The 144,179-nt window shown below is 36.5% G+C and overlaps 1 protein-coding gene and 1 pseudogene across 3 annotated transcripts; one reads left to right on the top strand and one right to left on the bottom strand.

Moving 5' to 3' along the window:
- The first annotated feature begins 209 nt into the window (after positions 1 to 209).
- Positions 210 to 1,573, top strand: LOC104675971 (annotated as a pseudogene).
- Positions 1,574 to 44,352: 42,779 nt separating this feature from the next.
- On the bottom strand, positions 44,353 to 130,554 carry UGT8 (UDP glycosyltransferase 8). 3 transcript variants are annotated; one of them, XM_030926220.1, is made up of 7 exons: positions 129,981 to 130,554; positions 110,481 to 110,584; positions 102,213 to 103,036; positions 60,774 to 60,916; positions 59,178 to 59,254; positions 56,357 to 56,576; positions 44,353 to 46,647 (listed from the first exon to the last, which is right to left on the bottom strand). In XM_030926220.1, the coding sequence occupies exons 3-7, from the start codon at positions 103,032 to 103,034 to the stop codon at positions 46,281 to 46,283; spliced, it is 1,629 nt and encodes a 542-aa protein (XP_030782080.1). In that variant the 5' UTR covers positions 103,035 to 103,036; positions 110,481 to 110,584; positions 129,981 to 130,554; the 3' UTR covers positions 44,353 to 46,280. The 3 variants fall into 3 exon arrangements, with proteins under 3 accessions (XP_030782080.1, XP_030782081.1, XP_010378933.1); XM_030926221.1 differs by lacking the exon at positions 110,481 to 110,584 and having other exon boundaries at positions 129,899 to 130,554; XM_010380631.2 differs by lacking the exon at positions 110,481 to 110,584 and having other exon boundaries at positions 129,981 to 130,503.
- Between the last annotated feature and the right edge of the window lie 13,625 nt (positions 130,555 to 144,179).

Genomic DNA, 144,179 nt, shown 5'->3' with positions numbered 1-144,179 from the left:
CAGCTTTTTTTCCATATGATGCTTTAACAATATCCTAGGACCTCAAAGCTTCTGCATGATCCTCTACAGTGGCCAGAAGACAAAGAGAGAGAGAATTATTTGAGGGACCAGGCCTGAAAGTTGTAGACAACCCCTCCAATCACATCCTGTGAGCAGAACTTAGTCATACGACTCCATTAGCCTCTGTTTTCCCCAGCTCCAGCTCCAAGATGGGGAAATCCTTCACCAACTTCATGTGCAAGAAGGACTTTCATCCCACCTCCAAATCTAATATCAAAAAATACGGATGACAGAACAGAAAATATCATATGGTAAGAAGAAACAAGAAGAATTAATGCAACAATATCTTAAGAACAAGAATCATATGATAATAGCTTGGTTATGGGATATGAATGTATAAAGAATGGCCTTAATTTCATGTATGAAGCCCCACCAGGAGTTAAAAAAGTAAAGTAGACAAAGAGAAAGAAGAAACAGAGGACAGACTGAATACAAATTTGAATGGCAGAAAGGAGCCCCACAGGAAAAATATGCCGAAGATGACATGAACATCAGAGATCAACCCTTTGGTATTCAGTTTCGAAATGTGAGGGGCATTAAATGTTACAAATGGGTCATGTCAACACAGATCAAGAATATCCTTAGTTGGGTCTTTCTGGAATCAATGCAAGTTCAGTTCCCAGTGATGGCTCAGGTCATCAATGCACACCTCGGAACCAATAGAGGAAATGAGAAACAGTGGATTTGCCCTGAAATGAAATGTGCTGTGGAGAAACTTGATCACAAATGATCCATCACAGGAGTTTGCTGTAAGTGGGGCTGAAGAAGATCCAGAGTTGAATTTTTAAAGTTATTAACAACCAAACAAAAACAGAAACAGAAACTTCTCAGGAAATGAGATAAACTGGAGAAGAACAAAGAGAAAGAAAAGAGATAGAAAAAAGAAAAAATTTCAGAAAAGCAGAAGTACACACAAAAAACATAAAAACAAGTCCTCTTCTTCCTCATCCTCCTCTTCCTCCTCCTCTTCTCCTACTGAAACTTCAGAAAGCAGCAGAGTGAGAGTGACATTAAAGAAGAAAATACATTGAAAAGAAGAAAAGAAAGAAAAACAAGAGCTCAGGGCATAACAACAGTGATTCTGAAGAGAAGGACAAGCCTGAAAAGAGAAAACTTTATGAAGAACTTTCTAGCAGTTACCCTAACCAGGAAAAAAGCCAAGGAAAGGCCTGAGTTCTTAAAACACGAGAGTTCTAGGGAGAATAGCAAACGAAGCCATTCTGATTCTGACAGAAAGTCCGGAAGCCACAATCATAGCCCAGAGAAGACAAGCTCTGAAAGAAAGGAAGGGAACAGCAGAAACCATGGCAGAGAAGAGAGGAGCGGGAGAAGCCAAGGCAGAAGTTCTGTAGCTATAAGCAAAGAGAGATAAGAAAACAGCCACAGTCAAGTCCCAGTGAAGAGTGTAGTAGAAGAAATGACACCAGAAGCCATGGCACATGTGTATACAGAGAAGAAAAAATATACAGAGTACCCAGGAGATATGCATACTAAAGTTACACAAAGAGAATGAAGCAGAATGAGAGACTAAAGAGAGACTCTACATGATGATTATCTGGGGATAAAATATCTCCACTTATTAATGAATACCTTTATCATAGGCTAAATGATGTACTGTTGTCTTTCTAATTAATAAAGCTCTATTTTTTTTAAAAAAAGAAAAGAGGCTGGAAAGCAATGTCTAGTTGTTTGCAAATTAAAATAGATATTTGTGTACAAGCCAGTCTTTGACTTTTATTCTCCACACATGGGACACCCTTGCCACTTCCATAAAAGAGACAGCCAATGTCTCATCCAGTCTCTGCCTCTAACTCAGAGTCTACAACCTTTAGGAGATATGCAGTCCTCAAGCACAAATGCCATGTCTGGTAGTGCTACATGAACTATAAGTCGTGTTTATTTGATCCGCTTTTTCACCAAAAAGTATATGTATGTTATATATATACACAGAGTAGATCAGAGCAGAATAACAACAATAACCATGCCCATTTGAAGAATGGCAGAATGGAAGTAGTCATTTGGCTGTAGTGACTATGAAATCCTGTTGGGCCAGCTTGGTGAATGAAAGTTATTGTCCTGACACTTGGTAGAGTTTCCAAATTAGACCCTGACTCTGTTTTCTGGCAGTAACCCTTCATTTCCCATTATTCTCCACTGGGGATGTTGCCATCCTTTGGGAATGCTCAGCCTTTACAGCTCATTTACTTCTGGAGAAAGCTTGATGAACTGAAATGTGTTTAATATCTTGAACATTCAAAGGTTTTTTTTTTTTTTTTTTTTCTTTGACATTGTCTCATTGGCAACAGAAGTCCCTCAAAATTTTAGTGGGTTTCTGATTTACTTGCTTCAAGTCACTTTCATATGACGGTAACCACACTTTAAGTATTTTCCTAGACCTAGTTTTATCTCTGCTTGCTCATCCTCAAACCTCTTCTCTCAACTTGATAGGGTATCATGATGACAGCCTGATAGACCTTAATGGAAAGGTACCTTTAATTTGACTTTCAAAAATATGACTGAGTGAATCACTTCAACTGAAAAGTCTCACTGAGTATTCAGTGCTCAAAGTCATTTTCTCAGTCTCATCTTTTATGTCTCTTATTTTGGAGTTCAGAATCAATTGGCTTTCCCACCTTAGAAAAGCCTCTAAATTCCTCCTGTTCCTTTTTTGCTACAAATAAACCACTTATTTCTTGAGATTTTTTTCTTGCAATGCCTTTCCAAACTCATCCAATAGCAACCTATATTCGTGAATAATGTCCTGTTTTTCAACCTCTCTTCATAGTTATTTCTGTATGCTTGTGGTCTGCCTTTCCAGTTATCATATTTTATTTTTACTAAATATTTTGCCATAGTAAAGAATGGATCTCAACTCTCAGTCTTTTATATCTGCTTCTTTGTAGCTCATTGCCCAACCACTCAGCCAATGACACATTCTTTAGGTTTTATTGCAGCAGCAACACCTCTCGATATCTCTGTTAATCTGGCAGGCTAAAAGTTATTAGAATTAACAATAAAATCTCAATGGATTATCACACACATACAAGACATCATTCTTGTTTACATCACAGTACAGGGGAAATTGAGGGTGGGGAGCTGCTTCAAATAATCATTTAGGAATCCAAATGCCTGTGATATCATGGCTCTATCATCTCTCAGAGGCTCAGAATCCTCCCTTGTATTGTTCACATCTGGCCTGTAGGTATTGTATTGTTCACATCTGGCTGCCAGGAAAGAAAAGGAGTGTGGAGAAGTAAGTCGAGCTTTAATGACTAGGCATGGAAATGGCACATATCACATCTATGCATGTTCTGCTACCCAGCACTCAGAAACATAGCCCCACTTAATACAGAGGATTAGATCATACAGTGTAAATGGGTATATGGAGAAAGATTACACAGATATTGTTTACAGTTGACAAGTTTCTGCCACAACAAAAAAGAAAATGGATTTGTGGTGAGCAACTGGCAATGTCTGCATTAGCTCATTTCCAGAATGCTGTACTACTTAGAAATTGAGCCTTGTGGGTTTTGCACCAATGGAGTTACTACTATAATTCAGACCCATCAGCTGTGCCCAAGAGTGGAAGGAGATTAAAAAAAAAAAAAAAAAAAAAAAACAAGTCAAGCCATTGAAAGCCTTTTATGCCATGGTAGAGAATTTGCTTTCCATTCTATAGTAACAGAATTTTTTTGAGATCTCTTTTGTTCACAATAGAATGACACAATCAAATTTTCATTATTAAGCTACAGCTCATATCCTTCCCCCACTTTTTGATGGGGTTGTTTGATTTTTTCTTGTAAATTTGTTTAAATTCTTTGTAGATTCTGGCTATTAGCCATTTGTCAGATGGTTAGATTGCAAAAATTTTCTCCCATTCTGTAGGTTGCCTGTTCACTCTGATGGTAGTTTCTTTTGCAGTGCCGAAGCTCTTTAGTTTACTTAAATCCTATTTGTCAATTTTGGCTTTTATTGCCATTGCTTTTGGTATTTTAGACATGAAGTCCTTGCCCATGCCTATGTCCTAAATGGTATTGCCTAGGTTTTCTTCTAGGGTTTTATGGTTTTAGGTCTGACATTTAAGTCTTTAATCCACCTTGAATTAATTTTTGTATAAGGTGTAAGGAAGGGATCCAGTTTCAGCTTTCTGCACACGGCTAGCCCGTTTTCCCAGTACCATTTATTAAATAGGGAATCCTTTCCCCATTTCCTGTTTTTGTCAAGTTTGTCAAAGATCAGATGGTTGTAGATGTGTGGTATTATTTCTGAGGGCGTTGTTCTGTTCCATTGGTCTGTATCTCTGTTTTGGTAGCAGTACCATGCTGTTTTGGATACTGTAGCCTTGTAGCATAGTTTGAAGTCAGGTAGTGGGAAAGATATGAACAGACACTTCTCAAAAGAAGACATTTATGCAGCCAACAAACACATGAAAAAATGCTCATCATCACTGGCCATCAGAGAATTATAAATCAAAACCACAATGAGATACCATCTCACACCAGTTAGAATGGCGATCATTAAAAAGTCAAGAAACAACAGGTGCTGGAGAGGATGTAGAGAAAGAGGAACACTTTTACACTGTTGGTGGCTGTGTAAATTAGTTCAACCACTGTGGAAGACAGTGTGGCGATTCCTCAAGGATGTGGAACTAGAAATACCATTTGACCCAGCTATCCCATTACTGGGTATATACCCAGAGGATTATAAATCATGCTGCTATAAAGACACATGCACATGTATGTTTATTGTGGCACTATTCACGATAGCAAAGACTTGGAACCAACCCAAATGTCCATCAGTGATAGACTGGATTAAGAAAATGTGGCACATATATACCATAGAATACTATGCAACCATAAAAAATGATGAGTTCATGTCCTTTGTAGGGACATGGATGAAGCTGGAAACCATCATTCTGAGCAAGCTGTCACAAGGACAGAAAACCAAACACCACATGTTCTCACTTATAGGCGGGAATTGAACAATGAGAACAGTTGGACACAGGAAAGAGAACGTCACACACCAGGGCCTGTCATGGGGTGGGGGAAGCAGGGAGGGTTAGCATTAGGAGATATACCTAATGTAAATGACGAGTTAATGGGTGCAGCACACCAACATGGCACATGTATACATATGTCACAAACCTGCATGTTGTGCACATGTACCCTAGAACTTAGACCATAATAATAATAATAATAATAATAAAACAGTTCTATATGAAAAAATAAAATAAACTACAGCTCTAGACATGTAAAAGAAAGAAGGAAACTAACATTAATTGGACATTATGTAGTGCCAAAAATTACCTAGGTTTTATTTCATTTAACTCCAGCAGCAACGTTATAAATTAGATAATTTTATTGTGTCCCATTTCGACTAGTGAGGAAAGTTCATAAAGCTTTATCTTTTATCTCACAATAAATTTCAAAGCTGATATGCCAACTGAGAAATATCTGACTCCAGAATCCATGTTTTTTTCAATAGATAAGCAGATTAATTAGAGGTGATACTAGAAACATAAAAGCCTTTTAAAATTGTTTCAGCATCTCATGCAAGTAAAGAAGAGAGTATGTACTAGGCCAGCAGTGTGAGGATAGAAAAAAACAGCAACCCATTTGGAACATAACTTGAAAGCATAATAGAGAAAGCCTGGGCATCTATTGAATGTGAGAGGTAATGGGGAGGGTAGAATTAAGAATGTCTCTAGTCTCTTGCTTAGGAAAAAGAAAAGTGAGGAGCAGAAGCATTATTTATCGAGCTGAAAAGAAAAAGATCTTAAAATAAGTGAAGTCATAGTGGAAATTTTTCTACAACACTATGGAATTTAAGGAAGATTGTTAGCAAATTCTCCCATATCCTCTATGTCTCCAAATTGTCCCTTCACCTTCTTGCTTTAATAAAAATGCAGATGCCTTCTGTGAACCTCATTTTCCTTGAAACCCCTAAAGTAAATTCTGATTTGCTGCTCACAGTTCTTGGACCAGTAAATAAAGTAAGTGTCCTTGTTTCTCACAGTGGATTCCAGATCATTTCCCTCCCTCTTCCCTGAAAGAAAAAACAAAAAGCTTTAAATTCCGTATCTTCAAAGTAGTTCACTACTAGCCCTGCTTATCACTGCCGTCTACTGTTACCTGATGTATTAAGCAGCTTTTGCTGCATAATGCTGCATAACAAACAATCTCAAAACTTAACAGTTTACAAAAACAATCATTTATGTTCCACCTACTGGTCTGTGGATTGCTTTTAGCTGGACTGAAATGAGCTAAGCTCACGTGGGCTTAGAACCAGGTTGTAGATTAGTTTCAGATCTGCTTCACATGTCTTCACATTCCAAATCCCTGGCTGAATGAGCAGTCACCATCCCAGCATGCAGTTCTAACAACAGAGGTCAGTAGGAGCTCAAGAAGACTGGCTAAATCCTGTAATAGCCTTTAAAGCCTCTGGTCAGAACTGGCACATTTTCACTGATCACTATGTTCCATTGGCCAAAGAAAGTGACATGGCAAAGCCTAATATTTACTAAACAATAATAAAATCTGCCACAGTGGGTCATGACTCTTCATTGATTAAATATTTTATCTCTTGGATCTCTAAAACCCTCTTATGTTGATTTCTTTTATTATGCATTAAGTTCTGGGATACATGTGTAGAATATGGAGGTTTATTACATAGGTATAAACGTGCCATGGTGGTTTGCTGCACCCATCAACCCGTCATCTACATTAGGTATTTCTCCTAATGCTATCCCTCTCCTTGACTCCCATCCCCCAACAGGCCCCAATGCGTGATGTTCCCCTCCCTGTGTCCATGTGTTCTCATTGTTCAACTCCCACTTATGAGTGAGAACATGTGGTGTTTGGTTTTCTGTTCCTGTGTTAGTTTGCTGAGAATGATGGTTTCCAGCTTCATCCATGCCCCTGCAAAGGACAGGAACTCATCATTTTTTATAGCTGTATAGTATTCCATGGTGTATAGGTGCCACATTTTCTTTATCCAGCCTATCATTGATGGGCATCTGGGTTCATTCCAAGTCTTTGCTATTATGAACAGTACTGCAATAAACCTATGTGTGCATGTGTCTTTATAGTAGTATGATTTGTAATCCTTTGGGTATATACCCAGTAATGCGATTGCTGGGTCAAATGGTATTTCTGGTTCTAGATCCTTGATGTTGATTTTTAAAGTAATGGCATGGGCTTTATAATTATCCTTTCAAAATGATAATTTCAAAACTGAGGTCTGTCAGTTCTTTAGACTACTCTCTTCCTTTGGAGTTGGTTCATTCCCATAATCAATCTCTAGACCCACTACAAAATAACAATTTCAATTTCAAGCTTCCTATTCTTCAACAACTTCTTTCTATGTACATTTTCTCTGTATATATATATATATGCATGTATATATTTTCTCTCATCTCCTCTCATAATTACTGCTTACTATTTTCAATATCTTGTGTTGGGCAGAATAATGACCCCCAAAGATGTCAATGACCTAATTCCCATGTTACATGACAAAGGGAAATTTACATATTAGACAGAATTAAGTTTACTAATTAGCAAATCTTAAAATATGAAGATTACCCTGGAATATCCGGATGGGCTCATTTTAATCACAAGATACCTAAATGAGGAAGGCAGAAGAGTAAGAACCGGAGAAAGATGTGAACAGACATTGCTGGCTTTGAAGATGAAAGGGGGCCATGAACAGGGAATGGGGGAAACCACTAGAAACTGGAAAAAGTACAAAAATATATTTTTTCCCTAGAGCTTTCAGAAAGAAACTCAACTTTATCATCACCTTGATTTTAGCCCAGTGGGACACATTTTGGAGTTCTGACATCCAGGATTGTAAAATAATAAATTTGTGTTTTTATAAACTATTACATTTGTGGTAACTTGCTACACAAGCAATAGGAAACTAATAGACATCCCAACTCAAAACTCCTTTAATCCCAGAAAAACAATACTTTGATATTACCACATTTTTACTGTCCCTCGCTTTCCTTAGGACTTCATTTTATTCATGCAATTCAGCAGCTTAGATTCTATGGCCAGACATCATGATAACCCGACTCTGTTGCTTTGTGATACCTCACTCAGTAAAACTGAAAACACTGTCTCTCAGCCCACTCTAAGTCTGCACTCACGTGATAGAATGTGACAATGACAGTGATTATGCAGAACACAATCACCTTAAATTCATTGTGTCTTTCATCAAGTGAGTCTTCAATACTGCACAGCTAAAATACTGTATTTCCCTAATTCATACACTAATCCGCATTCTGAATAACTACTTTATATCTATTTCTCCTTGAAACTCCCACACCAATTCCCCAATTACATTAGGTCAATGGCCTTGTTTCATTAAATAAAAGGAAACAATCTGAAGTTTACATCCACACTCTCCCACCTTCCCACATGTGTGACCTGTGTTTTTTCTCCTACTGCTATGGAGGGTATGACTGTGCTTTTAGCTGAAGCCACATCTGTCACTTGTACTCTATGCCTTGTCTTCTTTAACCCACTCAAGGATATCAATCAGGTTCTCCAGTCTCTCTCAAGTCTTAATTTTCATTCTCTACAACCATTCCACTTCATACATGAACATAATATCATTTCTTCTGTATTAAAAATTAAAAATATTTACTTGCCCCACAGCCTTATCCAGTCCTCCCATGTCCTTTCTCTTAGCTAAACTTCTCGAAAGTCTTGCCTACAATCATCGTCCTCTATCTCTTATCTCAAATCCCTCATGCATTCTTTCTTGAACTCATGCCATTCCCAAATTTTCCTCAAACACTAAAAAACAACAGGTTTTGTTAAGTCACCAATGGCCCTGTATTCCAAAGTCCAAAGATAGTTATCAACCCTCATTTTGTTTGACCTATTAACAGCATTTGATTCTTCAGATACTTCTTTCTTCTTTATAGCAATTTTTTCACTTGGATTCCAGGTCACTATCTTTTTCTGGTGTTCCTCTTATCTCAGGGAGAACTCCCTCTCTGTCTCCGTCTCCTTTGTTGTTTTCATATTCCTAATCTCTTGAGTGTAGTGTCTCATATCAAACTCATGGGACTTCTTCTCTATTCATGCTCACTCTCTTAGTGATCTCATCCAATCTCATGGCTTAAGACACCAAGCTGAAAATTTTCAAATTTTTGTGTCTACCCAGGAGCTCTCCCCTGAACTCCATCCTCTTATATTCAAGACTGTTTACACAACATCACAATTTGGATTTTTAATACTCATTTCAAACAAAATATTCCTCTTGACTCTCCCTTTCCCTGATACAAGCACACACGTACATGCACACACACCCCAAATATGTTTCTTTTGAACTCTTTACATATCGCATCTCAATAGTAACTCCTCTCTCATGGTTTCTTTGCCAAAACTTTGTGTGGTAATATCAATTCTTCTCTTTTGTTAATATCCATATTCTGTTGTTTCTACTTTCAAAATATGTTCAGATTGTGACCATTTCTCCTTTACTTCTACTGCAATCTCCCTGGTCAGAGCTTGCTTGGACATAGCAGTAACCAACTAACTGTCCTAGGTTTGGCAGCCATCAACTGGCTTCTCATTCTACTCCATTAAAGTCAAAGTCAATGATTTTGACTGCTTCCCCAAAGCCAAGTCTAGCCCATTTGAGTCTTTGTGCAAAGCATTATAAACTTCCCCCTCCTGTAGTGAATTCAGCTGCATCTACCTAGCACCTGGCAGAATAAGAGTCTTTTCCATATACCCAATTTATATTTGTGATTCCTCTCCCCATCCCCACCTCACCAGAACTCACTTAGTCTTTTCTTCACTTTAGATACATAGCGTAGTATTTATTTCTTTTGGTTTATTTTCTCTCTCTTCCTTCTAGAATGCAAGGCCCATGAGGATATATATGTTTCTCTGTCATGTTTAATACTCTATTCCTAGTGCCTAAAAAAAAATCTGATACATAGCAGATGCTCAATTATGTTTCTTGAATTAATGACTTGAACTAATTCCATTTCCTGAGCAAGAAAACCTAATATAGTTGAAATATAATGAATAAGATCACTCCAAATATTTAGAATAAGAAAACATTTTCCATCAAGACAAGGAAGCATACTGAGAAGGAATAAATATATTAAAATATGTGACTTGATTGCAGCTCCCCAAATTCTAAATAAATCAATTGCTTCATGAGGTAGCATAAATCATGCCAAAAAATATTAAAGTCATCAAATTACTTCTAAAATATATTATACAAGGACTGTGTATGTGTTATTGTGTATATGTTTGATGGAAATTGAAAAAGGGAAAGAGACAACACTAACAAATTTAGTATTACCTTCAAAGATCAGATGCTTTTTGGAATTCACTCCAACTGATAGACTAGCACAAACATTTGGAAAACCTCAGACTAAAGAAAACTTTTTAAAAAAGCTCAGTTTTATCTTGTTTATCTTTTCTCTGATTGCTGTGAATTTCTCACAAAGTAGAAAACCACAAGTGGTGGAAATATATGCCAGCAGGTCAAAAATCAAGGCAACTAGTGCTCATTTTGAGAAACAAAAAATAATCCCTGCCGTATCATTTTCTAAAATCTAAGATTTGAGCTGTATTTACTTTACTAATATTTTATTCCTGTGCATCAATGGATCTTTTTGTATTTAATTCCTTTTTAGATGGCCACTTCAGAGAAAATTTTAGTAAATTCACTAAAGAAATCTATGCTTTCAGCCCAGTGCAGTGGCTCACACCTGTAATTCCAGCACTTTGGGAGGCCAAGGCAGGAGGATCACCTGAGGTCAGGAGTTCAAGACCAGCCTGACCAACATGGAGAAACCCTGTCTCTACTAAAAATACAAAAATTAGCCAGCTGTGGTGGCATGTGCCTGTAATCCCAGCTACTCGGGAGGCTCAGGCAGAAGAATCGCTTGAACCCAGGAGGCAGAGATTGCAGTAAACTGAGATTTGCCACTGCACTCCAGCCTGCGTGACAAGAGCGAAACTCCGTCCAAAGAAAAAAAGAAAGAAAAGAAAAAAATCTATGCTTTAAGCTTTCAGTGCTCTTCTATTTTCACCGCATAGGAAGTATCCTGTCTATTTGAATGTGTTTACAACCTGAATATGTCCAGTACACTGGAACCTTATGAATTGAAAGGCAAAATTATCCAGTTATACAATAGTATGCATAATTTATCAGATCAGCTTCTTTCTATGGAGACAGTCATGGATTCTCTGTTCTATACTGTCAGTTCCCAGGTTATTGACCATTGTGTTATTATTTGCTGAAATGAATTTTAAAAGTATGACTCGCTATCCTGTGACATTATGGTCCACTGCAAAAATACCAATGGGCATGAACAGCATGCTCTGGCTGTTTATTCACATGGAACAGTCTGCTCTGGCCAGGTCTTTGCCTTGCCCTTTCCATTTGTCTAACATTTGTCCTCTTCTACTAGCCAACTGCATAAAATTAATTACTTAGAAATGGCCAAATGACATTCAGATTATACAGAGAGCAACCCAGTAATTGTTTTTCTCCTTAAAATTGTTCATTGGACAAACGCATTAAAGAAGACATTTTGGGGATAACTGGCAAAATTTGCGAGTGGATAGAGTATTGGATGACATCAATAAATTATTATTTTCAGATGTGATAATATTATTTTAGATGTATGTGTTCTTATTTTTGTAAAGATGCACATTAGAAGTACTTAGAGATAAAATGTAATGTTGCATGCAATTTATTTCACGATAATTAAGCAAATAAAAATGAAATTATAAAATGAAAAATAAAGCTATCAACTTCTGAAATATAACTGATGATTTACTTTAACACTTATATTGGCATATATAATTCCAGTTATTAAAAAAAATTACTAAGTAGCAGTTATTGAGTGCTTATTATGTGCCAGGCACTCTGGTAAGCATTTTATATGCACTAACACATTGAATTATCCAACAAACTTATTTGTTGGGTAATAATATTTCCGTTTTAAAAATGCGAATATTACCTCAGAAAAATTTATTGTCCAATGTGACAGTGTTTAAAATATCTTATACAGAAGCAAAAATATATTCTGTCAAGATAAGGCAAATTAAAACAATTGAAGAAAAATAAATGAAGGAAATATAGTAACAGAAAAATAAAGTAGAGCCAATAGTGAGTTTGACAAGATAATTTAAGGCCTTGAAGTGGTTTATACTTGTGAAATAAACACCATAAATTTGGTTCTAAGTTTATCAGCAAATCACACAAAGTAGAAAGTACCACTAGTTACAAAATTCACAGCATTCTGAAAGTTAAGAAAAAATGTTTAGTAAAATCCTAATTATCACTGTTTCCAAAGTGACTCAGAGAACAGTTTCTATTGGTTCTAAGGACACAGGTTAATAAATAGAAAAGATCCTTTGGACCAGTGATATTCAAACTTCATTGTTCATAATAACTATCTACCTTTTTGCATTAATAAACTTTTTTTAGATCAGTTTTAGGCTCACAATAAAATGGAGCAGAATGTCCATTTTACTTTTTCCAGAATGTCGTATAGCTGAAATCATACATTATGTAGCCTTTTCAGATTGGCTTCTGTCACTTAGTTATATGTATTTAAATTTCCTCTGCATTAATCATATAATTTTATGTATAGAATTCCAGGCTTCACTACCAGAAATTATGCTTTAGTAAGTTTGAGATAAGGCCAAGGAATGTGCATTCCAGAGGATTCCAATACAAAGGTATATTTATCAGTTTTTGAGAAACACTGTTCTAAATATCCTAATAATAAACACATGATGCTCTCTCCTATACAGTAAGTCATGCTCATAACAATATGCCAAATGCAATCAAGCAAAATAAATGATGTGTTACAGTTATATATAATACAATACAGTTTCAGGGCATAATTTGCTGATAATGTGGCTATTTGAAGATAGATTTTAGAGTATCTGGGTGTGGAAACTAGAGTGCAAAGGATAAAATAAGAAGGGCACATGTGCCTTGTGTGGCCAGCACAGGATTTTACAAACAAATCACAGTTGATAAATGCCCTTGGGAATTATTCATGCTCTTGATACATATTTTGTGTGTATATGTCTATGTCTGTGTCTACATATATGTATACAAATACAGACTCATTTACCTTTGCTTGAGTGGGCCCCTAACGGCCTTTAGGCTTGCAACCTCAATTACAGCAATGGTTTTCAGATTGTTCACTGAACAGCTGTGGGTTCCACTAAAGACAACAGGGTTCAACAGGCGTCCCTGGGGACAAAGTCTTCTTTAAATCCATTTTATTTACTGGACTGTGCGAAAAGTCCCATTTGATAAAAAGGTTCTGCTACTTTAAAAAAAATTTGAAAAATACAGATTTAGTTGAAAGAATGGATAATACAATCTTTATGCAGTCTTCAATAACTGCTGTTTATCTCAGCCAAGTTTTTGGAAGCTATTGACAGATAGCAAGGTCAAGAGTATATTCTTAGGAAGGACCTTGCATATAGTCGCTTTTACTGTAGGAGTTGAGTGCAGTGCTCTATGCTTCAATAGGCAGTTTTGCTGGGAGTAGGCTGCCATCCTCTTGCAAAAATTAAGAATCCTGAAAAGGGTATATAGCTGACTAGGGGGCGCTGCTCACCTCTAAGGTGAGCCAGGTAATACCCATTGGTAAGAATAAAGTTATTATCCAGCAGCAATTCCAAGTGTGCTCTTACATAGCAACAGGTAGGCAAACAAGCCTTCACAGTTCCAAGCTATGAAGCATGACTGCAACTTAAATCGTATAAAAACACTCAATAAGCCATGAATAGTACAAGATGAATCTCCAGATCGTAACTACTGCCTGCTAAGAATTAAATAAAAATCTTGCCTGATACGATAATTTTCATTTTGGAATATTTTAATTGTAGCTCCTCTTTCTGCCAGGAAACAGGTAGTTGGAGTAACTTTCTCTTAAGACCCCCTATTCTATCCTGATAATAAAACTAATTCATTTTTCATGCAAGAAAATGCTTATCTTTCAATTATCTATATCTGGGGATATTCACCTAAAGATGTAAAAATATTTGTGGAGTGTGTCAAAAAGAGGGAAGAGGGAGAGAGACTGACCAGGACCATCTTTATTTTCTTTCCTCTGGAAGATATTAATAGGCTATTCTGACTGACTTCGAGTTTCTTAGTAGTACTGTATTACAATGTAAACCAGTTGATAGTGTTAATCAGTAGTTAGTAAGTTGATATTAATCATTGAGATACAATTCTTAATAATCTTCATCCACAGATTTAAAGGTTGAAAAAACATCAATGAAGGCTATAGTCTTGGATTACTATGGAAATGTTTGGCGATAAAGTGATATAAAATGTAACAGAGGTTAGTCCTGGAATAGCAATACATACACACAGCCTATGGTTCCTACAAAATGTTGGCCTGAGATATCCAGAGGTTTACTAAGCAAGAAAATAGTGTACATTTTACATTGAAATCTTAATGGATCCATAACTTGTGTGAAATAAAGAGCTACCTTTTAAAAAACTAGGATGAATTACATTCAGAGTTATACCAAATAAGAAAAATAGTGATAGAAGCAACACACTTACGAAACATCCTTAAATAGTCATTAAAGAAAGAACACCAGCACCACCAGCATCTCCCCCACGCCCCACATATGAAATGCTATTTGGCTCAGTCTTATTGTTTCAACTCTGCTACTATGTAGGTAACAATCAGAGTGTAGCCAAGAATCTGGCAAGGTATGTTATACTGAGAAAATTAAATCACTCCTGTGTGAATTTGTATCTGAGCTTCAACAACTTACTCACCAAGTTCATGTTTGGATGGCACGCATCTTTATCTGCCTTCCTAACTAGATGCAGCCACTAAGTTTGGGTTTTTTCCTACAAAACTATTTGTAACTAAATTACATAGTAAACATGTACATTTTTACATTTAATCAGACCCTGAGTGGTTGCTCCCAGTTTTCATCTTTCTTCAGAGCTTACTAATCTGGTCGCAAGTTTTTCAGCTGCCAAATGTTTGTCAAAAACAAATACTAAACAAAAATTTCCTAGTTTCCTGGGATATTGAACAGATAAAATGAGTTTAGGTTATTGACTCTTTATAGTGATGAAAGAAGAGAATCTACCTCAAGTTCCTAGAGTTTTCAGTGGTCTGCACCGAAGAGTAGCAGTAAATCTCAAATATGACCTGAAAGCACCTGTCCCTCTTAGTATTTTCTGTGCCCCATCCCTGTCTTTCTCAGTTCAAATCTGTATACACAGAGACCCAAGACTGTGAAAAAATGTGCTAATTAAAATTACGCTTAAATCCACCTGAACCCCTTCATCTGTTCTGTCTCAAATAGGTCAGTGTCAATATTTTTTGTTTTTCAAAATAATAGAAGAATACTCTTGCCAAGTGTTTAGCACACCGTAGTTATTCAATAACTATGTGTTGATTAACTAAGTTGCTGAATACATGAAAAATTGCAGTTAATCTGATTGTCTACATACCAGTGTATGCAAGATTCTCTTATATTTTAGGGAAAAAAGACAAATTCATATTCCTAAACTTCACAAAACCCAAAACATTATTTGAAAAGCAAAAGGCAAAATTAAGAAAAAATGAATAAACTCTTTGGTGTAGATGTTTTTATAAAAAGAAAACAAAAATTGAAACAGAATTTCTAGGGGTATAAAGCCTCATACATACGTTTTGGTTCCAGTTTTATGTTAGTAATTTCTGTTTTTTATTTTCATTTTTGTATTTTTCCTGATTCGCTTTGTGTTGGAGACTATCTGACATTGGAAGATACAGTCTTTCTGCCGTTATAATAGTCAGGTATTCAGTATGAGCTAGATTTATGTTATGGAGTTTTAACTCCTTCATCAAACACGTAAGGAAATTAAAAATGTAAGAAAGTGATTTGTTCCAGATCACTGAATTTATTAGTAAGAAAATTATTTATTTATTCCACCCTATCAATAGTTTAGTGCTTTCTATTTTTTAGTGATTTTTAAACTTTTTATTAAAACTATCTTTTCCCTTCATGGTTAACAGAGAAGTTTCACTTGATTTAACCTCTTAGTGCAATGACTCTGTGAAATAGAGATATATTCTGGTAGCATAAATCTATTGTTGTAGATAATTATATTATAATTTATTTCAAAATTTTAATACCAGTCACCAGTATGGTGTTCACTGTATTGCTCAGGTTTGTTTCCGTTATAAACAAGAATCATAATAATAACAACAACAATAATCATAAGCCTATCTTAAACTAACTTAAGTATACAAATGAATGGATTAACTCATGTACCTAATAAAGCCAGTATCTTGTTGCAGATGCAGCTGGATCCAGGGAACCAGAGCTATTGAGTCTGAAGCTCCTGTCCTATGAGTTTAGGAATCCTAGAAAAATCTGAAAAAAATAGCTCCTGCTTGGTTTGTGTTCTGATCCCTGCACTTGTCACTGTGGGCAGGAGATGAATTACTCAGACTAACCAGTCCTGGTTCGCGTGCAAATCTCTGTCACTGGGGGAAAGAATTTAACCCACCCAAACTACATAGAATCCCCCAATAAGAAGGGGCTTCATTGTCAAAAGAATGAGGAGGTATGCTGAGCAGGAAAACACACACAGATGTGCACACACATACACACACACACAAAGGTGTCTATCCTGGTCCCTTTTCAAATTTTTCCAATATGGCTCAGTCTAAATGATCAAACTTATTTGGGTTTTGAATAAGAATGCAATAGTTAATCTTCCTGGGCAGAGTACACATTGTCTTCTTCTGACAGAAAAGCTACAGGCCCGAGGTTCTAATTTCCACTGACATTAATGGCTTTTTAGAAACATTCATTTACACTGGCTATGATTTACTATACCAGCACTAATAGCTTTTTAAGATTCTGTTAAGTGTTGAAACACATCTAATTATGCTATATTAGAAAATTAACCAAATGTTAACTCAGCTAAGCTATAAAATATTTTGGGGAAAAATCTGCAATAAATGGTTCTCTTTACTGTGAACAACATAACTTTTGTGTTCATTTTAAGATCCTAAATATAGTTATGTATAAGCAAATGATATTTATTTACTTAGTGATTATATCCTGATGAACTAAGAAGCAAGTATTTTCTTTCAGGGAGAAACCTGCAACCAAACAAGCAACCACAAGAAAAAGATTACAACTGAAAATTTTTGACATATTTATACAACTATGTTGAAAATTATAATACTGTTTTGAAGAGACGATACAGAGATACAAATTTACACAGCTTAAAATTGAATGGATTTTTCAATGTGGAAGATCTCTTAGAAACAGCATAAATAATAACTCTTTTATAGCTCTTCAACGGAAATAAACAAAATTTAATTTGTCTCTCCATTGGATGTCAGTATTGCACCACTAAAATATCACTGCCAGCTTTACTTTGCAAAAAAAAAAAAAAAAAAAAATGAACTGGATACCTTACTGACGAACTCAAAAGTCAAGTTGTTTTACATAATTTTACCTACAACTCAATTAGTTATATCATTGTTGCTGCCTGATATATATGACTTTGTGATATTCTCTTTCAGCAGCTACAAAGTCCTGTTGGTTCAAAAATGAATGCATTTGAAAAACAACTTGAAAATGTCACTACCACTTTGAATAACCTTCAAAACTGCTTACAGTAGGTCAGTACTCTCTCTAGGTTGGTGTACAAGTGAGGGTGATTAATTTTTTAAAAGGATAATAATTCAATTTTGAAAGATACACAGTTACTCACCTTGTGTGCAATAGCCTATTTGTACATTTTGGAGGTGGTTGGCAGGAAGTTACACAATGATTTGCAAAACTGCAAACAGAGGTATATAGCATATCATAATATATTTATTAAGGACTAATGCAAACCACATTGAGTTATAGGAAGGAAAATGTATTCCTCAGTGCTTAGAATTTACTGAACATGAAGAATTTGAATGATATTGTTTAGTGAGAAGGGGAGGAATTTCCATGTCTACCTCCCCAAACAAATAAATCACTGCTTATATCCTGGGAATGTTTCCAAATAGTCTATGTTTAATGATATAAGGAGTATTTATAACTGAGTTTATATTCACTTGTCTTTTCTGTCTCACTTTTTCAAATGTATACTTCAGACTGAGGCTGCGAATACCAAATATATGTTCAAGATAGAATACTAGGGTACCAAGGTCAGTTGTCCTTGCATTGTTCTTTTATGTTTTAAGACAACAACAGTGTTGCTCCACTGAATGGTTACCTTGTATTCATCCATAAACAGCCCAGAATAATCCATGAAACAGCATAAGAGTAACTTTGAAATCATCCTTATTCCATTGTAGAAAAAAAGGATCAGTGGACTAAACAGAAAAAGGAAGACTTCCTGCTTAGATTGGTCATCCATTCAGGCCATTTCATTGAACACTTTTTTTGTTGCTTTTGTTCCTGAGTCAGTATCTAGTTGCTAACTGATAAATGTTAAAAGCCTCACAAAATATGCACTTGGAAAAAGTGCTACATTGTAAAAGTGAAGCTGGATTTTCAGACCTCCTTGCATGATACAACTGAGATCAAACATATTTAGGGGAGATTAGAACACAATTACATTGAAATGAGAAAAGGAGGAAGTAAATTGTAAAAAAAAAAAAAAAAAAAAAGCAGACACCTAAACTTGATGACAAGAGGTCTGAATGTCAATTAGTTTATCAGGCGATAAAACACATTAAAAATTATAGCCACTCATTCAACTAATATTCATCAAAGTCAGGATGGGGAAAGCACGAAAAAGTGTAAAACCTAACCAAGAAGAAAAATGTTGCCCTAAACAAGATAAGGGTCCTGCTGAACATAAAACTTTATGTGACAAAGAAAATATCACCATGATAGAGTGAAGAAAGCATTTTATAATAAGCAGTACTGGGATAATTATTTAAAATTTGGGAGCAAATTAATTCAGGTAAATATTTTACATCAAACACAAGTAAATGTAAGTGAATTAAAAGGTAAAGTTTTAAAAATGAAATAGCATGCAACTAAAAGAAACTAGACCCAAATATTTACAATATCCTGGAAGAGACAGAGGTGCCTTTCTACATTTGAAAACAAGGGGAGATCTCATAAAGCAAAAGATAGATAAGAAAAAAAAAATATTATGCAAAAACAGTAAAAGGTAAATAATACAGTAGGAGATATATCTGCCAAAATTTTCAAAGTGTATATACATCCTTATATATTTTAAATAGCAACAGAAATTTTAAATAGCAACAGAAAACACATACAGATACCTTTTTCTATTAAAGAAATGAAAATTCAAATCAAAATGAGATATAAACTTCACTTAGCAAACAAGCAAAACAAGAAAAAACAAGTTTACTTCCTAATAATGATACACGGTAGAAAAACAAGTACTAGTGATATTGCAAACTATTAAGTCTTTTTGGAAAGCAGTTTGGCAATGCCTACCAAAAGCTATAAAGTATTCTTATACTTTCATCAATTCATTTTCAGTTCCAGGACTCTATCCTAATAAAACAAAGTGAATATTACAGAATTAACAAACACAAAGATATTGCTGAAAGCATGTTTTCAAAACAGTAAACAATTGTGTTTTGCTGATGTGATTATGCTCCATTTCTGTGTATAAATACCACACTTGTTCTGATTAAGTGAATTTCAGTAATATATGAAAATATATTACGTATAGTAATATATGGTAACATATATAGTAATATATAGTAAATATATACATATAGTAATATATGGAATATATTTGGAAATATATAAGAAAATTTAAATGAAATGCAAGAGAAAACTTGTGTATATATTTTCCATTTATGATAATCTATCATTATTTATATTTTTAAATGATGGAATAGCCATGTCTTTATAATTAGTAGCAGCAAATTTTGTTGATTATGCTTATTTTATATGTGTTTCAAGCAAAATAACATCACAAACAATGAAGTCTGATTTTTGTTAGGTTTTCAGGAGCAAAATTATCTACACTTTTAACAAATCAACTCAGACCTTCAGTGAGCATGTTTCAGTGGCACAAACGTGCTGGAGACCGCTGGGGAAAAGATACCACAAAGCAAATTTTATCAATATAAAATTTTATGCTGAGCACATAGTCAGTACTCAGTAAATATTTTTTGAATTAATAAAAATAACTGACTATAACATTTTGATCATGTATGTCAAATATTTTGTTGCTCATTTACAATGCGATTAACACAACAGAGCTTATCTAATATAAAGAAAACATATTTCCCCTGAGAAACTGTACTAGTTTACATTATTATGTACTCTCTTATTTCTCTGTCAGCTTACAAGTTAAGTCAACACAGCAAAGTGTAGGCTAAACATTTTATTTAATCAATATAGACAATAATGTAGGTAAATGAGGCTATGACAAATTGAGTCTGGATTTAAACACTAATTGAATTAGCTGGATAATTAACATAATTCCAATTTCACTTGTAATTTGTAAACAGAGTCTTAGAAATATAATTGTGACATTTTTCCCGTACTGCTTGGTAGAATTTTGTTCCAAAGAGTAAGTAAAGCATATAGATGGTCATATAAAAAATCAAAGAATATTTGAATTCAAAGAGAGCCTGGAGTTTAATCCAATATATTCATTCTGAAAATAAATTTCAGGCTTAATGATATCAAATAATTTATCCCAATTTCTGCTTATATATATATATGTCTGAAGACAAACTTTGACAGTCTCCAGCACGTTTGTGCCGCTGAAACATGCTGACTAAAGGTCTGAGTTGATTTGTTAAAAGTGTAGATAATTTTGCTCCTGAAAACCTAGCAAAAATTAGACTTCATTGCTTGTGATGTTATTTTGCTTGAAACACATATAAAATAAGCATAATCAACAAAATTTGCTGCTACTAAGTATAAGGACATGTCTATTCAGACATTTAAAAATATAAATAATGATAGATCATCATAAATGGAAAATATATACACAGGTGGTCTCCTGGCTTTCTTTTAAATTTTCTTAAAAGTTCATATACTACTGAAATTCACCTAATCAGAACAAGTGTGGTGCTTATACACAGAAATGGAGCATACTCACATCAGCTAAACATAATTGCACGAAGAAATATGTTTACAATATAAGCTACAGTTTTAAATTTTATTCTCTACACAAATTTCTCAGAATTAAAATGTAAAAATATTTACTAAAGGTTATTTAGCTCTTTTCTGCCTACCCCTTTGTTCTTAACCATTTTAAGGTATTTTTGCTGAAGACAAAAATTACCAAATTTTTCCATTTTATTCAATCTCCAACTTATCTCAATGTCTCTCAAGATATATACATTGGCATTTTAAAACTTTGAAAACAGTGAATAAATGAATCTACATTTTACCACTAGATGTCATCAAAGATCTGTTCAACAAAACATCCATCAGCCATCCAGCTTTTGGCCATTTGATCTCTACTGGAAAAATTATTCTATTTCTCGGCATAATCAGGAAACAATAATTTTAGTAAAATAGTCTAATTTCTCAATGTTTAAATAATGACTTTCCATATGCAACAATATCTTAAAAATAAATAAAAATAACCCAAATGTATGTTAATAGAGAAGTTACTTTATCATTTCAAAACTTCTAATAGATCTAATTAGTAGGCATTGCCAGTGTAAGAGTACTTTTTATATAATTTTTATATATATATATTTATCAGAAACATATATGCATGTAATTTCTCTGCCATTTTTATTGGAAAATAAGTACAAGTTGTCCTCTTTCATTCTAAGATAACTCACCAGTTGGGAGGATTATAACACTATTAGCAGTTGAAACTCTTCATATCATTTATAACTATTATTATTAGCCCCAAGATGGAGAATCTGAAAATTGATTTTACATGTTTAATTAGTCTAAATAATTTTAATATATACTTTTCATTCTTTATATTTATTCCCACAGGAAATAATAATGAAATAATTTGCTTCATATAGTTTTATGGCAGAATTCCTTTAAAAAGCAAACTTTCGCCTGAAAGGGAGGGGGAAAATGGAACCAAGTTGGAAAACACTCTTCAGGATATCATCCAGGAGAACTTCCCCAACCTAGTAGGGCAGGCCAACATTCAAATTCAGAAAATACAGAGAACACCACAAAGATACTCCTCCAGAAGAGCAACTCCAAGACACATAATTGCCAGATTCACCAAAGTTGAAATGAAGGAAAAAATCTTAAGGGCAGCCAGAGAGAAAGGTCGGGTTACCCACAAAGGGAAGCCCATCAGACTAACAGCAGATCTCTCGGCAGAAACTCTACAAGCCAGAAGAGAGAGGGGGCCAATATTCAACATTCTTAAAGAAAAAAATTTTCAACCCAGAATTTCATATCCAGCCAAACTAAGTTTCATAAGTGAAGGAGAAATAAAATCCTTAACAGATAAGCAAATGCTTAGAGATTTTGTCACCACCAGGCCTGCCTTACAAGAGACGCTGAAGGAAGCCCTAAACATGGAAAGGAACGACCGGTACCAGCCATTGCAAATACATGCCAAAATGTAAAGACCATCGAGGCTAGGAAGAAAATGCATCAACTAACGAGCAAAATAACCAGTTAATATCATAATGGCAGGATCAAGTTCAAACATAACAATATTAACCTTAAATGTCAATGGACTAAATGTTCCAATTAAAAGACACAGACTGGCAAACTGGATAAAGAGTCAAGACCCATCAGTCTGCTGTATTCAGGAGACCCATCTCACATGCAGAGACATACATAGGCTCAAAATAAAGGGATGGAGAAAGATCTACCAAGCAAATGGAGAGCAAAAAAAAGCAGGGGTTGCAATCCTAGTCTCTGATAAAACAGACTTTAAACCATCAAAGATGAAAAGAGACAAAGAAGGCCATTACATAATGGTAAAGGGATCAATTCAACAGGAAGAGCTAACTATCCTAAATATATATGCACCCAATACAGGAGCACCCAGATTCATAAAGCAAGTCCTTAAAGACTTACAAAGAGACTTAGACTCCCATACAATAATAATGGGAGACTTCAACACCCCACTGTCAACATTAGGCAGATCAACGAGACAGAAAGTTAACAAGGATATCCAGGAATTGAACTCATCTCTGCAGCAAGCAGACCTAATAGACATCTATAGAACCCTCCACCCAAAATCAACAGAATATACATTCTTCTCAGCACCACATCACACTTATTCCAAAATTGACCACATAATTGGAAGTAAAGCACTCCTCAGTCTTGTACTGAGTACTTGTACTTGTACTCGGCAAATGTACAAGAACAGAAATTATAACAAACTGTCTCTCAGACCACAGTGCAATCAAACTAGAACTCAGGACTAAGAAACTTAATCAAAACAGCTCAACTACATGGAAACTGAACAATCTGCTCCTGAATGACTACTGGGTACATAATGAAATGAAGGCAGAAATAAAGATGTTCTTTGAAACCAATGAGAACAAAGACACAACATACCAGAATCTCTGGGACACATTTAAAGCAGTGTGTAGAGGGAAATTTATAGCACTAAATGCCCACAAGAGAAAGCTGGAAAGATCTAAAATTGACACTCCAACATCACAATTAAAAGAACTAGAGAAGCAAGAGCAAATACATTCAAAAGCTAGCAGAAGGCAAGAAATAACTAAGATCAGAGCAGAACTGAAGGAGATAGAGACACAAAAAACCCTCCAAAAAATCAATGAATCCAGGAGTTGGTTTTTTGAAAAGATCAACAAAATTGACAGACCACTAGCAAGACTAATAAAGAAGAAAAGAGAGAAGAATCAAATAGACACAATAAAAAATAATAAAGGGGATATCACCACTGACCCCACAGAAATACAAACTACCATCAGAGAATACTATGAACACCTCTACGCAAATAAACTAGAAAATCAAGAAGAAATGGATAATTTCCTGGACACTTACACTCTCCCAAGACTAAAGCAGGAAGAAGTTGAATCCCTGAATAGACCAATAGCAGGCTCTGAAATTGAGAAAATAATTAATAGCCTACCCACCAAAAAAAGTCCAGGACCAGATGGATTCACAGCTGAATTCTACCAGAGGTACAAGGTGGAGCTGGTACCATTCGTTCTGAAACTATTCCAATCAATAGAAAAAGAGGGAATTCTCCCTAACTCATTTTATGAGGCCAACATCATCCTGATACCAAAGCCTGGCAGAGACACAACAATAAAAGAGAATTTTAGACCAATATCCTTGATGAACATCAATGCAAAAATCCTCAATAAAATACTGGCAAACCGGATTCAGCAGCACATCAAAAAGCTTATCCACCATGATCAAGTGGGCTTCATCCCTGGGATGCAAGGCTGGTTCAACATTTGCAAATCAATAAACGTAATCCAGCATATAAACAGAACCGAAGACAAGAACCACATGATTATCTCAATAGATGCAGAAAAGGCTTTTGACAAAATTCAACAGCCCTTCATGCTAAAAACGCTCAATAAATTCGGTATTGATGGAACGTACCTCAAAATAATAAGAACTATTTAAGACAAACCCACAGCCAATATCATACTGAATGGACAAAAACTGGAAAAATTCCCTTTGAAAACTGGCACAAGACAGGGATGCCCTCTCTCACCACTCCTATTCAACATAGTGTTGGAAGTTCTGGCTAGGGCAATCAGGCAAGAGAAAGAAATCAAGGGTATCCAGTTAGGAAAAGAAGAAGTCAAATTGTCCCTGTTTGCAGATGACATGATTGTATATTTAGAAAACCCCATCGTCTCAGCCCAAAATCTCCTTAAGCTGATAAGCAACTTCAGCAAAGTCTCAGGATACAAAATTAATGTGCAAAAATCACAAGCATTCTTATACACCAGTAACAGACAAACAGAGAGCCAAATCATGAATGAACTTCCATTCACAATTGCTTCACAGAGAATAAAATACCTAGGAATCCAACTTACAAGGGATGTAAAGGACCTCTTCAAGGAGAACTACAAACCACTGCTCAGTGAAATCAAAGAGGACACAAACAAATGGAAGAACATACCATGCTCATGGATAGGAAGAATCAATATTGTGAAAATGGCCATACTGCCCAAGGTAATTTATAGATTCAATGCCATCCCCATCAAGCTACCAATGAGTTTCTTCACAGAATTGGAAAAAACTGCTTTAAAGTTCATATGGAACCAAAAAAGAGCCTGCATTGCCAAGACAATCCTAAGTCAAAAGAACAAAGCTGGAGGCATCACGCTACCTGACTTCAAACTATACTACAAGGCTACAGTAACCAAAACAGCATGGTACTGGTACCAAAACAGAGATATAGACCAATGGAACAGAACAGAGTCCTCAGAAATAATACCACACATCTACAGCCATCTGATCTTTGACAAACCTGAGAGAAACAAGAAATGGGGAAAGGATTCCCTATTTAATAAATGGTGCTGGGAAAATTGGCTAGCCATAAGTAGAAAGCTGAAACTGGATCCTTTCCTTACTCCTTATACGAAGATTAATTCAAGATGGATTAGAGACTTAAATGTTAGACCTAATACCATAAAAACCCTAGAAGAAAATCTAGGTAGTACCATTCAGGACATAGGCATGGACAAGGACTTCATGTCTAAAACACCAAAAGCAACGGCAGCAAAAGCCAAAATTGACAAATGGGATCTAATTAAACTAAAGAGCTTCTGCACAGCAAAAGAAACTACCATCAGAGTGAACAGGCAACCTACAGAATGGGACAAAATGTTTGCAATCTACTCATCTGACAAAGGGCTAATATCCAGAACCTACAAAGAACTCAAACAACTTTATAAGAAAAAAACAAACAACCCCATCAAAAAGTGGGCAAAGGATATGAACAGACATTTCTCAAAAGAAGACATTCATACAGCCAACAGACACATGAAAAAATGCTCATCATCACTCGCCATCAGAGAAATGCAAATCAAAACCACAATGAGATACCATCTCACACCAGTTAGAATGGCAATCATTAAAAAGTCAGGAAACAACAGGTGCTGGAGAGGATGTGGAGAAATAGGAACACTTTTACACTGTTGGTGAGATTGTAAACTAGTTCAACCATTATGGAAAACAGTAAGGCAATTCCTCAAGGATCTAGAACTAGATGTACCATATGACCCAGCCATCCCATTACTGGGTATATACCCAAAGGATCATAAATCATGCTGCTATAAGGACACATGCACACGTATGTTTATTGCGGCACTATTCACAATAGCAAAGACTTGGAATCAACCCAAATGTCCATCAGTGACAGACTGGATTAAGAAAATATGGCACATATACACCATGGAATACTATGCAGCCATATAAAAGTATGAGTTTGTGTCCTTTGTAGGGACATGGATGCAGCCGGAAACCATCATTCTTAGCAAATTATCGCAAGAACAGAAAACCAAACACCGCATGTTCTCACTCATAGGTGGGAACTGAACAATGAGATCACTTGGACTCGGGAAGGGGAACATCACACACTGGGGCCTATCACAGGGAGTGGGGAGGGGGGAGGGATTGCACTGGAAGTTATACCTGATGTAAATGACGAGTTGATGGGTGCTGACGAGTTGATGGGTGCAGCACACCAACATGGCACAAGTATACATATGTAACAAACCTGCACGTTATGCACATGTACCCTAGAACTTAAAGTATAATAATAATAAAAAATAATAAAATAAATAAATAAATAAAAAGCAAACTTTCATGCAACAAGTATAATTTTATCTGAAAAACCCAATCTAATAATCTTTCTTTTTTTTTTTTCTGAAACGGAGTCTCGCTCTGTCGCCCAGGCTGGAGTGCAGTGGCCGGATCTCAGCTCACTGCAAGCTCCGCTTCCCGCGTTTACGCCATTCTCCTGCCTCAGCCTCCCGAGTAGCTGGGACTACAGGCGCCCGCCACCTCGCCTGGCTAGTTTTTTGTATTTTTTAGTAGAGACGGGGTTTCACCGTGTTAGCCAGGATGGTCTCAATCTCCTGACCTCGTGATCCACCCGTCTCGGCCTCCCAAAGTGCTGGGATTACAGGCTTGAGCCACCGCGCCCGGCCTAATAATCTATTTTTATTGCTTAGAGTAAGTAGGCTGATGTTCATCTGAATTGACACACTTCCAAACTGAAAGAGATCAGGAAGCGAAAATTCATAATAGAGTAAATAATGAATACATTCTTTTCAATATAGACTTTTTCTTCATAATGTGCTATCAAATATCACTTTGGGTGTTAAATATTTTCCCTAAATGTGCTTTGTAGTATCTTTTCTTCAAGATAAAATGTAATATAATTGGAACCATTTTGATTAAGCATTTTTATTCTTCTTTTGAACACTCATTAATTACACTTTGCTTTCTAGGACCTGAATGGTGTTTTTATTGCAAATTCCCCAACTTAAAGATAATCTCTGTTTTGGAGAATACATTGACTATGACCAGGATGGAACATTTAAATTCATATACTCAATCACTAACTCAATCCTTCCAAGAAAAATAAAAGAAATCATATATTCCAAGGCTGTCATATATAATGCCGACTCAAAATTATGATATTTCTGATAGGTTGATCATTGGTTATACTAATAATTTGCTTTAGTATGATATTCAGAAAAGGGTGGGCATGGTATATATTTAGGTCACTGTATATCTTCAGGCATATTTCCTGGCACACATGAGATATTCTGTAGGTATCTGTTGAAGAAATGAATAAATGCATGAATAATACATGGCAGTAATCATGAGAAGAGAGACTCTGGCTTTTTCTATACTAATCTCTAATTCTGCAAGTAATACCTATGCCATTTGAAATATTAATGATAATAATATATTGGTAAATTTTAACGTAGGGACATACCTTATTTTTTCAGCTTATACTTGCAGGTAAGCAGAGATTATATAAACAATTCAGGAGTGAAGAAAATAAGACAATTGACCAACTAGTCACAGCAACCTGAGATAAATTGAGAAGATAAGTTACTGTTTTTAACAAACCTTTCTTAGAAACTTTAATATGATATTCCCTGTTCCTTATAACCCCAATATTTTATAGTATTCAAGTCCATGTTGACAAAATGTAGGGGTTGACAGAAATTGTCATGCTTTTATATTGTTAACTTATATTTAAGAAAAGGATATCTATAAAATTCAGTTTTACCAACTAAGAGGATATATGAATTGCCCTGGGTTGCTCTCACACTTTATTGGGAATATCTCTTCTTAAATATTTACTTATTCAACAATATTTATTTAGCAAGTACCATGTGCCAGGCATTGCTCTGGTCACTGAGGACTCAGCATTCAAAGAAGATCTCTGCCTTCATGGAGATTGCCTTCTCATTGAGAGAAGTAAACATAAAAAAGTAAAGAAATAAATACATAAGTAAGATGATTTTAGATAATAGTGAGCGTTATTAAGAAAGGGTGATCCAATTATAAACCACTGGAGAAGGCTAATTTAAGTTGGTTAATCAGGAAAGGCTTCTCTGAAAAGGCATTTAGACAGGACTGAAGGAGAAGAAATGGCATCCACATGAAAATCTGAAGAAAAGGTATTCCAGGAAAAGTGAACAGCACTGCAAAGGCCCCTCAAAGGAAACTGGCTCAACATATTTGAGAAAGAAAAAAGGTGCAGTGAGGCTGAAATTTAGTGAGTAAAGAGAAATGTGGTAGAATATCAGATTGAAAATACAGGCAGTGGCAAGAAGAGGTAGACACCAGTAGGCCTCAGTGGGATGCTTAGAAAATCCAAGCGTTTTGAGAGGGAAGTGAAATGACAGGTTATATAGTTTTTGAAGATGGCTCTGGTTGTTGAGTAGAAACTTAATATTAGAAAGCCAAGGATAGAAGGTGGGAGATCCTCCAGGAGCTTTGTGCAGTACGCCAGGCAAGAGATGAGCATGACTGGGGGTGGCAAGAGATGAAGTGTTTTAGGAAAACTTAGAGTGGTAAAACCAACAGGACCTAAATATTTGATTGTATGTGACGACTGAGAAAAATACAGCAGTCGAAGTGTATAAGTAACTGGATAAATATTGGTGTCATTTACAACATGGAAAAATATTGCGGGAAATAATGGATTCTGTTATAGTATTTTAAAGTTAAAATCCTTATTAGACTTAAAATAGAGATGACAAGTAGTTAAGTTGCGAGCTCGAGAGATAGATGAGAGGTAGAGATATAAATTTGGGATGTTAATGTCCATATAATAATCAAAGACATGAGGCTCTACGAGATTATACGGGGAGGAAATTAAGACAGACTAGAGAAGAGGGCCCAGCCCTGAGCCCTGCTCTATTTATAGGTCAGGCAGCAGAGTCACAGCGAGAAATCAAAACCGAAACAGTCATTGAAATAGGAGGGGGAGCAGGAGAGTACCGCTTTTAAAAACAGTAACAGCTTTCGTTTTTTGAGAAATATCATGCGCTAGGCACATTTAATACTATTTACGGGCCGGGCGCGGTGGCTCAAGCCTGTAATCCCAGCACTTTGGGAGGCCGAGACGGGCGGATCACGAGGTCAGGAGATCGAGACCATCCTGGCTAACACGGTGAAACCCCGTCTCTACTAAAAAATACAAAAAACTAGCCAGGCGAGGTGGCGGGCGCCTGTAGTCCCAGCTACTCGGGAGGCTGAGGCAGGAGAATGGCGTAAACCCGGGAGGCGGAGCTTGCAGCTGAGATCCGGCCACTGCACTTCCGCCTGGGCGACAGAGCGAGACTCCGTCTCAAAAAAAAAAAAAAAAAAAGAAAAAAAAATACTATTTATGTACTAGTATTAACTCTTCCATCCTCACAACAGCCACATGATGTAGGTAAACATAGGTACTTACCTCCTTTTGTAGAAGAGGAGTCAAAGACAGAGAAAAATTAAGAAAAGCATTTTAAGAAAGAGGAAACTATGTCAAATGTGCTGCAAGGTTGAGCTTGAGTAAGATTAAAGACATAAAAGTGAATGTTTTATTTGGCAAGAGAGAGGCCATTAGTGATTTCAGAAAAAAACAGGCTCAATAGGATGAATGTGAGAGTTCCACAAAAGTATGCTTTATAAAACATAGTAGTACCTTTCTGAGAAGTTTTCTATAAAAGGGAAAGAGAAAACATAAATTTGTTGGAAGGAGACACTATATTAATAATTTGTTTTCAAGATATGAGAGATACCAAGAAATATTTTTATTCTTCTGGCTATTATCCTATATATGGAAATAAATTACATAGGAAAGATGGTGATTAATTACTGTGGCAAAACCTTGAAAAACCAGAATGTGATCCAAACTATAAGTGGAGAGGAACTAACTTTTTTTTTGTGGGTGCTGAGATTGTGTATTTTAACAAGAATCTGGGCAAAAAGAATATAGATACTGAAGCAGGAAAGGTAGGTAGGTTTGATGGTGAGTATACGAGGATGTTCATGACTATTTCTATTGTCTGAAAGTAATATGATGGTCACCATTTGAGTATGAGAGGGAAGAGTGCAGAAAGATTAATGGAAAAGGTTGGGTGCAGTGGCTCACACCTGTTTTCTCAGTGCTTTGTGAGGCTGAGGTGGAAGAATTGCTTGAGGACAGCAGTTTGAGATCGGCCTAAGCAACATGAGACCCTCATCTCTAAAAATGGTTAAAAAAAAAAAAAAAAAAAAAAAGAAGTTGAGCATGGCGACACAGGCTGGTAGTACCAGTTATTCAGGAAGCTGAAGCAGGAGGATCACTTGAGACCAGGAGGTTAAGGCTGCAGTATACTATGAATGCACCACTTTATTTCAGCCTGGGTGACAGAGTAAGACTCTGTCTCAACAACAACAATTTTAAAAAAGATTAATGAATTAATGAAAGAGAATTTAAAAATAGCAAATCTATTAAGCAAGGGTAAAGAGATGGATAGCAGTGTTGAGAGGCCATTTAAGATTGCAGTCATAGGTACAATGAGAAAACCAGTCAGCACTGTGGTGTTCTCTAGCAATATTCAGCTGTTCTGGTGCAGTGTGCAGTAGGCAGATAGCTGAGTTTTCCCAGGGAATTTTGATGAAGAGCCACACCTGGGAGTTAGTGCAGTGATTAACCCAATGCATACCATCTAGAAGTGTGCCTTTGCTGAACTAAAGTGAGATTTTCTTGTCTTCACTATCTGATACTGAGCAGGAAAAATTACATTTTGTATGCATGATGCTTATAGAGCCATGACTCTCCCAAAGTCTGGTGATAGAGTAGTGTTGTACTTAGCAAAGTTTAGGATTTCAATTTTAACTCATATTACATGAAATGAACCACAGCAAATTGTTCTTTCTAATTCTCTACCACTCTTAAAACTCCAAGGGGTCTTCCATTCTTCTGGCCTTCCATTTCCTTCACGCCACATGATATTTTATATTTAGTCAAAATTTATCTTAGGGTTCTCAAATGATTACCTGTTGTTTGATTTCTTGAGCACTTAAGGTAATTATTTTTATGTTTTTATTGTTGCCATGGCTCTTTTATCAGAGAGTTGGATTAAACAACCTTTGAGAATATTAATTGTACTAGAAATCTCAGCCTGGGCATTTTTCACACATCACACCTTCAAAAACTTCTTGTTGTCATACTTATCATTAGACAGTAGGGTCTTTGTGCCAAAGACCATGTCTTTTTCAGCTAGGTCTCCCACAACACATAGTCCTGTGCCTAGCACAGAGTGGGTGCTCAGTACATGTTTCTCTGAATGAACAAATAAATGTATTATCCTGCTGAGGAGTCTAAATAACATACACAGACAAGCACTAAGCAAGAAGAGAGAAGAAAATGAAACATTAACATGTGAAAATAGGTAGGTTTTTAATTGTGTTTACAACAAAAAGAGCATGAAATTAAACATTCTGTTCCAGATTACTTGGTAAGATGATTATAAAGTGATAATTTAGACCTACAATTGTTTGCATAGACATACTATACCAAGAATGTGACTATTCATTTTCTCACATCTCTTAGACCAGGATTACTGATTGTGTTGTTTTCTTTGTAAGAGCTGTTCCAGGACCAGCATCAAAAAATGCTAAAGACAGATTCTGCAATATTGAAAGAGAAATACAAGATAATTATTTCATTCATAAAGAATCTTACAGGTAAGTTTCATGATTTAATAACAAAGTGGAATGTCCAAGCATATCATCTGAAAATAATTTAATAAGTATAAAGTAGTGTCTCCACATGACTTGCCTTATTCTAAATAATATTTATCCTTTAAATATTATTATATATTATTATATAATGACTATATGACTGTATGTTGCCTGCTTTTGACAGGGATACAAGTTATTATTTTGAGCTTTCTCTACTGCATTAAAATAACATATTTGTATGTGTTTCTGGTTTGGTTTTTAAAAATAACATCTTTGTTGAGCTCAAATTCACATCCCATATATTTTAACACATAGGTTATATATGTCATATAAAATCGGTGAATTTATGCCTTAATTTGTAAGGGCAACAAGAAAGAAAGGCCCTACTTAACAAAGTTTCAGAAACAAGTTTGCCTATGAAGGATTGAGAACAATTATTCCACTAGACTTTCTCCAGAAGATAATCAATTACTTAGTAAATCTCACAGCCTCTATTGAAAATATCCTGTGCCAGACACTGAGGATAGGTCACTGAGCCTGACAGATGTGGTTCCTGATGTGGAAGAATTTAAAGCCCAGAAGGGGAGGGGGGAAATATATGTATGCTTAGTACTCAGAGAAAGCTAGCAAGGGGGTCTTATTTGAGTCAGAGTGGCCAAGAGTTACAGTTAAATATATTTTGTCTCATCTTACATAAATTTAGCTTTATTTCTACCACAGATTCTCATCCTAAATTCTAACATATACAGATATAGAAGCAATAGGATAAATAATGAACCAAAATGCTTCTTTAGTTCATTCAGCAAACATTTTATGTGTGCTTCCCATGTCTTATGTCTCTACTAGGTGCTGGGAATGAAAATTAAAAAGTCACTGACATGGTTTCTGCAGTGGAGAAACTAATATGTGAGCAATTATAATAAGGAGACATGAGCACAGAAAACCAGAAGAAAACTTGGGAGCAGGGAGAATAACTCAGACTGAGAAGTCTTTCTCTAAAGGATAATATTAGGGTTATGATTTTAAGAAGAAACATTTGGTCAAGGAAAGGGTGAAGAGAGAAGTGGGAAGAGGTGAGGAAAAAGATGTTAGGTAGTGGGAACTAAGAAAGAAACAGAGATACTAAAGCTTATGTTTATTAAAAATAGCATAATACATATGAGAAATTGCAAATGACTATATCGAGCAGGTAGGAAGTGTAGAAAGTAAAAAGAAATGAGTTTAGAGATGCAATTAAGCACCAAATAACGAAAGGTATTATGTGCCAGTGTAGGTTTTATCTTACTGTGACTAGGGAACTACTTAAAGACCTTGAGTAATCATAAATAGAATGACCACATTTGCATGTGTACACAGATAATTCAATAAGTGTAAGGAAAATAGGTTGCAGGAAAGACAGCCTGGAAGCAGAGCAAATACTTAGGGAACAGTGGCAATAAGCCAGGAAAAACACGCTAACCAGCTGCATGAAGGCAACGGCAACAGAGCAGATACTCAAAAGAGACCAGGGAGGTAAACTAACAAAACTTCGTTACTGGTTGAAGATGGTGGGTATTGAAGGCATCTAAGGTGACACAAGGATTTATTGGCTTGAGTGGTGGTATTAATTCTGGTGTCACTATTTAAGAGAGGAAATGAGGAAGAGGATGAGATTAGGGAAACAGAGACAAAAATAGACTGGTATTATTCAGTGTATTATATGTGCCAGCCACTGTTCTTCTGCCACAGTTTTAACTCATCTTTATTTGCTGCTGAATTTCAAACATGAATCTCCAACCAGGCTTTCTTTCTTGAGTTCCAGATTTGTATACAAAAATGTCTCCTAGATATTTTCACTTGGAGAGCTTGATAAAGAACTGCAGAGTAGAATCTGTAAAATGAGATTAGATTTAGGCACTAGAAGAGAAAGTGTGTGTGTCGTTAACTTTTTGCTGTATTTTTTTTTCACTGAAACTAGAGAAAATAAGAAAAATAGAGGTATGGATGCAAATACGTTAGAAGTGGCAGCAAGATGAAGAAACACTTGCTTTGGGAATTATTTTTTTCAGTAAGTAGAAAAAGATAATCTGCTGAAACCAATGGAGGTAAATTGGCAAATTAAAAAAAAAAAAAACTGAGGGGAAAATGGTGAAGGTTTGAAATAGCTACGGATAATAAGAGAGGGAATCAAAATGGAAATATAAAATGGTGTGCAGGTATCATTGACAGTTCAACTAAGATGAGGACCTTGATCTGTGGGATTTCAATTTTAGTAGCACAAATCCACGTGGCTATTTGTTTTCTGTAAAATTTTGTGAGTCTAGGTACAGGAGTGGAGAACACAGGTGGTTGGGTTTATCCAGGATTAGACTTTTGTTTTGTGAGTGTAGCAGGAAAGTAGAGTCAAGTTTTGTGGGTGTAGACAATAGAATTGTTTAAGTTAGAGATCAAAGGCCCAGAGTGATTATCAAATAACATGTATCCAGGAGGAATCTTTTAGATTCACAGGGAAAAAAAGGAGCAGTTATGAGCAGAACACCAATAGAGTGTAATGGGAATGGGAACTGGAATATTAAGAAGCTAAGAACAGAGGGGAAATCTTAAGAGCAGAGTATTTCAGAAGTGGGGAGACTCTGGGTGATGCAAAGCCCCAGGTTTGGAATGGAGTTGCTCACTGAAGGGGAAGGAAAAAGTCAAGGGCTTGGACAAAACCAAGGGAACCTGCTGTTAATTTGTCAGATGGCCTACCCAGTGTTGGAAGGACTTTCAAGGCCACTAGTCCAGCCTCCTTAAACAGAAAAGTATATTATGTTGTGACCTTCAATAAATGTTGGCCAAGGAGCAGGCATCCTGAGCATGAAATAGTCACCCATCATAGAACATCCTATGTAAATGATTGAGCTTAAGTTCTCTAAAGCAAGTATAAAATAAGTCAGTGATAACTTTGTTTTTTAATTTAAATATTATTTGCATACAGTAGTTTGTATCTCTTACTTTTGTTTTTAGAAGAAAATGGTTCACAGGATTTGAAGGGAAGGAGCTTTTGATTCCCTCTTGGACAAAAGAACTTCAGCAAAAGTCCTAGAGGGAGAAACAATACGGGATGTAACAAATGTTCTTTTAGAGTTGACATCTAAATGACTTTTCATTGTAGAGGCATGGAACCAATCTAAATTCTCCCACTTCATCTTGTGTTGCCTATCAGACAATTAAATCTTATTGTTTTAATCCTCCTATAAATGTAGCTCTGGGCTTAATATGGAAACAATATTTTTTGAAAGTGGATTTAAAAAAAATCTATGTTTGCAGATTTTAATTTATTTGATTATACCATCATCTGCCTCTAGTGGAAGAAAATTCAAGGCTGTTTGCTTTCCTGGCTTCCTTTTCCCACTTTCTCTCCAAAACGAATCAGGATAAAGGAAGAAAAATCATTTTCTTTCATCCCTAAGGAGGAGGAGTATTGGTTATTGCCAGCTCCTAGGATATAATAGACTCGATGAGCTAGAATAATCTAATCAAATCTTTGTTAAAGGGGTTAGAAGGTACTGTATCTGCAGGGGCTCCACACACAAACCTGAAACTTTTCCTAATTCTATTTCTTTACAGTCTGTGTTCTTTACCTGTTGACAGAGAAAATATATTGAATCTGAGAAGAGAGCTATTAAATTAATAGTCAAAATTACTTATTTTACCACACTTCATTATTGCTCTCAGTTCCTTCAGTCATACAGGAGTTTGGTTTACCTATCCCTTTCCTTTTAAACATCTGGGAAGCTTTAGAAACCAAATTTATTATAATTCTGGGATGTGGGTTTGGTATTTGGCATGTATACTTTTGCAAAATGGAGTTTAATAAAAATAGAGTAATAACTACTCAAGCAAAACCAAAAATTGCAGGAAGAGGCAAGTGCTAATTGAATAATGCGTGTGACTACAGTTAAAATCCCTAAAAAATATAATATATGACATTTGGTTATTATATTTCTTATATAGTAACTTCTTAATGTAGTAATTTCTCTTTCTATACCAAAGACCCAACATTATATAGTAACCCATGCCATGCACACCTATTTAATTCATGACTGCCTAGATAATTGTAATATTATACTTACTCTGTCACTGTTATTTATTTTTCTTTTTTTCTTTTTGAGATAGAGTCTCACTTTGTTGCCCAGGCTGGAGTGCAGTGACACGATCTCAGCAGTGACACGATCTCAGCTCACAGCAACCTCTGCCTCCCAGGTTCAAGCGATTCTCCTGTCTCAGCCTCCCAGGTAGCTGGGATCACAGGCACCCACTGCCACACCCAGCTAATTTTGCATTTTTAGTAGAGACGGGGTTTCACCATGTTGGCCAGGCTTGTCTTGAACTCCTCACCTCAGGTGATCAGCCCACTGTGACCTCCCAAAGTGCTGGGATTACAGGTGTGAGCCACTGCACCCGGCCTGTCACTGTTATCTTGAACACGCTGTCAGTCAGTACTCCTAGGCATTTATATTTATTTACCATGTTAAGTAAAAAAGGTTTATAAATTGTTGCAATTGCTGGATTCTTTTATTACCAGATCATATTCCTTTTCATAGTTTAAGATGAAAAAATTATCATTTCTCTTCTGCAAAGTAGCTAAGAAGAAGCTGTACATACTAAAACTGTTTGACAGATTTCCTGAGCCAAGCACAAGTAAACTTGAGTGCTATCCTTTTGTCTATCTACAATTTAGCTTGAATAGAGAGCCTTTACATTACATTAAATCATCTGTAACACAAGAAGCTTAACACCAGCTGTTTTGAAAGTTGTGCTATATGACCAGGTATTGAACATTCAGGAACATAAACAGGTATCTTGGGGAAAGTTATTGAATAGCTAATGCAAAGCAGATTGTGTTACAGTAATAAACTAAAGAGCCAAAAGTAAGACTGAGGTCAGTTAGAAAAGTTTTTTGTTGGTTTGTTTGTTTTTGCTTAGCATAGTGGTCACATCTGTTCATCGTGTATACTCCTATCAGAGCAAACTAGCTGCAGCTCCCCAATGTGCCACACTCTTCCATAATTCAATGCCTTTGACCACAGGGTCATGCCTTCCAAAAATTACCTCTATCTATTTGTTTACCTGGTGAGCTTCTATGTTTTCTTTTTGACTCAACTGAAACAATCCCCACGTGGAAACTTCTCTCACTCTCCTCTGTTTCAATAGCACATTGTCTGTACCCATATTACAAAATATATTCCTTTGCTTATTGAAACTGCTTACTTGCTGGTTTTGTCCCCTGGGGGTCAGAAACTATGACTTCTTCATCACTGCATTTCCAGTATCACATACAGAGCCTGGCACTTTGGAAACAGAAAACAATGTTTGTTTGTGTTTTAATAAAGGCAGTACTGAGAGTACTGAGATCAAGAGAATAGTAAGAATACTGACAAAGGAATAGTATTTGGTGGTGTTATAAATGAAGAAACATATGATTTTGTATAAATTAATAAATTTTACTAACTTAGGAGTGTAAGAAATATCAGTATGTTCAGAATTCTTAGCAACATAAGTAGGCATCTTTTGATATAATATTAAGAAATATTAGACAGAAGGTAGCAAATGAATGTAAACAAGGGAAGTGCAAAGACTGTGATAAAAAGGCCATTAAAATGTAGCCAGATGGAAGTTTTTTATAACAGTTTTAGGAGAGAAAGAAGATCCAATGAATATATCAAAAACTACACTAGCAGCAAAGAAGAATATTCCATTATAGTGCTTATGTTAAGGAATGAGGCAAACAGAAAACGAAAACACTAGTTTATGATTAGATATAAAACATCATGAGAATACAGATCACAGAAGAAAAATTATTAAAGTAAATGATCAGATAATTCAAGTAGAATGAAGAAAAGAGGTAAACTGGATGTTGAAAGAAAGGAAAGGAACAACTGAAGTGGTAAAGGGATGTGCAATGAAAGTCAAGGTGGAAGCAAAGAATGATCTAGGAATGTTTGAGGACCAGAAAGAAGACCAGCTCCAGGACAAAATGCTGTTCTTAAAGGTGTAGATGTTTGGGTTAACATTGAAAATTTGAGTTGAAATATAGCAAACTTTTTATTTTCATAGACCTTCAAGTCTTTTTCTATAGGCTGACAACAAAGCAAATGGATATTTAACTTACAATGAAATCCAGAACCTTCTAGGAGCAGAGACACCAGAACAAGAACAACTGGAGCTATTTGATGCTGATAATAACAAGATGTGTTCCTACCTGTAACTAATAAGAGCATTTGGGCTGACTGGTAAGAGGATTCAAGGGCCAGAATATCAATAATGGTCAAGTGACAAGTAGTCTTGAACAGTGTTCTGTATTACAGCCCCAAATTAACAGGCAACCCACATTTTCAGTTGTTTATAATTGAAATCCAAAACAAAAGTTTACAGAAAAACCTGACAGTAGCAATAAACATAGCATCTCAAGCCATACACAAGGATAATTAGAGTTTAAAAAACTGACAGTCATTGCTTAATTGCACAAATAAATGGGTTATTTGCAGGCTATGGAAAGGCATATTATTTAGTCTCCTTTTGTACTTGGTAATAGGATTTTAGGATGACACTCTTAATACTGTTAAACTTTTTTTGGTTTGTTTTTTGAGACAGAGTCTTGCTGTGTTGCCCAGGCTGGAATGCAGTGGTGCGATCTCAGCTTACTGCAAACTCCACCTCCTGGGTACACGCCATTCTCCTGCCTCAGCCTCCCAAGTAGCTGGGACTACAGGCACCCGCCACCATGCCCGACTAATTTATTTTTGTACTTTTTTTTAGTAGAGATGGGGTTTCACCATGTTAGCCAGGATGATCTCGATCTCCTGACCTCACGATCTGCCCGCCTTGGCCTCCCAAAGTGCTGGGATTACAGGCGTGAGCCACTGCGTCCAACCAATACTGTTAAACTTTAAAGCCTGAGTATTCTAAAGTGGTGATGTAAGGCTACTACTCATTTAACAGAAATAAGAAATTAAAGCAATAGAAATAAGAAATTAAAGCAACATAACTTGCATGAAATTTTAAGGAATCTAAAATACCTTTTTAAATTGTACTATTTCCCCCATCTGCTTCTTTTCTATTTAGTTTTCACAGAATTTGTTGTGTAATTCGAACAGATTTACTGTGTATATCTATGGACAGTTTCTTAACCAGTGAGGAAGAGCAAACATACTAGACCTGGCATCTGAAAGCTGGTAGATGAATAGAACACACAACTATAAAATGCAATTCCATGTCACCTAATGCTAAATGTATTTATGATTGGAGAGCAAAAAAATTAGTTAAATTTCTGTCATTTACCTCTGATTTAAGAAATGATAGCCAGCAGAGAGATGTTCTGCACCTTCTGTCTTGATATGCACAAACATGTGAGTTGACGCCACCTACACTTCCAGTGGTATGGCCACATTTTCAGGTAGGACACCCATTCATGTTGAAATTTGCATCACTAGAACATGTATGACATAATGTGGTCCATATGCCTATAGATGCCTAGATATTGCCAAAGTCTTGCACTTGCCAAATTCCACTGACATCTTTGGGCCTTACATTCAAAACCTTTAAAGATCTTTGCTTGATTTGTGCTCCTTCCCACCTTATCTCTGATGAAATAATAATTTAAAAAAAAGATGGATGACCATTCCAAAATATAGATTGCATAGTTGGGGGACCCACCTATCCAATTCAGATAAGCTTATCCAGAATATCACTTAAATATACCAGGTGGAATAAAAATCCATTTTGAAAAGTATGAGAGGAATTCTGAGGTAGTTTTTGATCTGTAACCACTCACTGCTGCTTCCTTCCTAGGTTGTCCTTGCCTTTGCTATCCACACCTTTCTGCTCATTGTTATAGGAAAGACAATTACTGCTGCAATCCTAGCTTAAGATACATTTTTGAATACCTGCCACCTATCTGTCTTGGGCTTTTCTCGTGCTCCAGCGGACAGATGGCTGCAGGTCTAGCACATTTTAATACCGGGGATATGAGTGATGTTAAGTGACATTTACAGAATCAAAGACAGCACTCTTTTTTGGTACAAAAGGATCCTGTTAGGAGCACCAAGAATGAATGTTTGAGACAGGCTTCCACAGGGGAAAGCCAACGTCTCTATTTGTACAAGGCAGTTATCTAAAAATTTTAGCTGACCAAGTTGGGGATAAGAAGAGTATATGTGGCTTGATAGTTTAGTGATCATTGAGCTATGACCCAAATGGTTCATTCAGTGCCACATCCAGAGTGTTGCACAGTGCCCTGAGAGAGTGCGAACTCATTCAGTGGTAGCCCTCCTCCCAATACCCATAAGAAGCACCATATGCACATCCACTGTTTTTGATCTTACATCATAAACGGCATTAATCTAGTACAGATACAACTTTTTTAACAAAAATGCTAGATATTTTCTTAGCTTACCTTTGTAAATTACAGTGTTTGAGTTTATCATATTTCCTCATTGTCAAAAAACAAAAGCATCTGGCTGGGCATAGTGGCTCATAGTTGTAATCCCAGCACTTTGGGAGGCTGAGGTGGGTAGATCACTGGAGGTGAGGAATTTGAGAAGAGCCTGGGCCTGGCCAACATGGTGAAACCCCACCTCTACTAAAAATATGAAAATTAGCTGGGGCGTGGTGGTGCATGTCTGTAGTCCCAGCTACTCATGAGGCTGAGGCAGGTAAATTGCTTGAACCTGCGGGGAGGAGGTTGCAGTGAGCCGAGATTGTGCCCTCCAGCCTGGGTAACAGAGTAAGACTCTGTCTCAAAAAAAAAAAAAAAAAAAAAAAAAAAAAAAATCATTACATACACATTAGAGAGACAGGCACAATCTATGCACCATAAACTTGAAAAGGATAGGGCAGCTTGGAAAATACCTAAGGGTAATAGAAAACCCAAGAGAGGAAACTGAAAGCTTAGAAGCATGAAGATGGGAGAGAACAGGTAAGGAAGGTTGTGTCATGTCAGTAGTATGAAATCTGGACCTGGAGTATGGCATATTCAAATTCAAAATTAATTGCGCTTTCTCAAATGGTGCAACTGGTGTATCCATTCTCTTGGATTCATAAAATTTATTCAGAGGTACCCAAAGTAAATTTCTTTCCTGCCTTCATCTTTTGAGATTGCAAATGAGAAGAAATGTTATATATACTATAATCTAAGTGTGGTTTAAATTTCTAAATCTCAAAATGTTTTCCATTTTAGAGTTAGAAGATGGAAGTACAAGAAAGAAGAACACATTCAAAGCAGTGACTTGATTTTATTTTGTAACAATTTCATCCTATTTATTCCTAATATTTTAGCAAGAAGTGTTACAGGGGTAGATCTGACCGATCTAAAACTTGCTAGTCCTTTTGAATTTTATTTAGTTTAAAAAAGATAGTTTTTGTTTCTTAAAAGACCTCAAAAATTTCATAATACTGCCATTCTTTAAAAAAAATTGAGAGAGCATTTTAAATTTTTTAAAAATCAAATTTCTAAAGAATTGCGAGGATAGTGTAAACGCTACACACATAAATATATGTAAAATGGTATTAATAATACATATTTTTGTTCAACCTAATATAAGTCTTTAGCATTTGTTTTTTCTGATGACTCAAACTTAATTGTTCACATTGGTATTTTAATTACCCTTGCCCTGCCTTCTTACTCATAAGTTGAACCTCTCATTATACGTGGAGGGCAGAATCAAGATTGGAAGCAGAATTGAGAATCTTTAATATATCATAGCGTTGGACTTTTCTGGATGCCTCATCTCTGCCAGTTCCTTTTATAGACAAAATAAGTTACCCAGAGATATACATCCTTACTAATTTGAAGTTTAAAGTTATGCAATTTATCGAATGCATTTACATTCAAAAGTTTTCATTTTCTGCTAAAAGTAAAGAATATTCATGGCCTTCAGCCAAAGTTCTACGAGGGTAACTAAAGCAAAATTAGCATGAACATATGAAATTCATATTTTCAAACACATTAGATACTCTATACTGCAGTGCTATACTAAGTAAGAATAATAGATCCCTCGATTAAAATATTACCTATTTGTATAACGAATCTCAACAAAACTTTTCTCTCTGCTCTGCTTTTTAGTTATTTTTGACTTCAATGAAAATATCTTAATATTACGACTAAGCCTCGTGGCTTAGTAGATATTATCTTTTTAAAAATAAAGGTATTGGCCGGACGCAGCACTTCGGGAGGCCGAGGCGGATGGATTACTTGAGGCCAAGAGTTGGAGAAGAGCCTAGCCCACATGGCAAAACCCCGTCTCTACTAAAAATACGAAAATTACCCGGGCGTGGTAGTGCATGCCTGTAATCCCAGCTAGTCGGGAGACTGAGGCAGGAGAATTGCTTGAACCCGGGAGGCGGAGGTTGCAGTGAGCTGGGATTGCGACACTGCACTCCAGCCCGGGCTACTGAGGGAGGTTCTGTCTCCAAATAAATTAAGTAGGTAGGTAACTATTAAATTGACACAGTGGAACTGAAGTCACCTCTGCTGTCAGGAATATGGAATAATCACTGCACAAAATAGGGTTACTGAAAAGTTAAAACTAATTGTAGATAGAAACTAACAGAAATAAAGTACTTTTAATTCTATAAAATTCAGCAGAACTTCAGGTTTTACTGTTTAATAAATGAAAAACCTGAGATAATGTATTACCTGAGATTAATGTTGATGTTGGACTTTGAGTAGATGGACATTTTTATATCTACTTTGATCTACTTTGAGTAGATGGACATTATTATAATTGTTTTATTTGAATAACGTAATTCTACATGTAGTTCTGATTTTTCAGAGTCTGAACTTGGATTATATATTACTCTATTGAAAATAATCTGCTGGTTTTATTTATAATAAGGAAGATCACTAGTCTTGCAGGATACAATATAAATGAATTATCTCTTACATCGTGTCTGCCTTACCCAAAAGTGAAGGTATGAGTCATATAAGTATTGTGTGCCTTTGGTTTCCATATTTTAAAAGCTAGGCGTCTTGGTACCAATACACCTTACCTGCCCTGCTAACCCCAACTCAGCAACCCAAACACCCAAGTGATTGGAGATTTTTAACACTTTGTAGGACTTGCAGAAAAACGGCAATATAAATACTTTGATTGTGTGGACATCTAAGATCCTTCTAATTAAATTCGTTGGAAAAATGTTTTTGCTGTCAAAAATATCAATAGTATCCTCACATGAAATGTGTGTCTTCAAAAGCTGGCTAAAATGTTACCATCTCAGAAGCATGATAAGCAGCTCTTTAATGCACATTTTGGAGAAGTTTCAATAATAGCACTCCTATAATTCTCAAACCTCATCATATGAAATGTAAAATTTTTCTATTTCAGATGTTTTTGATTATATCGATTGCAAATAACCATTCTCTAATGTGATTTTATATTTATAAGCTGGTTGAATTACTTAGAAGCTAGAATGAAATATGAATTATACTATCAGTAAAACAGATTGCTGGATTATCCCTTGAAGTTTTTCTTCAACTTATTTTGGTTCTTTCATTTATAAACCTTTTATTTTTGAAGTGGAGTTGTTCAGTTTTAGCAGCATTTGGGACTGAGAGAGAAGCTAAGTTTTGAAGAGAATCTCTAGCTTCAATCATAAACTATTACTTTAACTCAAGCATTAGATCTTTTCAACCCTGGACACCCAAATCCTGCCCCTATGGTCTATGTGGAGGGATAACAGAAGTTGCCACTCTAGAGGAAAAATGTCTTAATTCTCATTTGTGTTTGATATGATGATAACCAGCTATGGGAATATTTTAATAGTTGCAGAAACTCTTTCTAAATAATAAATGAATAAATACTTTCTTGAAAACTTTACTTTATTATAGAATCTAGCCCAAGTGTGGAAAATTTTAAAATCACCCTATTTACCAAAACTGTCTAATAATAATCTTGCTAGAAAAAATAAAAAACAACAATGATCAGTAAATACCTATACTTAACATTCTTACTTCTGGAACAGAATTTTAAGATCCATGTCCATGTCCTTGTAAGGTAAATCCCTCTGTTTAACAATTTAAAAAAAAAGTCTCACATTTAATACATTGTTTGCACACTCATAAATACATACAAAAGCTGGGAGACCTGTCTTAGAAACATGTTTAAAATGAATATATATAATATTATGAAATAAAATCTGAATAAAAATTTTATTCCAACAACACTTCTCTATTTTAAATCATGTTTATTATTTAAGTTTTTATCACAGTGGAGATTAACTTATGCTTAATCATCCAATCAGTGCCTACTGTCAACTTAATCCAATTCCAAAAAAGTAAAATCAACTCATTCATACACTCTAAGTCCTCTTACTATCCCACCATTCATTGCCTGTATCTTTTTTCCCTTTTAACGGCAACATCGTAATAAGATTGTGAAAAGGTATAACTAATCGGTTTCTATGTATGTATAATACCATTTCTTCAAGTATTCAGAGAGCAGTACATTTGTCTGCATTGTGCATTAGAAAACTACTTGTGACATTATTTCTAAGTGCAGGAGAGCAGCTCCTGGTGGGAGAGTAATGAAGTTGTTTGTCATAGTGTATGCCAAGGATTTACAGCACTATAGAATTTTCACAACTCTTCCATGTTAGTGAGAAACATTAGGTAAATGTTGTATTTGCCTACTCTCAGCTATCGGATGTGGGATTTCAAACTACAAACAAATAAAGCATACACTCAACCAACAAGGGTAGTGCAAGTGCTAAGTAAACAGAATGACATGGAAGAAATTCATAGTTGCCAACTAGTGAATGCTTCAGCAGGGAGGCCCTGATTTTATGATGTCTGTGACTTGCATCCCTGTTCTCAAATGAATACTGTCACTGCTCCATGTCAGCCACAATGACTGGAAAAGGCTGCTGAGGTGAGGGCTGAGGGAATGAGGAGGATGATAGGAATTCATTTTCACAAACAAGTGGTTCAATTTATCTGTCACATCTGTATATAGTGTAAAGTCTGATTTGTTTACAAGATCTCAGACCTCTCCAGACAAAGCAGGTACCAATATGGAAAACTGCAAATGTTTCATTTAAAGGAATTAAATGTTGGCACCTATGTAATATATAGATTGTGTGGCCTGGACAATAAAAGGGATCAGAAGATGGTTTTTTAAAAGTAAAACTTTGGAAATGTAACATCTGAACATTCAAAAGTTACATTAGAGAAAAGCCATCAAACAGTTACATAAACATTCAACAATACAATGGTGCTGTTTAAAAATGCCCTAGAAGCAATAATCTTCAGTACTTTGAATAAAGTCAGAATTTCATTGCTTTGTCTTAATTATGTATTTAACATATTGTTACTCATTAAAATTAAATAGAAAAAAACTATAAAATTGTTCCAGAGGAAAATTATTGGTAGTGGGAAAACAAAAGTAAAATGTGAAAACCAATGTATACATTTACTTAATTACATGTTTTTCCCCCAGAAGTGGCCATACTCTATCAGAAAATAAAAACAAGAAAAACAACAACAACAAAAATAAAACAAAAATTACAAAAAAAACTGTGCCATTTCCTTTTTTTTTTTTTTTCTTCCTCTGCATTCAGTTTTGGGGAAAGTGTTGTTTCATAGTAGTGTTCTGAGTTCACACATATTAAATGGTAGAAAAGAAACATCTGGATCCTGACTATCCTTTTACTTTATTCTTGAGTGTGTTGTACTCTCAACAAATGTAACAATCAGCCAGTAAAAATTATCTTAATTAGGAGACACATACACACACAGACACACACACACACACACACACAACCTTATTAAGAAAAATGCAACCATTCCTGATCCAGGACACACACATATGAAGATTTAAAACTAAGGTCTGACACAGTCACTTAATTGATTTAAATAATTAAGGCTTCTAAAAGGTTCAGTGCCAAAACTCTCTACGTCAGTATTTGAATAAAATATATTTTTGCATTTTAGGTTTGTGCTTTTTACAGCCATCTTAATTCCACAGAATTTCATTAGTAGATCTCATAAGGGCATGTTAGAATTGTTTACTGTTTTACTTTTAGTAGCTGTTAGATTAAATAATAGCAATAAAAATTCAATGAGTGAACCAATTTATTTCTATCACCTGGGCTGTTGGCTCATTTCACTTTCTTTTCATGTTTAATATGGCCATTTCTTTTGTACTTGCCATTGAGGATTCCATTGTGGTAATAATGTCCATTAACTGTGTTATGCTTATTTCTAGACCACAGACTTTTGATTTTTCTGTAGATAAATTTTGTCACCCAAGACAAGAGAAAGTAAAACAAGGCAGCACCAAGCAAAAGCACAAAGGCAATATCCAGTAAAAAATACTGACAAAAAGAGATTTGATGGACAGCGGCACGTAGGTGATGGGCTCCATTGTGACGAATAATATAATCTATCCAATAGATAGTTCGATTGACAGGGTGACCAGGTTGATCCTTGTGAATTTCCGAAAGCTTCTGGGCCCTCTGACGGTAGCTATGGAGAGGGGGACACAGAATGAAGAGGTTAATAATAAAGTTCTATATTTATGCATATCTTCATGTAAAAGGGGGAAATAATAAAAACAACTATTCTTTAGTAAGTACTTTGCATGTACAAACACTGTGTTAAGTGCTTTAAGCACATTATCTTATGTTAACCCAATAAAATATATTTTAAATTGGTGAGAAAAGTGAAAATCAGAGACTGAGTAACTTGATTATGTTACAAAGCAAGCACTGTGTTAAGTGCTTTAAGCACATTATCTTATGTTAACTCAATAAAATATATTTTAAATTGGTGAGAAAAGTGAAAATCAGAGAGACTAAGTAACTTGATTATGTTACAAAGTTGAGACCCAGAATTTCTTGCCTCCAAACCCTTTGCTGTTTCCACACAACATTACATGTAGTTCTTCTCTCCACATACTTTTAAATAATATAAATCAACAAGTCTCAACCAAGATGGAAACTAAATTTATTAGATTCTAAAAGAAAGATGGAGAAAAAGATATAGAACTTCATTCTACCACTTTTTTAAGCAATAATATTTAATTTTGTCTTAGTTTAAAATAACATTAAATATGGGGTGATGATACATTATTAAAGAGATAAAAAAGAGTTGAGAAACACCATGAAGTCAGATTTGATGTTATATGCAGTATTCATATATGTATGAATGTGTATATATATATATATATATATATATATATATATATATATAAAGAAAACACCCTCTTAAATGATTAAAAGACCAAGGAAAATGGGGAATCACAAAGTAGTAAAATATAAGCATTTTATTTTAATCTAAAAACATGTGACTGCACATTAATGTGCCAGTCTTTGACAAACAGCTAAAGCCCTCTTGCATGAATTCATGACTGAAGTTTGTATTTTTTAGACATAAGAAATAATTTCCACCTCGAGAGATACAAAATCTATCATGGAGAATATAGCACTACTGAGTTGTGCATTATAGAGGAACAAAAGATTGGGCATATGTGAAGACTTGAAAAAGCCAAGAGAAGAGTGTAAACTAAATCATAAAAGTAGGGGAGTAAGAATACGCCCAGAATAAATTGATTTGGAAAAAGTATGAAATTTAGTTAGAAATTAGATTGGAAGAAGATGAGTCTTCCCCTTGGGTATTCTGAATGACAAGCTATAATAGCTTCTTTCTTAAAACCAAGGAGCCATTAGATCAGGAAGACTGGCTGTTAAAGCAGAGGGAAGATACTCGTGATGGAAAGTCCATTAAAAAGACCTCAATAATGGCCAATGAAAGACTGACTAAAAAAATGGTGGTGGGATTAGACAGATAAGGGAAATGGTGTAGTAGAAGAGTTTGCAGGAGTTGGTAAGAGTGTGGATTAAAAGTGAAGGGAAAGGCCGGGCGCGGTGGCTCAAGCCTGTAATCCCAGCACTTTGGGAGGCCGAGACGGGTGGATCGCGAGGTCAGGAGATCGAGACCATCCTGGCTAACACGGCGAAACCCCGTCTCTACTAAAAAATACAAAAAACTAGCCGGGCGAGTTGGCGGGTGCCTGTAGTCCCAGCTACTTGGGAGGCTGAGGCAGGAGAATGGCGTAAACCCGGGAGGCGGAGCTTGCAGTGAGCTGAGATCCGGCCACTGCACTCCAGCCTGGGCGACAGAGCGAGACTCCGTCTCAAAAAAAAAAAAAAAAAAAAAAGTGAAGGGAAAGAGAGAGATCATATGCAACTGCAGTGTTTCCAGCTTGAATGACTCACATGGCAGACTTAATTAACAGAACACAGTAACACAGAACACGGCACATGCTGCTGGAAATGATTACAGTTTGGGCTGTAATGAAAGGAAAGGCCGAGAGAGCCACTAGAAATGTGAGGATGGAGCTATGAGATTACAAAGCCTAATGAAAAATCTACTCAGATATTTGAGTTGATTTGATGAGGCTTTATTTTTTATGATTTCACTCTAGACCTAAACATTAAGTTTTAACAATTATGCAAACAAATTTGAGAGGCAGTGAACAGAACGTTGTTAGGAGTGAAAGAAAATGCAAATTAAGGCTATTACATAAGAGTATGTAATTAACAGGCACGTTTTCTCTCTCATCAATGCCTCATCAGAAAATTATGACCAGATAATAAATCTAGTTGTATTAAAAAGTATAAAAACCTCACCAAATATTAATACAAAAAATGAAACGTGACATCTTAGAAAATAAAATCCAACCTTCTCTTTTAACAAAGATGGAAAAGGAGGATAAAAACAATCTTAAGTCTTCAGGTACCTTAATGTCACTGTGTATATAACCCTTTCTCTAGTGATGATTAAACAGATGCTTTAATGGGAAATCTGATTTCTTGCACTCTTGAATAAATTATTAACTCATATGGGACTCCAATATGTTCACTTTGTCCTAGATCACTAATTATCAGAAAAGCTCTTGACATCTGACTCAGCTTATCTGAACAGGGACTTTCATCAGTCAGACTGATGAAAGTAGGAGTAGACTCATAAAGCTGGATTGCTTACTAACCGATTTCATTTTGTATGACTATTCTGTTTAGAGGAGGTCCATGGATCAACTGGAAAGGTATATTGGAGAATTCACAGATAAATTTTTGAGAGGCAGGTATTTTCCATGCTGAAACTGGCCTCAAATTTAGTGTATTGGCATTGTCCTATGAACACAGTTTATTTTACAACTCAAAATTCCTTCCAGTAAGTATATGAATATTGCAAAAACAAATTGGTGTGATTAAAATGGTCACTCCAGACAGCTCTAAATTATTCCAAGGGATCTCTTAGATAAAGCCCCTTTTAATAAAACAATTACCTTGTAAAGAGCTCACATGTACATTAAATTTTACAAAAGTATAAATATTTTCTATTAAAAGTTGATCACGGCCGGGCGCGGTGGCTCAAGCCTGTAATCCCAGCACTTTGGAAGGCCGAGACGGGCGGATCACGAGGTCAGGAGATCGAGACCATCCTGGCTAACACGGTGAAACCCCGTCTCTACTAAAAATACAAAAACTAGCCGGGCGAAGTGGCGGGCGCCTGTAGTCCCAGCTACTCGGGAGGCTGAGGCAAGAGAATGGCGTAAACCCGGGAGGCGGAGCTTGCAGTGAGCTGAGATCCGGCCACTGCACTCCAGCCTGGGCGACAGAGCGAGACTCTGCCTCAAAAAAAAAAAAAAAAAAAAAAAAAAAAAAAAAAAAAAAAAGTTGATCACAGGTTGGATATGTGCTAAGTTAATAATCATCAACTCTCCATCTTTCTCTCTAATTTATTTCATAATAATAAAAGCTTCAGACTCAAAATAATCCTCCCAAACAAATGAACAAAAAAGCAATAGGCTTTTATTAAATGAATCCAAAGCATTAGGAAGCAGAGATGTAAGATGTGTAATTTTACTTAAGTTGTGAATTTTTTTTTTTTTTTTTTTTTTTTTTTTTTTTTTGAGACAGAGTCTCGCTCTGTCGCCCGGGCTGGAGTGCAGTGGCCGGTTCTCAGCTCACTGCAAGCTCCGCCTCCCGGGTTTATGCCATTCTCCTGCCTCAGCCTCCGAGTAGCTGGGACTACAGGCGCCCGCCACCTCGCCCGGCTAGTTTTTTGTATTTTTTAGTAGAGACGGGGTTTCACCGTGTTAGCCAGGATGGTCTCTATCTCCTGACCTCGTGATCCGTCCGTCTCGGCCTCCCAAAGTGCTGGGATTACAGGCTTGAGCCACCGCGCCCGGCCTTAAGTTGTGAATTTTTTAAAAAGGAATACTTTTTGGGGTTTTTGTTGTTGTCGTTATTTCTTCTAAAAAAAGAAAACAGAATATATGTGCAGAATGTGCAGGTTTGTTACATAGGTATACATGTGCCATGGTGGTTTGCTGCACCTACTGACCCATCCACTAAGTTCCCTCCCCTCACCCTCCACCCCCAACAGGTCCTGGTGTGTGTTCTTCCCCCTCTCTGTGTCCATATGTTCTTATTGTTCAACTCCCACTTACGAGTGAGAACATACAGTATTTGGTTTTCTGTTCCTGTGTTATGTACTGAGGATGACTTCCAGCTTCATCCATGTCCCTGGAAAGGACATTACCTCTTTCCTTTTTAATGCTGTATAGTATTCCATGGTGTATATGTACCACATTTTCTTTATCCAGTCTATCATTGATGGGCATTTGGGTTGGTTCTATGTCTTTGCTATAATTGGACTGCAATAAACACACGTGTGCTTGTATCTTTATAATTGAATGATTTATATTCCTTTCAGTATGTACCCGGTACTGGGATTGCTGGGTCAAATGGTATTTCTGGTTCTAGATCCCTGAGGAATTGTCATACTGTCTCCCATAATGGTTAAACTAATTTATATTCCCACCAACAGTGTAAAGCGTTCCTATTTCTCCGCAGCCTCACCAGCACCTATTGTTTCCTGACTTTTTAATAATCACCATTCTGACTGGGCGTGAGATGGTATCTCACTGTGGTTTTGATTTGCATTTCTCTGATGATCAGTGATGTTGAGCTTTTTTACACGTTTGTTGGCCACATAAGTGTCTTCTTTTGAGAAGTCGCTGTTCATATCCTTTGCCCATTTTTTGATGGGGTTGTCTTCTTCTTGTAAATATGTTTAAGTTCCTTGTAAATTCTGGATATTAGACCTTTGTCAGATGGGTACATTGCAAAAATTTTCTCCCATTCTGTAGGTTGCCTGTTCACCCTGATGACAGTTTCTTTTGCTGTACAGAAGCTTTAGTTTAATGAAATCCCATTTGTCAATTTGGGCTTTTGTTGCCATTGCTTTTGGTGTTTTAGTCATGAAGTCTTTGCCTATGCCTGTGTCCTGAATGGTATTGCTTAAGTTGTCTTCTAGGGTTTTTATGATTTTGGGGTTTACATTTAAGTCTTTAATCCATCTTGAGTTATTTTTTGTATAAGATGTAAGGAAGGGGTCCAGTTTCAGTTTTCTGCATATGGCTAGCCAGTTTTCTCAGCACCATTTACTGAATCGGAGATCCTTTCCCCATTGCTTGTTTTTGGCAGGTTTGTAGAAGATTAGATGGTTGTAGATGTGTGGTGTAGTTTTTGAGGTCTCTGTTCTGCTACATTGGTCTATATATCTGTTTCAGTACCAGTACCATGCTATTTTAGTTACTGCAACTTTGTAGTATAGTTTGAAGTCAGGTAGCGTAATGCCTCCAGCTTTGTTTTTTGTTTTGTTTTGTTTTGGGTTTTTGGTTGTTTTTGCTTAGGATTTTCTTGACTATATGGGGTCTTCTTTGATTCCATATGAAATTTAAAAGTTTTTTCTAATTCTGTAAATAATGTAAATGGTAGTTTGATGGGAATAGTATTGAATCTATAAATTACTTTGGGCAGTGTAGCCATTTTCACAATATTCGTTTTTCCTATTCATGAGGATGGAATGTTTTCAATCTGTTTGTGTTCTCTCTTATTTCCTTGAGCAGTGGTTTGCAGTTCTCCTTGAAGGTCTTTCACATCCCTGGATAGCTGTATTCCTAGGTATTTTATTCTATTTGTAGTGATTGCTGAATGGGAGTTCATTCATGATTTGGCTGTCTGCTTGCCTATTGTTGGTGTAAAGGAATGCTTGTGATTTTTGCACAGGGATTTTGTATCCTAAGACTTTGCTGAAGTTCCTTTCAGTTCAATAAATTTTGGGGCTGAGACGATGGGATTTTCTAAATATAAAATTATGTCATCTGCAAATTGAGACAATTTGACTTCCTCTCTTCCTATTTGAATCCTCCTTATTTCTTTCTCTTGCCTGATTGCCCTGGCCAGAATTTCCAAGACTATGTTGAATAGGATTGGTGACAGAGAGCATCTTTTTCTTGTGCTGGTTTCCAAAGGGAATGCTTCCAGCTTTTGTCCATTCAGTATGATGTTGGCTGTAGATCTGTCATAAATACCTCTTATTATTTTGAGATATGTTCCATCAATACCTAGTTTATTAAGAGTTTTTTACATGAAGGGGTACTGAATTTTATCAAAGGCTTTTCTGTGTCTATTGAGATAATCGTGGTTTTTTGCCTTTGGTTCTGGTTATGTGATAGATTACCTTTATAGATTTATATATGTTGAACCAGCCTTGCATCCCAGGGATGAAGCCAACTTGATCATAGTGGATAAGCTTTTTTTTTTTGAAGATGGAGTCTTGCTCTGTTGCCCAGGCTGGAGTGCAGTGGCACAATCTCAGCTCACTGCAAGCTCTGCCTCCCAGGTTGACGCCATTCTCCTGACTCGGCCTCTTGAGTAGCTGGGACTACAGGTGCCCGCCACCACACCCAGTTAATTTTTTGTATTTTTAGTAGAGACGGGGGTTTCACCGTGTTAGCCAGGATGGTCTCGATCTCCTGACCGCATGATCCGCCCGCCTCGTGCTGTTGGATTCAGTTTGCCAGGATTTTATTGAAGATTTTCACATTGATGTTCATCAGAGATATTGGCCTGAAGTTTTCTTTTTGTTGTTGTTGTTGTTGTTATTGTTGTTGTGTCTTTCCAGTTGTGGTATCAGGATAATGCTGGCTTCATAAAAGGAATCTTCTTTTTCAGTATTAGTTACTTGGTTTAAACTAGAATATCTCGGACACAGTATTAGTGAGGCAAACTAATATTTTCAATAATTATCACCTGTTAAATGTGGAATATTATCACATTTGAAACAAAGACAAATGACTTCAGTTTATATAATGACTTTTAGCAAAGGACATGCTATACAAATCACTGGCATTTTTACATTGACTAAGACATCTTTCTATGTACAAAATCCTTTCAGTTAAATATTTAAGGTTTTCAAGTTACATATGATTAACTCATTATCTGGTATGCATACTTTTGGGAATGATATAAATTTATTCATGGCATAGAATAATGCTTAAATCAAGCACTTACATCTCTTCAATATTCTAGAGCTGGAATTGCCATGTGACCTAAGATCGTAACCTGTTCTTGCTCTGATTCAGCTTGGTTCATGCCTCACAAAACACAGCTGGACTAACTACCTGTGAATAACCTAGATTTTTGCGCTTTCCTTTTTATCCGACCCAATCTCAGCAGTTCTGCAACTGTTTCCCCATAATTCTACTTAGAGCTATATTTTACAAACTTTCCTGAAAGGCTGCATATATATACACACATACGTACACACATACATATGATACATATATGATGTATATGTGTGTGCATATATATACACACATGAAAGAACATCATGTTTTAAAAAGCACACCTTTAAAGAAAAACTATAGATAACAGAAGAAGGGATCTACTTAGGCAACCCTAGTTATGGAACATATTGCTTCCCATGGCAGAGCTGTATCCGACACTGGATCCTTTAAGAGTCCAGAGCATGAAGGTCACCTCTGAGCTCACATAAAAAGCCGTATAACGAACTTCAGTCGAATTCGGCATTTTATATGCAAGCATAATCCTTTTACATGAAATAATTTTTCTTATTATTGGTTGTTCCTTAGAATGTGGCAGTGTCTCTCAAGCCAATGTTAAGCCATATCCCCTGGGCATAAAAAGAAAAAGCTTATACTCTTCTAATCTTTAATGCTATCGGAAATGCAAGATAAATTAAACATCATGTCTACAAATGAAGATAACTGCTACTTTGTTTTAAAACTACATAGGCCAATTCTTCACCCTTTGAGACTCATTTGTGAACTAACTTAACTCAGGACCTATCAAGAATTTAAAAAGCAAAATAAAGATTCTGCTTCATCATTCACCTGTGTAAATAAATCTCCGTATTTCTTTAATACTCAGTGCTAGGGAAACCCAGCAACACCAGGCTTACCATGCAGTACAAAGAGCACTGTCTTGGTAATCAGACAGTCCTGGCTTCTAATTTCTCTTTTTTTTTTTTTTTTTTTTTTTTTTTTTTTTGAGACGGAGTCTCGTTCTGTCGCCCAGGCTAGAATGCAGTGGCCGGATCTCAACTCACTGCAAGCTCCGCCTCCTGGGTTCACGCCATTCTCCTGCCTCAGCCTCCCCAGTAGCTGGGACTACAGGCGCCCGCCACCTCGCCCGGCTAGTTTTTTGTATTTTTTAGTAGAGACGGGGTTTCACCGTGTTAGCCAGGATGGTCTTGATCTCCTGACCTTGGGATCCACCCGTCTCGGCCTCCCAAAGTGCTGGGATTACAGGCTTGAGCCACCGCGCCCGGCCTTGGCTTCTAATTTCGACTATGATTGCTGTTGTAAGCCAAATTACTTAAGTTCTCTGAATATCAAGTGCCTTGCCTATACAATGTGGATAATAAAAACTGTGATATACAGCTGTCATAAATATGAAAATGAAATGAGCACATAACATTTGACACAATGTAGATATCCAAAGATTGTTCACATTGCAGTTTCTCCCTCAGTTTGGAAGATCCTGGTAGAATATTATCTGGTGTCAACATGGCTGGTCAAATGACTGCTGTTTTTATTTTCTAAATTGTAGAAAACATGCATAAAGCATTATCACAGGAATCTAAAGGATATTTCCATAACTTCATAATTTATTGACAATTTATTGAAAGTAATTGGCTACTGACAATATACTGTGGTGTGTACATTCATCAGCTTTAATGTTAACTGAAACTGTGTCTGAAATTGGTGGGTTCTTGGTCTCGCTGACTTCAAGAAAGAAGCCATGGACCCTCGCTGTGAGTGTTACAGTTCTTAAACATGGTGTGTCCGAAGTTTGTTCCTTTGGATGTTCAGATGTGTCCAGAGTTTCTTCCTTCTGGTGGATTTGTGGTCTCGCTGACTTCAGGAGTAAGCTGCAGACCTTCTCGCTGTTACAGCTCTTAAAGGCGGCACGTCTGGAGTTGTTCATTCCTTCTGGTGGGTTCGTGGTCTCCCTGGCTTCAGGAGTGAAGCTGCAGACCTTTGCGGCAAGTGTTAAAAGTTCACAAAGGTGGCGCGTCCGGAGTTGTTCTTTCCTCTTGTCCAGAGCTGTTCCTCCCTCCTTGTGTGTTCGTGGTCTCGCTGGCTTCAGGAGGGAAGCTGCAGACCTTCCCGGTGAGTGTTACAGCTCATAAAGGTGGCGCGGACCCAAAGAGTGAGCAGCAGCAAGATTTAGTATGAAGAGCTAAAGAACAGACCTTACACGGATAGCAAGGGGACCCAAGCCGGTTGTTGCAGTTGGCTTGGGCAGCCTGCTTTTACTCCCTTAGCTGATTCCACCCACATCCTGTTGATTGGTCGACTTTACAGAGAGCTGATTGGTCCGTTTCAACAGGGTGCTGATTGATGCATTTAAAAACCTTAGATAGACAGAGTGCTGACTGGTGCGTTTACAATCCTTTAGCTAGACAGGAAAGTTCTCCTAAGTCCCCACCTGACCCAGAAGCCCAGACGGCTTGACTTCTCACTGGCACTCGCTGCGGGACGTTGCGGGTACTCCGGCAGCCCAGAGGGAGCTCATCTCCGGATCAAGCCCAGCAGGCCTGGCTGCGCAGCCTGGGGTCCGCCCCGGGAGCAGCCACGTGCAGCCCGGGCTCTCGCGCGCGCCTCTTCCTCCACACCTCCCCGCGAGCAGAGGGAGTCCGCTCCTGCCTTGGCCAGCCCCAGAGAGGGTCCCCCACAGCACAGCAGAGGGCTGAAGGGCTCCTAGAGTGCTTCAGCCAGAGCAGACACCGAGGCCCAAGAGGTGCCCAGAGCGAGTGAGGGCTCCTAGCACGTTGTCACCTCTCAAAACCTTACCTGGGATTATTGATAACCTTCACCAGTGCTTCATACAGCTCTTTTTCAGTAACTGTCTTCCATTCTAGTAATATTCCCATTCCTTTTGCCTGTACTCTAGTCATAGTATCATAATGGTCTCCAAAGAGTGGAATTCCCACTACAGGCACACCATGATACATAGTTTCAAAAATACTGTTCAAGCCACCATGGCTCAGGAAGGCTTTAATCTTTGAATGCCCTGAAGAAAGATGAAAAAGAAAACAACTTACAACAGTATTACTCTACAGAAGAGATTTTCCCAGAAATGTATTAAAACTGACACCACAGTAAACATGCATTTCAGATAAAGGATACCTAAAGCGTAATTTCACTGATTCCTGTTCTACACCAATTAAAATATTTGTTATATACATAATTGTCAGATTTTGATACATCAATTAAAAGCCATTTTTAGGTAGTTGAAATGTACGTTACTATTTTTAACACAAACACTGCATGACTAACATATTTAAATGGCCAATAATTATTAGGAAGCCAATGAAAGCAAGAAATGCCAAATACCAGAGTGAAAAAATAGACATCTACTTTCTGGCTACTCAAATGTTTATCAACGTTAAAGTTAAAAACACTTTTTTAAACAAATATAAAGAAGGATTGGATTCCAGAAGTCAATGAAGAGTTTGTGTGCTTCTCCAGAAAGAAATGTTATAATCACTATTTACAACATTCAAGTTCTATCAGCATTAGTATTTCACAATTTTAGGGTTTAATTTTACATTTATGTGCTCACACATGTAGGTATAAACATTTATAATCATTTCTAAGACATGAGACATCACATAACATCTAGTTGTTATAGGAATAAAAGAGATAATTTGTCAAAATTAATGTGGAAGTTCAAAACTTAGATTTGTTCTCCTAGTAAATGGCCTACATTTCCATAAAAGAGATCAAAAGTTTGGCATAAGAGTTGTAAAAACAAAACAAAACAAAACAAAACAAAAGACATTGTACCTAGGATATATGTTATTGGCCAGAAAGAAATTATACCTAGCTGAAATGTCGATCTTTTAAAATATACATGTGCCAGGTACAAAATTACTGTGTGTGGGAACCATGGTCTCAATGGTGCTCCCGGAGCTCTTCCATCCTGAAGTCCAGTGGAATTGGTTAGTCAGTGTCTATAGCCCTTACCCACAGGTGGCTTCTCTGACCCCTAGGTCCAACTAAAGGATCTGCCCTAGAAGTGGATTTCAATCTTTATTTTTAGCAAAAACCCCTCTCTTTGAACAAAACCAACCACCAAGCCCAACAGTAAAAAATAAAGCCGATCTGCTGTCTAAAGAGGAAGAGCTGGCTACGAGGGGAGGGGAAAGACATTGATTTAGTTCCTACTTCTCATCTTGGAAGAATCTTTTGATCACAGTTAGAAGCTATTAGAGGACTTACAAGGATCATACCTATTGTTAAAAAAGATACTAATCTTGAAAATGTCAGAGAGCTGACATTGAGAAGCCTAGAGCGGCTATGGACTTGAGGAGGGTGCTCAGGCATGGACCTTGTAGCAGAGCCTCATGGTCAAAAAAAAAAAAAAAGAAAAAGAAAAAAAAATTAACAAACATAAAACCCACACACAATGAAAGTTTAGATGTTCATACATAACAATGTCACACTGTTGCACTGAGGTAGCTGATAGCCAGGTTATCTATTTAAGTTTCCTGCTTCTTTCCTATCGTCTAAGGAATCTAAGTCATAATAGTAAAGCCATTAGAGACTTAAAAATAAAAAAATACAAATATCAAGAAAAGTAAATTGCCTTGTATTCTTTTTCTTCAGTTTTAGCATATATAGAATAGTATTATAATAAGCTAAATGAAAAAAAATTATAAACATAAATAAAATTCTTTACTGGTTTTTAGTTATACAATTTAATTTGCTGCTTTTTAGGAGAATCACTATAGCTGTATTAAAATATAGTTTCAATGTCTTAAAAGTATAAGTTAAAATCAAAGCCACTTTTACATAACATTAGGTGTATTATGGAAAAAATGGTGGTCAATATTGTCAAAATCAATCCCATTTTTATAATTTTTGTAATAAATAATATATTCAAGGATAATACGGCATTAACTTTTTCTAAAAATTTAATGAATAAAAATTTGCATTATTATTATCTGTGCTTATTGAACATAGAGTTAAATTATCTAGATTCAAACACACTTAAAAGACATGCATATAATAATCACTATTTTAATTTTGAGAATCAGAATCCCCAAGATTAAATAATACAAAGTTCTTCAAAACTACCCAGTGATTTAGGACTAAACAGAGCACAGAATCTAATTAAAGTTAAAATAAATTGACTGTTCCTCTCGTCTTCTGCTTCTTTTTGGTTTCAGACAAATGAATAACTTCTAATTTCTCTTGGTTCTCAGACCATCTGTAATAAATCTGTAACCCAAATCTACATTCTTATTGTTTTAACTGTTGTACTTTCACCTGATTACTCTAATTAGGCATAATCTTATTCACTACTAATTTATATAGTTTATTAAGTACATAATTTCCAGATAATTAAAATTGGAGACTGGTCTAAAAATTTTAATATAGATGTCCAAATGTTTACATTTTACACACTCTTTTCCAATAAATAAAGACTTAAAATTTTGACCTCAAATTTAAGACTTGAAATACTGGATAAAAAACATAAAACTCTAACATTTACTACACACATACCGTATGAACCTCTCAAGCAAAAAAAAAAAAAAAAAAAAAAAAAATCACATTTATGTAATTAAAACCTAATAGCCAAGCAAGTAACCACAAATCATTTACTCACCAAGCAGGTCATTCTGTGGTAACCATTCTATGAGTTTAGTGTTGTTTCCTAGATTCTTTGGTTTGGGTCCTGAAAACCTAAAATGTACACCAGAAAATTAACCTTTTAAAAATCAAACCTTACTCATAGTATGTGCTCTCTGATTAAAGTATGAGATTTAAAATAAATGTTCGATGATCTTTTGTTGATATTCTTAAGAATGAAACCATGCTTTGGTAACAACAAATATTTGATTAAGTTTCTTTTAAAAAACTTTCACTGGATGGAGGAAAAACAAGAAATAATTTGCTTACATAGAGATCTATTTTCCATTGGCTCCTCACACCTATACACATACAGAGATAGGATAAAAAAATAAAAAAAATAAATAAATAAACCTACACTAGAAGTCATTCCCCACTAACAGTCAGAAGCTGCAACAAGAAGGGGCAGGGAGGGCTGCCACTGCTATGGCAGTCCATATCCCTAATCCTTAACACCCCAAGCCTGAGGGAAGGCACAAGTGTTGAAAGAAATCAGAAAGTTCTCTTCTTTAGCTTCACCAGAAATAAAATTTTGTGAGGCAAAGCACATAATTACGGTGTTTTCTGCCTGATATTTAAAAGGTAAAACATAAATATGCTTAACAACTAAGAGGGTGACAAAAGAGTCTGAACGGAGTAGACATAAACTGTCCTAAATGAAGCAGAAGTACTTTCTGGGGTTAAGCCTAATAGAGGAAACCCAATGGGACCGGAATCTGAAGGGAAAAGTCCTGAACAGTTAGAATAAAATAAATGTCATTGCATAGCTCAGCAGGCGGAGCTAATCCTTACTCATTTGTTATAAAGGGAAAATCTCTATTACTAAAAGCCTAATTGCAATGGCTTAAGGGGCACTTTCTTCTACTCATGGTAGTAACTATGGGACCAATGTTGTATCCCTAGAGTTCAACAGCGGTAGTATGTGCTCAATAAATACATGCTAAATAAAGTGTTCATGTCTGAGTTTTCAACATTGGGTTGGAAATTCCAAAGACAGTCATGTGTTGGCAATGCCTTCCAAAAGAAGCTATGGTCAATCTACGGTTCTGTCTTAAACTGTGTTAAATGGTAAATGATTGTGTTTTTAAAGGCCAGGTTTGTTAAATAAAATAAATCAAAAATATATGTAAAGGAGACAAAGTGGGAGCCAAAAAGAGTCCATGGTATTTTAGGTATTTGTTAATCCATCATTTTCTTCCTCATTGCAAAACTGATTTGAAGGAGTATATAAAAAGGCATGCAATTAAAACTAACTTTTAAAATCATAATAAATAATAAAAGAGTAAATAAGGGTGGAATTCTGAGGGAAACATAAATATTCATCTGACACAAGGAAAAGTCATTCTGAATAATATCTTCTTTCTGTCCTATAGGTCAGAGGTTTCTTTATCCATCATAGAGCCTTATGAATTAATTCCTAAATTTCAATACGCTAAGAAACAAAATGAAAGTCAAGGGCATCTTGCTAATCTTGCCAGGGAAACAATGTGCTGTGCTTTACTGGGACCTGTGGGTTAAAAAAAAGAGATAACGAATGTCAATAACAAAGAAACAATCTACATTATTACCTTACCTCCAAATCACTTTTTGAGGCAATCTCCCCAGAGCTCCTGCCAGTTTGTTAGCAATGTCTTCTGAGAGATACTTGACACCAGCTCCAAAAGACACCAAGACAAAGCCATGTTCATTAGCACCATTTACCCATCTTTGGAGATCCTGTAAATCAAAACATGGCAGTAAGTTTTACGAAGACCAATCTAGTTTGTAATTGGTGTTATTAACAGCCCAGTTAAAAAAAAGAAACTTTTAAAGTAATTTTCTTAAACAATTAGAAAGTAAAGGATATATTTTCTTCTAAATAACTGCTTTTGTTTACATTTCATCTGATAATGCTAACCGAAATGAGGACATATAAACTACAACAAAAATAACTTAAAAAATAAGTAGCTAAAGGTCTGAAATCTCAGAAAAAGGGCAAAAATTGGAAATGATGATACATGGTCAGAAAACAATCTGTATGCAGACACAAGCAAAAGATGTGGACTAAACATATGAAAAATCAATCATACTGGCAAAAATTTGTTAATGCATCGTTTACAAATTTTTGCCAGTATGACTGATTTGCATTGAAAATCAAATCAGTTCATTTTAAGAAATACCACCCTTACTTCATTTTATTGTATAGGCACAAGCTTGTTTTTCATGATGTCATCCCTTTGAATAAATCCTTGCCAAAGACACCCAGCTTCAGTTTCCCATAGGAAAACTAATAGAGCCAGGGCACATTGAGGAACACATTAATTCCATTGTAAGAATGGTACACTTGCTGTCCATTGATGAGTCCTATGCCATAATGAAGTCACGAAAGCAGAAGCCTGACCCATTCTGTGTTCATAATGTGCAGAGTGAGCTGCCACAGTTATACATCATAGACTCTGCAGGTCTCTCACTCAGGAAGAATGAGTTATTGCCATGGTTGTGTCAGCCATGCTTCTGCATTTCGCACTTTGTAGCATAACCTGATTTGTAGCTAAGGAGTACTGCACAATAAGAAGTATCATCACAGCCAGGCGCGGTGGCTCACGCCTGTAATCCCAGCACTTTGGGAGGCAAAGGCAGGTGCATCACGAGGTCAGGAGATGGAGACAATCCTGGCTAACACGGTGAAACCCCATCTCTACTAAAAATAAAAAAATACAAAAAAAAAAAAAAAATAGCTGGGCGTGGTGGCAGGCACCTGTAGTCCCAGCTACTCAGGAGGCTAAGGCAGGAGAACCAGGGAGGTGGAGCTTGCAGTGAGCCAAGATTGTGCCACTGCACTCCAGCCTGGGTGACAGAGTGAGATTCTGTCTCAAAAAAAGCATCGTCACAATGGCATCACTGCACAGCTTAATTAATTATTTAATGGAACATTAAGCCTAAGTTTTCCTTCCTTTCCCTCTTCTATTCATTTTATCACCTAAAGAAATTTATATTCTCTATTGTACTCAGCAAGTGACTGATCACATTTTATGTCCCCCAAAAATTAGTGAATAGTGTCACTGCATGACCGAGAGTGATGACAGAAAGGAGGTACATCCTTCTAGCTACTGAATGAGTAAAATAGTCTACAATTATTTGGTAGGGAAGAAAATCTTACCAAAACATCATATTTTCCAGGAAGCTCTATTTATAAATACAGATAATCCTTGACTTATGATTTTTCAACTTTATGATGCTGTGAAAGCTATACTCCTTCAGTAGAGACTGTACTTCAAATTTTGAATTTTGATCTTTTCCAAGGCTGGTCATACGCCTGAACAGTGACAGTGAGCTGTAGCACTTAGTAATGCAATCATGAGGGTGAGTGGCCAACACACAACTGTGTACCGTCTTGGCAGATGATTTTGTCCAAGTGTAGGCTAATGGAAGTGTTCTGAGCACGTTTAACGTAGGCTAGGCTATGACGTCAGTATGTTAGGTGTATTAAACACATTTTGACTTAAAATATCTTCAACTTATGATATCCGGACAGAACCCCACTGTAAGTCAAAGAACATATGTATATAAAAGAAATACAGACTATATCAATTTTGAATTAAAACTTTTATATTCTGTTACATTTACCGAGAATATGTAAGATGCTGAAAATTTAACAGTGTTATCCAAAGATTGAAAGTAATAAACAAGAGCAGAATGATTTAAAATTTTATATACAGTCCTAAGTTAGAGGTACTTAAAATCAATATAAATCAATATAAATCAAAATAAAATCAATATAAAACAGTAAAATCATATGAATACATATGGTGTACGTAAGTACCAAATATAAGCCTTTACTGATATGTAAAAGAGTAGGAAAATTCATGTTCATCATGTTTCCTTCAGGAAAAAAAACTCAGTACTTTTAGAAGATAATATTCCACTTGGCTGAGAAGGAAGAGTGGGAACCAAGGTGACATGCAAATTCCTATTTCCTGAGTTGGAGGAAAAAGGCCAGAACAGAGACAGTGAGCAAGTGGATGCCTTACTGTCCCTCGATGTAACCCCTCCCCATGATTTCTAATCTGCAGCCTAAATTCACAGAACATTTGGTGTGATGAATGCTTTATGAGAACATTGAAGGGGTTGGGTTTTGGATTCAGTTGACAAGCAGGTGATTCTGGAGTCATGAACAGATGCAAGAGCCAGACGTGGAAGCGATTTTAAATTTGCTGCTCATGGCAAAACTTTGAAATTGGAACTTCACGGAAAAGTATACTGATATCTTCTGGTGGGTTGGGAGGCCCTCAGGATATCTTAGCCATATATAAAAATACAGGCTTTTTTGGAACTTAAGACCCAGTTACAAAAGGCAAATTTATTTAATAACAGCTCTTAGAAAACAAACTTCATGGTAAATGTGTTCAACACACACACACACACACACACACACACACACACACACACACACACATAAATCCTAACTCCAGAAATGTAACATTTTTAGAAGTAAAAGTACTTCTGTTCCTGGTCAAATAACTTCTGCTCCTGGTCAAATACCAAATTTTAAAACTGGACTAAAGAATTCTTTTATAACAGCAACAAAATCCATAAAGACCTAAGAATAAATCTAACAGAAATATACCAAATATACATGAAGAAAACATGAAAACTTTACTAAAGGACAAAAAAGGAAGGAAACCTGAATAAATGGGGACAATAGAACATGATGACAGAGACAATCAGCTATCGATTGAAGAAAAAAATACGAGATTCTATCCCTCCTCTAGTAACAGTCAAAGAGGGATTGTAAGTTAAATTGATTTATAATTTTAAAAAGACATTTTAAAAATCAACAAAATAATTAATAGACTGACAGAGATATTTACAATACACATAATAAAGGACTAATACTAAAATAAAATAGGGGGAATAAAACCACAAACACCAGAAAACCAGAAAGCACCCAATTCATAGAAGAAAACTAAATGGTATAAACATTAAAAGAACCTTTGTTTCACATGACTAATCAGAGAAACAAATTCAAATTGTTTTCATATTGTCTATATAGTGCTCTGTTGATATGTAATATTTCATTAATATTTAATTCATTTTAAAGAATAGAACCTAGAATTTACCCTTTAAGTATTATTGCTTTGTAATTTTCTTGTAACTGTTTTTGTTTGTTTGCTGGAAGCATAAATGTCTTTTCTTAAATGGCCTCTGGGTTTACTGTTATTAGCAAGCCTTTTCCACTTCAAGATTATCTTTTAAATGGTTCATATTTTCTTTTCATAATTTTACAGTATAATTTCTTTAATGTTTTAATCTTTTAAACAATGAATATTTATTTTGAAGGAAAGAATAACAATGACATCCATCTTTATTTTTAACCAAATTGTTAGCCAGTCTTCTCAACATTAGTTATTTAATATCTCATCATCTCAATTATTTGAAATGCCACCCTCACAGTCTGTTTCTGAATTCTATTCTGTTCCAATGATCTATCCATCTCTGTGCCAGTGCCAAGAATTTTATTTTACAGTTTTATATTTGGAATGTTAGATTTTATTACTTTTCATTTTGGAGATTCTGTTACTTACTCTTATACTTAGTATATTTTTTAAGGACTCATCTTTTTTGGTAACTCATCAATGGTCATTTACTACCAGTACTACTACTTCTTAAGTAAGTTATGAATATTTGTGTGTAAGGTACAGAATAAGCCTTCCATTTCACTCAATACAGGAATTTAGAAATTGCATTGTCTTTTACAGTAGGCCAGCACTGCATTCACATTTCTCCACTAGATGGCAGGACAGGAAAGGAGCGATGTCTGGGCTCAACCTGCTTACGTGCCCAAACCCGACTACCTATATGGGTATAGGGGAACCTACACCAAGGGGAAGAAGTGACATTTTCTAATTGAAAAGAAAATGATCACAATAAGGGACCAAATACTGAACCGGAAATCAGCAACACTCATAGGCGCTCTCCTCGCTACATTAGAATGAATAATTCCATTCCTATGCAACTTGAGTAACAGATGTCTACCTATACTTAGCTATAAAGTCTATGTTTTTGAAAAGACAACCTCACAATAAAAATAATCATTTTATCTTCTTGTAGGATTAAGTCATCTGTTTGAAGTCTTTTATGGGAAAAGTTAGCATAATAAGGAAATATGGATTAATATACATTCTATTTCCCATAATCAGATGCTATATGTTACGAATTTGCATTTGTTTTAATGATCATGATCTGGATAGACACTGATTTGTTTCTAGTATTGCCAGATTTCTTATCCTAGAGTAATTACATACCAAATGCCTTGACTGGACCACAGGAAGAATGAAGCAGTGAGGGGTGTTTTGTCCTCCCATGTCCCTCCATGTGGTGCTGTCCAGCATAAGCCGGTAAAACAGCCTAGCTCTGTAAGGCTGGAGATGGGGCAGAATAGAAGCTAAGCAATGTACCAGAGTGAGACTCGGGGAGCAACTACTCCCAAAGTATAAAATTTTCATTATTTTCAGGTAATGTTTTGATATTAGGGACATCAAAGAACAGAAGATGGTGAAAAAATATTCAAAGAAGTGGAAAGCAAGATCTTGAAACTTTCAGAGAAGACAATCATTGGGTAATGCCTTCTTAAAAATATACTCTGTAATCCCAGCACTTTGGGAGGCCGAGACAGGCAGATCACGAGGTCAGGAGATCGAGACCATCCTGGCTAATACGATGAAACCCCGTCTCTACTAAAAAATACAAAAAACTAGCCAGAGGTGGCGCGCACCTGTAGTCCCAGCTCCTCGGGAGGCTGAGGCAGGAGAATGGTGTAAACCCGGGAGGCGGAGCTTGCAGTGAACTGAGATCCGGCCACTGCACTCCAGCCTGGGCAACAGAACCAGACTCTGCCTCAAAAAAATAAATAAATAAATAAATATATATATATATATATATATATATATATATATATATATACACACACACACACACACACACACACACACACACACACACACTCATCCCCCTATCCAAAAATAAATAAAAAAATTTTACTCATTGTGGTCAATGTAAAATACATCCCAATGCAAGAAAATCATAAGTAGCTTCTTAAACATGAGCTTCAGAAACAATGCAAGAATAATTACAAGTTGAACAGTGCAAGCCCACCTCCATCCTTGCTATCCTGGATTATGAAGACATCAGAGTCTTTTAGACCTCTAGAGAGGATAACAGGTCTGAGGTGTGGGGACACACCAGGCTGTCATGTTTGCACTCCAGATCTCTCCTGATACCAGCCTGCAACCCAAACCCATTCCTTTCTCTCCCCCAAGAATGGAAGCCTTGAGAAGGGGCCAGCACAGTGGAGAAACCTATAACACTGCATCCTTTGTTTGCCCCATCCATTCTGAGGAAAAGAATGCCTGGACTGTGAGAGAATCCTACACAGAGATGATAATGGGAGATGAGGGGGGTGGGTGTTGGAGTTCCTTTTCTTATTCCCAACACCAACATCAATAGGCCTCTTTTCCCATTTAATGTTTCTGAGATAAAGAATGCTCTGCTTCAGTCAGGTGGGTTGCAAAGAATTTCATTCTGCAAAATTTAGTAGGTAAAATGATAGTGAACATTTTGATATAAAATGCTTTTTAAAACAATCTTGGGATATCAAATATGATCTCTGACTACTGCTAATATAGGTAACCAAGACTTATTAAACGAAACAAAACAAAAAGCACTTACAATATAAAGGTCACCATTCAAAATAAAAATGCACCAATCATTGTTTTCACTGATTTGTTTGGCAGGAGGGTTGTTTCAAACCCGAATTCCACAATTTGCTGTATGATCTTAATTATGCCACCTATTCTCTCTGAGGGCCAGCTTCCTCATCTCTAAAAATACTTATGATACTTTACAAGGACACTGCAGAGATTAAATGAGATTAAATATATAAAAGTGCTTTGTCAACTAAAAATTATGCTGTTCTTTTCCCTGGCCATGATATCTGATAAGTAATACACAGATTATGGACTGAAATGATAAACACATTGAGAAAAGGAAAAAAAAAGTTCATTCTGCAACAAGATATTTTCTCTCAGTTATATTTGTTCACTATGTTTTAGATTTTTCAGAATAAAGCTGTTTAAAATACATAAATGAGTAGTACAAAAAGTGTTTACATGTAGCATCAAACCTAGTTTTCAGTTTTTCAGAAAACTCAAATGATTTCCCAGATCATCTATAAGTGTATAAACTACAATTATCCTACAAAAGCAATAGAGATCAATGTCAAGGCAATGGTTCTATTTTTTAAATCTCAAAAGATGCCTTTAACATAGTGAAAGTTCAGGAGAATGAAATAAGCAACCAGAAGGGTGTATTCATTTCCACTGAGATTCTGCAGTATCAGTTTTTCTTCATTGCGAGCTTGATTAATTTTGCCAGTACAGTTACAATTAAAATAAGTAAGCAAAATTTGAAACCCTGAGTTGACTTTGAAAAGCTAAATTTTTAAGGTTCTTAAGACCTTCAAGGAGCTGAACACAAGCAGCAGGGACATCCTGAGGATATGATGATGGCAAGGCACTGAGGAGATACGGAAAGTAACCATGAGATAGAAAAAAAAAGACAGAAATAATAAATGGAGGTGAAACTCTCACCAGAAAAAAAAAAAAAAATCACTACAGAAATGACATCTAAATCTTTCTTATGTTACAAAAGAAAACTGATGAATGGACTCGGAAACCCACCTAATTTGCTGGGTCACTATTTGATAAATGATTATTTGATAGCCATGACCAGCTGCTATGTGCCGTATCTGACACTTGGGACACATCAAAACATAAATAAACAAACTGTTCTGTCTTCAGAGAGTTTATATTTTTTAAAGAGGCCATACCTACAGTAAGTAGATATGGGAAAATGAAGAGCAGATAAAGTATTGAAACCTGGCCTCAGACTCATCAGATACCAATATTTTATCTACTCTTCATTCCCCCAAATGCAGCCTGCCATTGGGTACCTGAAACTTCCCCAGCACATCAAAATTATTTACCAAGATCGAAACAAAGTATCTCCTCTATTGTTCTCCCCTGTGAGACCTGTTCTTTCAACAGGGCACCTACCACACTTCTTGTAGCATGTGAGTTTATGCACAAGACTTTTGTTCTCCTAGGTGTGAGATGCAGTAGGTGCTCAATACTTATTTCTTTTAATAAATCAAGAAAGCTAACAGTAATCTAAATCTTTGAAAGGATAAACAACAAGTACACTGCTTTATTTTGCTGTTCAGTTAATTGGATACATAACACTGTCTTTTCCGTAGAACTTAAAACAAACTATTGAGCACTTTAAAGAAATGTCTCCTTTTAAAAATCAAGCTTAGCTACTAAATTATGTGACCTAGATAAACAAAAGAAAGGTAGTCTTGCTACCTAATCTGTCTGCCGTCATTCTTTCCAGAAAAAAAAAAGCAAAAAGAAAACACCCAACATTTTTTCATGATAATCAGTATTACGCCATAACGACACAGAGATTGATGAGAAATATTTATATAGCTTCCAATTCTGACTACCAAGATAAAATTAGTAATGTGACAGTGAAGAAGTCTTGTATGTAACACCTTAATCAAATGATCAAAGTGGATATCATCAATAATGAAGCAAATCAAAATCATGTACCAGCTAATCAGATGCAATATGCAGAATATAGCATCCCTTCTGTGATATTCCTGTAAGGATGCATAACCTGAATCCAATTACGAGGGACATATGATAAACCCAAATTGAGGGGCATTCTATACAACAGGCCAATATCCTTCAACAACATCACAATAATGAGAATCAAAGAAACACTGAATAAATGTTCAAGAGGAAGGAGCCTAAAGACACATAGCAAATAGAGGCAACAGATAATTCTGAACTGGATCCTTTCCTTATTAAGTACATTATTAGGGGATCTTACAAAATTTCACTGAGGTGTAAGACTTAGATGGTAGTAATATATCATTGTTCATTTCCTTATTTTGATGGTTTGTATTGCGATTATGTAGAAAAACGTCCTCAAGTGCACAAAATGTATATCAATGTTTTGAAGGGTGACAGAGTATCATATAGAAATCTTATTGTCAGATAGTTCTGTTGAAAAAGAACTTTGAACTGAGTTTGCAAATTTCCTGTATACTTAGTATTGTTTTAAAAATAATGTATTGGGGGATTGTTATATTACAAAAGAAAAATTAAATAAAAAGAATACGGCTTTCAATTTAACAATTCCACATGAGAAACATGGTTTACTATCAACAAGCATTACCATCAAGTAACAAATGCCACCACCTAGAATAAGCCCCTGGAACCAATAACCTTTGTTTCAAAACAACTTATGTGGACTTCCTTTTGTCTCTAAAAGCTTCCCCTTACTTCAGACCCCTCAGATGCATCCATGGTCTGCAATAGCATGCATATCCAGCATTGCAGACCCTTGCTATTCCCAAATAAACTGTTTCAGAGAAAAAACACACAAAACAAACAAAAACAAATATCCCAGGATTCTGGATGACGCAAACTAAATAAATAAAAGTTTCTTGTGGAAAAATCTAGATAATAGATTAATTTTTATTTTTAAATTTAAACTTCCCTCCATCAATTTCAGTACCTGAATAACATAATGAGCTACAAGTTACTTAAAACAAACAAACAAAAAAACTAGATACCGGGAATTGGTAAGTGGTCTATTTGGTAAAAACAATGTAGGGAAATATAAATTATTAGTCATACTTGAAAATTATAAAACCATAGAAAAAGACATAGGAATTATATTATGTGGCAGACTGTATGTTCCCATGAACAGCTAAAGTAGTATTTCCAGTCCCACATGTGCTTTCAGAATGTCCCCATCAAGAGGTGCTATGTCCACACTGTATAAACTTAGGCAGGTAAGCCTTGGTTGACTCATGCCTTCTCTGTTCAATTGATTACAGAAGAAATAATCTTATGTGACTTCTTAGGTTAGCTCATAACAAAAGATACACTTGACACCTACTTCTCTCTCTTGCAACACTCACCCTTCCTTTCCAACCACCGTGCTATATCAGTAAAGAAAGCAACATGAAGACAAGAGTAGGTGTTATAGTTAATAGCTCAACTAAGATCTCAGCCAACAGCTAATCTTAACTGCCAAACATGAGACTGAACAAGCCTGAGGATGATTCCAGCCTCTAGCTCTCAAGAGTTCTAGCTGATTCCCCAGACAGTATAGAGCACAGAAAAGTAGTTCCTGCTATTCTGTCTGAATTCCTCACCTGTAGGTATAATAGATGGTTGCTTAAACGTCACCAGGGTAGATTTTACAGCTCTAGGGACTGAAATGTCTCAATGCATCTTCATTTGGTTTCTTTCTCAAGAGTCATAAATGGATCTGAAAAACAGCACTAAGAGATCCACATGAGGTCCCTAACATTTTTTTTCTCATAAAGATCAGGGAGAATAGAACATAACTGAATACCTACTTTGTGACTTTAAACCCATTAAGTTATCTCTTCTAAGAAAATGTGAGAGAGAATAAAGTTGAGGCCCAATAATAGCAAATAACCTACTTCTAGTCCACTAACCTACGGTCCTCAACAACACTTCAACAAAGAAAATGTAATACTTATTGAGTATATTTCCAAAATAATTCTGGTAGCTATATTCCCTTTTGAAGTCCACTGATATTACCAACGAAGACAGAGAGCAGTGCAGATCTTGTTTAACCTGCATGCATATTCATTTAATCAATAATTCAATATCAGTTAACAGACTTTTACTGGTCACCTTCTATGTGCCAGGCACCAGGTGCCAGGAATATAAGAGAGCAAGATATGGTTTCCTCCTCAGAAGTTCATAGTCCATTTCAGATTCATGAGCTTTATTAACAGCACATTAATACTGCCTCTGCCCTATTTCCTAACTAAAGACTGGGGAAATAAAGAGTCTGAAAATAAATAATAAACTTTCCAAAAATGCACTTACATTAAATCTCTGTAAATTATAGCCCAGTTTTATCTTGATTTCAGAGTTGAATTTCTAAAGGAACAGTTTAGTGATAGGCAATTAAAGGTTGCACACCCACATTTCCAAACCAATTAGAAATACATTTATAATCAGTTAAATTATGTCAAAAATTCATTGGCAACTAAAGAATCCATTCTTAACGAAAATTTCTCTTTTTCTAAAGTAATACTGATAGTTAGCATTTCTAGATTATACATCTGTATAGAGAAACAGTAAGTGCAGGACTTGGCTAAAACAAGTCAAGTTCACATAATTTCCAGGGTAAAACACTCAAGTAGATCCTTCCAGGTCAATGACAATATCAAAGTATACTTGAGTCAGCTTCTCTCAAATGCCTAATGTAGTACGTATAAAGCTAGGCAAAGATCACAATATGCAATAAGGTCATATCCTATGACTATGACCTCATGGATATATCCATTAGCTCTAGTGTTTCTATTTTATGAACATGAACAGCATACATGTTCAAGGAAAGAGAAGTCTTTTAACTTTTATGGGGTGACTATATAGACTAGAAAACTAGGAACTGATCACCCCTTCTCCTCCATCTCACTCCCCACGTTTCATAATCTATTTCTACAACTATTCAGGAAGTAAACTCGTTTGCAACAAAGTCAATGATCCAGAAGGGTAGGGGCAACGGTGCATTAATCCTGGGATGAGTGACTTGGTCATCTCAGGGAAAGCTTTTGTGCCTTGGGCAGAAACATGCAGAGCCAGGGTACAGTGACTGCTAGACTGTGTACTCTTCCATGTACTACCTCATATAAAACCAATTTAAAAATAAATCTTATTCTTTGCCTGCATAAACAATAAGATCAGAATAAGATAAAAATCCTAATTGGACCCAGCAAAGACTCCAACGTTAGAATAAACATCAGTTATCAAACAGAGCTATTTGGGGGTTGCTATGACCCTCAGCCTCCCCTAAAGCAGCTGACCTGTCAAGAGCACTCTTTCATCTCATTATATTCTATAGAGCCAATTCTGTGGAACTAAAATTTGGATTTATGTGCTCTTCTAATCCTTCAATGCCATGACTTCTTTCCATTAATACAATTTATCACTATGCTCACAGAGAAGTCTGTAATAGAAGTATATCTTCGAATAAGCAGCACAAAATGTACTTTCTCACCAGTTTCTTTTTATCTTAACTCCTAGGCCCTCTCATAAAAGTTCACTTCCCAATGCCAACCAGTTTAGTTTAAAAGTCCTATTAAAATATTCTCCATTCAATGCCAATGCTCACGTTCTCTACACTAGTTACTTAAAAAAAAATACCCATGAGAAAAATCTTGAAATTTTCATTGGTCCAACTACCAGCTGACATCCAAGGTCCTTCTGTTTCTTACTTCCTACTCTGACCAACACTACAGTGTTCTACATTCCCTTAGCTTATCCCATCCTTGACCACTCTGATGACTTTGTTCACTCTGAATCCCTTTGGTAGAAGTACTTCCATGTACTGAAATTCAACAAGTCCTTCAAGCTCAGCTCAAATGCTACCTTCAACACAGCCTTCCAGGTCAATTGAAATGCCACTTACTATATCAATTCATGTCTAATTATGCCAAATTTAAGAATTTATCTTATTTGACAGTACTTTACAGCTTCTTTGGTTTTGTTCATATTTGCACATGTGATAAAATTATTTGTATACATATGTCATCTTTTTTTGCAGACTATAAATTCCTTTAATTTCAAGGCATCCAAATAGTGTATTGCCCATAATTTGTGTACACTCAATAGTCATTTGATAGCTTATATTTAATTTTCATTGTTTGCTAAATCAAATCCATAAGAAATTCATCAACTTATAAGAGTTTATTCAATAATTCATTTGTAAATCTTTTCAGAAATCTATGCACATTTTCCCAAAATGTTATTGCTATACATGATAATTTAGGATAAAGTTACACTTCAGTATTTCAGGTATATTTTGGATTGATGATTACTTCAAAAGACATTTGGAAGATACCTTAAGGTCCTGGGTACCACAAATTAATGTACTTCTAATCCTGGGTGTCAGAGAATGACAGACTCTCTGCATATGCTTTAACAGTGAGCATGTTAAACAGCGTATGAATCTAAGATATGTTTGTAACAGAAAGGGCAGGAGGAAAACCCATATCAGGGTATTTCAGCAAGATGGCAGAAGTGGTGTATATAAGGAAAACTAGTTTGTTCTTGCTTTTAATCTTGAAATTGCCTTAAATTTCACATAAAATTAAAATGAGACGTGAGACTTCTATATTTGTAAAAGAGAAACACTTCTAAAGAAAAAAGCCTAAGTAATAATTCCTAGAAAAGAACACTTGAAGTACTTGAAGTATTCCCAGTTGTGGAAAAATGGAAAGAGCCAATCATAATTTGTCAAGTCTTTTCAAGCCAAACTCTTTGCATATTTTCTTGGTGTAGTTTATTTTACTATGTAACTTCACAGGAAACTTGGTAAGAGACACTACTCACTAAAATGAAAATTGAAAAAAATGGGGAAGTAATTTTTCCCTGCTAAATTAACAGCTACAACGAAAACTTATGCTGGCAAAGATCTCAAATATCTTGTCAAGTTCTAAAAACCTGAGTCTAAGATTAGGCAATTGGAGAACACAAGTACAGAAGGAATGCTAAGTAAAGTAGAGATCAGATCTTTCCAGGATCAATCAAGTAAGGAGTTTTTGAAAAGGCGAGTTTCAGATAGGGAAGTCTATATTAGAGACAGGAAATGGTAGGATGAAAGAGGACGTTTTGGTCAAAGGAAATGACATATTCTATGAAAAAAAAAAGGTGTTGCAGGATAGAAAAAAAAACTTGCATATCTGCAGAAGCAAAACCTTTGTATGAAAAAGCAAGAAAGGAATATATCAGTGAAAGAGTAGGTGGAAAGGTTTTTGTTTGTTTGTTTTTTTGTTTCTGTTTTCTTTTGTTGCTGTTGTTTTTAAACAAAGCCCTGAATGTATGAGTTCATTCTGGATTCCTGTAACCTGAAGACTGATTCTAACAAACTGAATATGCCACAAAATAGATAAAAAACCAATGACCAAAAGTCAGAAACATCCCCAGGAAAACAATTCTTTCTAAGGAATGGGAAATCATAGTCATAGTATTGAACTAAGTATCTCATAAAATATAAGAATACATATATTACACTTTAAATAAAAATTGACAAATTAACTTTAATATATTTGTTAGTTGTAGTAATAGACTGCTTCAAAAGATATGAGGCTTTAAAAAATAGCTCACACCCACTTATGGCTAGTGTTCCATTATTGGAATGCTAAGCATGTGGGAGTTATTTATGTCCTACTGCTCAAGTCATCACCAAGGTCTGATTTTCCACTCATGCAAAAATTCCAAAAATTGCAACCTCCGGCATAAATGGGCTAAATAGATACAAATGTGGAAAAATTCTTTAACAACTGCTATTTGCAAAACGTTCCAGGAGGATAACATGCAGATAAGATGCTAGGAAAATATCTCCAAGCTGGAGCCACTGCAAAAGATTTAGCACCTGAGGAGAGGAGAATCAATGATCTTAATACACTTCAAGTCCTCAGGGCAACTGCAGAATCGCCATGTGAGCTCAGGTTGGGTAAAATCTCTGCATACCAATGAAAGTGATTAAAAAACCCACTGATCCAAAACATTGCTGCTTTTAATTAGCAGGTCACATACAATTTTATATCAATGTTTATTGAATTTAAATAATCACATATAAATCAGTATTTCTCAAAGTGGAAAAACAACAAAGCATACCAAAGAATTAATACTATAAAGACATAAGATGAAATTTTAATTTTAATTCATAAAGTTTAAGGGTTTTTTTAAACTAATAAAACAAACATTAGATAAGTTATTGTGGAAGACACTTCCTCCACTTCCCTAGTAACAACTTCCAACTTTTAGCTGGGCATACTGCAGTCCAGCTAAAGGCTACATTTTCTAGTTTTAGCTAAAGGTAAGTGTGGACACATGACTAGCCAATGTTCTGGCCAATGAGATGTAACAAAAATGCACCATCTGATGGCTAGAACACAGCAGCCATCTTGACTTTGGGGTTGAGTGTGGCACAGGGGACGGTAAAGCAGAGTGTTGAAGGACCCTGGGTCCCTACTGATTCTCAGCATTGTCATACCACCTTGGACTGCTTATCTCAGAACTTCCTTTATGTGACACAAAAATAAACTTCCACTGTGTATAGCTACTTACATTTTTTTCAATTATGTGTGTTAAAACATAATCCTAATTGATGCAACCACAAAGAAGAATACAAAACAGGAGACTTCAAATAAATCAATAAATGTTCACGCTTCTGATTAACTATAAATAAGGCTAGCCCAGTATCACTCAGATAGGCACACTGATTCCTCTGTGGTGTGAAGGTTTGAGAAGCACTGCAATGTAAATTATTAGTATAATACTAATTTCTGTGTCATTTGAGTTGCTTTAAAACTAGAATACTCTACCCACATTACATTGGCAACCTTTAGTACCCTAGGGATCAGAAATTGCATATCCAATATGCAATCCAATATTATCCCCAGCATCGTTAATTTTAAAGAAAAGTTAAAATTATATTGTGGTAGTAGTTTATTTTCCAGTTGAAGAAACTGAAGCAAGTATTAAGTGCTAGGAGGTAATCAGAAGCAGAGTTAGAATTAAGCTCCAGTTCTATGCTGTAGTTCAGTGCCCTCCATCCTAAAATATTAGCATAGTTTTATACTCTATGAAATAATCTAGGCTATTTAAAGTCCCTCTGAAGGATAAAGTTAATAAATTGAAGCAATTTATAAGTTTTTACAAATTTGCTCAATGGTAAGAAATTATGTTGTATTATATTCCCCAAAGTTACATTTCTTTTTCTTCCCCTATATATTTGAAGGAAGGGACAAACAATGATATACATAAAGAAATCTTAATCAATTTTGCAACTGGTAAACACTTTGTAGCTTCTGGTCATTCTTTTCTTTCCTTTAAAAGAGTGTGTTTTATTGCAAAGGCATTAATCTACCCTAAACTCTGCAACTGAAGTTTTAAAAATATGTCAACAGCTTGTTCTTCATAAATATATTCTTATTTAATTACAATCCATGACAAAATTGAAATAAATCATATATACCCCAAATCTAATATTTGTGCCATAATGGCAAGATTTAAAAAACAATGCCTTTCCCCAAAACTATTATAAGACAGCCTAAACACCATTTATTAAGTATCCTGAATCTGATTTGACTGAAAAAATAAATAATAGATTTTCTGTGTGTCTGACATCACATATTAATGATACTACTGAATATACATGCTCATGCTCACACCATTTACAACCCTTCCTTCCTCACCACAGACAAGAAGTGCATACTCTCCATTTCTCATATGCTTTTGAGTATTAACAAAGCACATAAATGTTATCACATACTGATCTGCTCTGAGTAAGCTCAAACATATTGGAATGGCATTCTATCCTACACAATGAAGAGAAATAAAGGGAATCAAAACAAGGAATCTTTTATTATAGATTTGAAAAGTCAACTAGGCAAAGGACCTCAGAAGGTGGGTTGAATTAAGTGGGTTTTAGAGTCTTCAGGAAATAAGAAAATCTCTCTGGTAAACAGTACACTGAATTGATATCAACTAACCATAAAAATAAGCAAGAACACTACATTGTCCATGAACTGGAATATCTATCTATGTTCACAAAATGTCTTCCACAGTTCTGTCAATTAACAATCAAGAACAAGGACAAAGTAATAAAAGGATATAAGGGACAGAGGCATGGTGATGCCTAAGAGCCGGCAGTCTGAGTTCAAATTCTGTCTTCTGCCCCTCACTGGTTGTGTAATATTCGCAAATTCCAGTACCCTAGGGTCACTTAGCCTCCTTTGACCTCATGTTCCTCATCTGAAAATGGAGATACAAGCAGTCCTTACCTTCTAGGGATGTTATGAGGCTTGAAAGAGCTAATTCTGGTGGCTCATGCCTGTAATCCCAACACTTTGGGAGGCTGCGGTGGGTGGATCATTTGAGGTCAAGAGTTCGACAACAGTCTGGCCAATGTGGTGAAAACCTACCTCTACTAAAAATACAAAAAAAATTAGCTGGGCATGGGGGCAGCTGAGTAGTCCCAACTACTCAGGAGGCTGAGGCAGGAGAATTGCTTGAAGCTGGGAGACTGAGGTTGCAGTGGGCTGAGATAGCGCCACTGCACTCCAGCCTGGACGACAGAGTGAGACTTAAAAAAAAAAAAAAAAGAACTAATTCATGTAAATTGTTTAGAATGGTAACTAGTATGCATTCAGTGAGCATTGGCTATTATTATTTAACTGTCATTGTAAGTAATGACATAAAAGAAAATCAGAAATTATTACTATAGACCCTCAGGAAGGAAGCAGTTGACATCTTTTATAACATCTCAGGCAATACCACTGGAGACTACTTAACAAATTAAAGCTACAGTTGATATATTTTATAAAATCTCTACATGTGTCAATATGACTTTCTAAAAACAAGAAATTATTTAACACTGAAATTGTCTGTTTCTAGTTGCGTATACGTCTACAAACAGAATCAAACTGCTTCAGAATGAAGAGTTCAGACTAAATCCCAGTGATGGTAACACGCTTCTTTCCCTACATGAATAGTCATGTTTCTGAATTCCAAAAGATTTAGTTCTGTCTCAATCTCTGAAACTTCACAGAAGCCTGTCCCCAATGATTGTGGAAGTGCATTTCTGCAGGACTGTGACTCCAACATGAAAGTGGCAGTGGCCTCAACAATTTGACCAAATTGAAACAAAAAATATTGTCATTTCTAGGCATATCAAAAAGCACTACATCATAATCATGAATTATCAGCATCACACAGCATGGAAATCTATTTCAAGAGACTAGCCAAGATGCTTTCTCATCTCTGGTTTTGTGAGAGAATTAGACCTAATGCCCTATCCAAGGTGTCCATTGTGTTCAATGAATTAACTTCTCTTGAATGCATCTGGAAATGGTACTACCTCTGTGTCATCTTTAGGAGAACTGAGAAAACAGTCATTCAGATCATTTTCTGCAGGGCTTAATTCTCCTATGAAACCCCAGTTGTGAAATGCTACTTCTGGAAAATAATTTTTTCATTAAAACAGAAACTATGTCCATGATACTCTTGATGATTATTATCATAATGATGACAACTTCACTATTTATCACATTGTTTCTATGACATTGAGGCTGAAGTGTTTTATTATGCATATTGTATATATATACACACAGATATATGTATGTGTATATGGATATATATATATATATATGTTTTCATATGATATACCTTAAATTACCAGCTTTTTTTCACAGTGAATTTCAAACAAATAAATAGTTAATGTTGCTCTTTTGTTCAAATAAGGATATCTGATTCAGGGTTCTTTTAATTAGCAATGAAAGTAAATGTAGATTTTTTTTTCCCCTGAAAGGCACTTTTGTTTTGTCACTAATCAATCCTCTGGAAGTTTTTCTTTAATTATCATATCACAGGTAAGTCTTGCAAAACAGTATATTTAAGTGTATCCCCTGAGCTAATTCACTTTGAAAGATCAATAAATAGATACTCTGCAGTATTTCTTATTACACATACTACATAATACGGAAAAAGATATTGTGTCTCTCTGCAGTTATCTATTTAATTGCTTACATCTGACTTCCCGCTTAAAAATGTACATTATTGTTTCATTCTCTCTTCTGTCCCTCCAACCTAGACAAGCTCTATCTCATAGTATGCACTCAATAAACATTTGCTAAATCAACAGTATCCTGAAATGTGTAAAATCTCCCTATTTCACTAATCTATCCCTATACAACTCAGATAAATAGAAGCCGTATATGTGTGTCATATCAAGGCACAAATCTAACAAATCTAGCCTTTGTGAAATTGTCTTTTCCCAGATGACAAGTCACCTTAAGGTCATTGGTATATATTCGATGACCACTTCTTTAGTATAAGCAGGTTTTTCTATGATGACCATAAGAGAATTTTCCTTATTGTCTCTATTTCTCTTTTCCTCTTGTATAAAATATTAGAAATTTTAGTACACAGTTACCATTTGTGGTCTTTTTCTAACAATGTGACATATAAGCACAAAAATATTACGTGGAATATGGCATGATGAAAAAAATTTAATCATGCTGTTTTTGAGAGATCCAGAAAACAGGAAAATACTACTCATCTTCCAATACTTTTGTTTTAATGGTTTAGTCTGTTTTAATGCCAAATTAACTCTATAGTGTCCAAAAACAGTGGTTAGAAATACAGGCATTCAAAAAGACCTGAGCTTGATATCTCACTATGTGACTTGAATGAACTTACTCATCTTCTCTTACCTGATAAGGAACATTAGGTTGTCAATACTTCTTACACTTCACAAGATATTATGAGGATAAAATGAAATAGTGCATGTAAAGAACTCAACACTACACTTCCTCATGGTAAGCACTCACCAACCAATCACCACTGGGATTGTTTCAAGGTGAACCTGGTAGTGAAACTCTTGATGCTTATCCTCATTCAAGAAATTTTCCCATGGCTTGCTAACAACTTTTAACCAATATTTGGATTTGTTAATTTTTTTGCTCATTGAATGTTCTTCACCATAAACACAGCCTGAATTCCCCCTCAAAGTTTCCTTATATTTTTCAAACCTTGAAGATGGTTAGGAAGTCTGTCTGTGAATTGCATATGTAGAGTGTTATAATTAATTGTAGTATAAGAATATAGTAGAATTAATTAGAGTAGAAGAAGCTGAAAGTAGCTTCAAGGAGCTAATAACCAGATTAGGAATATTAAGACACAAAGATTTGGATGTATAACTATATATGAAAGTAGTGCTTGGCCGGGCGCGGTGGCTCAAGCCTGTAATCCCAGCACTTTGGGAGGCCGAGACGGGCGGATCACGAGGTCAGGAGATCGAGACCATCCTGGCTAACACGGTGAAACCCCGTCTCTACTAAAAATACAAAAAACTAGCCGGGCGAGGTGGCGGGCGCCTGTAGTCCCAGCTACTCAGGAGGCTGAGGCAGGAGAATGGCGTGAACCCGGGAGGCGGAGCTTGCAGTGAGCCGAGATTGCGCCACTGCACTCCAGTCTGGGCGACAGAGCGAGACTCCGCCTCAAAAAAAAAAAAAAAAAAAGAAAGTAGTGCTTAAGAATTATAACTTAAGAGGCAAGCGGACCACTTTCAGCTGTAGAGGGACCATGCAGAGATGCATGTTGACAACTCCATGCTCAACACACCCTGCAGATATGAGGCACTCAATAAGCATTAACTGAAAGAGATGACGGATAGGTGGGATTTTAATGGGCATAAACCAAGGGATAGAACATTTTAGGCAGCAAAAGGCTTGAAAATGCACAGATCACAAATTATAAATTGTATTAATTCATCCATTCAGTGTATGTTTATGAAAGGACTATAATATACCAGGCTCAGGGAGACACAGATGATAAAGTAAGTGCCTACCTCAAGAGGTCCAAATGAGGGGCCATGAACTCATCACAGTCCAAGGAGGGAAAGGCGAGTAAAAGAATCATTGCAATTCAATGTGATATGCTAAAATAGGTTATGGGATTCAGAAACAACAACAACAACAAAGCAAAGCGTCCAGGAAGCTTTCCAAATTAAGTGATGTTAAAAATGGGAAACAGATCAGTTTACCTGAAGTGAATAACCGTGAGGCATAAAATGAGAAGGATACCAATGAACAGGTAAGTCTGACTGCCAGTATCTGATATTCCTCATGTGGTTATTAGCTCCTTAAAGCTACTTTCAGCTTCTTCTATTATAATTAATTCTACTATATTCTTCTGCTATAATTAATTATAACACTCTACACATGCAATTCACAGACAGACTTCCTAACCATCTTCAAGGTTTGAAATATATAAAGAAACTTTGAGGGGGAATTCAGGCTGTGTTTAACATCATTTACACATGGGGTCCCAAAAGAATATTCCTCAAGAGAGAAACAACATAACAAGTGCTGTGTTATTTGCAGATTATTCAGTCATTGTTTTCAGTGTAAATCAGATTCAGAGAAGAAAGGCACCGTGGCTGTAGGGTAAAACCTGGAAAACAGGTTAGTAGGCACTGCAATTGTTCACATGTGAGGTCACAGCAATTTCCAGAAAATGGGAGTGGAAATAAAATGGAACAGAAAAATATAGATGACATTTCTAAGGAGGAACCACCAGTATTTGTTGAGACCAGAAAGAAAGAAGCACTGAGAGTTTGAGAAATGTGTATTTCATTTTTGATGTATTGTGGATTTTAAGAGACCTAAATAGAATATTAAAAAATAATGCCTATGTCAGCCAAAGTGATTTCCTTTCTCTAACTTTTATGTAATATGCTTAAAGTCTTAGTTTTTCCACCACCTGAGAAACTGACATAAAAATTACAAATGCATTTATTTGTCCAACAGATTCACTGAGTACCTACCGTGTATAATGCCAAATACATACTATGCTCAGCACTATCAGAAGGAAATACAGTTGGAGTGATTTATCTTTTGTTTGTGAAATATGATCTAAAACAATGCCCTGAAGCTATTTAAAGGCTAACTAGCATTAGCTTCACTCAGAAAAATATGATAATATAATATTTTTTTTTTTTTTTTTTTTTTTTTTTTTTTTTTCGAGACGGAGTCTTGCTCTGCTGCCCAGGCTGGAGTGCAGTGGCCGGCTCTCAGCTCACTGCAAGCTCCGCCTCCTGGGTTCACGCCATTCTCCTGTCTCAGCCTCCCGAGTAGCTGGGACTACAGGCGCCCGCCTCGTCGCCCGGCTAGTTTTTTGTATTTTTTAGTAGAGACGGGGTTTCACCGTATTAGCCAGGATGGTCTCGATCTCCTGACCTCATGATCCGCCCGTCTCGGCCTCCCAAAGTGCTGGGATTACAGGCTTGAGCCACCGCACCCGGCCTGATAATATAATATTTTTTCTAATCCCCACAAGTTGCTCTTTATCAGTACCAAATGGAAAAGCACAAAACAGTAACAACTTCTCCTGGTTACTATATGGCTCAGTGGTATTTTTTAAAGGATATTTCTATTCCTGCCTAAGTGTCCCAACTATAATTCAAGTGGCTTAATGGGGTGCATTATCATTCCCCAAACCTGTGTAACTATTAAAATTTAAACTTCTGTTTATAGTATTTCTTTCTGTTCTCCTGAATATGAGTGCCTAATTACCTAGAAACCACTGCCATTGACCCGCATCCAGACATTGTTTTTATAACAATATAAACAAAAAAGTCAGAGAGTATGTGACTGCGCATCTTAAGTCCTGAGCACTACTTTTTTTTCTTTTTTTTTTTTACCTTGGACCTTCACCTACAATTATACAAACTAAAAAACATTAAAATAATAAGAACCAAAAAAGCCTCTGTTCTTCTTTCAAATATCTAAAAAAGCTATTTCTCATTGTGGACAAAAATAATCCTTTAAAGGAGTAGTTGTTTCTAATTTTGTTCTGATTGAGGTATGACACTAATCAGAGATCACATAGCTGATCTCAGAGACCCATGGATAATAATTCACAAAATAAAAATACCATATTCTGCATTAAAAACAATTTTTCTAAAATATTATCATTAAACAATTCCACCCTATTTATTTTCTATCACTTTCTCCTTGAGGGCCTTTAAAACAACAATTTTTTTGAAATACATTTTTCTCATATACCAAAAGAAAGCCAAATGATAAGCAAACAAATCCTATTGCTTACAAACTAAAACAGCTACAAGACAGAAAGACGAAATAAATAAAATGAGCTTTTATTTACTGCAGTGATGAGTGCTAGTTTATTCAGCTGTCCATGCTGGGTGATTCAATATACAGCTGCTCATTCAAGTGAAAATATAGGAGGAGGATTCAGGAAGCAAAATAGTCACAGCCTGAGAAGTTGGTAAAAAAAAAATATCAGGTTTATCTAAGCATTCTCATATTGGATGAATACATCAATAAAACTCTACCCCCCAAAATTGTAAACATGTGTTAATCTTGCTACAAGCTAAGAAATAGCTACTGCTCATTGAGGGCCTAATATGTGTTGAGCATGGCAGAAAATGGTGCTTTACTCACTTTATTATCCCATTTAAACTGCAAAACATCACTATAAAATAGATCGTTTCCCTTAAAAATGAGAACAGAAGACTCAGAAAGTCCCACTATCTCAAAGATACAAATCGCCAAAAAAAAAAAAAAGTGAACACGGGTTAATATACGTTGAAAAAGTTCATGATCTTTCAGCCACACCTTGCTGCATCTGACCTTACAATTCTATTACATACAAAAGGGTCCTGTTAACAATTTTAACAAAAGGAGGCTGTTACTCAACATCTAGGTAGCACTAATTCCCATCTCAACTACTTTAGGATAATAAGCCCCCTTTCTTCTTTTTATTGATATTTATTTATATCCCTTTAATGTAAATTTCCAACTTAAAAACTATTGAATGTCAACTTGTAACATCTCAAATTCACTTTTAAAACTATCAGTCACGTTGATTTTATTTTCAGTACAGAGATATATGAAAAAATATAATGTTTACCAACTTTTCCTTTGTCTAAGTGTAAAAGGAAATGAGAAGATTAATTCAGGCAATAAAAATATTTTGATCTTATAATTTATTCAAGTTGGTTTCTATTTCAGGTTCCAAAAATGTAATAATTTTTTTTTCTGTTTCATTTTTTTCTCTCGTTTTTCTCCAGTTTACTACTGAGGTTTACTACATACTACAATGGTAAATCTCTCACTTTATGAATCAATAAATATCAATAGACTAGAGGTCTTCATATCACTGTAACCCTTGCCAGATAAACGTATATGAATAAACCTGTGTCTAGCATCCATTAGGGTTTACAGACACCACAGTTTTTTTTTAAACTAACATATTATGAAAACTTTCTAGGTCTAACATTTTAAATTATGAAATAACTCTCTTACAGCGTCCATGAATTGGAGTCTATGATTGGCTCATTCAGGGCAGTTACCAAACTCAAATTCAATATAATCAAAATTCCAAGTATTGCTTTGATTGTGGGAATAAAAACAAAGTGGAAGTGAATAAAGAGGGACAGATTTCTCCCATAGATGAAAGGGAAGGAGGAAGCTCCTAATGATGCTGTTATTTTAGGGTAACCTTTTCTATAAAGATAGTAATGCCACCAACAGTAGAGCTTTTGTGGTTCTTTTAGCAGCAATTGATTATCAAATGATAAAGATTCATTACAAATTATTAATTCAGACTTTAGCTTTAGCCTTTCTGAAGGCTATTAATTTTAACTATTAAATTTAGATATTGCCTGCCAGGTTTTTTTGAACACAGCATATTCAAAAGTTTAGTAGAACTTCTCCACAGAAATACACTATGACAGATAACAATGACTAAAATGCCACAAAGATCAGAGATTCACATAAGGTAAGACTAGCCTGTCCTTTTGGTGACATTTCCTAAGATAGGTCCTGATATGGTTTGGCTGTGTCCCCACCCAAATCTCATCTTGAATTCTCATGTCTTATGGGAAGGACCTGGTGGGAGGTAATTGAATCATGGGGGCAAGTCTTTCTTGTGCTGTTCTCATGATAGTGAATAAGTCTCACAAGATCTGATGATTTTTAAAACAGGAGTTTTTCTGCACAATCTCTCCCTATGCCTGCCACCATTCACGTAAGATGTGACTTGCTCCTCCTTGCCTTCCACCATGGTTGTGAGGCTTCCTCAGCCACATGGAACTGTTGGCTCTCCATTAAACCACTTTCCTTTGTAAACAGCCTAGTGTCAGGTATGTCTTTATCAGCAGTGTGAAAACAAACTAATACAGGTCCTTTGGTGAGATTTCCTAGCATATGTCTTTGAATTAAATAAAATCCAGCTACCTTGGGGTATATCATACATATTTTTTAACTTTAACACTTAAAAATCGCCTATTTCATTTTGGATGTCAGCTAGGGCCTACTTGAGTCAATAGCTATAAATGTATTCCTCCTGAAAAATATAAGTAGAAACCTGAGAAACTTTTCTCTTCTAAAAAACATATTTTTACATGAAAACTATCAATCTATAAAATCTTAACAGTAAAAAGGGAAATGCATTAAATATGACACTAAACTGAAGTCAGCAATTGATGTTTCATGTACCCAATAAAGCATCCATCATCTTGATTCCAGTTCATTGCTTTCATGTGATCCCCTTCTCCTCCAGGCAAGCTCTGTTTCAGGAAGACAATGCTAGGCAACTAAGGAGAAGTAGGTTTACTGTGTGCCAAGTACTTAACACAATTTATTTTGTTTATTGTTTTACAAAAGAACAAGTTTTTTCATTTCATGGATAAGTTGAGGTTCTGAGAAATTAAATCACTTTCCCAATGACTTACAACTAGTAATAGTAAACCCAGGATTACAACACAGGTTTGCCTTGTGTGTAAAACCTGTACTCATTCTAGTACCAATCAGCCTCCTTAGGTCATCTCAAAGATGGTTTCCAAAAGGCACCCTGCTCAGTTGTTATGGAAAAGTCAAGAGACAACAAAAGAAGAAAAGGCAAAGCAAAGTAATGGGAAAGATTACAAAACACATATTAATTCCAAAATAAAGGCCAGCAAAGCTGCCTTTCATGGCACCACTTTCTGGATACATAATCCCATTCCAACTCTTGGCCTCAACTATGCCTAGGTTTAATGGGAATGCGAATGTCCTTATGTTAAACAAGAGAACCAGGGACATCAGAACACCTAGAAGACGAGGCTTGTAGTGGCAGGTTCCTCCAGTATCTGACTGGAATAGGTCCTGATACTGAATACATATTTGCTGAGAGAACTGATCAATGAATGAAATGAGTGAATGGAGTCTGATAATGAGTATGGAAGAGAGCCAGAGACTGCTATTCTTTATTTCCATTTGGGCGTTCTTTCACAAATGGAAAGGACATTGGAATCACAGTGAGCTAGAAAACTTGCAGATTGTAATCCCAGCACTTTGGGAGGCCGAGGTGGGCGGATCACGAAGTCAGGAGATCGAGACCATCCTGGCTAACACGGTGAAACCCCGTCTCTACTAAAAATACAAAAAAAATTAGCCGGGCATGGTGGCCGGCATCTGTAGTCCCAGCTACTCGGGAGGCTGAGGCAGGAGAATGGTGTGAACCCGGGAGGTGGAGCTTGCAGTGAACCGAGATAGCACCGCTGCACTCCAGCCTGGGTGACAGAGCGACACTCCATCTCAAAAAAAAAAAAAAAGAAAAAGAAAACTTAACAGATTGCCTGCAAGATCTTGGAGGGCTTTCAGGGCTATGGCATTTTATTTTGTATCTCCAGCATCTAATGGAGTCCCCTGCAGATGATAGGCACTCAATAAATATTTTCCAATAAGTAATAGAATAAGCCAATGATATAGGTATAAAGGGCTGGGCATTTTCTTTTACAAGGATAAAGTAATATTCTCTGCTAAGATCCCCACCATAATAGGAAAGTCTGTAAGAAATCCTCAATGAGCTTGGAATGGAAGCTAGAAAATCTTCTGCAGTAAGAGATATGCAAAAATACCAGTCAGGCCTGAGTACGAATGGGCCACAGCAGACCTACAAAACTTCGTGGAATCACAAAATGATGTAGGAAATTCATCACCCAAACAAGTAGCCAGTGGGAGGAATTAAACTTTCCAATAAAGCAGAGAACATTCAGCATAATCAAAAATCAGAATGACCTAAAATGTCACTCATGATAGGAGGAAGGAGGTCCTTGCTTTCTGTCACAGGAGATGAGTTTAAAAGTGAGACAGTGCACAATGTCTTTCATGTGGTGACCTTCAATAACTTACTATGGAAAGAAATGAAATGAGCAAGGAAAACAGAGGGAGGACGGATTAATGCTCCAAAAATTTGCCTCGTCTGGAGTTTTTCTTCCTACTCCTGTCAAGGAGCTTTAGTTACTGGGTTCTCCAGAGGGTCTTGTTGTCAGTTACCTAGTAAGCATTTTCTTAGCACAGATCTAGAAGTCAGGGATGGAAAAACTACAGAGGAACACCCTTGGAATCCTCATGTAAAAAGCTCATAATGACCCTGTTCATTACTCCCAGACCCTAATGTCATACCCTTTAGCACCCTATGCTTTCCTTCACAGCACTTCTAAATGTTGAGTAATGGGATTAGTAGTTTAATAAGGGCAAAAATCAAGTGTGTTCTGCTAAATCCTGTCTTCTCAGGAGCTAACACAGTCACTGGATTTAAATGAACACATGATTTACTATTTTTAGGTGTCATTTTTTGGTCTGATCATAATGATAAAAGGGTATTTTTTGCTGTTTTAACTAAATAAAACAAGCACCACATGTCATTCTAAATGTATATCATATATGCATCCTATGGTAAAGTTAATTTCAAAAAATCTGCCAGAGGTTTAAAATATATTAATCTGGTAGAAAACATGTATGAGGTTACACATTTTAGCCTGTAATTCTGAAGGTTAGTTTAGCCCAAACTCTTTATTTTGCAAATGAATAAACTGGGCCTCTCATGATGGATTTCTCTGTTCTGTCAGGTTATTAAATTGTGAGTATTCATTGCTTTCAGCATACCTGCCTCAAAATGTACTTGCTGTTTTTAACCTTCATAGGCTTGGAAACAAAATAACTAAGCTGTTTAGCAGGTATATAATTGGAATAAATTAACTCTGTGTGATGAAGGCCTAAGGGCAGCTACTGTGAGTCAAGTCAATGTTAGTTCCTGGACATTTGGCATTGATTTTGGTCTCTCAAATGTCTTTGTGACTTTCTTTCTAGCTCTTGGTGTCATTCAGGTAAATGACACTTCCAGAAAAAGTCTGTTTATTACTGGAGTTAATAGAAGAAATGACACCAAAACTCTAGATCTTTGGTTTTCCATTAAATGTTCTCTTAAAAATGCAGTTCATTTTAGAAAATGATGTGTTATATTTTTAAAAATTCATCATGTAGAGTTCCTACATAATGTTGTAATAAGCCCTTGGCCTTTATAACAATGCTGTGTAATTTATAGATACTTACAAATATCATTTCAATTGATCTTCAATGTTTTGATATGGACAAAAATATTATCTCGTTTTACAAATAAGAAAGCTGCATCTGGAAAGTTCAGGTGACAAGTTCCACGATGCCAAAGTCAGTCACTGGCTGACATGAGACTCAAACTCCAATCACTTGAATCCCAGAACTCTTCTGTTACCACATGGACAGGTTTGAAAATAATAATCAGCGAAACACAGCTAGTCTAAAAAGGCTAAAACGAAGTGTGTACTTACTGAATTTCAGGAAATCACAACTTCGTTACTTCCCAAAATGTATATTTCTAAACAAGAACACACACTCAACAAAATATGTACAGTCTAAACAGCAACATGGGATGTTTCCGGCCTATTTTATTCTCAAACCAGAAAAGACATAATTAAACTTACAGAAGGATGTTAAGCAACATGCCAGGCATTGTAGCATTCACTATTACCTGTGAACTCACAATGACTGTGAGAAGTCAGATGCAGCTGAAAATGCTGCCTTACCTCTTTCCTCAAAGTTTGAGCCATAATCACCTGTAGGAGTGGACCATAAAACTGGTATTGGGGCATTCATATTGTGTCCTCTTAATCCTCTGGAACCATCACCTCTCTGACTTTTACTAACCAGATTATGCTGCTGGTATTGATTCTTCTGACTAATGCCTTACTGTCACTAGACCTCCAATTTCAGTATAAAATATTCACTACTCCTTGAAAGGTAATACGTTAAATTGATATCAGTCATCAACACATAGTGCTGAATGAAATGTCTTTGCCCTCATTCTTTGCTGCAGCTAAGTGTATCTGAGGTTTAGAAACAAAGTGGTTTAAATTTAAGAAACTAAAAAGACAGAGAGAGACAGAGAGAGAGAGAGAGAGAGAGAGAGAGAAGTGAATTTTGGAGCCTGAGCCACAACAAGGCTAACTGAGGATGCTACAGTTGGTTTCTGGCGACAGGGTTCCAATGTGGGGTAAAACAAAGCAGAGAGGAGAGGGCAGTGGGAAGTTTGGGGGAAGGCAGAGGAGGCAACAGAATGCTGAAATGGAGCAGAATAGAAGAAAGTGAAAAATAGAGAAATCAAAGGCTAAATAGAAACTTAATTTTGATAAGGTTGGCCATATTTTAAAGACATCACAGATTTCTGTGAAAGAATATCAAGAAATTATTTCTAGTGAGTTAAAACATTTTGTTAAATATTGCCTGCTTTACACATTCAGCACAAATGGTTATTAATGAAATACTAATGCTTAAAGATTATTTATTTATGGTTCTCAAACAGAAATGGTATTGTATCAACTCCACTGGGTACGCTTTGTCCGGTTTGATTTTCTAATTAGCAATTCTTAGCATGATTAAATGCTAAATACACAGCTGTGTAAGGCTTCAGCTGGTAGTAACCAGTAGTGCCTAATACTGATTTTTTAAAGAGAATAACAAAAGTACTCAAATACTGGATATAAACCTTTTGAGGCCTTATTCCCTATTCAGCTGAAAGAAGTAATCAACATAAGCACTGATTGTATACAATATGTGAATAAAGCTGATATCTATGTATTATTTGTCATTTCTGTTAAAAAGTTATGTGGACTAGATGGAAAATAAGCCTAGCTTAAATAATGTATTCAGTTGAAATCATATATAGAACATATTACATTGATTTCCAGTAAACTGTAATTTTAAAAGACTAAAGTTATCACTAAGCAAGTCTAGAGGGATAAACTATACCATCCATATCAAAACATTATCAGAATCCCATATGTTCTGAAAAATGAGCTTTTTTGTATTCATATGAAAAGTAGTATATAATCTAGTGCATAAATAACTTATCTTTTCATTTTTACATTATTTCTTCTTGTAACATCTAATGCTTCTAAAAATTGGAAACAAATTCTGTCTTCATAACAGGAAACTGACTCAAATTATACATCAGAATGAATTTCTGCTTTTTAAATTCGTAAAGATCTGGTAAACAAGCCTCATTTGAAGTTTTATTTACAAAGCAAGTTACTTAAAACTTAACTGAAATAACTGGATCTTTTTTATGAGGGGGGAAAGCATTTGAACTTTACCAAAATAAATTTGAAAAAGCTTGAAGTATTTTTCTATAATTTCAACTTTTTCCTTAAAATGTTTCTAAAGAAATATTTTACAAAATCTTTTCCACAAATTCTCTATCACAAAAAGCTGAAAGGTATAATTTTTAAAAGGTAAGAAAATTATCTATACGGCTTGATGTGTTTCAAATTCTCTTTAAGATTATAGTTGAAGAAAAAAAGTCTTTCAATAAAAATGGTAATTCAATTATATTCCTTGGGGGAAAAATGTACTTTCTGTATTGTACAAAATCAAATAATATGGTGGCTTGAATTTATTTATTTATTTATTTTTTTGAGACAGAGTCTTACTCTGTCACCCAGGCTGGAGTGCAGTGGCATGATCTCAGCTCACTGCAATCTCTGCCTCCGGGCTTCAAGTGATTCTCCTGCCTTAGCCTCCTGAGTAGCTGGTATTACAGGCGTGTGCCACCATGCTCGGCTAATTTTTGTATTTTGAGTAGAGATGGGGTTTCATTATGATGGCCAGGCTGGTCTCAAACTCCTGACCTCAAGTGATGGTGGCTTGAATTTTTAATCATTGGTTTTTAAAAAACAAATATTACTTGTCTTAAGGCTATTTATAATTATTGTTCATGGTTTACTAAAATAAAATCACAGCTTCACTAGTACACAAATTGTAAAATTGATTCTTTTCTATGCCTCTCACTTGTCCATCCTCTGCAAGATTCCATCTTTATGAATTATCAGAAATCTGCCAACTGCACTAGAAATAAGAACATTTTAAGAATAGAAGTCTGTATTTTAATATATGTATAAGGCTCAAAATATTCTCTTTCACACCATCACTGAAGTGGAAGACACTTTAAAGACCATCCAAGCCCTATCACTGACCCATTCACAATTTTGTGATAAAGAAAGGTAAAGTGATCTTGCCAAGGACTACATATTCACCTGGTTCCCAGTGAGTACTCTGTCACCTCTACCAATGGTCTGATGCCACAAATGTAAGTGGATTGTTAAAGGAGAGTATAAGTTTAGTCATTTATTACTATATATCTATTTAGCAACAACTGAAGTTGTCCAGTGACTAAGACCACAGGTATACATACACACCTAACTCATGGAAACATCCAATTCACCAACACTGATAATGGATGGACCCATGATACCACTTTTTCTAGTTACCCTTTAAACTTTCCTAGTCATGACTTCTCAGAATTCTTGGAGACTCCTCTTCCTCCTCTTCCTTGGAGAGTCTATAAGCCATTGCATTTATTTCTATGGCTTTCCTATAATCTTTTGGAAGGTAACTCTCACAACTGAATACCCAGCATTGACCTTTCCTATCAACTCCATGTTCACATGTTCAAACATCAATTTAACATTTGAATCCACTCATATACCCACAGATTTTTCAAATTCAATATGCCCCCAACTAAACAATGTATTTTCCTAAATAACTTCTTCATCCCTTACTCTTTTGCATCAAGGAAATGCCATCCACCAGTTGCTCAAGCAAGAAAGCTGGGGTTTTTAGAACTGCCCGCCACTCAACTTCACCCCATTCAATTCTACCTCCCAAATATACTTGGAATTATACCACTTCTTACCGTCTCTGCAGCCATCAATACACCTCTGAGCTACTGCGACATTCACCCAATTGATCCTGCCTGTCTCCTCTCTTCCCCTTTTATTGTTCTTTTTCCACAAAGCAACCCTGATCCTTTTCTTTTTAGACAGAGTCTCACTATGTCCTCTAGGCTGGAGTGCAGTAGCACCATCTGGGCTCACTGCAACCTCTGCCTCCTGGCTTCAAGCGATTCTCCTGCCTCAGCCTCCCGAGTAGCTGGGATTACAGGCACCCACCACCATGCTTGGCTAATTTTTGTATTTTTAGTAGACATGGGATTTCACCATGTTGGGTCTCGAACTCCTGACTTCTTGATCTGCCTACTTTGGCTTCCCAAAGTGTTAGCATTACAGGTGTGAGCCACCACACCTGGCCCAGAGTGATCCTTTCTAAAAGTAAATCCAATCATGTTAAAGCCCATCTACAGCCTCAGAAGGAAATTCAAACCTTGGACAGTGCACAAGGCTTTGCATGATATCATCTCTGTTCATCTCTCTAAGGTCACCCCAGTCACTCTACCCTGGCTCCATGCCATCAGCTTCTCAGTTCCCACTGATCTTTCTCAGTTCTTCAAAATATAAAGTCCTTCCCACTTTGGGATGGGTGTTGGTTTCCTGGAATACTCTCCTTCCATCGGCTGTCTCCACCTTCTCAGGAGGCATTACTCTGATCACCTGAGAAGACTACTTATTTTCTATCGCTGCATTCTTTTGGCTTCTGTTACAGCACTTTAGCTTTGGAAATATGCATCATATTAATCTGTTTACATCTTTATTATTTCCCCTATCAGACTAGAAGCAACACAAAAAACTATCGATTGCACTTAACATTGGTAGCTCAGTGCCTGGCACATATTAGGTACCCAATAAATCTGCAATGAATGCATAACTAAATGGCCATCTATCCTTTTTAAGTGTGGCTATCTCTTTGTGGTTTGTAAAACCTTTTCAATGTTACACATGTGAAAAAGTTCTAAGAGGACTTTGTAGTGAAAAAAAGTCAAGTCTGTTTATCTGTTTCTCATCATGGCCTGAAAACACAAGTGGAGGAATTTAGTTAGCCTCAAAGTTTTAACAATATTTACCAAGCCAATTAAGTTGCTTTTCACTGATACAAAGTCTGGAAATTTATAGTGTAACAGAACTTTTATTCCATTTTTGCAAAATAAATTAGGCAACTGCATTGGCTTTTGCAACTTTGGATTACATTAATTCAAAACATATGCATTAAAACCCATACTATGTAAGCACTGTAGTAATAGGTATGAAAGTGGGTGGGACATAAAAGTTGACTGACCTGAGATCCCTCCTCTCAAAGAGTATTGATTCCTTCATTATTGTTTCTGAAAGATTTAAAATTCCTTAGAACCTAATGTTTTCCTTAAAGATCTGTGCAAATCAAATTTTTTTAAATGCTATAAGACCTTTTCTCTAAATCTAATTCAGCATAAAACAATTGAATAGACATTTATTAAGTAGTTACTATATTCAATGACGTGTAGAACCAAGTCAGCTTACTTTGTAAAGTTTATTTTCACTCTATCACATATCCAGGGAGGAAAAAAGCAGAAGAAAATCAAGGGAAGCCAGTATCCACCTCATGGTCTTAAGTTTCCCCTCCTGCATTTGAACACCATAATTTTTCTGAAAATCCACCCAGTCAAAGGCCACCCTTATGAAATACTATATGTAAATGACCACTTTTATAGGAACTTCTTTGAAGTTTTAGGACAAAGGAAGACATGCTTGTCTGTCTCTTTTTCTCTCTCCTATATAATAGCATTTTCATCTCTCACAGCTCTTTCTAGAATGGATGCTCTGTTAACCAACTAATTAACTCTTTGTTTATATTAATCAGAATTCTTGAATCTTCTCCTAAAAGTGGTTCCTACAAATAGCAATAAATGCTGCTTTACAAAAATATACCCTGACAGAAGGCCAAAAGTGAATGGTGAAGATGAATTAAAACAGGGAAAGAGTTGAAAGTTACTAGTTCTGAGGCCCTTACCTATTATTGACATGGCTGTGCATGGCCATTCTATTTAGATCTATATCTTAAAGCAAGAACTGATCATTCAACAACATCATCTTAGTTTCACAAAATGGAACTGTAAGGTAATGAGCTGTTCAGATCTATGATGTAATCCAGGGCTTTTCTAGTTCTTGAAATCTAGATACATACCCATTTGTTTGGGTGCAATTTACACTGAAAATAACTTTCTAAAACAGAGAAAATATTTAATTACCAGAAAAATGATTCTCATACAAAATGCATTATATAATGCTCTTAAAATGTATGGATCATATGGATTGTGTGAGTTTAAATTAATGGTTCTCAAACAGTGGCTGGTCCTCTGACCAACAGTATCAGCATTACCAGGTAACATGGTACAAATGATTAGACCCACCCCAGATCTACTAAGTGGCCTACAATCATGTACTGACAAGAATTTCATGGAATTCTGATCTAAACAATACTGAGGAGAGTGAAGGAGAATACAAAGAATACAATGGGACATTACTTTTCTTTTATTGTTGTTTTTGTTGAGACAGAGTCTCACTCTGTTGCTCAGGCTAGAGTGCAGTGGCACGATCTCAGCTCACTGTGACCTCCACCTCACGGGTTCTAGCAATTCTCCTGTTTTAGCCTCCCGAGTAGCTGGTACTATAGGCATGCTGCACAACAACGCCCTGCTAATTTTTTTGTATTTTTAGTAGAGAAAGGGTTTCATCATATTGGCCAGGCTGGTCTACAACCCCTGATCTCAGGTGATCTGCCTGCCCCAGCCTCCCGAAGTGCTGGAATTATAGGCGTGAGCCACCGAGCCCTGCTGGGATATTACTTTTAATGACAAAAACTACAATTACTTTTGTACCAGCCTAATAAATAATATAGGAAGAAGTCAGTATAAATATTGGGGTTGGTTGCTGAGTCTGAATCTTAGATCTTAGAAGAAACTACTAAGCCTTTTTTGGCATTTCTAGATTACTGAGTCTAGTTCTTCAGGGTCTGAGTGTGGAGGAGATTCAGTGTAATGCTGGGCTAGAAGGAAGGCAATCATTTATTTGCCTAGAGTTCCCCCCTAAACTCACTCAAAAATGAGAATCACAGAGTCAGGAGAATGGACAGGTGTGGAGCCAGCAGAAGAGGGGGCTTCTGTTGAAAAACAACAGTGTCCTAGGTAAAGAAGCCAGCATTCTGATGAAGCTCCTCCCTTAATTCTTCTTTCTACCCTAGAGAAGACATATCTATCAATTTCTGTTCATTTTTTAAGAAACTCCAGGTGATCTAAGAACCACGTATCTCACACAATTGTCATCTTCCTTCTACTTCAGTGAGAAAAAGAATGGAAGAAAAAAAAAAAAATCCCCAAGATGGAAACAGAACTACCAGTGTCAACTGCCCGAATGAAGACAGGTGAAACCATAGATGCTCCATCCACTCCCCTGAGAATCATTCTTCTCTTCAGCATGTGGAAAATAAGAAGTGATCAGTGATTCCATACTCTTAGTTCACTGTAAGTTACAAGGGTTATTACAGCAATAATAAGAGTAATAACTGCCACCACCAGGTACTGTCGTGGCTCTCATATACCAAAAGTCCTCCGAAGTAAGTACTGACATCCTATCATCATTTTGATTAGGCTGACTCCTTTATCCGAAAGAGTCATATGAAGATAAGACTAAAAGTCAGGGCCATTTGACTAAAAAAGTCCATGATTTCCACTTTGGTATTTTGTACAACAAGGAACAATACCTGGAAAGGTGAGATAAAATTTTTCATAAACAAAGCCAGAAAATAGGTAGTTTGTCTTCAGTGTCACTGATTTGTCACAAGCTCTTGCTTACAACATCCTGTCAAAATCTGAGCTCAGAAATAGATCTGATAAACCCTTTGGCAGTAGAAATTTAAATTTCATAAATAGACCTGTTTGGCTTAGAATAAGAGTATTTGTGAAGAATATCATCCCCCAAAACTGGCGTCAACAGTAATTTAATTGAGAAAACTGTCATTTCTAAAAATTATCAGTTAAAAATATTTCCCTTAAAAATATTGCCAGTGTTTGACTTAATACCTAAATGAACAATTCTTTAGGGCTTATTAAAGCTTAAAAACTTAATGATGTGTGCTGGGGTTAAAATCACGTCAGATCTTGCAATATCAATTCAAAACAAGTTTGTTTGATTCCGTTCATATATTGGATCTCCTATCATATCAGGAAATGCTTATAAGCCCATATGCTTATAGAAGCAGATGATAAGCTACTAAAAACTATAATGCTGCTTAGAAAATTTCTGTATCAGTGAACTGAACAGTTAAGTCATTAATAGTTTCAATGGTGCTTGATTTATTTACTTCCTGGATAGATTTCTTTAGAAAGGTAATTTGGTTTCTTACTACAAAATAATAACAAAATACATGATTAACCTATAAAGCTTCTGCAAAAACATTTTACATTAATGAGTTCCCTTAGAGAATTTATTTTTTCTGCCAAACTATCATTTAACAGTTCATTAAATATTAAACTTTTACTGAGTGCCAACCATTTTTCAGGCATTCAGGCTATAGAGTATCAACCTTCTGAGGTACTCACATTCTAGTTAAGAGAGCCATCCAACAAACAAACAAACAAACAGAAAATACTATCGTTTCTGAACTCAGAATTAGTAACTGGAATGAAATTATTAGTTTCTTCTAGACATTGTCATCTTCAATTTTCTGACCCCCACATAGCTAACAACATAACATAGTACTACTATACAGATGAAGCTTTACATCTCCAGCTTTAAATTTCATAAGATAATAAATTGCATATGTAATTATTAATAAAATGGCCTTAATTGTCCACAGCTGCTGCAAACCTGATTCAAGTCTTTAAGCCCCAAGGACCCTAGTCCCATATCCAAGCCTAGAGACTTCATTCATTAATGGTGAAATCAGCTTTCAATCACCATATGTAAGAAAAAGTAATGGCTTCTATGTTAATCAAGGAATACCAAGTATGGAAAGCCACCATTTTGTTTCTTCGTTTCATTTTTCTTCTCATAAACTCACCTGCTCACAAGTGGCTAATCTAACCACTCTGTTGCTCAATCTCTCATTGTCCCCAATATCATTCTCTGAGGGACTTCCAGCAAATGACAAAATGACAAACAGTGAATATCTCCTGGTCCAGTCCTTGGTCCCATGTGTTTTCTTATCTGTTTATCTCTTATCTCTCCCCAAGACTATGCTTCCTTAAATAAAAATGTCTCCACAACTGGTGAAATTAAGATGACCTTAATACTCCTAATGTGGAAATATAGCATCTCTGAAGAACATCAAATGAGTGCCATGCTGCCTCAAATCATCTTTCAAGACGGCACTAGCTGGCTTGACTTTCAATACTGTCCCTGTTTATACACATATTCAGAAGACAGAAAAGACTATTTTAGTTTACAATTGGGTAATGTATGGTTATCTTCTTTTCTCACTAACATTAGAGTGGCTATTCTAATTCATTAAAATAACTTACTACCAGCTGGGGCAGTGGCTCATACCTGTAATCTCAGCACTTTGATAAGCCAAAGTGGCCGGATCACTTGAGGTCAGGAGTTCGAGACTAGCTGGCCAACATACCGAAACCCTGTCTCTCCTAAAAATATAAAAATTAACTAGGCGTGGTGACACACACCTGTAATCTCAGCTACTTGGGAGGGCGAGGCAGGAGAATTGCTTGAACCCAAGAGGTAGAGGCTGCAGTGAGTGGAGATCATGCCACTGCTTAGGCGACAGAGTGAGACTCCATCTCAAAAAATTAAAAAAAACTAGAAAACCAACAACTTAGCACAGATTTTTGGGTTGCTTAATGTCTGGGACAGTATACAGACACAAATTTGGAACAAACAGATGATAGTTATAATATTAATATTGTTGCACTAACTCTATCACCTATTTTTGGCAACTATTTCTATTTGATACAGTTCATTAAATATGAAACTTTTTATTGAGTACCAACCATTTTTCAGGCACTTGGGTTATAGATTATCAACCTTCTGAGGTACTCACATTCTAGTTAAGAGAGCCATGTAAAACAAATAAACAACAACAACAAAAACAGTACAACAATAAGAAACAGTAGTTAAAGTGCGATCAGGTGCTACGAGAGTTCAGGGCTGTAGAAGTTGAAAACTGGCAGAGAGCAACTGCCTGGCAGCCTAGGCCATTTCAGCCAGTGGGAAATCATCTAAAAAGTATCACTGAAACATTTACTTTTTAATAACTATTAGATTCCCTAAGTAAACATGTACTATTTTTTGGTGGATTATCTGCTAATAAAATCAATAAAAATTAAAATAACTTTCTAATTAGGTGTCATTATTTCATTCACATTTAATATTTAAAGGATCTATGTGGCCAGGAGTGGTGGCTCAGGCCTGTAATCTCAGCACTTTGGGAGGTCGAGGCGGGCAGATCACAAGGTCAGGAGATCAAGACCACCCTGGCTAACATGGTGAAACCCCATCTCTACCAAAAATATGAAAAATTAGCTGGGTATGGTGACACCTGCTTGTAGTCCTAGCTACCTGAGAGGCTGAGGCAGGAGAATCACTTGAAATGGGGGACAGAGGTTGCAGCGAGCCGAGATCATGCCACTGCACTCCAGCCTGGGTGATAAGAGCGAGAGATTCCATCTCAAAAGAAAAAAAAAAAAGAATCTATTCAAACAGGGGCCTGTCTACAGACCTCCTTCTTGATCAAAGCATTTTTATTTTTTAATCTTTATCCATGTTCTCTACTGGCCTGCAATGATAGAGTAGGTAAACCACTATATGAATGTGATCCAACCCAGAATTCTTCTCCTTAGTCCACATCGTTTAAAGACTCCTATTAGAGGCAGCCAGGTAGTAGATAATAAGTTGTTTTTCCAGGCACATTTCTAACATGCATTTTAAAATGATTTCTACTATCAAGGCACACAATTTCTTCACTCTACACTGACACAACATTTTGTAATCAAAAGCATTTGAATTTAGGCTGATTTAGTTTATCAAATCTCTAAAGCATAATTAAGAGTCCATATGGTTTCATTTGACTTGAGTATTAAGCACTGACAATCTTTGAGAGATATAAAATAAATAAGATTCAAAACACTGCTGTCTCTGCATGGTTTTATACAAAATTATAAGTAAATGACTAAAATGAGTGACAACAGATGCAATCACCTTGAAAAACACCTAACAAACAGCAAAAGAGCCCACATTACACCTGACTTTGCCACAGACTATCTGTGTGGCCTTTGATGAAGTCTTTGTACCTACTATGTGAAAAATGGACGGACTATTCACTATCTCTATTCTACCTACTTTAAAGGAAAGAATAAATAAAATGAATGGAGCCGAACTATATGCTCTCTACAGGATTTCCTTAGGATCAAACATTGTGAAAGCTTATTTAAAATGTCCATTATAAATTTTCTCCACCCTTTCATCCCAGGTTGTGAAATTCAGTCCCACTGTCCAATCATTTACAGACATCTGGAAAACCTAATCTATGCCCAGTGTAAGATACCAAGGCAATTAACAATTAAGCTGCTATATGAGAATCATGTGTTCTATGCAGCTACTTTTTGGGCCCTCCCGTGTTATTGTCACAACAATGCCCTGTAAATAATACAGGCATTTGAGAAACTCAATAACTTTTGGAATGAAAAGGTACAGTTTATTATCTCAAATAAACCTAGTAGAAAAATCTCACTGGGAACACATGTTCATAAGCATATAAAACCACACCAGAATAAGGAATACCCGAGAGAGTACTGCACATCATTCTTCAAAATACTCCCTGCTCAAAAACTATAAATAACATTCTGAAATGAAAACAGCCCTTCACAATGATAACCTAAAAGATTTCCTGTAATAATAATACACGTATCTATGTCCACATACTATATATAATACATGCACACATGCCATATCTGTGCGTGCAACCGAACTAAACGACACAAAGCAAACTTAGTTGATAAAAAACGCATTTCAAAAGAACCACTACAAATAGCCCAGAGGAAAAAGAAGAAAGAAGTCCACAAAGAAAGTCAAGCCAATGTCAAATGAGAAATTATGGCAAATTAAAGGATATTTTGAGTAATACCTTATGTCGAGCACCAAAAACCACTAAAAAGATGCTTTTCATGTAAAAAAAAATAGTGACACTAGTAAGGAAATCTGTGTGCAGAGGAATCCACGAGAGAAAAAAATGCTTGGATGGTAGAAAAAAAAAATCCCACATGCTATGCATCTTTTTGAAAAGTAGAGTATTGAAAATAAAACATATTTTCCTATACTTATACTGCGTCATTCAAGTTGCTGCAACTCAAGACAAATGTACAGCAGGAACTGGAAGGAAAGAAAGGGCAATCAGGACATTCTTTTTTTTTTTTTTTTTTTTTTTTTTTTTACAGAGTCTTACTCTGACAACTCGGCTGGAGTCTAGTGGTGTGATCTCAGCTCACTGCGACCTCAACCTCCTGAACTCAAGTGATCCTCCCACCTCTGCCTCTTGAGTAGCTAGGACTACAGACATGTGTCACCATACCCAGCTAATTTTTATTTTTTGTAGAGACAAGGTTTCACTATGTTATTGAGGCTGGTTTCAAATTCCTGGACTCAAGTGATCCTCCTGCCTTGGCCTCCCAAAGTGCTGGGATTACAGGCATGAGCCACCATGTCTGGCTCCTTTTCATCATATACTTCTTCAGTCAAGTGATTGAAGAAGAGAGACAGCACCCAGATGAAAACCAAAGGGAGCTGGCAGAAGGGTAGTGTTCTAGTTGGGAAAAGATGACAACCTAGAGAGAACAAGGAAGATTTGTGTAACATTTTAAATGACTCAGTTAAGGAAAAGACACACCTGATCACCAAATCCTTCAGAAGCTGCTTCTAAAATCTGATGTTAGCTACCTTTAGGAAGGTGACTCTGACAGAGAAGGTCTGAGGATTCAAAACGAGCTTGAATAAATTCATGAATGGCTAAGATAAGCTGAGATTAATCCCTATCCTTTACAGTTGACGTCAGAGAGAACTAGTGTGCCCTCATAGCCTCCAGTGGCTGCATAGATTTGAAATGCTGTGGGTGTACAGGCCATTTCTATGTTTCCATGTTACATGAAATATATAAATATATTATTTATTAAATATAACTCTAATGGCCATATTAGAAAAGCCTACAGGTTGTATATTTCTAATCACCTTATTGCCTCATGACAAAATTCAGTCATGTGATTGTCCTCATCTATATTAGAAAATCTGGATTTACTCTTCATCAAGGCCCTGACAGAATTTTTAGTATGTAGTACCAGAGTTAGAAATCAACAATTTAGCAAAATTATTTTGAGTGGCTATTTCCAGAGATAGGATTAAAAGTAGTTTGAATAGAGAAAGTCCTGCAACAAGCCCTACATTTCCTAGTAAATGGGATTTGATGTTGAGGTTAAATTGAGAGATTCAATCTGAGGTTAGAAAACTCACTACAACAACAGGTATGTGTATGGCTTCTGCTAGTGTGGGATACCTAATAAAAAACAAGGATGGTGAACAGAATACCAAGGGATTTACTGATGGTTCAACCAATAAAAAGAATTTAAGTTTGACATAGAGAACAGAGTTTCTTAAAGTTCCATTGATTCCATCATTAAAATGAAATTGCAATAGAGCATGCTTTCTTCAAAACCATTACATTTACTTACTAGCTTAAGTTAACCAACTCCCTACTTTGATGGAAGTTACGACCTCACTTTCATTACTGGACATAAACTAGTGGTAATAACCTCCCAGAGAAGAACCTCTATTCACTTGTTTTATATTTACTTGAGTTCACAGAATCGAAGCTAAACATATATACCTGTAATTGTGCTATTTAGGGTAGAACCGAGGGGATTCTGTGTGTAAAGGTAAAAATCACTTATACTCATTAAAACTAACCAATTAACTATATTCTCCTCACATACTATAACTATTACTTAATCAGAAAACTGCTTCCCAGCCAGCCTATTGACTATATGGCAGAGCGGTCTCTTCAGTATTACAGAAATGCTCATTCAAAGCAGAAATGTTTCCCAGGGAAGTGGTGGACGCAAATAAAGGGACTTTGGAGGCCCCATGTCCTAATCACCTTTTAGAGTACTGCATATATACAATAACAAATAGTATCTCTTCCAAAAATCAAAATTGACTTTTACATTAAAAAAGAATTACCAAGGAATTCAGCAAACCTTACTTCTGGTAGTGGGCTGGCCGGTTTGGTTAGGATTCCTCCTACATAAACAACATTAGGCAGAGTGGGTCTTGGGAATTCCAGTGCTACGTCAGTACACAGCATCCACAGGCTGGACCCATGAACCAAATCATACATGGACTTCTCCGGCATCAGGTTGTACTTCTGCATTATCCTTTCGTATTTGGGAAGAACCAGAAAGCTGACCCCTAATCTGGAAATGAGGTAAACACCGGTATTTTTCATCCTTTGCAGCAAGTTCATGCGGTCTGTGAGGAGTGAGTTAAACTCTGGGACGTATGCTAATGGAGCAGGAGCACCCACTTCAGCAGGATACCAAAGGCCAGTTGAAAATACAGCATATTTAACCCCTAAAAGATGAGCTATCACAAATCCACACATATCATTAGGGTCCACCAGCAGCAGGTCAAACTTTTCTTTCTTCAGACCCTGGATCAGGGCATGGTTGCCAACCATCATGTCACAGTTCTTAGTATAGTGATCCAGTATGTCAAACAGTTCGATTGCTGTCAATCTCCCAGAGAAAATATTCCGCATCTTGGACTGTAGGAAAGCATCTGAGGTGGTACTGTTAAAGATCCCTGGGTAGCGCTGGAGGCTGTAATGATTAGATGGGGCGATGTCTCTGCCTTCAGAGAGGAGGAACACTGTATGGTGGCCTCTCTCGTGCAAGGCTGAGGCTAGCGTCTTGAAAATGTACATATGGCTTTCAAACATAATTGGCGGCACGATGATGATTTTGGCAGCCTTCACTATCCCAACAGCACTCCACAGGAGCATGAAATATGGAGTGTAAGACTTCATAGCTGTAACAACAACCAGAAAACAACTTAAAGCAAAAAACAATGCTCACCATTCAAAACAAGCAGTCACAAAGCACTTTTCCCCAAAAATATCTGATCTAATACTTTGTCTAAAAACAAATCGCTATTAAAAATTATCCTGATATTTGTTCTAATTACCGCTTTTTTTTAAAGATCAATTATGTTTAAGTATAGAATTGAAAGTAAAGTTGACATAAACTGAAATATATTAAAAATGGATCTATTTGAGAAGAAAACTGCATTAGTAAACTATTTTCAAACATTTGAAATAACATTTTGATAAGGCTGAATGACACATAATATATCTTTTTGGAAGGAGATCTATGAAATATCTATGGAACATCTGGTCACCTTCTAACTGAATGTCATTGTTAATCCCAGGAAGAAGAGCTGACCTTTTTAATTTCCAGGTATATGAGCATGTGCCTCTTATTTAAATCATTTTAATTCAACAGTTACATTTGCAGTTATAATCAAAGCATACCAAAGAAAGATTGTTTTTGAAAATAATTATTTTGAATGGTAGTTTGGTGATTCTGCAGAAAAGACTTTTTTTCCGGAGGAAAAATGATCTTTAACATATATTTTCCCTTTACCTAAATACCATAAGTGTCCTAGCAATCTATATTTATGTAATCTAGGTCAATTTGCTGATGCATTTCAGGGCATTATGTAAAAGAGAAACTTCTAATAGAAAAACTCAAGAGGGTTAATGGATCTCAGTAAATACTTATTGAAAAAGGACTGATGAATGATTATGTCTCAGATCACACTTGCTATGTTGTACCTTTTAACTCAGGTGCAAATGTCAAGTCAGATGATGCCTGTACACTTGAGGGCTGGTACTTCTCCTACTTTTTCATGTTAATAAATATGTGTAATAAAGTTGTCTTCTATTGTTTTTAGAGATAAATATACTATACATGGGGACCATAGAGTGTGCAAATACACCCACTAACCTATTCAATATAATTAATTCTTAGACTCTAAATTAGACCCCCAAATAGATCTAAACAATCACTCATGCAAACTGGACACATTTCAAAAAACTCAAATTAGATTTATACACACATCACCAAATTGATACCTATTTTTACCCCTTAAAATACATTAACACTCCTATTTGTATAACTTCCTACCATCTAAATGCAGTTTTAACAACTATACCTTCTCAACATTCAAACACTGCAAGCAACCTAAAGAAACCAATAGCAGGCAACTAATGGATTCTTCCGATAACAAGTGTGAATTCTAAAATGCATATATATCCAGATATTTTTTTCCTCTCCTGCTCTAAGGAAAGTTTCAAACTATTTGAAAGTTGAAGTTATACCATTAAGAATAAGTAAAAGTAATGCATATTACAAACACATAATATAAATGTCACTTACATTATTATAAGGGCTTAAAAAATAATTAACTTTGGAGAAGATACTGATTCTATAGTAAAGTTTACTCTGCAATTACAAGAAGAAAGAAAATTAAGGGGCCTATCTTAGAAAAACCTTCCAAATCTTTATTCTACTGTACTGCCTCACCTATGTATCTCTCCAATGTTGCCTTCTCACAAATCTGAAAAAGGAAAAATGAGAGATTTTACAAGGAAATATTATCAACTCCAGGGATGAGACTAATGCCAATACAGGTAGGTGTTCTAGCAGCTACTGCCCACTGCTGTCACTTCTTGCATACTGGAGAGGAGAGTACTTGATGATGGAATAATGGTAGAAAACTGCTCTCCCCACTGGGTTCTGGATCTAGCTGAGCAGACCACAGGCATACTCCGCTCAGCTACAGTTAAAACTACTTAATCTATCATAAGTAACTTAAAACAAAAATGATCATAGAGAACAAATCCTTTCACTGTGTTTTTGTTTAATTCTTCCTTTTTAATATTTTATTTCAGTAATTACTAAAAAGTAAAAAGAAATCGCATAATTTTTAAATGAACAACTGCTTATATTTTAGAATAGCACTGTCAAAGAGAACTTTCTGTAATGTCAAATATGTTCTGTGTCCTCACTGTCCAATATAGTATCCCCTATCCATGTGTGGCTACTGAACAGTTGAAAATGTGGCTGGTATGACTGAGGAACTGAAACAAATTTTATGTAGTTTTGCTATATGTTGCTAGTGGCTACCATACTAGAATAAAGTTTTAAAGTATATAGATTCTAAAAGCTACTGTTCAGAAATATGAATACTCATGTGACAAAATACCATCTAAAAATCATACCTACTAGTTTTTCATAGGTCTTCATTTAACAATACTGATTACCAAGAAAGAACTATCATTTACACAAACATGACATTCTACTGTTAAAACACAAAATTAAACAGCACTTTAATCTCATAAACACCATTGTACAGAATGACTAACACAACTAGCAACAAACACTGAGATTCTTGCTAGTCTAGAATTACTTGAGTATGTCTACTGAAAACATGATTTTCTGGCATAATTATTGTATCATATCCTAATTTTAATATTTTGCTTTTAAAACCTTTACAGTTAGGGGTTTCACTTACAAGGTAGGATACCGTACCATAATTTCTTGCCAAAATATAAGCACTTACAATATCTGTTCATCAAAACAACCAAATAAGCATTCATTGATTCATACATTGGTACTGAAGTACCTGATGCCACACAAAAATGTTTAAAGTTTAATTATGACCCATCATTTTCAATATATGACTTATGGTAGCACTTGACATTTAAAATGCCAACAATATGGATTTTTTAATAGAAGGTTAAAAAACGCTATGTCTCTAGTTTCTTGCATAATAACACCAGGACAGGGTTGAATGAGACTTTAAAGGTTGAATGAGATTTTAAGTGTAGTAACATCCAAGCAATCAACTAAAGCATGAATTCACTCTTACCAATGCTTGTCAAACCTGAAGGCTAGTGACAACTGAAAATTTCCCCTATTATTTTTATTATTTAACATACTTCTCAATGTAATAAGAAATAAAGGAGGTATAAAGATAAGAAATCAGGAAACAAGACTTACTGAGTATTAAAAGATTTTCTTCACAGGAAACTCTAAAGAATTAACAAGGCAAACTAGTAAGAAAGATCAAGATTTCCAGTTACCACACACACCTCCCCCAACAGCTTTGATCACCAGAAATAAGTATTTATATGTTAATCTATTTATTTTTCAGAAAGACACTGGGAGTTATTCAAAAATAATAAATACCCCAAATGACAGAAATCTTTATTTTTATGAAGTTTGCATTCTATTGGAAAGAGAGAGAAAATAAAGAAAATAAACAAAAGTACATACTATATAGCCATTTGAAAAATATTACCAAAATAAAAAGACCTTCTATATCCATTTCTTAAATATAAAAATTTTAGCTGTTGATTTTAATTAACTTAAGAATCTGAATGTTCTATTTGGTTTGAGACTACAAAAAAATTAAGGAAGTATTTATTGGTATTTTAATGTGGTTTTGTTGTTGTTGTTGAACAGATTTCTTTTTTAATATAATAACTGTGTACATGGACAACTGAAAATACAGAAAACCCCCAAATTAATGTTTTAACAAATTACAAGCTGTTACTAAAGACTATATGCCTGGATTAAAAAAAAATAGTCCAATAGATGAAGTCTCTCATTCAACCTAGCAGTTTAACCAATTTCTCTTTTCATAAAAGTTGCACATTACAGTGGTATAAATTTATCTTTTTTAACACTTCACATAAAAACATGTGCACCCTCTCCTTCTACAGTTAATCATTAGTAGTCTCTAAAATGGTAAAACAAAATTGAATTTATATTAGCAAATGAAAGTGCAAGTTTGTACAGCTAGGCTCAGCAGCAAAAGTGAAGAAGAAGAATGAAAGATGAAAAGCTGACAGATGCCACGCAGAGCAAGGACTTGCATGAAGGTCCGTGTCCTGTGTGCCAAACGCAGTCAACATTCCATCATTTTCTCATTGCTCTTAGATGAGCAAAACCAAATTCTTTTTCTATTGAAAGAAATATTAAATCTTTATTTTCCCCAACATAATTTGTGATCAGGTAAGGCAAAGATAAGTCCACCATCACTGGGGATAGCAGCAACATATAGACTTCAGAAATAGCCCTGAATCATCAGTAACATTCTCTCGTGGTAACATCAGAAGGAATGCAGCTAACAAATTAAATTTGTAATGTTGTCGCATTGTTCTAATTTATTTGATTAGTTTATCTGGAAAAACTTTATAAATACATTATGTAAGAGAGCAGTAAATTATTTTCTTGCTTTGAAAAAATAAAGTTTTTTCATATTTTAAAACATTTTAGTCTGCTTTTGCAAAAGGAGTTGCAAGAAAAACATGACAGCTAGGTTTGCAGAATGTCCACGTACAAGTTGTATTTATAAGAACCTGGTAATCTGCCTATAATTTGCTTCTACAAATAGAGCTCTTTGCAATAATATTTAAACAAATGGGCTTAAACTCTTCCCCTATTCATTCTACTTGTAGAGCAAAGAGGTACTTATTTTTCAAGTATTATAAAAGGTAAAATTTTTTTTTGCCAATTTTACATTTTAAGCTTTCAAGACCAAAAAAATCATGCCTAGTCAGCCCATTTCTTTTATAATCAAATTCTCTTGTCTTTTAAAGAATGCAGAAAAATATTAATTGCTAAGAAGGAGCACACTGGAAAAAGCCATTTTAAAGTATTGAAGAATGAGACGTATTTCTTTTTTCCTATTGATGAAAATTATTAGAAAAGCTATCCAGTCTGTCATCTTTAGCTAGTTTTAAGAAATATTTTCAAAATGATGGCCAAGAACTCTTTAAAACACAGAAATAAATGTTGAAATTCATCAACAGTGTAACTGTTTTCTGCATCTAAAGTTTACACATTTGTTCAGAAGGAAATACAAAGAATGTTAAGGGAATCAATATTATACTCATTATTTAATCACTCGTTATTTTGAACTTGTTCAGTAACTTACTATGTAAGAATTATAAAACTTCTGAGAAACCAAAGAAAACATGACTAAGAACTGTGTATAATATAGACATAAAATGTTCTCAAATATAGTACAGACCTAAAACTATCATGAACTCCTACTAATAAATCCCTTCAAAGGTAACAAAATGATTCTCAAGTCTATCTGAAAAATGAAATTGTAAACAAGCAAGAAAACACTGAAACTGAAGAATAATCAGTAGGCTTGCATGTTCAGTTACTAAAATATACTATAACGTTACATTAAAATAAGGTTAAATCAAAATAATCTAGTGATGGTAGAAGAAGGAAGTTGGACCAATGCCAAAAAGAAGGCCCCAAATATGTACGTATGTTTGTGATGTTTGCATATAGTATGTATTGTACATGAATATATATTACAGTAAACATTGACATTTCAAATCAGTGGAGAATGAGCAAATCATTCCAGTAACTGGATTGCTCACTTTTTAAAACTTTGAAAAGAAGTTAGGAACTTATTTCAAACCATGAAACAAAACCGATTTCAGACCAGTTCAAGAGTTAAATAAAATAAATAAATAAATCTACAAAATAATAGAAAAGTTAGTGAAAATGTGTAGTACTTAAGCGGGGAAGAGTTTTCTAAATCAAAATCTCAAACAACAATCTAAATGTAGACACTGACAGACTTGAATACATTAAAAATGTAGGGACATCAAGAGAAGAAGACAAGCCACAGATTAGAAGTTATTTGGAAAAAGATATGTCTGATAAAGGAGTGTTATCCAAAATACAAGAAGAGCTCTTAAAACTCAGTAATTTTTCAAAAATCCAATTTTTAAAAAATGGACCAAAGGCCTTCACTGATACCACACCACAAAATGTAGACAGGTGGCAGATAAGGATATGCTCTATAACATATCTCATTAAAGAAATGCAAATTACAACATGAAATACCATTACACACCATTAAAATGGTCAAAATCCAGAAAGCTGACATACTGCTGACGAGGATGTGGAGCAACAAGAACTCTCATTCATTGTTAGTGGAAATGCAAAATGGTACAGCCACTTTGGAAGACAGTGTGGTTGTCATACAAAACTAAACATATTCTTATCACATTCCTACAATCATGTTCCTCAGTATTTACCCAAAGAAGATAAAAAATGTCCCCATTAAAACCTGCACACAGATATTTATAGCAGCATTACCAAATTGACAAAACTTGGAAACAACCAAGTAGGTGAATGAATTAATAAACTGGTATATCAGACAACAGATTATATGTAGCGCTAAAAAATGAAATGAGCTATTAAGCCATGAAAAGACATGGAGGAACCTTAAATGCATATTACTAAGTAAAAGAAGTCAATCCGAAATAGCTACATACTATTATGTTGGCACAAAAGTAATTGTAGTTTTTGCCATTATTTTTAATGGTTTTTGCCCAATCTAATATATGATTTTGCACCAACCTAATATATGATTCCAACTATGAAGACATTCTGGAAAAGGCAAAAATATAGAGCTCACAACAAGATTAGTGGTTGCCAAGGGTTAGTGGGTAAGGGAGAGACACACAGCAAAGCACAGAGGATTTTTAGGGCAGTGAACTGCTATGTATGATATTATAACGGTGCATATATGTCATTATACATGCATCCAACCCCATTAAATGTACAATACCAAGAACGGACCCTAATATAAACTATGGACTTCAGATGGTAACAACGGGTCAGTGTAGGTTCATTGACTGTAATAAATGTACCACTCCAGTGCAGAATATCCATATTGCAGGAGGTTGTGCATGTGAAAAAAGGGAGTACTTGGGAAATCTCTGTATTTTCTACTCAATTTTTCTGTGAACCAAAAACTGCTCTAAAATTAAAGTTAATTAATTGTTTTAAAAGGCTTTCATGCAAGCAGCCTATAATATTTATCTTGGAGTTTTTTATAATTATATAAGTATCTTATTTTCATTATATAATTTATTATAATTAGAAAAGGTAATATAATTATCTTATATTTTAATATAATTGTTATTATAACAGCCTATATTATTTATATTAAAGCAACCTGAAAAATATTCAATAGAAAGAAAACTAAGCAATACAAATAAAAATATGAAGACATATCAAATGCACCATAAACAAATATAACGACAAATGATATCCTAGAAATACAACATGCAACATACATAATAGATACTTAACTTCCCTAAGTATTCTCCTGAATTCATTTAGTGCAGGAGAGGATTATTACCATCTGCAAATCTTGAAGATATGTTAAATTCTCAACAACTGGGATTGATTAAATAGACTGTCATGCATTCACATAATGCAGCCACTAAAAGAATCTTACAAAAAGAATATGGCATAACATATTCAAGATTTAATGTTGACTGAAAATTAGGATACTAAACATTATACCTATCATGTAGCACTTTGCAAAATATATACATGTGTACATATGTGGGAATGGTACTTGCCAAAATAGTATAATTTTTCTCTGGATAGTGTGAATTACAAGGGTTTTAACTTTTTTCTTCTATGTATTCACAAAGGAATTCACAGTGGGCATGTGTTACTCTTACTGAAATAAAAATAAATATTATTTTAAAGTAACATATGATAAAAAATACCTCATTCACTATAACAATAAAGGGTACAACATACTTTTTACATTACTAACATAGACTATTTGTTGGCTATAACATGGCCAGACTTCCCCTGAAGACAGATACACAGGAATATTTTCTAAATGTATAGAAACACTTTGTTTTCATGAAAGAAAATATTCTAAAATAGTTCATCTTTCCCATGTTATAAATAGACTGATGGGTTTCTTTCAGATCCCACTGGATGATTTGTTGTGCTTTGTTTGGAATTTAATCAAAATTATACCTATATTCATTGGAAAAATATAAAAACAAGAGAGAATACATTTTTTTAAAAAGAAACAGTAATGATTTGGAATATCCATATAAATCTTAAAACATATTTTAAAACCTAGTAATTAAAAACTGGAACTAGTCCAAAAATTCTACATGAAATCAATTGATCAGTGTAGGAAGCGTATTTGAATTCCCTGAATAAATATAAACATAATATATGATGAAGGAAGTATCACAAATAGGTGTGGAAAGAACAACTTATTCAACAGTGTTAAAAATTTGCTTTATATTTGAAAAATAAAATCACTACATTTTTTACCTTAAACCTTCCTTAAAGTAAATTGAATAGCATAGTGTTAAAAGTTTTTTGGATAAATCCATTAAAAATGTTTAGTTTTAAAGGATTATCTGGAAAGAGAAAAAATTAAGAATAAAGCAAAGAAAACAATCGCTTTTACAAATAATAGATTTAATTGCATAATCATTAATATTTATGGAATGTTTAGAACATGTGGAGCAGGCAGAGGTTTCCAGTTTAAATGGCAGATTAAAAAAGGTGTTTCCATTCCTTTTCTCCTAAAGCTCCATTGCAAATTTGAGTGAAGAATATAAAAGAAAATAAATACACACTAGTTCTGAGAAGTGGTATGAGGCATTGACAGGGCTACCGTGGAATGATTGAACAAATGAACAAATTAGACTTGTCTCTCATAAAATCGGCAAGGATGTTATTTTTAGTGATAATGCTCAACTCTTGCAAAGGCACAGTGTAGTCTTAAGAAGTTGGTGAGGCCAGGTGCGGTTGGCTCAAGCCTGTAATCCCAGCACTTTGGAAGGCTGAGATGGGCGGATCACGAGGTCAGGAGATCGAGACCATCCTGGCTAACACGGTGAAACCCCGTCTCTACTAAAAAATACAAAAAACTAGCCAGGCGAGGTGGTGGGCGCCTGTAGACCCAGCTACTCGGAGGCTGAGGCAGGAGAATGGCGTGAACCCGGGAGGCAAAGCTTGCAGTGAGCTGAGATCGGTCACTGCACTCCAGCCTGGGTGACAGAGCGAGACTCCGTCTCAAGACAAAAAAAAAAAAAAAAAAAAAAAAAAGAAGTTGGTGAAAATGTAAACTCGTGTAAATGTTCTGAAATGCAAATGACATATTATTTTATAACACTACAGAAATACCAATACTTATGTACAAAAATGTCCATTGCATTCACAGCCAACAGCAAACAGCCAGAAACCACTATAAAGCCAGTAGTAGATTAATTTAATTACAGCATATTTTTATGACGGAAAATCACAGAACTATCAAAAATCACGTTTGAAAATAATTTTCATATCAGAAAATACTTGTAACATAACACTAAGATCAGAAATAAAATTATGTATATGATATATACATATATGTATATATAAAGTGATTATAATGACAACGAAGTAAAGATGAAACTGATAACAGTTTAAGGTTGTGGACTTGAGCAATTTTCTTTCCTTTTCTTACATTTTTCAGGAGTTTCAAAGATTTCTACCAAAAGTAGGTAATTCTTATAACAGCTATCAGCTGGCACATCCCTGGAGCTGGAGCCTTACTCTCATCCTCCCTTTGGAGTTAAGCATCTTAAAACATCAGTCTCTATTTGCTGGTCTCCACTTACTCCTCTAAATGTTTACAGTCAGCCTTTGAATCCTTCACAATTCTAATCAAATTCTTGTTGTTAAAAGCACTAATGCTTCCCAATATTCACACAAATGCCCATTTTCCACTTATCTGTTCGGATTTCCCTTTAACACTAGCCACTAGTGATTCTCTCTTCCTCTAAATTCTCTCTTGACTTCTGGGATACTACTACTACTTGACTACAAGATTCTGGCAGTGGAGTAATATACTGCTAGAATCTTCCAAAATTCAAAGAATGTACACAAATTTGAAGACTATACACAAGCTGCATATCAGTCTACACTTTATTCTTCCTATTAAAAATTATTTATATGCTTGCTTTCAAGACAGAACGCCAAAAGCATTTTAATAGGTGTATCTACCACTCACCATAGGGAAGCCATTTAACATTTCAGTATGAATTAATTTGGGCAAAACAGTAAGAATATCAGGATACTGGTGGTACTATACTTAAATGTCGTACATTCAAAATGTTCATCTGTAAAAGTGATTTCTCCAAGGCCAAAGGAAGGGTTTCTTTGTTTGTTCGTTTTGTTTGAGATGGAGTCGCTCTGTCACCCAAGCTGGAGTACAATGGCACAATCTCGGCTCACTACAACCTTCACCTCCCAGGTTCAAGCAATTCTCCTGCCTGCCTCAGCCTCCTAAGTAGCTGGGATTACAGGCGCACACCACCGTGCCCAACTAATTTTTGTACTTTTTTTTTAGTAGAGACAGGGTTTCACCAAGTTAGCCAGGCTGGTCTCGAACTCCTGACCTTGTGATCTCCCCGCCTCAGCCTCCCAAAGTGCTGAGATTACAGGCATGAGCCACCACGCGTGGCCTAAAGGAAAGGTTTTAAACCATTAGTGCTCCAGAAAACAAGTGAGATTAGCTACAATGCTCCTGTGCCTAGGTATCAATGGTTCATATATGCTGAAATTTGATAAAGGAACACCCTAATATACTATTGATATATTTTAAAGATGAAAATAGACTTTCATAAAGCCCCTGTATTTCCCATTTTTCCAAAGAGACTACAGCTAAAATACCAGAGTTTAATACCATATGTGACTCCGGTAACATTACCTTTTTTTTTTTTTTGTGGAATACATTAACTCTCTTTATTTTGTATTTTTATTTTTAACTCTTAAGTTCAGGGGTACATGTACAGGTTTGTTACATAGGTAAACTTGTGTCATGGGAATTTGTTGTACAGATTATTTCATCACCCAGGTGTTAAGCCTAGTAGTCAATTATTTTTCCTGATCCTCTCCCTCCTCCCATGCTACACCCTTGCTATTTAAAAAAAAGTGGGGAATCACCTTTTACTACCACTTGAAAGAATCATTCCTCTCGTTTCTCCAATTTAAGAGCTGCTCATTGTTAATAACTCTGAACTGGAAAGCATTTATGTGGATGAACCATTGAACCATATAAGAAAAAAATGACAAGCATATAAACTACATGAAATAGGTTGATTTTTGAGAGTCTATCATCCCAGCATCTCAGCAATTCATTATTGTAAACAAGAATTAATCAAAGTATCTTTGCATTAAAGGAAAAACAAAATAAGTGCTTATGGAAAATATAAAATCATTTCTGTATATGGTGAATTATATTTAGAAAAATGAAGGGGTGATTTAGTTTAAAGCAGATGATGTAATCTGAAAGGGCTGAGGTTCTCAGTACTTTTAAGTTTCCCTGGCATTTACTATTATGTGGACTGCAATAATGTGAGCAAATGCACCAATCAATTGCCACAAGAGGTCAAACTTTGTACTACATAGAATATTGTAAGAGAAACTTCATCTCTCTTCAAAGCATCTCCTACAAGTAAGCCTTGGAAAATGCCATCCAGCAAAATAAAAAATAAATAAATATGGATTCAGTTAAATAAATATTCATTGAGTGTCATTACTGGTGCTTTTAAATAAATGTAAATTTTATTTAAAAAATATTTTTTTCTGCCTTTCCCTAGTATGACTTAAGCTCCATAAAGGTAGGGATTTTAGTTAAACTTGGTAATTGCTTTATTCTCATTGCCTAACTATGTAGTAAGCACTCAACATTTATTTACTGAGTAAATGACTGCAATTATTATTTGGAACCAGGATATATAGATGAACCACATGCATCTCCACTATCAGCCCCACTTTTTTCTTTAATTGTAAATAAATGAACTTTCTAATTATATGAATTTTCTTACTTTTGAACAAAATTCTGAATCAAAAGCTTTTGCCTGAGGTACTAAAGTTATTTACATAACTCAACTATAGAGAAAATTTCTGGGCTAATGTGTACTACAGGTGGAAGAAGAAAGTAGTAAATAAAAGTACTGATTTCACTACAGCTTTTCCTTGATTCTGGGGTCTTTCATTTTACACATTCACAGTAGTGTTATAAATGACCAAGAGAACTGCCTTTACCTTTAGTAATAACAAAAAGTATGAAAGGAAACTAGAACTTAGATGCTAGGCATAGGCACATGAGAGACAGCTGTGGCCTTTGTTGTTTCTTCCAGTAATGGAATCCACCCTACTTCAGTTTGGCTTAAGCCAAAAAGGCAAAAGACAATTTTTCCCTACCTCTGTAATAGCTGGTTTTAGTTACATAAATAAGTTCTACTCAGTGAGAGTGAAATGGAAGCAGAATTGCTATGTGCAATTTCTAATGTATGCCCTTGGAGTTTCACTTTTCACTTGCCTGCCAGCTGGAATGAGACATGGTAATGATTAACATCCTGGACCATACAGACAGAATTATAAACCAGAAAAGGTATAACAACAAAGACACTTGGGTCCTGAGACTGTGAAACCATAACACCAGCCCTGCCTGCTTATGCCCAAATTATTGTGTGTGAAGTAACTGAGCTACCTTTTCTAAGTCACTGAAGCCCTAGGGGAACTCAGGATGCTGGTTTGCCTAGAACAGGGGGTGGAGGGGGGGAGTTTCCCAGGATGTGGGACTTTCAGTGCAAAAACTGGGAAAGTCTTGGGCACACGGGGATGAGCTGGTCACCCTATAGCTTTGACTTAACATACAAGTATCAATAAACAGCAGCTGTTTTTAATTGCTACATGCCTCCTTCCCTGCATTACCAGCTTTCTAAACATTATCTCATTTCATACTGAGATCACATGAAGGCAAGAAAGTGGCCCCTACTTTACAGATAATAAGACTGAGAGGATGAAAACTTGACAAAGATCTAGTATCTAGTAAACTAATGTATTCATATCACACTACGTGAAGGGAGAAAGAAAAGAAAGTTTAAAAAAAATTGTTAACTGTGGACCAACTGCGGAAAAACCCAGCTTTATATCTACTTGGTTGTTAAGTAGCCCAGGTTTTAAACATGTATCTTTCATCTGTAGGCAATTCTTGTTAATCTTAAGTTATTTACGGTGACTATTAGCAAGTAAACTACTAAAAGCAAAGAATCCCTTAAAATAACATTGTAGAATGGGAACATGTTGATTTCAGGTAGAAGAAGAAATAATTCAGAAAACTGAGGCCACCTGTTGTTGGTTAAAAGTGCCTCCTGCCCAAAAAACAAACAAACAAACAAACAAACAAAAGGTCAGGCACCTTTGAGAGTATAATCTGGGTGAAAACCTCACACTGACAGAACTCAGTTTGGCTGTCAGTAGTTAATAAATATAGGTAGCTCTAGATTTTCAAAATCCTCCACATTACTAAATATTTTTCATTCCATCAGAAAAAGTAAAGAAATTTATTTGTATAGAAGCCCACAGCTTAACTGCAGAAATAAAACTGAAAAATGCTGAATGCAAAGGAAGAAGGAATTTGGTTCCATTTCACAAACTTAATGAAATAAATTAATCCAAAGTTCCCTGTCATAAGTTTTTGGTAAAAATTTCTAACACAATCACTTTTACTTTTAAAATATTGCTTTGACTGATAACAAAAGCAATATTTTAAAAGAGCATAATGAAAAATATTGTATTACTATTCCATTCCTTACACTAGTATATCATCTTATGAAAAATAAGATTAATAGAAATCTCTACAAGTATTACAGAGGCAGACCTTTCTTTACACACATGAAATACTGAACAGAAGAGACCATTAGGAATACCATTCAAAAAATTCAGTTTCGCACCTGGAACATTCATAAGTGCCAAGAGGAATACAAAAGAACTTCTTATGAAGGAGAGGTTATAAGGAAAGTTGTTGTTGCTGTTGTACCATTCCAAGCTAGGTGCACTTAAACACTTCTTCAACACAAGTATCTGCAGTTATCTCTTTTCAGACATCTACAGTACAGATGGTAAAGCTGTAATGAGAAACTCAACCCTATTTGCTTATCAGTGATAGCTGGCTTAGGCCCACCTGGGGAGTTTCTCCGCAAGCACTAAACAGGAAGGTAAGATAAAAACAAAAATAAGATAATACGAATATCAACAGACTGCACTCAGTACCTTGTACATAGTATGTATCCAATTAACGCTTGATGATGGTGATTAAATTTAACTATTTAAAACACAAACATATAATCACATAATGAAGTTGTTTTCAAATTCTGGCATCCAGAAGAATCACTTCAAGTACTTACTAAAAACACAGGTTCCAAAGTCACCTCAGCCAATAAGCTGTTATGGAGTTTAGGGAAAAACCCAAGAATCTGCATATTTAGTATGCAGCTGGGGATATTTGTGCACTTCTCCACCGGATTGACAGATAAGGATCTAGTACTCGCTACTTATGTGCAATAAGAGAAATACAGGTAATACAATGAAAGTAACGTGGATCCAACTATCAAGACCTGAATTAAAGTTTAATTATCTTGGGAATTTAGAAAAGCATAATGCACACAGCCCCAGATTCCCAGGAACTCAGAATAAACAATTCCAAACAACTTTCTGTTTAAATTTCTGTATACAAAGCACCAGCAGTCTCTCAGGAGCACATGAATAGTTTTAGTACTTAATAAGTAGTAAAGAGACATAGTAGTTCCTTTCATTTTTATTTTGTTTAATAGTCAACTTCCCCATTATTACTTAATTAATTAAATTCTAAACTAATTTGAAGTAGTGTGTTAGTAAAGTATTATCAAGATCGATTTAGATAATTAAAATAATTGTTAATGCATATATAAATGTTGGGGTTTTTTGGACATATATGGCACTTGGTAACCTAAGACTATCTTTTCAGTTAGCTCACAGTTCAAGTAGTTTAAATTATAAAGACATCATTTTAAGTGACATATAATGAAAAGAAAAATAAAATGATTGTAGCATGCATCTATGGATCTGCAAATCAGTAGCCTTTGTCATTTAGGCCAAGTCATTTAATTTAGGTCCCTAATTTTCTTCACCTGTCAGGTGGGGCTATGAAATTAGATAATTTAAAATATTCCTTACTATTCTAAAACTTACTGGGAAAAAAAAGGGTTTAATAATAGGTTTAATGAGATTGATATCTTTGGTTCATCAAAAGTAGTTAAGATCAAATCAATAAATTCTAAGAAACAAAATGAAAGGAAAAAGAATTGACCTTGATTTTAAATTTTAAGTTATAGAGAATCATTAATGTCAGACACACTTTATAGGGATACTATTAAAATATAAATTGCGATTCAGTACATGTAGGGTGGGGCCCCATCATACTTATTTATGAAACAAGCTCTCTAGTGATATGGGACTACTGGTGCTTGGAGTGCATTTTGAATAAGCAAGGATTTACAGCAAAACCATGAGGCTGAATAAAGAGTAATGAAACGATCAATAACATGGTTAAGCAAATCAACAATACCAATAACCTATTGGAAAAGAATATTTTTAAATTAAACATACATGAAAGTACAATTTGCTTAAAATAATAAAAGAACCTAATAGATCTAATGGGCAATTTTTTTAATGAACCGATATGTGGTAGATGCGCCAATCTTTGAACATATGGCTATAGTCCAACTGCACATAATAATCACCTGGGAAGCTTTGGAAAAATAGAGATGCCTGAAAACCTGCCATCTACAACGAAGTTCAATCAAATAAGAATTTCTGGGGATGAGGCCTAGGACTAAGGGTTTTGGACTTTTTTCAATCCTCCTCCCCTTTATTTCCTGTGATTAAAAATTAAGAAAATCTAGGCTACACTTACACAATGTCATAGCAAAGTATACCAAAATAAACAACTAATTCAACCCTGTTTTTTTTTAATAAACTGAAAAATGTATAGGTTTATCTGAACTAAAAATATTTGTTGATGCCTCAATAACCAATTAGTAAGTAAAATAAGATACGAGTTAAGGTTATAAAACTAACCCGGAAAGCATTTTAAAATCTAAACTTAATTTTTCTTTTGTCCTTAAGATGATCAGAATTTTTTCGTTTTGTGAGAAAAGTGAATTGACGAGACATCGGGTATCATAGATAAGTGGGTCTAAAACATCAGTACGCGTCACAATCACCTGGGGGGCTTGTTAAAACACACACTGTAGGGCCTGCCCTCGTGGTTTCTGATTTTACAGATCTGGGATGAGCCCAAGAATTTCCATTTCTAACAAGTTACGAGGTAACACTGATGTTTCTGTTCTAGAAACCAAATTTAGACAATAAGAATAAAAGTTTGTAATTTTTTAAAAATGCAATTTTCCTTTTTAATACAGAAAACAGTGGTATTAAAGCACTTATGTCTTGATCACATACCTCATTTTAAAATATATATGTGTGTATATCTATATCTATATATGTAAATATATGTCTTCTAAGTATCTATGATTATACAGGTAAGAATGTATAGTTTTGTGTCTTCTAATATCTATGTGTGTATATATATACGTATTTATAGCCATATATATGTATCCTACAGAATAAGATATAGGTTTATATTTCTACAATTCCCCAAGACTAGCCTGGTACAGTTATCTCCACGCATCTGCATCATGTGATAAACATTCAGCAAACAATATGGAAATTCTTTGTTTTGATTCTGATCCCATCTTTACACAAGTGAGAAAAGTTTCATAAATCATACAACTGAGATTATCTGAGGCTTTACAGTCTAACATGTATACATTTTCTTTTAAAAAAATACAAAAACAGTGATTGATGTTTTAAAATGCTTTGTTAGTACTCTTCATAATTCTCTTTTGTTGGGATTTTAATTAGAATACAGCAAGTGAATCTGGTGAATATCCAGATCAAATTTTCATCTTCTCCTGCAATGAAACATATTCACATGTAGGAGAAACAGCTTTCAACACAACATTACTAGAGATTCTTAAGGCTACAGTAATGTTGTAGAATCACAAAAGATCATGGGATTGTTTCCGCCACTAATGAATATATCCTTTCTTTACTATCACTAGTTTAAATGTATTTTTAACATTATTAAGAGTCACAAAATAAATTTTTATGTAATGTATCAAACATGTTTTCAGGACAAAACTGGTCAAATATAAACAAGCAAATTAGAACAAGAAACAAAATTCTAGATATTTTCCTATTCAATTATTTGAACATCTTCACAGGTGAACAAATAACAAACTTTCCTATTTTATAAAATTCTACCATCATCACTAGGACAAGGTTGTATTAGATAGGTTGAGTATTAGATAAAAAACAGCAGTTATATTAGTCCCCAGAAGTGGAAAAATGTTGGTAGTTTCTGCAGAAAAACGGAATGAATTTATCTAATGTTCCTTTACTAACAGGTAAGAATGTACAATTTTGTGTCTTCTAAGTATCTATGATTATAACAGATATTCACCACAATGAGACAAGTCCAGAGAAAGTCTTTTGCATATCATTGCCATTGTCTTGTGAAAATTAGATAAATATACTTAAACATTGACACGATGTATTTGTGCCAAAATGATACCAAAATTTTAAAAGTCAAACTATTATCTGACATATGGCGGTGACAACTTTGGAGAGTGTTTATATGGTACAGATAGAAGATGCTGGATTAGGACCTAGGAAATCTGAATGCTAGTTCCAACTCTGCCAGTGAATAACTGAATTAGCTGTACAACGCGAGACAACCACCCCATAGAGACTTTGCCCCTTTCACTACAAATGAGGGGTTTGAAATCACCTACCTTTAGTTTTTAAATTGTGACTCTTTTTTTTTTAATGAAAATATGTTTTTTGACAAACTAAAGATACCATTCAACCATGTCTGAATATCTTATCTCTCATCAATAGTGGTTGTCCAAGGTGTATGAGGAGACAAGAGACTCTACCCTCTAAGAGTTCATACTCTCCTTAGAGGCAGAATGAAACCTAATTGTTAACATGAATATATGTACAAATCAAAGTCACAGAAAAGTGACAGAGACTGGGAAGCCACAGTCTAAGGTGGGACTTGAGTGTCAAAACCTTGGGTGAGAATTTAGAAGTGCAGAAGAAAAAAAAGGCAGGACATCTCAAGAGGGGGGATATCCTGAAATGAATGCACCAGTGGGTAAATAGAATAGAATCCTATTGAGGAGTATGAGAAAATAAATAAGTCTGATCAGAAAGCAGCTAGACAATAGAAAGCCTCGAAAGCCAGGCTAAAAGTTTTAGATCTCCATGTGAAAATAAACGCATAGTCAAATCACACTCGAAGGCAAATGGGTCAGTAAGGACAAGTGACTGATGGTTATGGGCAGTAGGAGGTGATGGAAGGTCAAGGTAATGGTGAAAAACAGTCATTTAATACCAACGGTGAAGAAGTGATACGGAACTACACCAAGACATCAAGAGGTGAATGGAAAGTCTCAGGCATGGGAAGAAGGTCTTCATGAAGGACACAGTGATCAAATTAGGAATAGATTAGATACAAAGGGTAAAAAAGAGTGAATTCCACAACACCAAAATCTGTCTTTGAAGACTGAGGCAAATGGGGATGTCAGATCTGAGTTAGGAAGTTGAGCTGGGAACTCTAAGCTCTTGAGAGTATAGAAGAAATCACAATTAGAAGTACAGATTTGTGAATCATCTATATATAAGTAAAAATCCAGTCTATGGGCATCAAGAACTACACCAAAAGAGTGAGATCAGAGAAGAGGAGAGGTGCTGGGACAAAAGATGTTATTAAAAATGCCAGGAAGGAAGAAGAGGCACAACCAAAGATCAGATGGAGAGTCTCACCATTACAGATGAGAAAGGGGAAGGGACTCTCAAGGAGCAGGGAAGAAGCATGGAGCAGAGGAGGACATTACTGAGGACTACAGTGAAATTACTTAAAGGTAATTTCAGTGGGATCAAGGTTCAGCATCCCCAGAACGCGAGGCAGGTGGTGAGCTGCAGTTCAAGAACTTGCTCTAGGCAAGAAGCTTTAGTTTTAACATCAAATTCCCCTGACTAGATTGTCATTTTGACTTCAAAAGGTTACTTGGGACTCTATCAAGTTATGAGCTGTAAAATGCTACTACCTATAGGGCAATGCTCCAGGAGCAGAATGAGGACTAAACAGTAGAAATATATGTGTAACAGATTTGCAAACTACAATAATGCTGTATGAATCTAACACTTTACTAGGGGAAACCAAGTAGTATCTCTAATATAAGATTAGTGTCAGAGATGGTTAACTGTAACATTTTCCCACCAATATTCCTAGCAAACTTCAGCCCTGCCCTGGCAAGGTGTTCCCTATTTTGGATGTTGAGGACCACAGGCATGTGGGGGGTTTTGTCTGTTTTAATTAAATTCATTCTCAGATCAATACCATGGTTTCCTGCTATAACACACTCAGTTTACATAAAGCCCAAATATGACACTGAAACACTATTTTTTCTTCTTTTTTTTTTCTCCATTATTTTTCCCTTTCTTCTCCCCATCTTGTCCTTATCCCCTGCTTCTAACTTACTTCCCCTTACAGTTTCTCTGACTCTCACTTTATCTCCATTAAGATACATTCTCACAAATGTCTACAAAGTATTTTCAAAACAGGAGAAAATAAAGTCAGTGATCAGCATGAACGTTCCTTAAAACAGTTTTATTCTTGGCCTTTATCCATACATTTCACCATTTTTCCCTCCTTTTGAATAGACAGGCAAACCTGTTTGACTAGTTTTCCCCTAAGAGCTGCTCCCCAGATTGGCTTGGTGAGAACAACTCAATAGGGACAGCAGCACAAATGCAAAATCTATGTAAAACACAAGGGTCTTCTTCGTGAAAAGAACCCAGAGGAAGGGCCTACTGCGGAGCACTAACGGCCTAGTCTTAGAACAGCTCTCTCAAAGCAGGAAGACACCACCACTGAATCACTCATTCCGTTGCTAGTAACAATAATTTTTTAAATTAAAATTTAATTCTTGCTGTTGATGCCTCTGAATAATGGATATTATGAGAATGAGGTAGAATCAGATTAAGACTTAAGTGTAGAAATTTAACAAATTCCAACAGATGAGACTATATTCAAGATGTGTTATAGAAGTGTGTCCAAGTTTGTTGTTGTTGTTGTGTGTGTGTGTGTCTGCTTAATTAAGCCCACTAAAAAATTTGAATTTGCAAAACAGGTATTAATAATCAAAATAGGATTTTTTCTATGGTAAATTGTATGTTGATATTGCTTTAAATAGCAAAGTCCCTGGGTATATTTAATATATAATGTGCTTTAATGTCACTATCCACAATTTTTTTCTGTAAACTATTTCTAACAAACAGAAAAATATAAAGATTAACATAATAAACATCTGTATGCCTATCACTTAATATTTATGAAGTGTTAAATGTTTGCCCTATTTTCTTAAATTCTATAAATATGACTCAATTTATAAAAGTTGAATTTATATACAGCTTACAGGAACCTATTAGAGAACATACAGCATGTTTGCACACTTGATTCTACTTTGTAAATGCATGTGCACATTATTTAAACTTAATGTTTCACTTGGAAGAAAATTAGCCCCATAGATTTTACTTATTAAAGCAAGTTATAGCTAATATAATAACTAAAAAGTCATGATTTGGTGTCTTGAAGTATTTTGAATATTAAATTTCTTCAAAACAATTAAAAAGCACAAAATGATTTCACAAATTTTGTTATATAATATTCCCAAATCAAGCAAATATTTAATATAAATGTCTTTAATGAACTGGACTCCTTGTAGATGCATTTCTGTTATTTATATCAAGCCAATGGAAATAGATTATACCTTCAAAATAAAATTAATACAGTGATTACTCCAAATTAACAATTCAGATACATAGTACAATGCTACAAGCAAACTATTTCTGAAATGTTCGTACTATACATCTTTCCATCTAATCTAAATATTTTAATATTTACACGAATGTCCATCCAGAGAATACGAACTACACTGTCCTAGATACCCTGCCATTCATAAACCAAAGGTACCATTTTTATTTTGGCTATGCACTCTTAAATGCTTACCTAAGTGTGGCATTCTGTATAAGTCAATTTCAATTTGGCATCTGTTATCTCTGTAAGGGAGTGCTGAGCATGACAATATACAGTCTAAAACTGCGTTGGTGAATATAGAACATGGAACTAGAAGAAATCCTAAACTGAAAATCACCTGCTCAGATTACTATGCTTTACAAATAACAGGACCATAAATCATGAAGGACTAAGCACAGTGGGGGAAAAAATAAAAGCACCAAAACGCAACTGTAAAATAGAGAGGTGCTGATAACAAAGAGTGTGGCTAGCGATTTTCAGGTAAAGAATATGATCAAATATTAAAACTACAGATAACAAATTCATTTCATCTTAAAAATATGGAACATCTAATTTTGTTTTGTTCAACAAATATGTATTGAGACAACAATTATTTATAATATGCCTTATAACCTATTAGTAAACAGTATGTTCAATTATTGATTCCCACACCAGTGCAAAGATGTAAACATTTTCTCAAATTATGCACTAATTACAGAGTAAAAAAATTATATACATATTAAAATAGAAATCTAATTTAAAATGTTTATCTCTAATATAAAGCATCACTTCATTCAAACAGAAAATCCTAGGAAAAAAGTAGGTATATTTAAATATTACCATAGTAATCTAAATTTGAAAAAAAAAAAAAAAAAGCAAACAAACCTCTACAAATCAGTCCTTCCCCTATCACACAGGCTAATAATTATTTTTCACATGTTGATTTTTAAGACCTATGAGGTATAGAAGTTTCTTAGGAATCATCAAATATTACATTACATTTTGTTAAATTTTGAAATCATCTGTATTGTTTTCTGAGTTTGTTTTCAGCTACTACTAAAATGAATAATCAATGTCCTTATAGATTACCTAAGGAACTAGAACACAATTAAAATACTAAGAGTACTTTAAACAGGACATTAGAAACCTGTAGGTTTAATTACCGGGTGCTTTATAAACACAATGTATATGCCACCAGACCCTCCAGACTGGTGGAAGCATGGATTGTCCTGAGAAACCCAACATCTCTGCAATGTTCTTCAGGCAATTTCCACTCTCTCTTCAAGGACTTTGTTCAGTTGACTCCATCTGCTCCCTTCAAAATTTTCAATGGCTGCTATTCTACTGGCTTCTAACCCAAAAAGTTAAAAGTATGATCAAGTTTTCATCTTAAGCATATATTTTAAATCACTCTCCGTGAATTCTGAGAGCAAGTACTTGTGAAAGCAAAAATGACTAGGACCTTCTAAACACAAATTCAAGTCCTGGTTTCCATAAAACAGTTAGCATTTGTTAAACACAAACCAGTAACCTCCCAGGCATTGTGCTTGACAGCTTTTATCTCATCTGATCCTCGCAGTAGCCCTATAATGTAGGTGCTTCTCACCCCATTTGGAAAGTGAGGAAATGAAACTAAATTGTGAGCTCAAGGTCACAGAGCTATTCGGGGCTTGGGACGGGGCGGGAACCGAGACTGTCTAATACCCCTCATTTCAGTACCTGACCTTCTCACTTTCTGAAATGTTCTCATTTTTCAGCTGCTTTTAAAAGTTACACCCCCCTAATTCTCCTCTTGCCTCTCCTGTTCTGTACCTTCTCATTTTTCTTTATTGCTCCCTATTTCTCTACCCAACTATTAAATTTTAGGATCTCCCCAGGCCTCTGCTTCCCTATTAACTTTTGGTACTTGCCCTGGAAAACCTATCAACTTTCATGGTTTATACTTACCTATACACTGAAAAATCCTAAATGTTTCTGTGTGTCTATCCTTTTATCTACCCACCATTTATCTACCTGCCTATTTAGCCCAGGACCTCGCTGCTCAGAACTCACATGCAATGATTCATTGGACACACATCTCCAGTTCGATTTTCTATAAGCACTTCATGTTCTACATGTCTAAAACTGAACTTTATCACTCTTGCTCTCAAATCTGGATCTCCTTTTAAGTTCCTATCCCATCCTCCTATACCACCCACTCCCAATCCTCCACCGAATCAGTCACCTAATCTTAGAGGTTCTACCACCTGAATATCATTGTAACCAAACCCTTTTCTTCATCCCATTGCAAACACTTTGGTACAAGGACCTCAAACTCTCTTACCAAGGCCACCGCAATACCTTCTAAACTACCATTCAAATCTCACGTTCCTCAGATCCCTCCTTCTAGATTGCAGTAAGAGCTGTTTTCTCATCACATCACTCCTTAGTTTAAAACAACCTTGAACTGAAAATAGTTCATACTCCTGAGGATGGCAAACAGCTCTCCACGATCCTGCTCCTGCCTCCAGTGATTCATTTTTTACGTTACCCTCTAAGAAACCCTCGAATCTCCCGTTCCCACACAGAATTCACCACTTCCAACTTTCTGCTCAGGGTATTGTGTGTATATCTCTATCACGGCACTTACAGAACAGCCAGCACTATACCGTAGATATTGAAAATAGCTTGTTTCCTTCTTATCTCCCCCTTTTACGCCTAGAGCCCTCCCAGGGCCTTAACTGTATGCACATCCCCAGAGCACAGTGCTTGGCACATAGTATGCTTTTAACAAATATTTGTTGAATAAAAGAATGAATGTTTGTGAAATGCTTCAGTTTAAGGAGATATGATTACCGCTGTTTTCAAGACCAAATTAAACCATTTTAATCATATTTATTTTATTATGTACCTCCTCCATAAGTAAATTTGCAAAATAATATTTAAATAATTCACATAGCCTCAAGTAGCAGGGTTCTCAATACTTCTTATTCTGGACCTCCAGGGTAGAAAAATATTAACTACACTACATTATGGTTAGTAAGTTTCAATGGCAGAAAGTAATATGTAAAATATCCTAGTATACATATTCCTAAACAAAGACAATCTGGGCCTATCATAAAAAAAGTAAACTTCTTTTAAGGGCTGCTTCAGTTTCTCAGTTTTTCCAGAAGACTTAACTGTCTGAAATTAAGACACCCTCCTAAAGATCTCATACACAAATTTTTCTATAAAAAATACATTAAAACCTTTTATATAGAGGCCACCCTTCTGGAAACCTAAACATTTCAGTTCTCAGTCCAAACCACAAATAAAGCACGTGAACAGAAAGTATCTGTCACAAAGTCTACAGGATTTATACTCAGGCAATAGCCCACATCATTTAATGGAAAACAAAAGACAACAGATAATATAGCAGCAGGGCCCGCTCACGGTCTGACAGCAGCAGAAAGTGATAGCCGATAACAGAAAGAGGACCCAGAAAAAAAAACATAAAAAGAAGAATGGTATTTCTGTCCCCATTCTAGTATTTCAACCCAGTAGGCTGAGACCATTTACTATAAACAAAAACAGCTCTATACACCTCAGCGAATAGCACTATTCAATTCTTTATGAATTCATAAAGACAACCCAAAAAGAAAGAATAACTTACATCCAATATTCTCCAAGGGAACAAGGAAGACAGTAAGATTTAGAAATTGCTTGTGGGTTACAATGGCTCATTTTTTTTTTTTAAGTTTCAGTAATTAATGGTGTGAAGAGTCAGCTACCTAGAAAATGTGCTTATGTAAATAAGTACCATTGCAGATGATGTCAAATAAATGGGATACCTTGCATAAATAATCAAAAGTTCTCACTCTCCAAGTGTATCTTAGAAATTCCCAGGTGTATGTTGGAAAATCCTAGCATGAATTAAAAAGCAACAAATTGATATTATTTGATAAACAGGAGCATGATTTTAAAAAGGATTTGAGGATTGAAGGTGGGATTTTCAGCAATGTTTAAACGGTAATGAAACTGACAGTTGTTCATAAAGTGCAATAAAATGTTTTAATTTAAATTATTGGGAAATGTAAACTGTCAACATCTTTAAACAAAAAGTAGTTTTTATTAAAAAAATTGTGATAAGCATCTTTATTTACTACATTGGTTTATTTATTCTAAGATGCGTACCAAGCTTAAATACAACAGGCACAGTCCTCTGGAAATCTTAGATTTAAAGAGTTTGAATCTGTATAGTAGTATTACCTGGAAAAAGTCAGAAGTATAGTTTCGGCTCAGTTATGCCCAACCTCCTAATAGAGAATCAAGCTTTTACTAAATATCGGGGCACTATGATTTACTGTAGTTTATAAAGACTCGTATAATACTAAGCCACACAACACTAGATGTCAACTTAACCTTGTAGGTGGCAGGCAAATCATACAGTACTAGAGTGTTTTTATCTGGCATTATCTAGAATAGTTGCTGAACACAGACACATTCCTAAAGCAAAACCTCAAAACACCAAAAGATAGTTTCTGTAGGAGCAAACTAAGCTGGCTAAGATTTAATTCAATTAACACAAACTTCTGGTCTCCTTTACTATATAATATTGAGATGCATGACTCTTTAATTTTAAAATCTCCTGGGGACAAAGTTTGGTTACTCTTAACACTATTAAAATATTGGTTAAAGATAACTATTGGGTACTGGGCTTAATAACTGAGTGATGAAATAATATGTACAACAAACCCCCGTGACATGTGTTTACCTATGTAACAACCCTTCACATGTACCCCAAAACCTAAAATAAAAGTTTTTTAAAAATAACAGAAAAAAAGACACTGTCTATCCTTCCTCCAAATTTTTTTCTGGGGATATGTCAGAAGCACGCCAATTTTGAATGAATATAGACGTTTTTGAACATGAAATTATCAGAAATTATAACAACAATTTGGCATTTAGCCAAACTGCTAACATTCACGATACTGATCCTGAAAAACTGGTAGTACAAGGTGACAGCCTGAGGGGACTGAAGATTTTTGGAGTATTTGGAGTAGTGTGGGTTTTTTTTCTAACTTTTACCAATAGGACCCACCAGAAATAAAAGACTCTATCGTCACTGTTAACACTGGCTCATAATAAAGGTGATTCTCCAGAGCGCGCCTGGTTTGGTACAGCCCCCCACTCCTTCCCTTGGCGACATTCTCCGCTAAGAACGCCTAGTTAGCGCAATCCAGCCATTCACATTAGTTCTCAGGACGCTCTCAGAAGTTCTCTACCTTCTCTCCTCTCCCCGCCTAGATGCTGAAAGGTGATGGGAACTCGCGGTACAGGTACAGAGGCTATTCCTTTCCTAAGGAAGTGCTGCACAATGGCACGTTTACCGTACTCAATTTTATAAACCCTCAATTAAACCAACGAGTTTGCATACAGAGAGTGGGTACCCCGCCCGCCTCCTCGGATTGTCCTTTCGCCCCGACGCACTGCATCTACTTGCACTCTCCGATGCGGTTTGCCTCCTTCAAATCCAAAACACACATCCCAAGCTCCCTCGCCGCTCCTCCAGTCCGTGGAAGGCGCCCTTCTTTTTGCCAGCAGCGCGTCCTTCTCTCCCCGCCCGCAGGCGCTCACCTCTTCTCTAATCCCGGGGGCCCACACAGGCTTCTCTAATACAAGGGCACCCCGTACCATTCCCAGATAGGCGCGGGGACCCGTGAAACCCTGCCACCACTGTACACTGTCCATTGTCGAGGGTCGCGAGGGCACGCGGAAACGGCGGGCCCCGAAAGGTCTCAGCGAGCTTGTACAGCCCTGAGCTGTACAACACATCCCGCTCTTGTTCCTCCTTAGGGGGACGAATAAGGGGGAGTTGAAGAGGTCCAGAAGCTCCTCCTGGTCCCCCATCTCTATCCCTGCCGTGGCAGCTGGCTCCGGCCTCTGGGCGCCGTGGTGCCCATCCCTTCAGGGGTCAAGTACAAGGCCCTCGGCCGAATCGCCTCCCTGTTATACCCTCCCTCTGCCTTGAGCGCACATACGCGAGAGAACCCTCAAACGGATGCCATATGGAAGAAACAGGATTGCTGGCGCTATCAGGCGCCAGCTTAAAAAGATCTCCTTCACATCCCCTCAACCCCTAGCTTTTCTCCCTACCCCGCCAGCCCCCACTATCCACTCCTAACTTCCTCAGCCCAACCCCATCTGTGCTTTCTAATTCCTAACCCCCCGCCCCTGGATAGCAGCCATTCGCCCGGCATTCACCTCAGGGAGCAAACAACGCCCTTCTCCTCCACCCAGCCCGCCCCTCTTCCGCCCGCTGGAACGGCGTGTTCCCTCCGCTCACCTCGTCTCTTGGCTGCCCCGCGCGAGTTTGAGTGTGTCTCTGCCGCGTAATTGTATCCGGGACAGAAGGGACCCGTGTTTGTGCGCTGAATCAGGTGTCGCCGCCTTCGGTGGTTCGGGGGCGTAAGGGAGGCTGCTTCAGAGTTAGCGTGTTCACTAAGGAGGGCTCTCTGGGTTCACAGTTGATAGCAATGCTTTAACCGTGTCCTCCCTCGGGTCCGCAGCGCGCCTGCTCCTCCACAGCTCCCCGCGGGCGGCCAGGCCCCCCGCCCCCCAGCCGTGCCCCGCCCTACGCGCGGCGAGCAGAGCTGAAGCGCGCCGCTGTCCTTCCGCACTTGGCTCAGCGGGGCACGACACGGGCCGCCACGCGCTCAGCCTAGCATCACTCGCCTCGGACTGCGAGCGCCTCCAGCTCCCCCGGCTGGGGCATGGATGCAGACGCGCCTTCCTACCACGCGCTCGCAGGCTGGGCGAGGGGCAGAGCGCTGGGATCCGGCCAGTCGCCCGCTGAGCGCGGTTGGCTTGCAGGCTGGGACTTTTAGCTACCCACTGGGCGCTCGAGTTGCGGACTCTGATATCCGCACGTGGCCCCGCCCGCTGTTCTCTCTCTGCGAGGCGTGTCCCCGCGCCCTTTCTGCCACCACCCACGTAGTCCCTGTGCCCGCCTTTTATCATCAAGGCAGTTCAGTGAGCTCTGCTAGTTGATATCGCGCGTTTTCTCACCTTCCTACCTTTCCTGCCTCACTCCTGCTGAATCTATTCAAAAGTTATACTTGGGCAAGTGGATGGAGGAGTGTGGAAAATTAAGAGGGTGATGCTTAGGTGACCAGGTACCTGCACTGCCGCCTACCCAGGCTTCAATTCTGGCTCTCTTGAAGCGGAAAGCCTTAAAAAACGGGAGTTTGGGGATACCGAAAAAAAGTAAATAGGGTTGCTGGACTGAATAACATCCCTCCTCTCAGGCTCCTGCTGAAAGGGCCATTCATGGTTTGCCTGGTTGAGCCTGTGGCGACTTTATTCTGACGAATCTGCCTTTGCCAGAGGCATAACCTTGCCAAGTTGGCGTCTTGTCCAGCAAGCAACTGTGCCCAAGGCTTGCTGGAGCAGCCTCTTTGTGGCGCCTCAGACCTTTGAGCGCCTTTGAGCGCCTGAGGTAGATTGTGAGTTTCATGAAAACCGAGAGTGTGCGTGTGTGAGATATTATATATAATATTTTATATTATATATAACGTTATATATAACGTGAACTGAATTGTTTATTGTTTATGTTTCATGTCGAGCATAAATTCCAGAAGCTAAAATGCTGTCACAGCACACAAACGTTATGTGTTTAAACGTTGGAAATCAAAAATGCCATGTCAGGTCGTTCTTTCCTTGTTCAAAAGTGAGATTCAGAAATAGATTGGAATTTTCTGTCCTTAGATAAGAAAACGGAAATTATATTTTACCGTATATGTTATCAGTTAGTGATAAATAAAAAAACTAATATACACTGCTGTTATTATAAAATCCATATGCTCAAGAATGTTCACTGATGGAGAGATCTTCAAATGCCATTTCAAAAAAGATAATGCACTTTTCTTCTTTGCAGATTAGAAATTTGAACATATTCCCTGTGCAAAATGCAGGGAATATTTTCACAGCCTTTGTACCTGATCTAAGGAGATTACCATATTCTCTATTTATTTCTTATTTAAATTGCACTAGAAAACCTAAAGTAAATGAAATGTAACATAATAAAGAAAAGAGAATTTAGACATTTACTTTAAAAGCTTTATTTCTCAAGGGTCAAGCTTCAGTTTCAAGCTACTGTTTTGATAATACATATGTAAATTCTTGGTTAAAACTTGATCATTAGCAATTAAAACAACTTTTTTCTTTTATTTTACAAAAATCTTTAAAATTGTTTTGCCACATCCTTGTCCTTAAAATGGTGTTAACTGATCATTGTGTAAGGTTTTTGTCAGATTTTTGGATAGAAAAGGAGTATATATTATGTGTAGATATGTCCATGTTTATTGTTTCTCTGATCTATCTGTTGTTGTCCACATTAAATAATGATTATTGAATTTCTCACAGCTCTACACAGTAAGGGTGTTCCATAAGGTAAAACAAGTTTAGTCAATCATCGTATGAATAGTTGAAATACACTTTTGGATTTGAAATGATAAAAGCAAGAAATCAGTGAGGTTCACTTCACCGCCCCACCCCACTTTTCCTTTTTTTAATACTCCCACCTTTAATTGTTAACATTATTGATTAAGTGGTTGAATAAATGAATAATGGAAACATTTACTACTTCTCTTTAAGGAAGGCTGCATATTTTTCGTATTTAATGCATCCTTCAAGTTCCCATACAGATTAAACAAGATTCTCCCTGTCATCTTTAGTTTATAGAATGTTGAATGGGACAGCATAGGCTGTAGTGAGAAAGTTTCAGCCAATGTGGAGTATGCTATTAAAATTCTCTCATTATTTATATGGACCCTATATATCAGTATTCTCAATTGTTTTTTTTTTTTTCCAGAAATACTTGTTGTAATTATTCACCGCATATAACTTTATTGGAAAATATAAACAACCATATGCGAGATATTATATAAGCTTTGTAATCATTCACCATTAACTCTGGGTCAGATTCCCTAGAATTTGAAGAAGGAATTAATAAAATCAACTGTAACCTAATAGTAGTAGTAATAGAAATTTTAAAATCCTCTTAAAGTTGCTGCAAAGTGTGACCACCCCCTCTTACACTCAAGTTAAAGGAGAATATTAACAGCCTGTCTTGTCTCTGTGGACAGTGGACCTAAACTATACTCCCCAACTCCAAATTCCTCAAGTTTATTATAGGCCAGCGAGCTCCTGCACAGCTGCAGAGTCATAAGACCGAGAAATTTAGGTTGCAAGATATGTTTTTCTCAAGATGTAAGAAAAGTTGTAATGCTTGATTAACTGCCTTTGTTTCTCGCTTTTGTAACTTGCTTCCTGCCTCACGTAGTTCCCGCCTTAAGATGTTTAAAAGTAAGAAAAACCCTTTGCTCGGGGCTCAGACTTTCTGGACATATGTCCAGCTGGGCCAGTGATCACCTTAACAGACTCTCCTGAACCTTTTTCAGTCTCTCCAGTCTTTGATTGTCTGTAACATTTCTGGGAGCTCGTCTGGGATTGGAGATGGCAGATTTTCTCTCCTTTGCCTGTGGACTAGAGCCCCAGGACACAGGAAATCTGGGGTCCTTCGTGCCGCCACGAGAGTTTCAGCCCAGAAAGAGAACTGCCCTCCCACATTCTGGGGCCTTCCTCCGACAGCACAAATGGAACCAGTGGAAAGGGTTGCAGGACGGTCACAGGAGCAGTGCGCAGACATATGAACCACGGGTCCTAATTCAAGACCTGTCCCATAAGGACAGAAGGGGAGCTTGATCACCTCCCAGGGCATGATGACTAGTCTGACCCAAGGGGATTGGGACAATGGGAGAGTCCCATTGATTCAGACGAAACTCATACCCTAACCGACATCAGATGAGGGTGGGGCTCGCAAGTTGGTCAGAAAGGAAAACCATTCCAGGGACAGGGGAGGTGTGTGAAAGTGTGTGAAAGAGACACTCGGGAAAGACCAACGCAGGGCATGACGTGGGGAGGCACAGATCTCCTAGAGTGGACTGTGTGCTCTGAGACAAGGGTGGAAAAACCAGACCTAGAACACTGCATACAGCCCATAAAACCAGCTCTGGCTGCAGCTAGCTGTAACAGGAATTAAGGCACTCTCCTGGCTAAGCAGTGTCCGCCATGGCTGCAGTTAGCTGTAACAGGAATTAAGGCACTTTCCTGGCTAAGCAGCATCCGAACCTCCCGTAATAGGACCCAGTCTGGTGGATCCAAGAGTGAAAGTGAGAGTGAAGGCGTGCCATGAGGGAGGAAATTGGAGGAAAAGCATCAAAGCCTACTCCACTGGAGTGCATGCTGAAAAACTTTTAAAAAGGTTTTAATGGTGATTACAGGATTAAGCTAATGCCACAGAAACCAAGAACGCTTTGTGAGATAAACCAGCTGTCTTTTAATGTAGGGTGGCCAGCGGAGGGGACAATAGACAAGGAGATGATTGGCCGAGTGTTTCAGGTGGTCACCGGGCTTGGAGAACAGCTCAGGCGCCCAGATCAGTTCCTGTATATAGACTCCTGGCTAAATGTAATTCAGACCCACCCTCAGTGGCTACAGACCTGCTTTGAGGCCTACTGTAAGACTCTAGTGGCCTGGACAAAACCAGGAACCACAGAACAAGACTGCAAGGCATCAGAAAAAGAAAAGGAGTCACAGGAAAAGCAGAAAAAACCTGTCCTACAGGCCCCACCTGAAGAGTTAGAAAGTCCACCCCCCTATGCACCAATTTATCCATCCCTGGCAAGGCTAAGACAGGAGGCTGCCCCAGCTGCCTCCAGAGGCTCAGACTCAGAAGAAAGCATCCCTCAGGCAACACCACACAGAGAGAAGTCAGAGCCATTGCCTGAAAAGCCAAAGGAGGAATTCCAGGGGGATGAGGTTGGCCGCCTTAGGTCGGGTCGTGCCCGAGCAATGCAGATGCCTCTCTGAGAAACATGGGGACGCATTTATTTGAATGCACAGAATAAAGTCTAAGGGGGAGAATGGCTCTTCGTTTATCAGCCCTTCTCTACTACTGATCTCTGAAATTGGAGACAACATACTCCCTCCTATACAGAAAAGCCTCAGGCTCTTATAGATCTAATGCAGCCCATTTTCCTAACTCACAATCCTACCTGGGCTGATTGCAAACAACTCTGTCATTATTTAATACGGTAGAGCACCGAAGAGTTATACAAGCTGCTTTCCAGAGGCTAGAGAACAATGCGCCTGCAGGCACAGGAGATATCAAGCAGTATGCCCAACGAGTACTCCTGATAGAGGCTGACCCAGGCTGAGACCCTAACCAGGCTCAAGGGCTACAAAGTTTGCAGCGGTATTGAGAAGCACTCCTAAATGGAATAAAGGCTGGAGGGAAAAAGGCCACCAATATCAGAAAGGTCTGAGGTCAGCCAGAGACCAGATGAAAGTCCCAGTGAATTTTACAAGAAACTCTGCGAGGCTTACCGGCTTTATTTGCCATTTGACCCTGAGGCTGCTGAAAAAGAGTACATGGTAAATATGGCATTTGTAGGGCAGGCCCAGGGAAATACTAGGCATAAATTGCAGAAATTAGAAGCTCCACAGGCGTGAGTGCTACTCACTTATTAAACTGGCTACGAAGGTGTACATTAACCAAGATCAGGAGGCAAAGAGATCAGGAGGCAAAGAGATCAGGAGGCAAAGAAGGAAGCTAATTGGAAGCTTAAGGAAAGGCAGATTTGCTAGCAGCAGCCCGCACAGGAAGGGATACTTACTTTGCAAGGAGGTGTGGGTGCATTCATGATAAAGGCCAGTCTGGACAGGGATATAAGAGCTGGCCGAGGCTAGAAAAAGATTAATGTGCATGGTGCAAAAGGAAAGGACTCTGAAAGGATGAATGTAAGGAGAATAAGGAAAATGGTCAGGACCATAGTATAAGAAAGCCACCAGCCAAGAGCAATTGCACCTGGGAAAAACCCAAAACCTTCTGGGCCTGCTGTGGACGGCAGGATATAAAGTGTCAGGAAAAAAGGCTCAAATCTGCTTTAAAAGTGTCCAGTATTTAGGCTTCTGTATAAGCCAAAGGAAAAGATGGCTCGGTGGTGAATGAAAGCAGGCTGTTTGTGCGCTTCCTACTCCAACTGCCCTGTGCCAGATAAGAAAGTTCCTAGGGGCAGCAGGGTTCTTCTGCATTTGGACCCTAAATTTCTTGCTCATGGCTAAGCCATTATATGAAGCCACAAAGAAGGGCAAAAGGAACCTCTCCTATGGGGAAAAGAGCAGGACATGGCCTTCAAAGAAATCAAGAAGACTTTGATCCAGGCCCCGGCATTAGGATTGCCAGACATGACAAAGCCTTTTTACCTGTATGTTCATGAAAGTAAAGGAATCTTGGTACAAATGCTAGGGTCATGGTATTGGCACATGGCTTATTAGTCCAATTAACTAGACTTGGAGGCTATGAGATGGCCACCCTCTTTCAAGGCATTGGCAGCCACTGCCCTGTTAGCAGAAGGTGCAAACAAGCTCAAATTAGGACAAAGGTTGATAATTCGGGTGCCCCACACGGTCGTCACCCTGATGGAGCAGAGGGGACATTGCTGGTTTTTCTAATCCTAGGATGTTAAGATATCAAGGGCTTTTGTGTGAAAGCCCGTGCATAACCTTGGATATTGTGAATACTCTAAATCCAGCCACACTGCTGCCAATAGAATGGGTAGAGCATGGAAAGTCCCCGTTGTTTGGCTCAGGGTATGACAGTTGTGTGGAAATAGTGGATGAGGTTTTCTCAAGCTGAAAAGACTTAAACGACCAGCCCTTAAAAGAACAGAAAACCAAACACCGCATGTTCTCACTCATAGGTGGGAACTGAACAATGAGATCACTTGGACTCCGGAAGGGGAACATCACACACCGGGGCCTATCATGGGGGGGTAGGGGGGAGGGATTGCATTGGGAGTTATACCTGATGTAAATGATGAGTTGATGGGTGCTGACGAGTTGATGGGTGCAGCACACCAACATGGCACAAGTATACATATGTAACAAACCTGCATGTTATGCACATGTACCCTAGAACTTAAAGTATAATAATAATAAAAATATATAAATAAAAAAGACCCAGATGTCAAATATTTTACTGCTGGGAGCAGCTTCGTATCTAAAGGTGTCAGACGGGCTGGATATGCAGTGGTAACACTGAACTCAGTATCTGAAGCCCACCCTCTGCCAGTCGGAACTTTGACCCAAATTGCTGAGCTAATAACTCTCACTAGAGCATTGCTCTTGGCAAAAGGACAATCAGTAAACATCTATACTGACTCAAGATATGTTTTTGCTACTTTGCATGCCCATGGAGCCATATATAAAGAAAGAGGGTTATTAACTACTGAAGGAAAGGAAATGAAAAATCAAAAGGAAATAGAGCAGCTCTTAGAAGCCGTACGGGCTCCAAAAGAAGTAGGAGTCATCTATTGCAAAGGGCATCAGAGAGAAGGAGGTGATAAGGCTAGAGGAAACAGAAAGATGGACAGAGAATCCAAAAGAGCTGCAATGACAGAGGTAACTAAGAAAGAAGAGGAAACCCTTACCATGCCTTTACTGGAGCTTCCCCTTACAGAACCCCCTAACTACTCCTCTACTGAAAAGGCTTGGTTTGAGCAGCAGAGTGGAAGTTAGTGACTTGAGCAGGAGAGTGGAAGTTACCAGAAAGGAGGTTGGTGGAAATTCTCCGATGGGAGACTAGCCATCCCAGAAGCAATAGACGCCCCCCGCCCCACCCCAGTTCTTAAAGCAGTTTCATCAAGGATCGCATACGGGGAAAATTGCATTAGAGACTCTTGTAGGATGGCATTTCTATGTGCCACGTCTAAATGGCCATCACTCGAACCATTTGTGAGCCACTGCAGGGGCCAACACAGCCCCCAGGGATTCAAGAAACTGAAGCTACACCTTGTGAAAACCTGCTTGTGGACTTTACCGAGCTGCCTGGAGCTGGAGGCTACCGGTACATGCTAATGTCTGTCTGCACTTTCTCAGGGTGGGTTGAGGCATTTTCCACCAGGACAGAGAAAGCTCGGGAAGTAACCGGGATCTTACTAAAGGATATCCTAGATTTGGACTACGTCTAACTTTAGAATCTGACAATGGTCCAGGATTTGTGGCAGAAAATAGTACAACAGCTAATGCAGATGTTAAAAATCAAATGGAAACTGCATACAGCTTATCGCCCACAGAGTTCTGGAAAAGTTGAAAAAATGAACCGGACATTCAAACAGCTGTTAAAGAAGTTTTGCCAAGAAACTTATCTAAGGTGGGATCAGGTACTGCCCATGGTCCTTCTCTGAGTCAGGTGCATCCCTGCTAAATTAACTGGGTATTCACCCTATGAGAGAGTGTTTAGCCGACCACCCGCAATCATAACTCAGATAAGAGGTGATTAGAGCGAGACTCTGTCTCAAAAAAAAAAAAAGAAAAGAAAAAAAGAAATTGAGGAATTAACCTTAAGAAGGAAAATGCAAGCCTTAGGTGATGCCATGCAGGAAATACAAGGGTAGGTAAGAAAAAGAATACCTGTTAGCCTCACAGATGCAGTACATCCCTTCCAACCTGAAGATTCTGTCTAGGTCAAATGATGAAACCTAACCACTTTAGGGCCTTTATGGGATAGTCCCCATTTTGTGATCTTGTCTACCACCACTGCTATTAAAGTTGCAGATATCACACCTTGGGTTCATCATAGCCAGCTGAAACCAGCAGCAGCCACTGCCCAGGACCAGTGGACCAGTCAACAAAATCCAGACCACCCGACATGGCTGATTTTGTAGTGAAACCAAGCCTCCGCTAACAAGGACAGCTGCCCTGCTCCAATCACACCAGAAGCTGGTTGGTCCACGCACAACTGAAGCTTGAGAAAACATCAAGCCCTGCTCTAGTCACACAACCGGAAGCTGAGTAGTCTACTCACAGCCAAAGCCTGAGGAAGTCAATGATAGATAAGTAAATGTGGATTGAATTTACAAACATAGTTATACTCCTACTTGTACTGATTATTTTGCTGTCATGTTATCTTTGCAAATACTGCCAAGCTTGTTGCCCAGAAGGGTGCCCATGCATAGTATAAGTTTAATCATATTAGTAATACTGAAGCCACTGACACTTTCACCTATGGTTATAAAAGGGGAGCAGGATGACTGTCATCACTGTATGATAGAAGCCTGGTCCAGAAAAGGTGTGACTAAAACTGTGTTATACCAGACCTACTATGAGTGTACAGGGACTCATACAGAAACTTGTGTCTATAACCAGACTAGTTACTCAGTCTGTGATCCTGGAAACAGGCAGCCCAAAGTGTGTTATGACCCAGTGTTCCTGTCCTATGACTTCTGGTTTGAAGTCCAAATTGGCGAACCCCTAATGCCACCATACACAAACCCCACAGAAACCGGGGTTGGTAAACTTGTAAACGAAATGGAATTATTCCCTTACTCACATAAAGGGACTATCTTCATACATTTTGATGCCTGCCAAGCTGCACATCTCAGTAGACTAAATAATATTGAGACTATCTGTAAAAATCTAGGACAAGAAAGAGTCAGCAGCAGAGCTGCCAAGGCCATAATAGGAGAGTCCAAAAAAGACTGCTGATCGTGATAATCAGTGGGCCACACATGAATTTAATCAGCACCTATACACAGGAAGGGGTTGCTCTATTTGCCAGCCAAGAGGCGAATACAGGGTGCACGACTGGAATGTGCAACCCACTCAATATGACAATACTAAAGCCAAATATGCCTTTCTGGACTGAAGGGCATAAAGGGTTACTAACTTTTGATCAGGCGGGAGCTCTCCTAGGACTTGGTATTCCTCTAGTCATCACAAAGAAAACCCAAAGGACCCAAATTCAAGTTAGTCCAATACAACAGTTGAGGTTTTATAAATCTTTCAACGAACACTTTAATCCTGAAGTATCAGAAATTCAAATTCCTCCTTTATCAGCTGAAAATCTGCTTGCCCAGCTAGCCGAAAGTATTGCTAATAATTTAGGAGTTATTTCATGTTATGTATATGGAGGTACTAATATGGGAGATCAATGGCCCTGGGATTTCAGAGAATTGATGCCACAAGACAATTTTACCTTTCCTGAATTTGTTATGAAATTCAATGCAAATCCAAGTGTTTGGCTATTAAGGAACCCCATCATCACAAAATACTGTATCACCCACTGGGGCAAGGCCTTTCAGAACCAGGCAGGGGAAACAACTTGCCTAGGTCAACAATATTTTGAAGAATCCGAGAACAGAACACAATGGAGAAGCTTTACAGACAATTCCTCTGTATCAGATTTTAATCCCTTTTTGCGTTCCCAACACTAAATCAATCATGGTACCAATTAGATCCTCCAACTGTTTGGAGAGCACCTGCAGAGTTATGTTGGATCTGTGGAACGAAGGCTTATCAATTACTACCCAATAAATGGACAGGGGCATGTGTGTTAGGAAAAATACAGCCATCCTTTTTCCTACTCCCACTGCAGCAAGGGGAAAATCTAAGCTGTCCAGTCTATGATGAAGGCAGAAAAAGAGTCAGAAGAAATGTGTTTATAAAGATAAGTACTGTGGAAAAACTAAATACTAACATTAAAAAGGACATTGAAATGGGGAACTGGAAAGATAATGAATGCCCCCCTGAAAGAATTATCAAATACTATGGACCTGCCACCTGGGCCCAGGATAGGTCATGAGGATACTGTACTCTTATTTATATGTTAAACCATATCATAAGGTTGCCAGCAGTTCTGGAAATTATAGTCAATGAAATAGCCTGAGCCTTGGACTTGCTAGCCCTACAGGTGATCCAGATGAGAGACGTCATTTATCAGAACAGGTTAGCACCGGATTATCTTTTAGCTTCAGAAGGAGGAGTTGGTGGAAAACTTAATTTAACAAATTGCTGCTTGATGACAATGGAAAAGCTACATTTGTGTTGAGCACCAAAAGGGGGGGAATGAAAAAGGAATTAATGAAATCAACTGTAAACTAATAGTAGTAGCAACAGATATTTTAAAATCCTCTTAAAGTTGCTGCAAAGTGTGACACCGTCCCCCCATCCCCAGCCTTACACTCAAAAGAGAATATTAACAGGCTGTCTTGTCTCTGTGGACAACGGACCTTATCTATACTCCCCAACTCCAAATTCTTCAAGTTTATTACAGGCCAGTGTGTTCCTGCATGGCTGCAGGGTCACAAGACTGTTAAGTTTAGGTTGCGAGACATGTCTTTCTCAAGACGTAAGAAATGTTGTAATGCTTGATTAACTGCCTTTGTTTCTCACTTCTGTAACTTGCTTCCCGACTCACGTAGTTCCCACCTTAAGATGTTTAAGAGTAGGAAAAGCCGTTTGTTTGGGGCTTGGACTTTCTGGACATATGTCTGGCTGGGCTGGTGATGACCTTGATAGACTCTCCTGAACCTTTTTTGGTCTCTCTGGTCTTTGATTGTCCCACAACAAATTGAACTTCTGCCTCACAATTTGTTAGCTGTGTAATTTTTTGCCATGTTACCTAACTTCTCTGTGTTTTGATTTCTTTATCTGTGAAATGAATATTATAATAACGCCTACTTCATAAAGCAGGACATAGCCCCTGGCACCTAGCAGTGCTCAATACATGTTAACAGCATTCTCTATCTACAACTCTAACTGGTAATGGAGAAAGTTATCCAGCTTTCTAAGTTTTTTGGGGGTTGTTATATTTACTGGCAGATTTAATTGGGGATTTTTCTATTACTGGAGGCAGCACAGCATAATGGAAAATGTCCTTTTTTTAAGCTTTCTTGCTACCTTTTCTTGACTGCAGTACTGATTTTTCAGACAGTGTTCTGACAAGACCAAGTTCTTCTAATACTTTGCCTTTTGTTATAGTAAGTAACCTCGTATTTCTTTAAAATAGTTCTTACATTCATTTTATTCATCTCACTAGCTGTACTGCATTCATCCATCCAGCAAATGTTTGTTAAACACCCAATTTATGCTCAATTTTAATAAACACTGTAGAGAATTTGCTCCCTTAACCCCCAACAAAAATTAATTTCATTGATTCTGCCCTTAACAAGCTGGGGAAAGAAGTATCTTACAAACATTTTGAAAAAAAAATAAGTATATAATCATACTGTAATTAAATGTAATCAACTGTCAAACATGTAATAAAAACAAGTAGTGAGAAAGAAGAGAAGGTGAGATTAATATTAGCTAGACTTGTTAGACAAAGGATATTGGGAAAGATTGTACTTGACCAGGGCATGAAGAACAGGTAGGTTTTTTAGTTCTTCAAGAACTAAAGGGTATTTTGTCTGAGAATAAAATAATATATTAGTAATACTTCTTGGACAATTTTATAAATCAAGTGAATAAACTTACCACCGTAAAATACATAATATTACAATTTTAAAAGTACTTTCTATATATTAAACCTGAAATATATTGCTTTGTTAAATTGTACTTTTCATACTGTTTCAATCCAAATGAATAACAGTTGAGCACCTATAGGTGTAGGCCCTGCTAGATAGTCCAGCCACAAATATGAATGTGTCATGATCCTCTGATCCCCAAGGAACTCAGAATTGTGAGAAATAAGGGTAAATATATTATACATGTAAAAATAGAAGATGATGAAAGCTTGGAAGTAATACAGAGGAAGTAAGATAATTGTGTGAGAAAGTTTCAGAAGACTTCACAAATAATTGACACTGGAACAGTGTTTTGAAAGATGAATAAAAGTTCTATAAGTCAAAAAAAGAAGGAAAATTCAATTAGAGGGAATAATTTAGTTATTACATTTCCCACTCTAGTGAGCTTCATCCATTTTTGTCCATAGTTACCTTAATATATTTTGACTCAAACATTTTCTGATAAAATTACTTACATTGATTCTTTTTCTCATTTTCAAGTGGAAATAGTAGAGACATTACCTGCTGACAAAATAATATATGAATGAAAGAGTAGACCATAAGATTGATAGATACATATATTATAATACATGTATACATCTTTTTGTGGAAGAAGAATGCAGAAATGGGAATACGTTTTGTTTTGTTTGGTTGCTTTTTTCCAATTTTTATTTTAGATTCGGGAGGTACATGTACAAGTTTCTTACATGGGGATATTGTGTGATGCTGAGGTTTAGGGTATGATGATGTTGGTAGTTTGATAGGAATAGCATTGAATCTGCAAATTGCTTTAGGTAGTATGGCCATTTTTATGGTATCAATTTTTCCAATCCATGAGCATGGAATGTTTATCCATTTGTGTGTGTCATTTATAATTTCTTTTAGCAATGTTGTGTAGTTCTCTTTACACCTCCTTGGTTAGATACATTCCAGATATTTTATTCTGTGTGTTTGTGTCTATTGTATGTAGGATTGCATTATTGGTTTGGCTCTAAGCCTGAATGTCAGTGGTGTAGAGACATGCTACTGATTTTTGTACAGTGATTTTGTATCCTGAAAATTTACTGAAGTCAGGAATATGTTTAAAATGAAGACTTCTTGAAAAAGAATACTAGAGAAAAAAGAGTATGCTCAAAGCTCTACATGAGTTTTAGGCATTTTATAGTAAATGCAACGTGTTTTAAAAAGTTTTTGTGTGTTCAGATATTAAACTACTTGCAAGAATATACTTTTGTAATGTCATGATTAATGAATACTTTAAAAGTAATATACAGGCCGGGCGCGGTGGCTCAAGCCTGTAATCCCAGCACTTTGGGAGGCCGAGACGGGCGGATCACGAGGTCAGGAGATCGAGACCATCCTGGCTAACACGGTGAAACCCCGTCTCTACTAAAAAATACAAAAAAACTAGCTGGGCGTGGTGGTGGGCGCCTGTATTCCCAGCTACTAGGGAGACTGAGGCAGGAGAATGGCGTGAACCCGGGAGGCAGAGCTTGCAGTGAGCTGAGATCCGGCCACTGCACTCCAGCCTGGGTGACAGAGCGAGACTCCGTCTCAAAAAAAAAAAAAGTAATATACAAATTTTTCTTTAATACTTTCAAAAATGATACCTCCTAAAATAAATTATTAATGGTACAGTTTTACATCAAATGACCATGTAATGTAGACCGTGTAAAGTAGAATAGAGCAGAATGGATTTAAATTCAATCATAGAAATATGAGTAGCTGTACATTCCAACACCCCTTTGCTAACAGATCCAACTATTTGAATATATTGTGATGGGGCACCTTATAACTCTGACAACATCACTGACTTCACAAACCAGCTCTACTCTTTGAGCTCTTTAAATGTGATTGTCTATTTTGGAGACCTGAGGAACATAGAGCATCTAAATGTATACAAAGATTCATTAGGTCTAATTTGATGCTGCTCTCCATAATAATAATGATAAAAATTATGTCTTCTGCATTGAATCCTAAGTAGTGTTTTCCAGATGCAATTACTGTGTAATTTTAACTATAAAAATCCTTGAGGTAGGTACTGTTATTATCCCTGCTTAAGGTAAAGTAGCAGAGGGTTTAGGAATAAAACTTCTCTGAGATCACTGCTGGAAAGTTGCAAAACTGAGAACTGAATT

This window comes from Rhinopithecus roxellana, chromosome 2, assembly GCF_007565055.1.
Source record: "Rhinopithecus roxellana isolate Shanxi Qingling chromosome 2, ASM756505v1, whole genome shotgun sequence".
Taxonomy (NCBI): Eukaryota; Metazoa; Chordata; class Mammalia; order Primates; family Cercopithecidae; genus Rhinopithecus; species Rhinopithecus roxellana.
Note: the sequence above shows the minus strand (reverse complement) of the source record. Positions and strands in the feature narration are given on the sequence as shown.

Coding starts and splice junctions, on each gene's coding strand:
- UGT8 (XM_030926221.1), bottom strand. CDS start 103,034: ATGAAGTCTTACACTCCATATTTCATGCTCCTGTGGAGTGCTGTTGGG. Junction 60,917..102,212: donor CGGCCAGCCCACTACCAGAA/GTAAGGTTTGCT, acceptor TTTGATTTACAG/GATCTCCAAAGATGGGTAAA. Junction 46,648..56,356: donor AAGGTTATCAATAATCCCAG/GTAAGGTTTTGA, acceptor CCCTCTCCATAG/CTACCGTCAGAGGGCCCAGA.